Source organism: Muntiacus reevesi, chromosome 3, assembly GCF_963930625.1.
Source record: "Muntiacus reevesi chromosome 3, mMunRee1.1, whole genome shotgun sequence".
In the NCBI taxonomy this organism is placed as follows: Eukaryota; Metazoa; Chordata; class Mammalia; order Artiodactyla; family Cervidae; genus Muntiacus; species Muntiacus reevesi.
In genome coordinates this window covers 76,175,499-76,319,677 of record NC_089251.1, presented here as the reverse complement: position 1 = coordinate 76,319,677, position 144,179 = coordinate 76,175,499, and the positions used below count along the sequence as shown (strand labels likewise).

At 37.5% G+C, this 144,179-nt stretch overlaps 1 protein-coding gene and 1 pseudogene across 3 annotated transcripts; one reads left to right on the top strand and one right to left on the bottom strand.

The window, feature by feature from the left end:
- Positions 1 to 53,632: 53,632 nt before the first annotated feature.
- Positions 53,633 to 143,662, top strand: PPM1B (protein phosphatase, Mg2+/Mn2+ dependent 1B). Of its 3 annotated transcripts, XM_065929358.1 has the most exons (7): positions 53,633 to 54,063; positions 109,008 to 109,867; positions 118,074 to 118,191; positions 122,336 to 122,447; positions 122,853 to 122,910; positions 142,835 to 142,879; positions 143,574 to 143,662. In XM_065929358.1, exons 2-6 carry the CDS (start codon positions 109,022 to 109,024, stop codon positions 142,877 to 142,879), a joined length of 1,179 nt encoding a protein of 392 aa, XP_065785430.1. In that variant the 5' UTR covers positions 53,633 to 54,063; positions 109,008 to 109,021; the 3' UTR covers positions 143,574 to 143,662. The 3 variants fall into 3 exon arrangements, with proteins under 3 accessions (XP_065785430.1, XP_065785429.1, XP_065785431.1); XM_065929357.1 differs by lacking the exons at positions 142,835 to 142,879; positions 143,574 to 143,662 and adding an exon at positions 131,285 to 132,342; XM_065929359.1 differs by lacking the exons at positions 142,835 to 142,879; positions 143,574 to 143,662 and adding an exon at positions 133,183 to 134,931 and having other exon boundaries at positions 53,634 to 54,063.
- On the bottom strand, positions 135,355 to 135,472 carry LOC136165548 (U2 spliceosomal RNA; annotated as a pseudogene).
- Positions 143,663 to 144,179: the final 517 nt, after the last annotated feature.

Here is a 144,179-nt window from a genome sequence, read left to right as displayed (position 1 = left end):
TGAAAGTTTCAACAAGTAGAAAGTAATTGTGAAAGTCCCTCAGTTGTGTCCGACTCTTTGCAACCCCATGGACTATACAGTCCTTGGAATTCTCCAGGTCAGAATACTGGAGTGGGTAGCCTTTTCCTTCTCCAGGGGATCTTCCCAACCCAGGGATCAAACCCAGGTCTCCCACATTGCAGGCAGATTCTTTACCATCTGAGCCACCAGGGAAGCCCAGAAAGTAATTAGGTATGGTAACAAAAATGAGAAAAAAAGATTTCAAGAGAGGCTTGGAAACTATGTCAGTGATGACTGTTATGACGTTGATACCTATGGGAATAAGCAGAGAGATAGCATCTGGTGAGGCCCTTATATGCATTCATTCATTCAACTGTCATTTATGAAACAGCTACTGTTTGTCAGGCACTGTACTGGGCAGAGGGAACACAAAGATGAATGTCCCTGCACTCAAGGGGCTGAATAAACTGGAGCTGGAGGTGAGGAAGCAGAGGTATTAGCATGATGAGAAACTTGTAAAGAGTCCTGGGGATACCTTTGAGAAAAGATATCTTACCCTGGCATCAGGTGTGGAGAGGATGGTGGTCAGGAAACCCTTCACAGAGGATGAAGTACCTGAGAATTTAAATTAGAGGAAATTGACACTGAAGGCTTTAGATAGAAAAGAATTTAGTTTTTTTCCCTACTATTTCAATGAGACAGAGATGGGTCATCCAGCAAGCCTCCTTGACCATAAGCCGTAAATGGATCAAAACCCAAAGCACATTGCCTCAGGACTACTGTTAACTAGAAGTTCTGCTTTCAATTACTGTAAATAAGTTTTTTGTTTTTTTTTTTTTTTCACAAAGATGAAAGCAACTATTCTTTAGTATCAGAGCTGGGTGGCATTTTCCTCAGTGATCACTTGAGTCTCATCTCCTTTGGATGATTTCTATATAAATAAGCCACATTACTTATCTACTGGATACTTGTGAAAACACAGAAGTGAAGTTTGCTAGTTATGGAAGGCTAAACTGTTGAAACAAATGGACCCTAAGATACAGTGGCTGAGATACAGCAGAATTTTATCAGTCATGAGATGGAGAATAGTTCACATAGCAGCAGCTATCTTGGACACGAAGAATCGTGGTCCCAAGTTCCTCCATGTGAGATCCTGCTTCCCTGGGGCCTTGATGTCTATGTTCATTAAAGGATGGGGAAATAATGAGTAAACACTTTCTGAAAGAGCTACATCCATGACTGCACATATCATTTCTTCTCGTATTTTTCTTGGCAAAAAATTAGTCACATGACCACATGTGGTTGCAGGAGCTGCTAGAAAATGTGTTTCCAGACCGAGCAGCTGATATCAGGCACAGACGTCACTAAGGAAGAGGATTTTTGATGAGCAGCTACTGTTTTCATCACATAAACTGAGAGAAATAAAACAGAGAATCACAGAAAATCTAAGCTGGCAAGTTATTAATAAGAATGACTCTCACATATCAGGTTGTACACCTTAAAGTTATACAATGTTATGTGTCTATTATATCTTGGTAGAGCTGGGAAAGAAGAAAAGAATGCTTCTTAGCTCCAGAACATTTTATCGTCGTTTGCTTGGTAATATGAAAGGATTTATTGACGTTTTCGAGTGGGATCCTCTTGCCCCATGTCATCTGAGCCAGTAGAACGAGGCTGAGTTTGGTTCAAAGCAAAGCTGTACTCTTTGATCAAAAAATGGAGAGATGCAAGCTTGGCCCCTAGAGCAACCTGTGAGTAGGGTTGCTTCATAGGGATCTTGGCAGTGGGGCAATGGAAGGGAGTGGAGTTCTCGCGAGAGGAAGGCGGGGTGTGATTGAGCAAGGCACAGTACTGGGTGCAGCATCTCTGCCTATGGCCCACCATCTCTGCCTATGGCCCATCTTGAATGAACTTTGTTCACAGCTTCTGCACATGGTCCCCAAGCTGAAGTGTCAGGAGCAGCCACACTGCACCAAGAACTCTGGTCTGATGTTCCTCTATCAGGGTCTCTGTACACAGCGCCCTGTGAGCAAGTGAAGCCAGACTAAGCACAAAGGAAAGGGGGAGAAAAAGGTTAGCCTTTATTTTATTACCTAGATTCTATTTTAATTTCCTGGGTATTGTGAATTAGTTTTGCCAGTGATACCTGTTCACGTCTTACAAGCTTTAGACAGAAGCCTCTTCGTAAATGAAAAACGTGGGGCCACAGCCAGGTGGTTGCTTGTTGGTTTAACTATTTTTTAGTTTAAAAATATTTAAGGAATCTAACAACTAGATGGATAATGTCAATAGGAGTAAATCATAAGAAACTGTCAGATTTTTCCCATTGGAACAACTTAGTAACATCTACAAATATTTTTTAGTGCCTTTCCTGCACCGAATACTTTGTAGTAATATAAAAATAACATTGTCATTTAAAATTTTTTAAAAAATCTATCTTTATATCTATAAATTAAGATTGAAATAGAAGTGATATAGCCCAATGATACTACTGATTGGCGAGTTGGATTGCAGGAAAATATGTCCATATGGAGAAAGCAGGATTTGAACAAAGTTTTGAAGTATATATGAGATGTTAATAGGCATAATGGATGGGAAGGCATTATGTTTGTGACAGTTCCAGAAACAAAAGAGAACAAAGCATGTGTGGGGAACAGAGATAAGATTGTGGATTAAGAAATGGATGACGTTGACTCATTACAGGGGTGATTCTCTATGAATGGGGTGAGAGTGGGAGAAATAGGAAACAATTTTCTGCTCCCTATGGAGCAAAATGGAGGCAGAAAGTGTGTGCTGCTTTAAAAGCTCCCTGAATAATATTGTTACACGTCTTCATTGAAACATTTTGAAATACTATTTTTTATTGAAAATGTATTTTTGAAAAAACTGGAACAGACTTCAAGTTTTGAAGCACCTGAAAAATCTTTCAAACTAAAATAAATTTCACTTTGTATAAGCATAACTGGTACAATGCACTTAATTAAGTGGCCAGTTGATTAGTGAAGTGATAGACACCTTAAGGTAGATTTACAGAATGATATGTGATAGAATTCCCAAGGTAGCCCTCAAGATTCCTGTCCCTGGTTATTCAGTCAAAACTAACACAGTGTAAGATGTGTTGCAAAGCAGTGATAATTATGGTCTTAAATTAGTTGCCCTTAAGATACAGAGAGCCCTCTAAAGGCAGAGCTTTTTCTCTGATGGGTTGCAGAAGCAGCAGATGGACGTGTAAGGACTTGATGTGTCATCACTGACTTATGGAATATGGAGGAGACCATGTGAGAAGGAATGCGGGTGGCCTCTAAGACCAGACAGTGGCCCCTGGATCACAACCATCCACCAGACACGAGATTCTACCAACAAGGCAAATAAAGTTGGAAGCAGATTCTTTCTGAAAGCCTTCAGAAAAGAGCACCACGTGGCCAACATTTTTATTTCGACCTTGTAATATGCTAAGCAGGGAGCCCAGTTGAGCCTGCCCAGAGTTAAGAGTTAGTAAATAAATATTGTTTTGAGCCGCTAAGTTTGCAGTGATTTATTACAAAGCTGTAGAAAACTAACATAAGCAGACACCTGAATTCAATTTAAGCAGAATTTGTATACTTCAAGACTCAGCTCCTATCCTCAATGAACACTTACCTGATCACCCCAGAATAATCCTTTTCTCCTCTCTAGTCCTACTTGACTTTGCTTTTGTTTTTACCATTTTGGAGTTAGATGTTACAGTCTTGCCTGCTGCTTTGTGTACTTGAGCCTTTTGTGTCCCTAGTTGATAAGCTCCTTGATGTCAAGAATCAAATCTTTAAGGTTTTACTTCTAAGAAGGAGGTGGTGGGCAAGCCTGATTTTCAAGAAGTTTCTATCAACAAAAGCAAATGAAATGTTCTTGAGAAAGAGCAAGTAGCTATCATTTTCTCTCAATAAATAAGAACCTGAGACAACATTCAGTTGCTAAGATCAAGATCAAGATCTCCTGTGACTGCCAGCCTGACTAGGTCTATCGCTACATAATGGGCAAACCAGAATGACTAGTCTGACTCATAAAGGTATAATTGAGACTCTTCTAGTTATGAGTCTGTTTTATTCTTAGTGCCAGTTATTACTCCATAAATATCGCTTTGTTCAGTCCCTGTCTGCTGCTGAGGCTGTGACCATGGCAGGGTGTTAAGCCCTGACTTAGAAATTACAATGTTCTTTTATTAGGTAATCACGTGAAAGCAGTCTTAACAGCTTCCAGATGCAATATCCTTTATTTCTGGGAAACTATTTCATGCCTATGTATTTCTAATACGAGTAGATTTTATCCTTTTACCTTTATGTGTGACCCACTACTGTAAATAACTTAAATTTCAGAAGGGCCCAGCACATTTTATACACCTAGAGACTGATTCTGAAACAAGTTAGCAAGTTCTTACATAGTTCAGGAGGAAAACATCTGCTCCAGAACAGTGATTTAATTTCTCCTTCTTTCCCTCATGGGTAGGAAAGAAAGAATGATCCTCTTTGAAGGCACCCTACAAGTGCCAGAGGGATTCCCAGGTGGCTCAGTGGTAAAGAATCTGCTTGTCAATGCAGGAAACAGAGGAGAGGCGGGTTTGATCCTTGGGTCAGGAAGATCCTCTGGAGGAGGGAATGGCAACTTACTCCAGTATTCTTGCCTGGGAAATCCCATGGACAGAGGAGCCTGGTGGGTTACAGTCTACGGGGGTCACAAAGAGTCAGACTTGACTCAGCAACTTAGCATGCACAACCCAGGAGTAATGATCAGACTATGCCTGAAATTAGAGGAGTTTTGCTTGGGACCAGTGTTTAATGAAGTTAGAATGCCTGGATTTAGGAAATCTCATGACATTCAATGGTAATTTATTTAAGATTCAGAAACTAAATCAAATACAAGTTTAAACTTTTTTTTTTCCAGATAAAAAACCATTTTACTAGCAATACTTTTACTGGATTTTCTCAGCCTCATGCTGAAATTGTCTTTTTTTTTAAGACTGATCTGTCTACCCATTTTCCAGTTTTGCTGTAATTCAGAAAGTATTCTAAGTTCCTCCTACTCCATCACACCCCCACAAACACACACCACATTTAAGTTGAAATCTAGGATGCTCTACCTCCAAAATATATTTTAAAAACATTTTCACTTCTCCATCTTTATCCTCACTGCCTTGGTTAAAGTCCCGTCTCCCACTCTGTCTTTCCTGCAAACTAGACCTGAAGTGATTTTTCCAAGACATAGATCAAGTCACATCATTCCCTGTTTTGCTTAGAAATTTCTGTCCCCTTGCCAGATTATACTTCAAACTCCAGACTGCTTGTATCTTTTTGCCTGCTTCACCAGCCTTACCTCCTGCCTTCACCCACTTCCTTTACTTCTTCAATGTTTCTCAAAATGCAGTCCTCGTACCATCCTCAAGAAAATCACCACTTACTGGGAATTCCCTGGTGGTCTAATGGTCGAAACTCCACACTTTACTGCTGAAATAGCAGATTCCATCTCCGGTCAGGAACTACGATCCTGCAGACCTTGCAGTGTGGCCCCCCTAAAATCCTGGGTCCTGTCTGATGTCTGTAGAATCAGAAACTGTGAGATATGGGGCCAGAATTATGGTTAACAATGGGTAAGCTCTGCGTTGATTCTCAGGCAACATGAAGTTTGGTAACTGCCAGGAACATTTGCAATGCTTCAGATTCTCTCCCTTTTCATGTCTTTACCCTCATGCCACACACACATACACACACACATTGCTTTGCCTGGTGAGTTTGGTCTCTGCTTCCAAATTAGCTCTAAATCTTCCTTAAGCGTCATCTATGGCAAGCCTTCCCTGACTTTCCTAGGCTCGCCTCTGTATTGCCTTAAAGGCATAGAATTGCAGTTTTTTTATTGTTGCTACTATTTACTTATCTATTTCATTGCCAGGTGAGCTGTTTATAAATAAGGACTGTTTCTTTCACCTCGGTCCCCAGAGCCAGAGTGATGGGAATGTAGTGAGTGGTCCCTAATAAGTGTTTATGAATGTGTGAAAAAACAAATGCACAATTTCCAGACCTTATTAAGAAAACATAATGAAAAAAAATTTTTTTTAAAGAAAAAAAAAAGAAAACATAATGACCATTAAAAAGATTAAAAAAAATTTTTTTTAACTGGAAGTGTGATTAATCCAGACTCGGAGGTCTGGGAAAATTGATTTTAAAAAGATAAAGAAAACCTAATCTAATATAGAAGAAAAAATTAAAAGAGCTTTTCAAACTCAGGGAATTTTGCTTTTCTCTAGTAGATAGTCATTGCTTGTGACTCATAGCATCAGTGGTTCCAATAGCTATCAATGATAGATTGCCCTGTTATAAATAAAAATTCCTGCTTCTCTGAACTATTTATTTCTTCCTGATGATGTTCTGAGCTCAGATGCCCTGTGCTGTCAAAAGCATTGATAAATCTGGGTGGGCACTGTACAGTCCTGGGTTCAAATCTCAGCTCTGCTAAGTACTAGCTGTATAACTTCCGACAAGTTGTTTAATTTCTCTGAGTCTGCTCCCTTATTATGTCAGAGACTTTCTACATAGGCCCAGAGGCAATAATATGTGTACTCACAGAGGGAAAGTGGGATGTAACGAAATAAAGTGTGTAAGACATAGCAGATAATGAAGAAAATATTTTCTTTGTAGTAAGAAAGAAAATCTTGACTGTAACTGAGTTTCTATTGCATGTCAAATATTTTATTAGAAATTGAGGAGGGAAGAGGAATGCAAAAAATATAGAGTGCATATACCTTCTAATTCAAGAGATAGTGTTTTGAAAGCACTTATAATATATTGAGGGTTATAAATAAACTTAAAAAATCAACTTTGTTGGAAACATATACATTACCATATGTGAAATAGATAGCCAGTGGGAATTCTCTGTGTAACTCAGGGAACTTAAACAGGAGCTCTGTGACAACCTAGAGGAGTGGGATGGGGTGGGAGGTGGGAAGGAGGTTCAAGAGGGAGGGGACATATGTATACCTATGACTGATTCATGTTGATGGATGGCAGAAACCAAAACAATATTGTAAAGCAATTATCCTTCAATTAAAAGTAAATTTTTAAAAATCAGTTTTATTAATTTTTACAGAAAGAAAAAAGAACTCAGCTACAAAGAGATTGCCTGTTGTTCTCCAGAATCCCTTCTCTATTTATTCTACAGTGGTAGATCCCATAATTTTAAGCCAAGTATGCTGCCACCTGGAAAAAGGATTGCCATTTCCCAGCCTCCATCACTGTTGATGTGACCATGTACCTGAATTCTGGCTAATAGTATATGCATAAATCTAGTGTGAGAAAATTCCAAGAAGTATTCTTAAAAAAGAGGTAGCCTTCTCGTTCCTTCTGTTTTCTCTTTTCTGCTGATGGACTGAGACTTTGATAATTGGGGATTCTTTGGCCACTTGATGTGATGAGCTGACTCATTAGAAAAGACCCTGATGCTGGGAAAGGTTGAAGGCAGGAGGAAAAGGGGATGACAGAGGATGAGATGGTTGGATGGCATCACCGACTCAATGGACACGAGTTTGAGCAAGCTCTGGGAGATGGTGAAGGAAAGGGAGGCCTGGCAAGCTGCAGTCCATGGGGTCGCAGAGTTGGACACGACTGAGCAACTAAAAAGCAAGACATCTTGGATCATAGTGTAGAAGTTGCATGTTGAGGATAGAGAAGAAACAAAATTTAAGGAGTTTGGTTCTTGGTGGTCCCATGATGCCATCATGCCAGCTCTAAACTGCCTATGTTTATTTGAAGTACAAATAAACTTTAATACACTGTTGTTTGTGGGCTTTCCTTCATTCATAGCTGAAGTTAATCCTAACTAATACAAACTAATGCTAACTTGTAAAACTTCAAGCTGCTTTTTAAGTCTTTTAATGGAGAAAGGCTTATGTTATAGTACGTGAAAACAGTGTAGAAGACAAAATTAAGTATGTGTACAAATAGAAGATATATAGGAAGGAAGTATGCCAAATTATGAATGTGTTGGTTTTTCTAATAAATGTGCTTAAAAACAAACTTAGGGTCAAACGTTTAGAGACTTTAAAGTTAGCTTAGTTGATTATATTTCTGTTTTCAAACATTAAAAGATCTGTCAGTGAAATAGCTTTCTCTCTCCTGTTACTTATTCTCTAAAAACTAATTATATTAATTGGAATTATCTGAAAAGACATTTCTCCAAATGGCCAATAAGAATATGAAAAGATACTCAGCATCATTAGTTATCAGGGATATGTAAGTCAAAACCACAATGAGATACCACTGCACACCCACTAAGATGGCTACAAATAAAAAAGCCATTAATAAAAAGAAAAAAAAAGCCATTAATAACAAGTATTGGTGAAGATGATGAGAAAGTAGAATCCTCATATACTTTCATGGGAATGTAAAATGGCTCATCTACTTTGGAAAACAGTCTAGCAGTTATTCAAACAATTAAACATAGAGTTAACATATGATCAAGCAATTCCACCCAAAAGAAAAAAAACATGCCTATACAGAAACTTGTATATAAGTTATGGCAGCTTTCACCAAAAGGTGAAAACAACCTAAGAGTCCATCAACAGACAAGTGAATAAATAAGTGATATATCTGTACAATGAAATATTATTTGGCCATAAAAAAGGAATGTGGTACTGATATATTAGACATATAGATGAACCTTGAAAACATTGTGCTACCTGAAAGAAGCCAATCACAAAAGACCACATATTATGTGATTCCACTTACATGAAAGTTCAGAATAGGGAAATCTATGGAGACAGAATGTTGATTAGTGGTTACTTGGGGTATAGGGGTAAGACATTTGCAGGGGTAGATGAGTGATAGGAGTTTCTCCTTGAGATGATGAAAATGTTCTAAAATTGACTGTGGTGATGGTTGCACATATCTTTGAATATCCTAAAAAACATTGAACTATACATGTTAAATGGGTGAATTGTATGATATGTAAATTATCTCAGTAAACCGTTACCCCCCCAAATCAATTACATCCTAGACAAAAAATTAACCATATGAAAATTTTTTAGAGAGCTAGTTTTATAGAGGGGGAAACTAAAGCCCCAGAGAGAGGGGTGTTGACCTAAACTCACTCAAAACCTGGGACAAGAACCTGGGTTTCTGGTTCCTGCAGTAGAGTGCATTTCATCCCCCAGAGTAGTATTACAATACCCCTCTCACTTCTAGGAAAACAATTGCAATGATCATACCAAATGCATTCGAACTGGAGTCAGCCTGAGAGGTAAAAGAAAGTATCTACAGGAAAAGTACTCTATCTGCAATTCTGCTGTGAACAATGTCACGCTTTGTGGAAAGAAATAGGAAACTGAGCAGAATAAGAGAGGAGAAATAGAATTCACTTTCTTGGTTTAAACACTAGACTATTTATGGGCAGTCCTATAAGTAGTTACCCTACTTGCATAGGCTTTTGCCAACTTCTTTAAAAATAGCTATTCATAAAACAGTAAACACAAAATGTAGCACAAAGGTTTTTGTAGGTCCATAGACTAGTAAATATCATACCCCTTCATGGCCAAACATATTGTAATGGACAGCTTGGTGCTTGTCTCACAAATTACTTGGTTCCAGTGGTAAGCAGAGCTATAGAGATGGCTCTGATCTGTGTAATACTTTTGGGGGTTTTTCTTGTTGTTTTTGGCCATGCCACTCAGCTTGTTAGTTCCCCCAACCAGGGATCAAACCTCAACCCCCAGCAGTGAAAGTGCAGATCTTAACTACTGGACCACCAGGGAATTTCCCTGATTTGTAGAATACTTTGAATTCCAGGCAGCTTTTACATAATATCATGTCTGATGCTCAGCACAACCCTGTGGAATCAATAGGGTAGATATTATTAGCCCCATTTTGCAGATAGGAAACTATTTTTAGGTAAGTAGGACAAGGTTGTGTTATCATCCTATTTTATGAATGAGGAGTCTTATTTTACACACAAGCAGCACGATATAAATAGCTGCAAGAGGGAACTTAAACTTGTGGCTGGTAGATGAAAATTTGGGAACTATTTAAAGCTAGAGAACAAGGGAACAGAGTGTACCAGCTAGAATACTCATGGAAACAGCACATTTATTGCTGTTATATATTTATTACTTCCATAAACTGCTTTTAGACAGATCAGACCCTGAATTTGCAAACCCTGCTATGTTATAGAATGACTGACAGTGCTACCTCCTTGCACAGCTCCAGGGGACACCATTCACCATGGAGGTGACACCATTCCCATAGGATTAGACACAAGTGGTAGGTGTCCCGTGGAATTAAAACAGATTCCTGGCCCTGAATCAGAGACGCTATGTAGATATCACAGACATGAATCACGCAAATCTCAAGGTCCTTTAGAAACCCCCATTCTTCCATGAAATCTGCCGCGAAGACTTCTGTCCTAACAGTCCATTATATGCATTGTATATTTTGATATTTCTTTACACTTAATTTTATTAATTTTTTCATTTTTAATGACATTTATTGTTTTCTTTCTAATTTTACAAGCAATGCATGTTTATTGCAGACAATTAGGAATATAGAAAGGCATAAGGTAAATAATAATTATCATCCATAATCTCCATCCCCTAGAAATAACCACCAGTTTCCCATTTCCCCTCATTTTAACTAGAATTTATCTTTGTACGTTACTCTTCCAAGTTTCATCTTCAAGGATTTAACTCCTGTAAGTTTTATCTCTTTCAAAATATGGTGTCACTGAAGGTAGAGACTGCATTATTTTCTACTTCTCTAAGCTCTAAGTTTTCTTAAGCATAGTATAAATACAGTAGTCAACAATTCAACTGAATAAGTCAGTTTACCTTTAATAATTTGCATCATGTGGTATTATAAGTACAATAAAGAATGTAAGTAAATCTACAAACATATCAGTTATGCTGTGAATAATAGTTTCCTTTCAATTACTAAGTTACTTACATTTTATGTATGTAATTTTTTTTTTATTGTTTTCTAGTTAGTTTTGGTTACATTGGGGAGATCTTTATTTACTTCCCCACATCACCAGTCATGGACGGGTTAAGGCTTTTGTCTCCTCAGGAAAACACAGCACAATTGAGCGACTATCACACTTTAGAGAACTTCAGTCTTTGATCACAGGATTTAAGACCCTGGTGGTGATCCCACATATGACCCACATATTTTGTATTTTGATGGTGGGATTATTATCTTCAATCTTTTTGCTTCTATTTGATGAGTCATGTGGATAACATATTTGAATTCTGTTTATTAATACTAGTAAGTTTCAAGTGTCAACTGGTGGTAGAACAAATAGCCAATCATTTGAACTGCTAAAAGAGAAACTGAGGCATATTAAAAATTTTAAGAGTTTATTTGAGCAAAAGTCAGTCTGAATCAAAGCACCAAACTGAAAAGCGCTCCAACAGGAGATTCGAGAAAGATTTTATGGAGAAGAAGGAAGCAAAACAAGGAGATTATTTGATGGGCTATCGCTTAAGCATTTGCCTTATTTGGAAAAAAATCTTATTGGCTGTTTGTGATCAGTGTTCTCAAGTTTTAATTTCTTAACCTTGAAGCATTTACAGGATCGGATTTGGTTTGCTTAGGTGATGCCAGGAAGGCATTAGAACCATCTCAGTTTAATGACCTCCTTTTTTTTTTTTTTTTTTTTTTTTTATGACCTCCTTTTTTAAATTAACTTAACAATTGCTATATCTGGATTGCATTGTCAAAGAAAGAAGATATTTTGTAGCTCAGAATTCCAAATAGTTAATCTAAAAGTCAGGGCTTTAAGGAAAATTCTGCATGCATATGTGCTAAGTTGTTTCCGTCATGTCTGACTCTCTGAGACGCTGTGGACTGTAGCCTGTCCGGTTCCCTGTGTCCATGGGATTCTCTAGGCAAGACTACCAGAGTGGGTTACGATTACCTCCTCCAGGGGATCTTCCCAACCCAGGGATCGAACCCTTGTCTCTCATGTCTCTGGCATTGGCAGGTGGGTTCTTTACTATTAGCGCCACCTGGGAAGCCCAAGGAAAAGTCTAAATTAATTTAAAACAAATAAGTATTTTTTAAAAATATTAGTATTAGTATCTCATGGGTCAATTGTAATTGGACAACATGCATTTTATTTGGCAGTCATAGAAGCAGGCTGTCTAGGGCTGGGGCAGCTACTTAAGGCTGTTAGCAAGCTCCTTCTAATATTCTACTCTACTATCCTTTCTTCATGGCTTTCGTCCTCATGGTTGCAAGATGGATGCTCTACCTCCAGGCATCTAATCCATGTTCTAGGCAGGAAAACTGAGGGAAAGAAAAATGGAGAATACAATAGCTTTGAATCAGTTGAGTCTGATCTTTTGAATCAGGGAAACAATAGCTTTTCTGGAAATTCCATTTCACAGACTTTCTTATGTTTTATCTGCCAGAATTGGGTTGCCTGCAGAGATGGGGAGTAAATATTTTTAACTGGGTACTCTGCCACTGTAAACAAATTGGATTCCATTAGGAAGGAAAAAGAGAAGGGTAGACATGGGATAAGGAACATGTGATATCTGCGGCTGAAGGTAAAAGTAATTTTCAACATCTATTTTGAATTTTATTTTGACCACACAAATATGCATGGTGAATTTGGAAGGTGAAAGAAACTCTAAAGATAGAATTTCCCATTGATAGTCTTAACTAGTTTTAGAGTCCTCTACCTTCCTGAGAAAGTACTGCCCATAAATTTAAGAATAGCCTTAACTCTAGAAAATTAATGGGGAAAACTAAAGAGACTGTTGGTAGTTTTGCCTCAAAAATGGAAATGGGGTCCCTGGAGCCACACCCAAATACTATAGCAAAGAAAGTGGATCTCTTGCTATAAGATGCATACAGATTATGCATACTGATTTACCAAAGTCCGTTAAAGAAATTCATCTAAAATATTAGCAATAGGGAATTCTATCTCCATAGGCCAAAAACTCTTAAACCTGATAGAACAACTGTCCTTCCATTCAACACAATTTTACAGTAAGGTTTTCTCCCTAATCTAAAGTATTACATGTGTGATTTTTCTTACCAAGAGACAATTAGCTAACATCAGACATTAACACTTCTCTTGACCTCTTCAAGCAATTAGCATCCAATTATTTCTTGTGAAAACTGAAAAGAAAATTATTAATAAATGGTACCAAATTACAATACTTTTTTTCTACTTAGTATTTTATTTTGCAGTGGTTTAACAAACACTACTGGTTCTTTTTTTCAGCAGGAGTTTTATAATTGTGATGAGACATTTTCTGCCAATATCAAAACCAGTAGCTTATCTAATTTGGGACTATTGAAAGCTGTATCATGTGATGTCTGTAGCCAGTTTCATTTTTCTGTGCCAGTAAAGAAGTATATGTAAAATTAGAACATAATTTTCACCATGACTAATGTATTTCCAGTAATTATTACTACGAAGATAAATTCTCAAAGAAAAATAGACATTTAATTTTTCTATACTTTTTTCATTTTGTTTTGTTTTTACAGCATGGTGCCTGTCTGTCTTTATTAAGGTAATACTTATTTGATTTCTAGTTAAAATAAAAGATTTTTATCCAGCTGAATAAGCAGCATAATTATCTTGTCAGAGAATAATGAAAATGAATATTTCCTCCATTTCTTGGACTGGTGTAGTTTTTGCAAGCTCTACAGAAGATATCATTCAGATAAGGTCACACCAAATAGAAGTTTTGCTCACTGGATTAAAAATAGATCAGCTCAATGACTCAGCAGGTAGCTTATTGCAGTTGCCTACTAAGAACACCCTAATTCTTCCTTGTACTACATCGCACTCAAGTACGCATGTGGCTTTATCAGGATTAGCTTATTCAGCTATTAGAAATAAGATCACAGTATATCTAGGACATTCTGTGAGCTGCAACAACACTCAGGGTATTATGGGTCAAATTCTGATTAGGTATAAGCAAGCACATATTCAAAGATTTAAGTTCCTTTTAATAATTTACAGTAATGTGACTAAATTGAAACTGAATGGTGGAATCAGATTACAGAGAGCACATGATTGTGCTTAGATTTTTAGGGCAGCACCTGTTTCATTATTCCGTCAATCTTTCTACCTGACTTCCCCTACCTCTGCCATATGGGAAACCTCAGGGGGGCCTTTAATGGTTCCTTTTTTTCTTACTCACATTCAGGCAGCGGCCAAGTCGCTACCTTCAGTCCCTGAACATTCAAGGATGGTCTAACAAATAGAGTTGATATTTCTCTTGAAGGGAGACACAGATAGGACTACCTTCCTCAAAAATATCTCCCTCCAAATTATTGGCTATTCATTGGGAAACACTTTCAGCCAGTATTATCCATTAACATATAATAATATATCCAGCAACTACTTGAAAATCATCCTTGTACAGCCTCCAGATATTAGGCGCCTGAGTAACACAGATGAATAAAATTAGACCTTGACCCCTACAGGCTCCATTTAGCTCTTGATTTATCAGACCCCTGAGTAAATAGATAGGTAAGTTACAATGTGAGGAAAGAGAAAGTAGGAAGGTGAGAGAGTCAGATTTTGCAAGGCCCTGTACTAAGATAGCAGGCCAATGAGAAGGGGCACAGTGAGGACTTGTACGGGTGTTGAACGGAGGAAAAAAATCAATGAAGAGGCTCTGAGAAGTACAAAAACAAGTCTCATTGTCATAAAAATTTGACCTTAGTCTCACCTTGGAAACACTGCCTGGTTCACCCCATTCCTTTCCTAGGTCTGGCCCTTAACAAAAGAGGTAGCTGCAATTTATCTTTGGCAGACAGTCTATTTTCCATTTAGGTGGCTATCTTTCCTCCGGAATAACTAGATTTACTGCCATCTCCCTACACTCCCATGTGGAGACCTATTCTATAGCTACTGATTGATAAGAATAAGTTAAGGAAGACATTGATAAAGGCTAAAAGTGAGATCCCTCCTGGTAATGCTTGCATTTTTACATAGGAGTTTGGGAAGTTCTTCATATTATTCAAATCAGACCACTAATCTCCAATTTAATGCCAACTTATAAAGTTAACTTAAAAGCTGTTATATGAATTCAACAAGGAGGGCATTAGACTGAAGCGGCTCTGATGCCCTGGCAGCCTATGTAAGCAAAACAAAATCAAAGCTTGCAAATGCTGAAAAGTTCGGAAATTGAAACTTAAGAACAACCCATCACAAACTGCCATCTAGGCTTTAGCTATAGGCAATCTATGATCTATGGTTAACTTATGCATGCTTCGTCACTCAGCTGTGTCCAACTCTTTGTGACTCCATGGACTGTAGCCCACCAGGCTCTTCTGTCCATGGGGATTCTCCAGGTAAGAACACTGGAGTGGGTTGCCATGCCCTTCTCCAGGGGATCTTCCCATCCCAGGGATCAAACTCAGGTCTCCTGCATCGCAGGCAGATTCTTTACTGTCTGAGCCACCAGGGAACTCCGTGTTTCACATGCCTCCGCTTATCTTTGCAGAAGGATTAATTTTACTCAGTATCCCAAGTCTCTGTCCTAGACCTTCTAGTTTTACTTATTTTCATTGTGCATTAGTTATCCTTGTAAATGGCTTTCCATTCATTTGTTCACAGTGAATGCTATTTTTGTTGTCTATTATCAATTCCAATGAGAACATTAAATAAAAAAATTATACTTCCTTTAAGAGTAAACTTGACTGTAAAAATAGATAGATCGATGAATAGGTAGGTGGACTGAAGATTTACTAAGCATTATTTCAAGGTTCATTGATCTGGCTTGCTCGGGAGTCAGTAATAAGGCAAATGAATATATCCTCTACTCATGTATTTCTTAGAAACATGATTATTTATAACCTCCAAGAGGGCAGAGTCTCATCTATTGTCTCTGGTTCCCCAGCACATGGTTCTTGCCTGACACTGGTCTAGGATCAATGGATTGAATTACAACAACTTCACAGTTGCTCCCAGGTTCTTGGAGCTGAAAATTGTCACAAGGTTTAGTGTATCTTTTTCTTGGCAGAGGAATTGTGAGTTTATATAAAGAGAGTTTGCATCAGTCTAAGAAAATGACTTGAAAGAATGTACAAAGCAATATAAAATTGAGTATAAATAAATGGAGTGAAAATATAGCGTTTAAAGTTAATCTCTGGGAATACTGTGCGTGTTATTCCTCAGTCATGTCCGACTCTTTGTGACCCCATGGAATGCAGTCTGCCAGGCTCCTATGTCCATAGGATTTTCTAGGCAAGAATACTGGAGTGGATTGCCATTTTTCTCCAGGGGATCTTCCTCATCCAGGGATTGAATCTGGGTATCCTACATTACAAGTAGACTCTTTACTATCTGAGCTACCAGGGAAGCCCTTGTTCATTCTTAAGTATTGGAACAAATGTAAGGGCAAATACAAGTTTTCTCCCCTCTGAAAATAAGCAGAAAGATTTTCCCCTTCTCCTTTTTCTTTCTGAATTTCTTTCTCTGTCCTTTTCAAATGTATGTAAATCTTCATGGTAGCTAAATAAGCCTCTGGCCTGTTTCATAACTCAGGAATGTTTCCTCAAGGACCTGGGAGCCATCTCTTTGAAGTATAATCATCAAGGAAAGTAATTCCAATCTCCCAGTTTCCTGGGAAGAGATGGTCTAATTTGTCACCTGACTGCAAATTATAAAACCTACCTAAGTATTGAATGGTTTGTCCACTTAGTTGTATAAAAGGAGATTGATTCCCTTCTGTCTTTGTAATCCCTCTAACAGATGATGTGTGTGGCATATCACGTTCTGGTTTAATCTTATTCAAAGTAAAACTTTTCATTTTTTTCTGCTTTTGTGGAGAGCTTTTTCTGGGCTTCAGGAGTTGTGACTCATGGGCTCTAGGGCACTCAGGCTCAGTAGTTGCAGAACATGGGCTTTGTTACTCTGAAGCATGTGAAATCTTCCCGGACCAGGAATGGAGCCTCTATCCCCTGCACTGGCAGGCAGATTCCTAACCACTGGAACACCAGGGAAATGCAAGATTTTGTTTTAATTACACTTCTCCAACACAAACATGGGTCGAGCTTCCTGGCAGCTGAGATACAGATGTTTAGTAGATTTCAATCATGACACTAATTTTATTTTCTTAAGTAATGGAGAATTCATGCAGTGAGCATGGTGGTCAAAAATGTGAACTCTGGAGTTAAAATGCTTGCCTTTTAAGTCCTGGCTCAGTGATTCACCAGAAGAGCGACCTTGTATAAGTTAATCGGAAATCATACTGATTTTCCTCCAAGTCTAAATTTCCTCATCCTCCTCTAAATTTCCTTTATAAAGCCTCAGTTTCCTCACCTTAAATGGTGAATGATGAATCAGTGCTGCCTGAACCTCATGGGAAGCGTCCCCCACAAGGAAGAGAGGCTCTATTGTTGATGTTAGCACAATTTATGTGCCCAGCGCAGAGTGAAGTCAAACCCACCAAAATGTCGGAGTTTGGAGCAGACAAAGGTTTATTGCAGGACCATGCAAGGAGACAGGTGGCTCAAGCCCTAAAAGCCCTGAGTTCCCCGAGGGTTTCAGTAAAGCCAGGTGAGGGAGGAGGGTGCAGGACAAGTGATCAGCTCGTACACAAGTCTCTGATTGACTGATGGTGAGGGAACAGGGTGGTGTCACAGGGATGAACATTATCAGTCCTTAGACTCCAGGAGGCTTGGGGCTATGTGCGCATGGTCATCAAGTAGTTAGCATCTTCCACTTGGTGGTGGGTTTTCACATTTGTAAAACAACTCAGGGAAAAAAGTGAAAGTCGCTCAGTTGTGTCCATCTCTTTGTGACCCCATGAACTATATAGTCCATGGAATTCTCCAGGCCAGAATACGGGAGTGGGTAGCCTTTCCCTTCTCCAGGGGATCTTCCCAACCCAGGGATCAAACCCAGGTCTCCCACATTGCAGGTGAATTCTTTACCAGCTGAGCCACAAGGGAAGCCCAGGGTTTTCACATCTGTAAAACAACTCAGGGAATGTGCATCATATCCTGTTTTTTAGGTACTTCAGAGAAGAGCTAAAGCAGAGGATATTGGGGGAAGGCCTGTCTCAGGAAGGCCCCATAGGGTCCTGCTCAGTTACACTGGAAGAAATGAAAGGGAAAGCTAGGCCGGCTATGAACACTGTGGTGGAGACAACAGCTAATCTCCCGATTGATGCGAAGGCTCTATGAGGGATGGGGCTGTGTCTCCCTTTAGAGTTATATACCCCTATATAGCTGTGGGCTGTGTCTAGTACCTTGAAAAGTATAGTAGTACCAGTTACATTACCCCTGCTTTTATGTTTGCTTCTGGGGCATCCTGGGCTTGAAATAAATATACTGTACCACTGTACTCTATGCAGTACTGTATAATAAAGTACGCAAAAACACAACCGCCTGTCGAGGATGCATGCTTGTGACAGTGTATGCCAGACATGTGAACTGACTTGTGTGTTTGGGCATGCAAATAGCCATCCACATATTTGAAAGTTCACGACTTGAAGGTTTCTGTGTAGGCGACTTACTGTCGTAGGGAGGCTTAAATGCTAAACTGAGGTATTTGTGCATGCTTTCCTGGTGGCTCAGTCAGTGAAGAGGCTACCTGCAATGCAGGAGACCCAAGTTCATTCCCTGGGTCGGGAAGATCCCCTGGAGAAGGAAACGGCAACCCACACCAATATTCTTGTCTGGAGAATTCCATGGACAGAGGAGCCTGGTGGGCTACGGTCCATGATCACAAAGAGTCGGACACAACTGAATGACTAACATTTTCACTTTCAATTCACAATGTAGGCAGTGGGGAACCACTAAAAGTTTTTGGGCAGGGAAATAATATGATTAAAGCTAAATCTTATGAAGAATAAACCAGTAGCAACGTCTAGAATGAATGGGTGGTGGGACTCCTAGTAGATGGGAAGATGTTACTAATTAAAAACAATCATTCAAGCTAGAGCAGTGGTTCTCAATCAGGAGTGATTTTGCCTCTCAGGGGACATTGGGAACTGCCTGGAGACATATTTGACTTTCATAAGTAAGGGGGATACTATAGGCATCTAGTGGGTAGAGTCCAGGGATGTTGCTAAATATCCTACAGTACATCCTGTTCAAAATGTGAATTTTATCCCACTTAAGGAACTCTGGGTTAGGCATCATTAGAATGGATAACAAGAAGAGAACAGATGGGGCAGACATGAGTGGCCCTGTGGAAGTGGATTGTACAGAATTTTGCAAATGACTGTATCTGTAGATCAGAGGAGAATTCAGGATTTAAAAAAGAAAAAGAAGAAAAATTTCAAGATTTAAAGCAGATAACTGAGAATACGACATCAAGAACAGAAACAGAGGAGTCAGAAGGAGGGTCAGATTTTAAAGGGGAATGATGAATTTTTTTTGAGTTTGAGATTTAACTGGATACCTTAGCACAATTCTGGAGGCAACTATAAACGTACTTGTGAAACCTAGTAAGAGGCTAAGACCAGGGATGTAGATTTTAGGAGACATCTGAAGTGAGTTATTGGTTAAAGGAAGGGGAGCAGATAAGGGTACTGAAAAGGGGCAAAGAGGAGATGAGGTCTGAGAACAGAAATTTTGAAATACTATGAGAAAATGCAAAGGTCATTTAAGACCGTGATGTTTATTAAATCATGTTATTTTTCAGAATATTTCTCTATTCTAGCAATTTTCTCCCACAAATCCAACATATTAATTAGACTACCTGGAAGTTAGTTGTTCCTAACTGTTCTTAAACTCTTGTTAAATCTGTATCAAAGAACCTCTTGTTCTCTTGTTTTTAAATAATAGTTTTATTAAATTCCCCAAATCCTCTTATAAATCCCAAACATATTCTCAAACTTGGCTCAACAGAATAGTATTTTTAAAGCACTCTTTTCCTTTTATTCTGTGACTGTCTTTTGCATTTAAGATTTGTTTAGAAATTATTTTCAAGACTGGCCTTCTGCAAAATTGAGATGTTGTTTGATTTCAGACCATAGCAAGCCTCTGGCTTATCTGCTGTCCATAGAGGAAAAAAGTGTGGGCATGAGTCTATATCTCAACTCTGCCACAAGTAAGCTGTGTGATCTTTGATAATATTCTTTCTCTCACTCATTTAGAAAATTTAATTATATCTACAAAAAGTTACATGAATTTTGTTAAAGACTAGTGTAAATGTTTATTGTGGTAGTTACCCACAGACCCATCTCAGTATAATGTATAATATTACCCATAGCTTCAGTGTAAATTCCTAGGCACAATTCAGAGCATTACAGATTTTTGAAAATTTCCCAAAGTTTTTATTTTGAAAAATATCAAAGCTACGAAAAGTTGAAAAAATATTACAATGAGCAGCCATGTACCTGCACCTAGATTCACCTATCTTTAACTTCTGTGACATTTGCTTGTTCTGTCTGTGTCTGTTTATCTATCTACCTACCTATGTTTATTTTTTGCTAATTGACTTGAATGTAAGTTACAGATATCATGAAACTGTATCCCTAAATAATTACTAGACATGTGCTACCAACAAGGACATTTAGCTGTAAAACCACAATGTTATTATCTCACTCTAAAAATTTAACTTTGATACAGTGTACTATCTAATATGGGCTTCCCTGGTAGCTCAGACAGTAAGAATTCCATCGGCAGTGCAGGAGACCCAGGCTCAATCCCTGGGTAGAGATCTTTGGAGAAGGGAATGGCAACCCAATCTAGTACTCTCGCCTGGAGAATCCTAAGGACAGAGGAGCCACATGGGCTCCAGTCCAGGGTGTTGAAAAGAGTTGGATATGTCTGAGCGGCTAACACTTTGTATTTTGTACTATCTAATATATATTCAAATTTTAAGGTAGTTCCCCAAATGCTTTTGAAATAGTTTTTTTTTGTTTGTTTGTTTGTTTGTTTTCAAGATAGGATTTAATCAAGGTTCATGTTTTTCTAATCTGCTTTAATTTAGAAAAGTCTCTTGCATTCTTCGGTCTTTTATGACACTAATGATTTTGAAGATCACAAGCAAGCAGTCCTGCAATCTGGAAATGTCTGATTTTCTCCCTTGACTAGTTTCAGGTTGCGTATTTCTATAAGTACACTATACAGATGATGCTGTACCCTCTCACTGTATCACTTCTGGAGACATGTCAATCAGTTTGTCCCAGTATTAGCAATATTAAGTTAGACCCCTAAATTAAGTTTGTCAGTTCCCTCCTTTGTAAAAGTGGCAGTTCCCTATTTTAGTTAATAAGTAATCCATGGGGTGATATTTTAAGACATGTAACTAGCCTATGTTGTGGTCTTGGGGTTCTCATCTGACCTATATTCTTAGTAGTTTTTGCCAGTTTGTTCAGCATGGTTCTTCAGAAAACACTTTTTTAGTATGTAAACTATCCTATATAATTTGTTTTCACTTGAGCTAGCCAGAATTGGCTTCTGTTATTTTCCACCAAATACCCTGAACCCTACAAAAATTGTATAAAATACCTACTGCACTAGGGGAAAGATCAACATTATCTTCAGGGTTTCAAATGTGATTATGATACCACACACAGGCCAATCCATATGGGACCTCCAGATTTATTCAGGTTACATGTAGAAAAACATTTTTTTAAATCAGATTTGTAATTGATGGGCCTGACCAGACTTGCTTAGACCAGTCCCTGCTAGGCCTCAGATAAATGATACACAAGCCCTGTGGACTGCTCATTGTTACCTAGTTGCAATGAGACTGTGCTGTTCATGACACTTAGTCATTGTCATAAGTCTGGACAATGTAGCATGATGAATCTAGTGACAGACATTATACCCAAATCCTAGTTGCTAAATACAGATGACCTGACTTGCTAAAGGCAGATTTTATAACCGTATTTGGTCATTTCACTGGAATTTCAGGGTGACATGGGTTGTATTTGTTAATATAATAGCCGTCGTCATAGAAAAACTAAAATCTCAATAACAATTTAATGAAAATTTAATTTCTTTCTTAATCAAAGTCCAATTGGTGTCTGGCAAATGATTTTCTACATAACAACTCAGACTCTGATTTCTTCAATCTCATTTCTTCCATCTACTGTCTCCTGGAGCCTTGGAGTCCTTTGCTTCCAGAAGCAGACAAGAAAGATCATGTAGGTTTTTGTTTGGGTTTTGGAAGTGTGTGGTTTATAGAATCAATTTTAAACATAGAACAAAAGGAAAGAGAAGGAGATAAATAACCAAAGTTAAATAAAGTGCCAGGCAGGTGGAAGGATCACGGAACTCTGTGTGATGCACTGTTCACAAATGGTTTAGCGAAGAGCTTCAATGTATGGAAAAAGTCAACACAGGCTGCTTCCATTGGAGAAAAGCAAGGGCAAGGACACCTGGCCGGAAGCTGTAGTCCACCAACCACTCTGCAGGAGGGTTTAACAGGCCAGGCTGAAAGGGCTACGGATCACTTCTGCCCACATTGACCTTCTATCAGCCAAACCTCGGACCATACTCATCTGTAAGGAAGGCAAGGAAATATGGTCTAGAGCAAAATGATAACAGCTTTGGAAAGGGCCAATCATTTTGTGCCACAGAAGCTGGAGGCGTTGGGTGACCTGTGAAGCTGAGAGGGACTATGGATGCTAGAGAAGTTGCAGTCACTAAACACCCCAAGCCTGATGGTCTCTGTTGGTTTTGGCTGGTTTGACCTCACTGCTGCAAAAGTTTACTTGTATTAAATATTTGTCAATGAGTGCTACATTTCACTGAGGCCTCAAACTCACTCCTCTGCAGGATTTCCTCAGTAGCTGAGAAGCACTGCTACTACTTTCTTAATGTTTCTTTAGAAAAATTAAAAGCACCTCTAGCTAGTCACCTAATTGCAAAGAGTTGTGTGATCAGTTTTAGATAGAAGCTGAGTTCAACAATGTGCAAATATGAAAATTACCCTATTCATCACCACTAGTTTTAGTTAAACATCCCTGCCTGGGGGGAAAACTCAGATATACATCCAGTTACTCTCCAGATAACAAGAAGTCCTTTGGTCTCTTTCAATATGAGGGGGTTTTGTCTAGATTTCCAGAAGTAGGTGTATCCAGGAGGAAAGTGACACAGATTTGATGAGCAGCCAAAAGGCTATAAAAGATTTGGTAAACCCTAACTTGTGCTTTACCTGGAATACATTATTGAAAAAAGTATTTAAAAATGTGTTGCTGACTGTTGTGATATAGTGAGATCTATCACGGTCTAAAATGAAGTTAAAGCAGGAATTCGAAGACATAAAGCGAGCACCAAAGTTTCTAAGGAACTCAGGGGACCTTGGGATTCCACTTTGATTCCATTGCACAGAATTTGGGGGACTGGAGACCAAGGTTAGGACCTACTCAAGCAGAGAGATCTGCATAAAACCAGAATCCCAATGTCCCAAAGAAAATTTAACTTATCGCTCAGGGGTAGGCAAGAAACTTGCATCTTTAACTCAATCCTGGTTGAAGACAATAAGATAGAAAATTTCCCCTGAGCATTTATAACACAAGCTGATCTCTAAGTAGATTCTCATTTTAAAAACTTCCTCCCTGTGAGGTTTGAAAACCTTGAATGATCATTGAACTTAAAGTGGTCTCAGGTTGGTAGTCCCCTCAGGCAATAGGCAAGACTGCAATTTCAACCTGAACCTCAAGGAAATTCCACAGATGAAATGCCAAGGTCAATCATTCAGCTCACAGTAAAAAAGAAAAAGGAAAAAAAAAAAACACCTAAGAACGTAAGGAAATAAGGCACTCCAGGCAAGGACTAGCAGAAACAAAACAGATGAATCAGATCTGCAAAGACTTCAGGAATTGCAATCATCAGGCCCAACATAAAAGTGCTAGGTTTAAAGAAATAAGAGTGACTTGAAAATACAAGCAAAGAACAAAAGACTATAAAAATGGTTGGGCATATATGACAAAGAGCTAAACAGAATTTCTGGAGATGAAAATTTTAATAAATAAAGATGAAAACTCAATAGTCAAATTAAGCATCAGAGTATTCTACCTAGCATAGTTATCATTCAGAACTGAAGAAGAGAGAAAAAGTTCTACAGACAAGCAAAAGCTAAAGGAGTTTACCACCACTAAACTTGTCTAACAAGAAATGTTAAAAGATCTTTTCTAAGACGAAAAGGAAGAGTGCTACTTAGTAATAAGAACACATATGAAAGAGTAAAGCTTACTGGAATAGTAAATACATAATCAGAGTAGTAGGTTAATTACTCATAAAGCTAATATAAAGGCTAAAAGACAGAAGTAGTTAAAACAAGTATGATAATAATAATTAGTTAAGGGATATACAAGATGTGTGTGTGATCAGTAGTGTCCGACTCTTTGTGAACCGGTGGACCATAGCCCACCAGGCCTAGCTGTCCATGGTATTTTCCAGGGAGGAGTACTGGAGCAGGTTGTCATTTCCTTCTCCAGGGGATCTTCCTGACCCAGGGTTGACCCTGCCTGTCTTACGCCTCCTGCATTGGCAGGTGGGTCCTTTACCAGCTGAGCCACCAGGGAAGCCCCTGTACCCAACATCAGTTCAATTCAGTTCAGTTGCTCAGTCGAGTCCGACTCTTTGTGACCTCATGAATCGTAGTACGTCAGGCATCCCTGTCCATCACCAACTCCCGGAGTTTACTCAAACTCAAGTCCATCGAGTCGGTGATGCCATCCAACCATCTCATCCTCTGTCGTCCCCTTCTCCTCCTGCCCCCAATCCCTCCCAGCATCAGGGCCTTTTCCAATGAGTCAACTCTTCGCAGGAGGTGGCCAAAGTATTGGAGTTTCAGCTTCAGCATCAGTCCTTCCAATGAACACCCAGGACTGATCTCCCTTAGGATGGACTGGTTGGATCTCCTTGCAGTCCAAGGGACTCTCAAGAGTCTTCTCCAACACCTCAGTTCAAAAGCATCAATTCTTCGGCGCTCAGCTTTCTTCACAGTCCAACTCTCACATCCATACATGACCACTGGAAAACCATAGCCTTGACCAGATGGACCTTTGTTGGCAAAGTAATGTCTCTGCTTTTTAATATGCTATCCAGGTTGGTCATAACTTTCCTTGCAACAGGAGGAAGCGTCTTTTAATTTCATGGCTGCAGTCACCATCTGCAGTGATTTTGGAGCCCCCATAAATAAAGTCTGACACTGTTTCCACTGTTTCCCCATCTATTTGCCATGAAGTGATGGGACCAGATGCCATGATCTTCATTTTCTGAATGTTGAGCTTTAAGCCAACCTTTTCACTCTTCTCTTTCACTTTCATCATGAGGCTTTTTAGTTCCTCTTCACTTTCTGCCATAAGGGTGGTGTCATCTACATATCTGAGATTATTGATATTTCTCCCGGCAATCTTGATTCCAGCAAAAAGCAAGACAGTTCCAGGAAAACACCTCTTTCTGCTTTATTGACTATGCCAAAGCCTTTGACTGTGTGAATCACAATAAACTGTGGAAAATTCTGAAAGAGATGGGAATACCAGACCACCTGACCTGCCTCTTGAGAAACCTATATGCTGGTCAGGAAGCAACAGTTCAAACTGGCCATGGAACAACAGACTGGTTCCAAATAGGAAAAGGAGTAAATCAAGGTTGTGTATTGTCACCCTGCTTATTTAACTTATATATTGTACCCAACATAGGAGTACCTAAATATTAAAATAAATATTAACAGGCCTAAAGGGAGAAATAGACAGCAGTGCAATAATAGTATGGGGACTTTAATATATCACTTACATCAGTAGATAGATCATTTAGACAGAAGATCAATAAGGAAACATCAGCCCTAAGAAACATGTTAGAACAGATTTACTTAACAATATTTACCAAACATTCCATCCAAAAGCAACAGAATACACATTGTTCTCAAGTGCATATGGAATATTTTCCAAGATAGATTATATATTAGATCACAAAACAAGTCAATAAATACAAGAGAATTGAAATCATGTCAAGAATTTTTTCCAACCACAATGGTATGAAACTAGAAACTACACAAACAAGACAGGAAAATTCACAAATATATATAGCTTAAACAACATGCTACTGAATAACCAACGGGTCAAAGAAGAGAAAAAAAATACCTTGAGATAACTGAAAAATGAAATGAAACATATCAAAATGTATGGAATGCAGCAAAAGTACCTTCTAAGAGAGAAGTTCTGAGTGACAAATGCATACCTTAAGAAACAAAAGAGGTCTCAAATAAATAAGATAACTTTACACCTTAAGAACCTAGAAAAATAAGAACAAATGTTGCCCAAAGTTAGCAGAAAGAATGACGTAAAGATTACAACAGAATTAAATGAAGCGGAAAATAAAAAGAAAATTAAAAGGATAATGAAACTAACAGCTGCTTCTTTGAAATGATAAGCAAGATTGCTAAACCTTCAGCTTGAATCACCAAGAAAAAAATAAAGAGGATTCAAATAAATAAAATCAGAAATGAAAGAGGAGATATTACCACTAATAACACAGAGATATAAAGGATCATAATAGAAACATTATTTGCTGATAAATGGGACAACCTAGAAGAAACGTATAAATTTCTAGAAACACACAATCTACCAAGATGGAATCATTATGAAATATAAAATTTGAACAGATCAATTACTGGCAAGGAGTTTGAACCAGTAATCAAAAGCCTTCCAACAAACGAAAGCCCATGACCAGAGAACTTCACTGGTGAATTCTACCAAACATTCAAAGGACTAATATCAATTCTCAAACTCTTTCAAAAAATTGAAGAGGGGGGAAATCCTCCAAATACATTTTATGAGGCCCGCATTTTCCTGATACCAAAGTCAGGCAAGGATACTATTTAAAAAGAAAATTATAGGCCAATATCCCTGATGAACATAGATGCAAAAATCCTCAACACAGTATTAGCAAACCACATTAAACAATACATTAAAAGGATAATACATCATGATTATGTGGGATTTGTTCCAGAGGCGCTAGGCATAAAAACATACACACAGATCAGTGGAACAGAATGGAGAGCCCAGAATTAAACCCACATATTTGTGGTTAATTAATTTATGACAAATGAGCTAACAATATACAATGGTGAAAGGATAATGCCTTTAATGAATGCTATTGGGAAAATTGGACTGCCAAATGCAAAAATTAAACTGGACCACTATCTTACACTATATACAAAAATTAAGTCAAAATAGATTAAAATTTTGAAAGTAAGAACCTGAAGCCATAAAACTAGAGGAAAACAGGCAGCAAACTTCTTGATATAGGTCTTGGCAGTGATTATTAAAGTCTAACACTAAGAGCAAAAGCAAAAACAGCAAGTTGGGACTACTTTAAAATAAAAAGCTTTTGCATAGCAAAAGAAACCAACAGCAAAATTAAAAGGTAACCTACTGAATGGGAGAAAATAATTATAAATCATATATATGCTAAGGGGCTAATATCCAAAATACACAATGAATTCATACAAATCCATAGTGGAAAAAAAAAATAAACAAAACATCTGAACAGACATTTTGCCAAAGAAGACCTACAGATGACCAACAGGTACATGAAAATGTGTTCCACATCATTAATCATCAGGGAAATGCAAATAAAAACCACAATGAGATACCACATCTGTTAAAATGGCTGTTATCAAAAAGACAAGAAATAACAAGTGTTGGCACAGACACGGAGAGGAAAAAAAAACCTTCTGCACCATTGCTAGGAATGTAAATTGGCACAAGCACTCTGGAAAACAGTATGGAAGTTCCTCAGAAAAATTATAAAAATAATACTACCATATGATCCAACTATCCCACTTGTGGCTATTTATCTCAGAAAAACGAAAGCACTAATTCAAAAAGATATATATATTTTCATGTTCACTGAGGTATTGTATACAATAGCCAAGACATGGAAACAACCTTAAGTGTCCATTAGTGGATGAATGAATCAAGAAATTGGGTATACAAATGCAATGAAATATTATTCAGCTATAAAAAAGAATGAAAACTTGCCATTTTCTATAACATGGATGGACCTCAAGGGCATTATGCTAAACGAAGTATGTTAGACAAAGACAAATGCTTCATACTTCTCTTACATGTGGAATCTAAAAACAAGCCCATAGCTACTGAGAACAGGTTGGTGGTTGCAAGAGGTAAAGGCTGGGGAGCGGGAAAACTTGGGACTTGGGAAAACTATTTTTTTTTAGTTTAAGTTAATTGAATAAAATTTATAAAAAATAATTTAAGTTGGAAACTCAGTAGATGAACTAAGCTTTAGAGTAGAAACAGTTGAGAAGAGAATTTGTATAAGAGTCCTGTTCAAGCTTTTAATCTTGGAACTTCAGTTTGGTTGAGGGCAGTTGCACAATTCCAAACTTGTTCAAAGTTAAATCTTCTCTGCTTCTTCAGCTCAGACCTGCTTCAGGCCTCTGAGCCTGAGGTAGGTAAGGTGGCCTTATTAGCTGCTTCTTTTCTACCAAAATACCTCCCTTACTTCCAAGGGTCATTTCTGACCTCGCCATTCGTGTCAGAAGAAAAAGAGGATTGGGGAGAAAGGGAAGCAGTTTCATTTGCCTGGTGCTGTGTCATCTGGTGTCCATGCCTTCTGGGAATGAAGACTACCCAAAGATGACACTTTTTCTCCAAAGATGACACTTTCTCTCCAGACTGTTTCTCAGAAGTATACCTGCTTCCATATACCCTGCTTGCAGCTCCTTGTTGCAGACAACACTTCTCTGACTGTGAGATTTTAATAATCCCCTCCAACCTGGGATTTGGGCACTTCTTAGAGAGCAAGGAGGTGTGATTTCTTTTCAGATGATCAGAGGCCAATGTTTCTTGTGGATTCCACTTTGTTCCCTGAAAGATACTACCCGTTGCCTCCTACATGTGAAAGGCCATTTTACACCCACTCAAACTACTGCACAATTGCACTCATCTCACATGCTAGTAATGCTCGAAATTCTCCAAGTCAGGCTTCAGCGATACGTGGACCGTGAACTTCCAGATGTTCAAGCTGGTTTTAGAAAAGTCAGAGGAACCAGAGATCAAATTGCCAACATTCCCTGGATCATCGAAAAAGCAAAAGAGGTCCAGAAAAACATCAATTTCTGCTTTATTGACTATGCCAAAGCCTTTGACTGTGTGGATCACAATAAACTGTAGGAAATTCTGAAAGAGATGGGAATACCAGACCACTTGACCTGCATCTTGAGAAACCTGTATGCAGGTCAGGAAGCAACAGTTAGAACTGGACATGGAACAACAGACTGGTTCCAAATAGGAAAAGGAGTACATCAAGGCTGTATATTGTCACCCTGCTTATTTAACATATATGCAGAGTACATCATGAGAAACGCTGGGCTGGAATAAGCACAAGCTGGAATCAAGGTTGCCAGGAGAAATATCAATGACCTCAGATATGCAGTGACACCACCCTTATGGCAGAAAGTGAAGAGGAACTAAAAAGCCTCTTGATGAAAGTGAAAGAGGAGAGTGAAAAGGTTGGCTTAAAGCTCAACATTCAGAAAACTAAGATCATGGCATCTGGTCCCATCACTTCATGGCAAATAGATGGGGAAACAGTGGAAACAGTGTCAGACTTTATTTTGGGGGACTCAGAAATCACTGCAGATGGTGATTGCAGCCATGAAATTAAAAGGCGCTTCCTGCTTGCAAGGAAAGTTATGACCAACCTGGATAGCATATTAAAAAGCAGAGACATTACTTTGCCAACAAAGGTCCATCTGGTCAAGGCTATGGTTTTCCAGTGGTCATGTATGGATGTGAGAGTTGGACTGTGAAGAAAGCTGAGCGCCGAAGAATTGATGCTTTTGAACTGAGGTGTTGGAGAAGACTCTTGAGAGTCCCTTGGACTGCAAGGAGATCCAACCAGTCCATCCTAAGGGAGATCAGTCCTGGGTGTTCATTGGAAGGACTGATGCTGAAGCTGAAACTCCAATACTTTGGCCACCTCATGCGAAGAGTTGACTCATTGGAAAAGGCTCTGATGCTGGGAGGGGTTGGGGGCAGGAGGAGAAAGGGACGACAGAGGATGAGATGGTTGGATGGCATCACCGACTCAATGGACATGAGTTTGAGTAAACTCCGGGAGTTGGTGATGGACAGGGAGGCCTGGCATGCTGCGATTCATGGGGTTGCAAAGAGTTGGACACGACTGAGCGACTGAACTGAACTGAACTGATGGTCCTGCAGGGATTCCCTAGTGGCTCAGACAGTAAAGAATCTGCCTGCAATGCAGGAGACCCAGGTTTGATCCCTGGGTCAGGAAGATTCCCTGGAGAAGGGAATGGCTACCCACTCTAGTATTCTTGCCTAGAAAATCCCATGGAGAGAGGAGCCTGGTGGGCTACATTCCATGGGCTTGCAAAGAGTTCAACACAACCTAGTGACTAACACTCACTTTCACAGCCCTGCAAACACGTGAAGCTTCAGCTATGTCCCCAGCCTTCACACTTGGCGAGTCTTTCTTGCTGAAACTGCTGGAGACGGTTCTGGGAGGTCTTCTTGAGGTACTTCCCATTTGTCTTGAAGTGACGGGGGAGCACACTCCTCCCTGACCGCATGTGAAGGTGAAGGGAAAAAAGAGCCCTTTTCAAAGAAATCGTCACCTTTCCACATTCCCTACCTCCATCTCTTTACTCTGTCAAGGTCAATGGTGGGTTCATGAAAGGCAGAGTATTTACACACTTAGCAGGTCCAGAATGACTTGGGAATACTGCTCACCCATGGTATTGATTTCAGCTTTGGGAGCCTGGCCAAAATGAAGAGAGAAGTGTCATTTGAATATTTTGTTTCATTGGATTTTAACCCAAATAATTAAAATCATTATATTTTTTAATGAAGCAAGAAAATGCAAATAAGATGTTATAATTTCTTTGATGTCAAAAATTCAAGACTGAGAATGCAAACCACATAGGGGCAGAAGATATTCACAATGCATATTCCAAAGGTTAATACATATTACTCAGACTACATAAAGAATTCGTACAAAGTAATAGAAAAATTGGCAAAAATTTGAACAGGCCCGTTACAAAAGAAGATATCCAAATAACCAGTGAACAAAAAAATGTACTCAAGCTCAGCAGTTATCAGAGAAAAGCAAATCTACAATATAATAATATATACTATCATATACTCACTAGAACAGTACTCATAAGAAACAGAAAATACCAAGTGCTATTGAGAATAAGGAGCAACTAAATTTTTCCTTTACCAGTGGAGTGGGAGTATAAATTAATACACCCATATTGCAAAACTGCCTATTGCTAGCTATTAAATCTGAACCTTTGACCCAACAATTTCATTCCTTGGTTATTTACTCAATAGAGCATACAAGTGGTACACCAAAAGACATTCTCATGAATGCTCATGACGGCATCATTCATGATAGCCTCAAATTGAAAACAATTCAAGTGCCTATAGATAATATAATGGATACATATATTGTGATATATTCATAAAATGGAATACCATGCATGAATAGAAATATATGAACTACTGTTACACACAATAAAGTATATGAATCTCATTTATGTGAAAGAAGTTAAGCACAAAAGTATTCATACTGCACAATTTCATTTATATAAAGGTTTGAAAAAAAAAGGCAAATCTACAGTATTGAGTCAGGAAAGTGATTTCCTTTTGGGAAGAAGGAGAGAATAGTGATTGGGAGAAAACTAGAAATGACATATTCAATTTCACACCCTATTGGTTATTACATGATGTATTCACTTTGTGATGATTCATTGAACTGTACACTTAACGATTTTTATACTTTTCTGTACCCATTTTATACTTCAGAAGAAAAGCAAGCTTTCTTTTTCATTTATTTTTATTAGCTGGAGGCTAATTACTTTACAATATTGTAGTGGTTTTTGTCATACATTGACATGAATCAGCCATGGGTTTACATGTATTCCCCATCCCGATCCCCCCTCCCACCTACCTATCCACCCGATCCCTCTGGGTCTTCCCAGTGCACCAGGCCTGAGCACTTGTCTCATGCATCCAACCTGGGCTGGTGATCTGTTTCACCCTTGATAATATACATGTTTTGAAGCTGTTCTCTCGAAACATCCCACCCTCGCCTTCTCCCACAGAGTCCAAAAGTCTGTTCTGTACATCTGTGTCTCTTTTTCTGTTTTGCACATAGGGTTATCATTACCATCTTTCTAAATTCCATATATATGCGTTAGTATACTGTATCGGTCTTTATCTTTCTGGCTTACTCACTCTGTATAATGGACTCCAGTTTCATCCATCTCATTAGAACTGATTCAGATGAATTCTTTTTAATGGCTGAGTAATATAGAAACGTGCTCTAAGAAAACAAAGATCAGGAACTTCCTTGGTGGTCCAATAGCTAAGACTCCACACTCCAATGCAGGGGACCCGGGTTTGATACCTCTTGAGGGAAATAGATCCTACATGCCACAATTAAAGATCTTGTATGCCTCAAGAAGATTAAAAAAAAAAAAGCCCCACGTGCTGCCACTGAGACCTGGTGCAGCCAAAGAATCAAATATATATTTAAAAAAAAAAACACACTGATTTTGATTCTTTGTTATTTCCTTCCTAGATTAATGATACCAAAGAAATCCCTTGATCTCTTTGAGCCTCAGTTTCTTCATTTATGAAATAGGAATGATGTAATTAATCCTTCCCTGGAGGATTGTTGTGAATGTCAAATGAGAGGATATGTAGAAATGTACTTTGAAAACTGTAACAAGCATCAGTTATAATAGCAGTTATATCCATAAATAACAAAAAATTTCAAGGCCAATTTTTTTTCATGAATTGTTCTCTTTCCAAAAAATCATATAATACCCAGCTCAGGTAACGGAGCCCTCCCATACTGTTTAATTCTCATGAGTCATGAATAGATGTACTATATAGCCACACAGATATGTGAGTCTACAAGATAAATTTAGAAGTGTTCTTGGATCGGGATGGTGAACACATGTAAATCCATGGCTGATTCATGACAATGTATGGCAAATACCATTATGATATTAAAAAAAAAAGTGTTCTTGGTAGCAAAATATTGGCATCTTAACACAATTGACATTTCAATGGACAAATGTGGGAAAGACTCTTAATCTGGATATCTCAACTGTTTGGTTGCAAATAACGGAAACCATCTCAAGCTAACTTAAGGAAAAAAGAATGTGGAGATGTCGCAAGGAACTCAAGGGCAGCAAAGATGTAGGGCTTCCGGAATCAGAAACTATTCAGCCTTGAAGAACATGGCAGAACTTGCTGTCTGTCTCAGCGGTGTGTCTTTAAGGATTGTCTGCGTCATTCTTCTCTCCCCACTGGATCTCTTTCCTTCCCTTCTCACAGATGGGGGAGGGTGGTCCGAAAACCGTTCTGAGCTGACAGCCTTTCCTCTTAAAAGACCAGCTGAGCTTGAGGGCAAACTTCTTGGCCTTAAAGAAAATTTCCTGGGAGAAAATCAGTTTGATCTGGTTTGGGATGAATGATCACTCTGGTTTGGTCAGCTGGCCAGAAGACCAAGGTCATTTAGTACAAATAGGCAAGGCACACATTTTCAGAAAAGGGGGATAATGAGCTGGAAAGACACCCATAAAAACTTCTGTTGTAATTTCCTACAAATTTTTTAACTGTAGTAGTTGCATCACGCAAATTGCTTGCTTTCTATCTTTTCTCTTCTCTGAGAGGTGTTCCCACAATCTTGGTGAGAATGGATATCAAACCACTTGTTACTTGCTATCCAGGTAACAGCTGATTGGGCCAGGGATTAAGATCTGATACATTACAGACCACTCATAGTTTTTCTGTATGAAATTCGGAAATGGTTTGTAAAAGCTGGGTCAGTTACTCATGGATCCTGTACTTGTAAAACCATGGAAGATTGATTTTGGAGTAGCCATGCTAAGACACATTCAGGTAAAAGAAACTGACCTACAGATACACAGTACAGTGAGACAGAAGCAGCTGGCTGGAGAAATGGAAGAAACACCATGCTGGTTTTTAGAAAAAGACACTGACTTGTTTCTGACCTTCTGATTCCCAGGTTCAGTCTTGGTGCAGTTTTAACCACCATTGTGCAGTTGGGTTCCATGAAATTATCTGTTTTTTATAGATACCTAACTCCCTCAATCAGCTGGAGTAGATTTATGTTGACTGTAACCAGATGAATCTGGATGAATTTGAAAACTCAGTGAGTGTCCTTTCTACCTTACACAAGTGTGAGATTTTTTTTTGCTTTGAACTCTGGCCACAGTTGTACAAAATCAATGGCTATTCTTCGATTTTCCAACAAGTTGTTACTTCATGCCTACTGTGTTTAGCATAAAGAGGATTAACAAAGAAATAAGACACATGGTCCTAGCCTCAGTGGTTACAGTCTAGTTGAGAATAGAATACAAACACACCTAAAACAATTAGAAACTAGCACACAACAGTTCACAATTAAGTATTAAATTGCAGGGCACAGAAACAGTACTACCACACAGGAGACAGAGCAAGATCCTTGTGGATCCTTGTGGTTGGAACTGGCTGAGCTGAGAGAGGAGGGGGCAGGTTTACACAGGGAGGCAACCAGCAGGACTGGAGAAAAGTGTTCATGTGGCTAATTGGTAGGAAATTTGCTTAAAAAATAGTTCTCGTATTTTTGATTACTAGCTTCTAGTTGTTGGAGAGTTCTCTTGTAATGTTGGGAAATTATAAAAGCACACTGCTTTAATTGAACTTGTTCTTCTCTATAATCTTACAGCATTTTCAATGCACAATCTGCTTTCACTCACTTCAGCTTAATATAAGGAGATTAAATTTCCTGGGGCCAGTCAGTTCTTTGTCCTACTCAATGAAGTATTTTGCAACAAACATTAACAGTTGTGCCTAAAACCTCACTTTTTTTATTGTATGTTGTCCTGTGTGATGGTGATTAATAGCAAATAAATCATAGCACAATTGTCTAAATATGAACAAACATGTGCATATTCATACAGCAATTGAAATTCACAAAGCACTTCACCTTATAATATAATCACCCTACAGTGAGTATGTAGAACTAATACAAAGAAGTTATAATAAAAGAAAATTGTTATAGTCATTATATATAGTCTACTAAGACACACAAAAATATATGCTAGAGAATGAAACAAAAATATATGTACATTCTTTAATGATTTATTATTACAAAATTATTATTAGAATTCCAGAATTGACCTATATAATTAATGAACAATGACCTTTATTTGGTGTTAAACTTGCCATAGATTGTATGAACCCTGTGTTAATAAAACTACCAAAATAGTTGTCCTAGTGGTTTGATGACTACTATGATACAGTTTGAAAATTATATTTACTTTGTTGTTGGTGATCAATCATGTTCCAAAATAATACAATGAAGACTTTGTTTTAAAAGATGATTCATTTTTTTCTCTCTATAACTATTTACAGTGTCAAATTTAACCTTACAGTGATGAACACAAAAGAATTCTGAATAGAGAATTTTCACAATCCTTCTGTCCTTTCTATATCTTTGTTTAAAATGATTTTCTGAAAAGGATACTTTTCATTTAATCTTTAATGATTTATTTGATCTTTGTACTTCATAAATGATTAATTAGCATTTATTTTAATTATTTTTTAGAAAATTACAATTTTATGAATTATGTATCTTTTGAATTTTATTTGGAATCAATACTTATCAAAAATTTATTCATTAGTAAGAGAATCAGCAAGATGGTAAAACTTGTCTAAAATATATCTCTTTAATTTTAAAAGTTGTTCTATTAGAACTGGGTCCATACATTTATGTGAGTAATTGGAAATTATATCTTGTTACTTTTTAAACGTCCTATTTTAATGAAATAATACCCAAATAAAACTAAAAGCATATTTACATTAAAATGCTAATTTATAACAGTAATGATTTTGCCTTAAATTGTTTTTAGAAGTACTTTTTAGAAACCATTTTACATAATAAACTCAAAATGAAGGCGCACAGATATTACCTCCAAAACATAACCCCAAAGCAAGCAAGGTAAAATGTAGTGTAAAACTCCAGTTTGGACTTTTTTTTGCAATTGACTTGACAACAAAATGTTCAAAGAAAGAATCATACTCAAGAAGTTTACCAATCTGGAAATACCCTATTCTTAGACAAAAAAATAGGGAACTTAGGTGAAAGAAACCAGCATTCAGGAAGCCACTATGCTATGCTAGGCATTCACATTCACATAATTATCTCGTAGTAATCCTTACTTTACAATGTAGATGTGATCTCTCTTTTATGCAGCAGAAAATGAACCTCATAGCAGCTAAATAACTTCCTCAAGGAGTCCTGGCTGGTGATTGCTTAGAACTCAGTTATTATCTTGTAAAGTCACTGTTTTCCCTTCTCTCTTCAGTGGCTATTTTATCTGAAACCATATCAGCCAATGATCAGGTTAAATTTCAAAATCCCAGAAACTCAGAACAGCAACATTTTTTGAAAAGGTGAAACTAAAAAATGTCTTTCTTATAGAATTATTTGACATTATTAAAACTGTTTCTGCCTATCTCTTTTCAAAGTAAAAAAGAAAGAGGGAGAACTTTTTTGGATTAAAGCAGGTAAAGAAATGAATGGGGTCCACGTGGACAGAGGAGCCTGGTGGGCTACAGTCCATGGAGTCGCAAAGAGTCGGACACGACTTAGTGATTAAACCACCACCAGGGCGGTGGTCAACTACCCTCAAAATACGGAAAACTTTTTCTTCCTCTACAAGATGTAACAATCAAATGTGACGTGTAAAACTTTACTAAATCCCATTTAGGAAAAAGGAAAAAAAAAAAAAACACAGACATAAGACATATTCCTGGGATAGTTGGAAGAAAATTGAATAAGAGCTGGATTTTGAATGATATTATTATTAAATTGATTATTAGTTTTGCTGGGTATGAGAATTTTTATTATAGTCATGTAGGAGAAACTTCCTTTTCTCAGGGATGCATACTGAAATATTTAAGAGTTAAGTGTTATGATACCTGCAACTTGTTTTTAAATCATTCAGTAATGATATAAAATATTTATAGATAGATCATTGCAAAGTGATGAAATAAATATGGTAAAATGATAAAAATTGTTGAAGCTAGGTGGAGAGTACATAGATATTCATTATAATTTTCTTTAAATTTCTCTCCAGGTATGAATATGTACATAATGACTTTTCATTGGAGTGATAAAAATCTAACCTGTAAATTTCTGCTTAACCTCAATGTTTTTTTCTTTCTTTTTTTCAAGGACACCACAAATTACATAAATTAAACAGGTGAACTTCAGTCAACTGTCCTACAAATTCAAATCAGTTTCATTCAAAAAGTGTTTCATTCATTTGTTGAATGTCTATCCAATTGAAAACATACCATTTGTGAAATTCTGATTCAAAAGTGATGGAGAAGATAAGAATACAGCGTTTGAGATTAGGGTTAGCACATGTTAGGAAATTAGGATAATAAAATAATCAAGAGTGCTGGAGAGTTTAAGAGTAATGGAGAATCTCAGAGGATTGCACTATTGGGATCTTCAACCTAATTCTTTAGAAATGTGGAAGATTTGAAAACAAAGAATGAAGAGATTACAGTTGAATGAATCAAAATGAGCAAAAACAGAGAAGTGAGGAAGAGTTTACATGTCTTATAAATCAAAGATATAAAATTGCTATTCTAAACTTTGAATCACTTGAAGATAACTGGTATTTCTTCACTGAGTTGACATAGTTCCAGATTAAAGGTAAGAAATATGGCCAATTCAGCCATCTTACAAGTATATGCATGATTTTCTTTAGATTTGTGAAAATAGCCATGTTAACCAAAATTTCATCAATGGAGACCTAATTGAAATTAAAAGCTTACTTATTTGGGGTTTCTTAGGACTGCAGCCTAGGAGACACAGATTCAAAAAAAGCACTTAAACTGTGTTCCACCAGCTACAAAGTGGGGAGGCTTATAAAGATGAAAACAGCAACGGTACATTAGTTACATGAGTTGTTTACCAAGAATTATAATTGGAGCTGGCAAGAAGTAAAGGTGCTTGTTAAGTAAGGATTGGTTGGGGTCCATGGCTGCAGTGTTATAAGCGGGGACTTTGAGACCCATGAGGTTGCAGTTGGCAAGTGCTGTTCAGAATATGGCTGGTGGTGTCCTTGGGACTGTTACAGTTCAAAGAAAGGTCAAGTCCTCAGTGGTGCAGAGATGTGTCTGAGACCAAATCCTCAATGGCAGCCTAGTGCATTTTTGTGTGCCTGAACTGTGAGGTCTTAGGTTCCTCTGATTACTTTGTGCATCATTGGAGGTGCTAGCTAGTAATCTAAGGGTTGGTAACTTTCACTGGCAGTAGCTGTTAGGCTCTTTAGGTGTAACGAAATAATTGTCTGGACTAAAATGGTAGGCGATAACTAGTGGCAGCTAGTAAAATAGACCCCATGTGAAAGTTCATCGGAGTTCCCCACTCCCCAGAACAAGGGGTTCCAACATATGTGGGAGATGAACAGTTAATCTCTCTGCACATTGTATAGTTTTAGTCAAGCCAAGAAGTCATATTCAAAAGTATAGTCCCTGGTTCTTATAAGCATTATATCAGCCAATTATAATAACATTCATTTTCACATAAAACTAAGACCTGCTTGAAACCTACTGAGTTATGGAGGGTTATGAGTTTCTGATATTCATAAACCAAAATTAGTGATTTGTTAGAATTTAGTGAGGACTAATGCAGTGTTTTAGGAAGATAGGATGCATGCAGAGCTATCAGTTCAGTTCAGTTCAGTCTCTGTCGTGTCTGACTGTGACACGGACTGCAGCACACCAGGCCTCCCTGTCCATCACCAACTCCTGAAGCCTACTCAAACTCAATACATCGCGATGGTGATGCCATCCAACCATCTCATCCTCTGTCGTCCTCTTCTCCTCCTACCTTCAATCTTTCCCAGCATCAGGGTCTTTTCCAATGAGTCAGTTCTTCGCATCAGGTGGCCAAAGTATTGCAGTTTCAGCTTCAGGATCAGTTCTTCCAATGAATATTCAGGACTGATTTCCTTTAAGATGGACTGGTTGGATCTCCTTGCTGTCCAAGGGACTCTCAAGATACTTGAACACCACAGTTCAAAAGCATCAGCTCTTTAGCACTCAGCTTTCTTCACAGTCCAACTCTCACATCCATATATGACTACTGGAAAAACCATAGCTTTTTTTTTTTTTTTTTTTAAAGCATGGCTTTGACTAGATGGACCTTTGTTGGTAAAGTCTCTGCTTTTTCATAAGCTGTCTAGGTTGGTCATAGCTTTTCTTCCAAGGAGCAAGCGTCTTTTAATTTCATGGCTGCAGTTACCATCTGCAGTGATTTTGGAGCCCAAAAATATAGTCTGTCACTGTTTCATTTGTTTCCCCATCTGTTTGCTATAGCATATGTCTATATATGGTTGGCAGAAATTCCCATGGTTTTCAGAAAGGATGCTCTTGTTATCAGTATTTCATCAGTATTGTTTTATGTTGCTTATGGTTTTTAAAAGTTGCTATTCTTCCATTCCATGTTTGATTTAGTTTCATAAGGGGTTTTGATTAACTGACAACATGCAGTAGTGTATGTCTGCCTCAATAGTGTTTTAGCATGGAATTTTACAATATTAGACTTCAGGATATGTACACATTGTTCAAATAATAAATAAGTCAAACTAGAATTACAAAAATAGGTGTATACCTAGTGTTCCCCAATTTTCCCATAGAGTGGCACTTCACTGTTATCCCCAACTTTCTTTCAACTGGGAAATGAGAATGAGTATATAGGAAAGCAAATATAGGGTGTAGATTGTTCTAGAGTTTTCTCTATTGCCTAAAGCTGTCATTGGCAAAAACTGTTTGAGACCAACAATTTTATTCCTATTACCTGCTATTAAGTGTGGGAATTTTCTCTTTTTTTGGAACAAAACAGCAGTCTAAACCATACAGGGTAAATTTGACAAATACTGTGATCTTTTAAGGGGCTTCCCTGATAGCTAGTTAGTAAAGAATCTGCCTGCAATGCAGGAGACCCTGGTTCAATTCCTGGGTCAGTAAGATCCCCTGGAGAAAGGACAGGCTACCCACTCCAGCATTCTTGGGCTTCCCTTGTGGCTTAGTTGGTAAAGAATCCTCCTGCAATGCAAGAGACCTGGGTTTGATCCCTGGGTTGAGAAGATCCCCTGGAGAAGGGAAAGGCTACCCACTCCAGTATTCTGGCCTGGAGAATTCCCTGGACTATTAAGTCCATGGGTTGCAAAGAGTCAGACACAACTGAGTGATTTTCACTTATGATCTTTTAAAACATCTGTCTGTTTACACTTCTTCACTAGAGCATAAAATCTCTAATCTGAGAAGCAAGCTACTGATGGCATTCAGACAAACAGAATTTTTCTAAAAAGATTGTTTTAATGGTCAACCATTAAAAAAAAAAATCAACCCAATGAAGTAATGTAAGAATTATTTGCTGTAATAGTAGTTAGAAGTGACAGTATAATCTTCTTAGATACAAATGATGGTTTAATTTTTCTGAGTAACAACTGTTTCAAAGTATTAAATTGCAATTTTATTTCTGCACATATGTTACATGAATATATAAAATGTATGTGAATATTAACTATTTACTACAAGCTTATAATGGATAAAGTGGTCAAATGTGTTTTTTTTTTCTTTTCTAGGTGTATTTTAAGACACCTAAACTACAAAAAATTCTTTGCCCTGAAAAAAGTTAGGCCACAGAAATTCAGCATGAGTGATTGCTCACTCTTCTGTGTAATATGAGTTTACAGGTATTTATCCTAGTTGTGAACTTGGACCTTAAAAGATGTTGTTGATAGACTGATTGGTCTAAAGCTGGCAGAGGTGTGTTTGGCCCATGCAATTTTTTAAAAGGTAATTTAATTAATTCTTTATATTGAAAAGCAGGGAAATTTACATAAAAATCCAGATGTGAGGTTTCTCTTGGAAAAAAAAAAGAAAGAGGAATGCTTCAGCCACTGGGCCTTCTTTATTCAGTACTCAGCCAGAGTGGTGAATTGGCTGGCCCTTTAGCTGGGTATCTGTCATTGCCTGACACTAATACTGAGGACCAACTGCCATTTAATATCATCCTAGTGTTGCTCAGTTGTAACCGACCCTGTGCAACCCCGTGGACTGTAGCCTGGCTGGCTCCTCCGTCCATGGAATTCTCCAGGCAACAGCACTGGAGTGGGTTGTCATTCTCTTCTCCAGGGGATCATCCCAACCCAGGGATTGAACCCAGGTGTCTCCTACGTTGCAGGCTGATTCTTTACCATCTGAGCCACCAGGGAAACCTAACTTAAATAACTTAACTTAGCTGAGTACCTGTTATTCCTAACACTGATACTGAGAACCAATTGCCATTTAATAGCATGCTAGTGCTTTATGTTTTTTATACTCACCTGCTTCACTCATTTACTTCCTGGCTTCTGTAGAGATTTGAGTGTAGGATATCTGAGTTAACTTACAGAGGCCTTGGGATATTTATGGAATTTCACCTACTGTATTATTCTGTAGGCTCAGTCCCATAAAAGTGGAAGGGGGGTTCCAATTTCAGCATGCTGCCCGTATATTCTTAAGAAAAATACAAATTAGTTGATTTCTATTCAGGTATGATTTCATTTGTTAGTTAATGATATCGTGTTCTTATAAAAATGCACTGCCTTAACATTTCCAATTATGTTCTGTGGAATTCCAGAAAATGGTGACTGGGAAACAAATGCCTGTCTAGTCAATTAAGTTAGAGAAGCACTAAACAGTAGTGCTTCCTGATTCATAATGCATGGAAATCTACAGAAGGCTCTGAGAAGTCCTGGAGCAACTTCAGTCAATGGTTAATCAAATAAACGTATTTGGCCGAGGAAGAGTTCTCTGAAAAAGTATTTGCTAAAAAATCTTCACTTGGAAAATGTCTCCTCCATCCATCCAATCCCCTGTTCACTTATTCAACAAATAGATATTGAGTACCCACTAGACTAGAGTCTGTGACTAAGACAGAGATGGCCATGACCAGTACTTTTACTTTATATGAGCCCCTCGTTTCTCATGAAGGCTATTTCAGGCATTAACCGCACTAATTTTTGTTTTGCCACTAACAGTAACTTTGTCAATGGAGAGAACGAAAAAGTTGGAAAGAAGTATTGACAAATCTGGCTAGATATGGGGTATTATAAAGAAGACTGAATGCGGAAATTGCAATGCCTTGACAGATGCAAAAATCCGAGCAAGCTTTGGGAGAAAGGAAACTTATTTGGGGCATATGTATCAATTAGGATGCTTTGGGCTATGAATAGTAGAAAATTCAACCAAAGAGACACATTTACTAAGGAAAATTATCTTCCTTATTGAGAAATTCAGAGGTTAAATAATTCCAAACTTGCTTAATTCAGTAGCTTGACATCATCAATGATTAAGCTTCTTCCCACATTTTCTGTCTTTGATACATAGTGGGCTGGTCTTTCTCCTCAAGCTTGCCTCTCCATGGTCATAAGACAGCTGCCACAGCTCCAAGCATCACATCCTTCCAAAATAATAATCATAGTTAAAATTTAATTTGCAGTTTTGATAGGCCAGATACTGTTCTAAGCACTTTACATATATTAATTCCTTTGTTCCTTACAACAACCCCATGAGTTGGTTCTATCATCCTACTTCACAGATAAGAAAATTGAGGTACAGTAAAGTTATGTAACTTGTTCAGAGTCACCTAGCTAGTGAGTGGCATCACTAAGATACAACTTTAGGAAGTCTGGCTCCAACAAATGAAGAGGGTACTTTTTCCTGTTTCCTTATAACAGCAAGAAAAATTCTTTAGGACCTGCTGTTGCTGCTGCTGCTAAGTCCCTTCAGTTGTGTCCGACTCTGTGTAACCCCACAGATCACAGCCCACCAGGCTCCTCTGTCCCTGGGATTCTCCAGGCAAGAATATTGGAGTGGGTTGCCATTTCCTTCTCCAATGCATTCATGCATTCTCAGTTGCTTCAGTCGTATCCGACTCTGTGCGACCCTATGGACAGCAGCCCTCCAGGCTCCACTGTCCACAGGATTCTCCAGGCAAGAATATTGGAGTAGGTTGCCATTTCCTTCTCCCTTAGGACCTCCTACTTCTTGCCTATTTCCCCTCAAGTGTTGCTAGCCTGATGTGCATCACATGCACATTCCTAAACCAATCACCCTAAGGGGAATGAAATTATCATGGATAGTTTAGAATAACCAAGATTAATCTCTGGGACTGGAAAGAAACATACACCAACTAAATGTGGTTTATTAAAGGATGGGGCTGGTGTTCCACACTTGGGGCTCAGATTCACTGAGGCAGTAGTGGGACTCATGAGAGCATGAAACAAATTTCCAAGGAAGATGGTATAAAAATCAGAGGGCTATAAACCAAACCTTAAAAAGGCTGAGGGGAAGGATGGTTGAAGCAATATAACCCAAATGTTGAGAATTGTGGTAGGTACATGGGGTTCATTATTTAATATCATTGTCTATTTTCATGTGTGACTGAAAATTGCCCTAATAAAAATTTTTTGAAAAACAAAACAAAAATCAACCATGGAGACGTTGGAAACTCTCTCACCATGAAGGCACTTCCTGTTGTTGCTTTCCCAACCCTTCTGCGGCTTGTACTTTCCTTAACCCTTATCTAAGGTTTGAACCCACTCTCGTGCTTTGAGACAATTTCAGGTGCCAGGCTGGGAGAATATAAGAAGCCCTAGGACTTCCCAGGTAGTCCATGGTTAAGAATCTGCCTGCCAATGCAGGGGAAACGGGTTCGATCCCTGGTCCAGGAGAATTCCACATGCCATGGGGCAACTCAGCCCTTGAGCCACAACTCCTGAGCCCAGTCACTGCAACAACTGAACGCCTAGAGCCCACGATCCAGTGCGAGAACAGCCCCCACTTGCCACAACCGGAGGGGCCTCCTGGGCGGTGCTAGTGGTAAAGAATCTGCCTGCTAATGCAGGAGACGGAAGGGACTCCCGGTTCAATCCCTGGGTCAGGAAGATCCCCTATAGGAGGAAATGGCAAATCCACTCCAGTACTCTTGTCTGGAGAATCCCCATGGACAGAGGAGCCTGGTAGGCTACATTCCATAGGGTCGTGAAGAGTCAGACATGACTGAAGCGACTTGGCACGCCACACATATGCTGCAATGAAGATCCAGGGTGGCCAAAAATAAATAAATAAAACTAAAAACTACAAAATAAAAAAAGAAGCCCTAGTTTGGTCTTTCACTGGTTCAGTTTCTAGTCATTTCTGCCACTGATGTCCTCTGGCTAGTCTCTGATTTCCTGACTTCCTCTCCTATCACCATTTCTACTTGTCTCAGAACCTAAATTTCTCAACCCTGATCTTCAATCTTTCTATGGCCTGGTCCTGATAAGATACCTGCCTCTAGACAAGTCATCTAACTGCTGGGCCTGTTATTTTCCAGAAACATAAGGCTTTTATTAAAGGACAGTAACTGTGGGCCTTATTATGAAACCTTTTAAACTAATAGCATTCAAGTCTGGCATGTCCCTTTCACCATGAATATTTCATCTGAGAGTTTTCTTACAACCATATCCCCGCGTGCTTATTGATAATATAACCAACCTGTGACTTGATTCCCGTGCTCATCTCCTTGATATTTGCTTGATCCTGAAATTCTGCTTAGATTCTCAAGATCAGCATTCATACAGCATTTTTTTTTTAAATGCAGTTCCTGATATGTTTTTAGGGCTTCCTTTGTGGCTCAACTGGTAAAGAATCTGCCTGCAATGCAGGAGACCTGGGTTTGATCCCTGGGCTGGGAAGATCCCCTGGAGAAGGGAACAGGTACCCACTCCAGTGTTCTGGCCTGGAGAATTCCTTGGGGTCACAAAGAGTCAGACATGACTGAGCAACTTTCACTTTCACATAGTTTTATTTATTTATGACTGCATTGGGTCTTAGTTGCAGCTCATGGGCTTCTCTCTACCTGTGGCATTCGGGCTTTGTTTGCCCTGAGGCATGTGAAATTTTAGTTCTCCAACAAGGGATCCAGCCAGATTAAACCCACATACCCTGCATTGGAAGGTGAATTCTTAACCACTGGACTGCCAGGGAAGTCCCCTTGCACAGCTTTAATAGCAGGAAACAAAGAGCTTTCAGAGAAGGTAAACTGGAAACGAGTCCTTGCAGTGGAAGGAGTGGAAGAAAAGAGTGGAAGAAAAATAAGGGAAAAGTAGCACAATGTCTCCATTTAGGTTTTTGAAACGTGAGCACACTGCCATATTGCACAAGCAAATGACAGTGCTAACAAGAAGCAAAAGATGAAGTTGGCAGAAATGTATAGTTTATTGTAAAAAGAAAATAAAACATAACAAAGCAAATGAATAATGTAAATGAATTTGGGCATAAATGCTCAACTGCTTACATAAATGGCTGATATTAGCGTTTTCCACAGCCAAGCATGTTTAAACATTTTGTAGTTTTGCAGAATTTATATTCTCCAAGTAAAAAGTGTTTCTGATACCACCCACTGTGTTGTAACCATAATCTCAATCATCTCTTGTGCATGACACTCCCTTTAAAACACAAAAGCGCATCTGGCTCTGAGGCAGCCAGCTTTGGCCTCCAAGGCTGTGGGGATTGCATGCAGGATGGTGGTAGCTTGATCAACTTCCTCTCTTAAGAGGAAGTGGGGCGGGGAGTTGGGGAGAGGGGAGCTGGGCCAACCTCTGCAGAATGGTGCCAAGGAAAGGGAAAACATCCAGTGAACTACTTGAGATCCCCCAAATTTAATTCATTAAGTAATTACTGAGCATGTACGGTGTACAATGTACAACCAAAGAATTAACATCCTTGCTTAACTGGAGATTACTATCTCAGCAGGGGTTATTATTCCCCATACTATTTTTTTTTTTTTTTGACAAAGCGTTCCTTTGGTGAATCCTGTGGGATCCCTTCCCAGGATAATGTTCTAAAATATGTAAAATAAAGTTCATAAGATTTCAAAGGAAACAATTATATTGAAATCATCAGAGTATTAAAGAAACTAAATTTGTAATACAGTAATATGTATGCTCTTTATGAATACCTTAACAAGATCTAGTGGTTAGTCTAATAATTCCTGTAATTTTAAAATAACATTGATTGTATATGTTATTTTGAGAGCTTTGTAACAACTCTAACGTGATATTAAAATGTCAGCAATCTCTGATGACTACAAAGTCACAGGTATTATTGCTGCTCCTGTGGTTTATTGTCTACATTCATAAAAAAGAAATGCGAAATTTCAGTTAGGGGTTAATAAAAATAACTAATTTTTCCCCCTCCAGGTTCATAAACTTGTGAATTCAATCTCCTTGGACTTTGTGGACCTCAGGTTAAGAACTTCTCATTGGTGGTGTGTGTGTGTGTGTGCGTATGTGTGCGCACATGTGCTCAAACACGTCCTTCAGACAGAGTAGCATGTTGAAACAATAAATTACCTAAATAATTAAAATATGAGATAGAATAGGATAAGTAGTCTAGGATTGCAGGAGCAAAGCGCTACAGGGAATCAATAGGGAGAGGGAATCCGAAAGGCCTAAAAATAGGTGAAGGGGAAGAAAAGAGAGGGGAGATAAGGGAGGAAGGCATTTTACCTTCTTGGTCATCTTTTTATTTTTCCCATTCTCCTCCTTCGCTCATTGTACTGACTAAAGCTGACTGGCTTTTGGAGCTAGCCCTAGGTGGAATATGATTTAGAGTAGCTCTCAGTTTGGTTTCACTGTCTCTTGGCCCTCATAAATTATTGAGTACCCAAAGAGCTTTATCTCTGTGGGTTATATCTATGAACATTTATTGTACAAAAATTAAAATTGAGAAATTTAAAAATATTTATCAATTTATATGTTCATATAAATAGCAATTTTGGTGACACATCACTTTTTATTTTATTTTCATTGTTATTATTCCTATAATAACAAAAATATTAGTGAGGAAGGAGACAATGCCTTATATTTTTGCAAATCTTTTTCAACTCTGGCTTAATAAAAGCGGGTTGGAGTCTGCCTTTGCTTTTGCATTCACTGTGTTGCAATAGCACCTGTTATACAGCCCCTGGAAAGCGCCACTGTATTCTCGTGAAAGAACAGGAGTAAAACAGGCAGATAATATCTTAATATCATTGTGAAAATGGTTTTTACCTTGTTGATCCTCAGGGGCCCAAGACCTTACTTTGAGATCTTTGAGTGAAGGATTTCTTCTGACATTTTTCTTCTTTGTTTTACGATTTGAATTTTCTTCAACTATGGAAAAAGACAAGTTCTATAACTAGAAATAAATGATATGCATGTGCTTGTTGTCTTTAAATATACGTGTTGGATATCTCTTGCTGTCCCTCCAGATGTCCAGCTGTCCCTCCATTTCTCCATCTTGTTCTGTGACCTACATGGAGAATGTCAACAGGCTCCAGTTGGGCTTGGCCCATGGGTAGCACCTGTGGGAGATCAAAGGGTGGAGGAGAACGAGGTCGGGGTACTTGAAGAGCGCTCACTTGGTCCTTCACCACAGATCAGACCCTCTGCATACAACGCTTTCCAGGTTCAGGTTTCTGCAAGCCCTTCCTACTCTTATCCCTTCAGGCACAGAGGTGCTGCCATGCTTCCCTATTATTAGCCTGAGGGGATTAGATTTTATGATTTATCTCTACCCTGCCTGCACCTTTGAAAACATTCCCTTTATTATACTCTCCTCAAAATTCCTAATTTGGGTGCACCATCTGTTTCTTGCCAGACTCTGACTAATGCAAGCTATGAGAGTTACATGACCTTAAGGATAAACTTCAGTTAAAGTATTACCCATGGCATCCAACCCACCTGATTTTTAATGGAAATTGGAAAGCTCTGAAGCCCTGGTGTCTCAGAGCCTAAGGTCTTTAATGGCTTGGGAAAGAGAGGGCTGGGTGCCTTGACAACCTACTGACGTCTGCAGAGATTTCTTGGTTTTGTCTCTGCTTGATTTTACTTTCATCTGTGCATAGATAAAACAGAAACATAGCTGCAAAACTATTTATAAATGCTCTGGGCAGCAGTGTGCCCATGCCAGGCAATAGATCATGAGTAGCCTGAATCAGTGGTTCTCAAAAATGTGGTCCCTGGACTGGCAGCAGTGGCATCTCGGGGGCTCTTGTTAGAAAGGCAAATTCTGAGGCCCTACCTGAGACCTACTGTGTCAGAAACTCTAGGGGTCGGGCCTAACAATCTATATTTTAACAAGTCCTCCAGGGGATTTAGATACTTGTAAAGTTTAAGAACCTCTACTCTAATCAACTCTGACATCACAGTTCTCTAATTTCCTGGCCTCCCTTGCACTTGGGGGTGGTCGTGTAACTCCCTCACACCCTACTGCCTTCAACTTGGGCATCTTACTCTGAAGACACAGGAACCATCCTGTGATCTTAGGGCAATAAGATCTTTGTAGAAAAACTGACCCTGACATCACTGCTCACCTCCAAAGTTCTTATGTGAAAAAAATGCCACCCCACAGCCTCCAGTTATTTAAGCCTCTGTTTAAGTTTTCTGCTAGTTGTAGTCAAACATTTCTAACCAACACAATGATTTTTAGAAAAGACTTTTCCCCCTCATGATGATAAGAATTGTAAACAATATTTTAATATTAAAATAAGTGTTAAGCATGGGGTAGAGGGCAAAATTCTCTGGATTTTTAAGTTAATTTTTAGTACATGTAGCCCAATTCTTGCTAAATTCCCAGATACCCTGGGATAAAAGAGCCTCAGTACTAAGAAGTCCTTCGCTGAAATTGTTTGAGAAACACTTTCAACAGAAACAATATTGTGGATTCATGAAAGTCAGAGTTGAACATTTCTAAGAAAGTGGCAGTGGTCAATAAAAGGGAAAACTTGTTTTCCTATCTTACTCACCACACTTCTGACACCAAATGTGTGGGTTGTTTTCCTCATGTTATACAATTCTGACACTAACTACCGGGAGTTAGCACAGATCCCACAGGTTTCAAAGTTTAGTCCCACAAGACCAACCCTGACTTCAGGGACTAGTCATCAGTTCCAGGTTGTGACCTGTACTTCTAACCAGTTAGGTATTAAGTCAGGAGTTCCTACAACCCCCTCCTTGGATTTGATACTTTTCTAGAAGAGCTCACAGAACTCAGCTCACAGGGAAGCACTATCACTTGCTTTTGATAAACGATAAAACTCAGAAACAGCCAGGGGCTTCCCTGGCAGTCCAGTGGTTCAGATTCTGTGCTTCCAATGCAGGGTGCATGCGTTCTATTCCTGGTGCAGGAACTAAGATACCACACGCTTCTTGGCAAGGCCAAAAAAAAAACCAAAAAACAAAAAACACACACCAGAAACAAAATTCAGGAAGCCAAATGAAAGAGATTCATAGGGCAAGCTACGTGAGAACGGTGGGAACTTCCATGCCCTCTCTGGGGCTCACCACCCTCCTAGCACCTTGATGTGTTCAGCAACCCAGGAGCTCGCCAAAACTTGTCATCGAGGGTTTTTATGGGGGCTTCATTATGTAGGCAGGATTGATTAATTCATTAGCCACTGGTGATTAAGCCCATTTCCAGCTCCTCTCCTCTCACCAGAGGTCAAGTTGAAAGTTCTAACCTTCTCATTACATGGTTGATTCCTCCAGCAACCAGTTCCCATTCTCCAGGAGCTACCTCATTAGCTTAAATTCAGCTAGGGTTCAAAGGGGCTTATTATGAATCACAAAAATTCTCCTGTTACCCCTATCAAGAAACTACAAAGGTTTTAGCAGCGTTGAGAAACCAGGGATAAAGACCGAATATATAATTCTTATTATAACCACAATGTCAGTTAACAAATTCCATAAGCAGCAATATGCATCATCTACCATAGCACTGATTCACAGTGAATGCTTAGTAAATATTTGTAGAGTGGACCTGGTGAATTTTTTCTTAAGCGAAGAAAACAGGTTTATTAGTGGAACATTTATTTTCAGTGGTTAAGAAGGGAGTGGATGAGATGAGACTACTTGAAGTTTGACACTGAAGCTCGTTGTCAGAGACTACAGTATCTGCATATAAGAGGCACATAAATATGCTGAATGAATAAATGAAATTTCTTCTAAATTTCTCCTAAAAAATTCTTTATAGAGAATTTCTTTCTCTATAAAGAGTCTGATTCAACTGTGACAAGCATTACATTAGGTGCTATTACGTACCATATCCCATTTAATCTTTAAAAGTCATGTGAAATAGGCAGTCCTGGATTATCAAGGGTGGGCTTAGTGCACCAGCAAAACTGGGGCATCCAATTTGTTTGGAGAAAATTGATACCTGATGTCTTATTTAAAAAAGAACTTGAGAGTACTACAGTCAACATTGGAAAAATCGGGACCTTTTCTACATCACATTTAGCATTATTTCTGTTTAAAATTATGTGTTGGGAAGTGCTTTGTATTACTAAGAGTGCCCAAAGCTCTTCATCTGACTCTGGGAGAAGATTTTATGATTCCTATTTTACAGAAGAATAAACTGAGGCTTCTTTACTAGCTGAAGAGCTCAGTTACTAGCTGAAGCCACATAGCTAGTTTTTAAAACAGCCCACTGTAATGATACTCAATGACACATTATATGTTAACGATGATACACACCAATTTTGTGAATCTTCTCGGACCTTCCCTATTAGTTTAGCGTTTTAATTAAGTAAAGTATATAACAAAGTTAACTTAAAATCTTTTTGATCCTTGTCGTATTCTCAGCACCTAGAAGAGTATTCAGTACATCCTTATTTTTAAAGTACATCCTTATTCCTGACTGAAAGAAGGAATGATGGACAATCATCAGTCCACCTAAATGATTGTGCTTTGTATTAATTCTGAGACCAACCAAGGGAAAGTGAGAAGGAAATCAAGCAGACCAAGAAAATTCTCTGATGCCCTTGCTTGGATTCCCAAGATAAGGGTCCCAAGATGTCTCCATTTGTAGGATCTTTAGCATGATTCCTATTTTGGAAGCTGGGATCCTAGATTCCCTTACCCCTATCTAAGGCATGTCAGGCAAAGGAGTGTGATTTAAAGAAATAGATTCTATAAGTCATTTAAGAAATATTTCCTGAGAACTGTATGATCCCATACTGATAATGAGGGGGACAAGAGAAAGACAAAACCTAAACGGGCTATTTCTTTGTTTCTTATTATTTTTCTTCCCAACATGCAAAAGTAGGGAAACTGAGTTTTAACTTACAGTGTTTCCATTACCTATGCTACCTCAATCACTGGAGTGCGTAAAAACTACCCGGGAGAATTGTTTAAAAATTCACTTATCTCATCCCCCGGGTCCCTGCTATTAGAGATGTGAGTGGATCCAGGTGATTCTGATGCTGGTGGTCTAGCCATCAGGCTGTAAGAAACACTATCCTTACACAAACTTGAGTAGATTAAGAAATCTGAATGGCAATCAAGCCTTTATTTCTGCTATCCTCCCGACGGCCAGGACAATCACCCTATTCTTTTTTTTTTTTTTTCACCCTATTCTTAAATCTGCCCTTCTCCCCAAAACACTGACAGCACCTAAGTTGAGTAACATTGTTTTGGGTCTTAGTTTCTGTCTGCCCAAACCAATTTACACCAAGGTATGAACAAAGGTTAAATTCTCTTTCAAGGCATTTTCATCGGGGAAAAAAAAAGTAACTTAAGGTATTAGAATTTCTTCATTACATTTTAATTTTCTTTTTGTTGGGGGTGGGGAAGGAGCAGAGAATCCCCTGGACAGAATCACATAGAAAGGTGGGGAAGGGGCCTGGAGAATCCCATGGACAGAGGAGCCTGGCGAGCTACAGTTCATAGGATCATAAAGAGTCAGACACAACTGAAGTGACTTAGCACGCACGAATGCACCTTTTAGTCTAATTCAGTTGCTGGAAGAATTATTTCCACTTCTCTCAGCCTCTTATTGAATCATTCATTCTAGATTAATCCTGCATTAAGCCTTCCTCGGTAAACTTACAGGAAAGATCCTTTTGGTCATCACCGTCTCTATCATGTTTCAGTTACAGCAACCATCATCTTATACTTTATTTTTGTACCTCAGCTCTACGTACAGGGCCTGACAAAGAGCAGGCGCTCAATAATCGTGGAGCGAACGAATGTCAAAGACTAGGCCAAGAGTTTCTAAAATCAATGTTGACTAAGAAACAAAACACGGAAATGCTAAGGGCTTAATGCCAGGCAGTGCGGGCCTAGAAGGAATAAAAATAACCCCTTACAGCACAGAGGGAGAAGGTGATGGCACCCCACTCCAGTACTCTTGCCTGGAAAAACCCATGGACGGAGGAGCCTGGTAGGCTGCAGTCCATGGGGTCGCTAAGAGTCGGACACGATTGCGCGACTTCACTTTCCCTTTTCACTTTCATGCATTGGAGAAGGAAATGGCAACCCACTCCAGTGTTCTTGCCTGGAGAATCCCAGGGACGGGGTGGGGGGCTGGTGGGCTGCCGTCTATGGGGTCGCACAGAGTCGGACACGACTGAAGCGACTTAGCAGCAGTAGCAGCAGCAACAGCACAGAATCCTTCCGAAGAAATCACCTGTCTCATTTTCTTACATCGCTTTTTGGCCTCTCCAGACACCCCAATTTCCCGCTAACTCCTTCTCTTCCCTTATGGTGACAGGTCAGGCAGGTATTCCAGTGCAGCTGCTCTGATTGGTCGGCGATGATTTCATTGTTAGGGAACATCCGGGCCTTTCTCCTCCCCGCACCACCTCCCCCAGAGCCCTGCCTTCTGAGATTCCCTCTCCCGCGTGCGCCCCACCCGCTGGCTAAAGCAAAACAACCGCCTCTCCTTGGATCGCTTCTTCTGCGCCATCCTTCTCGTCTCTACGTTTAAGAGAGGCGTTTATATCTTCCAATGAGGGCCTAGTAGGACTTTGTTTGCCAATCAGCAGCGAACCCCCTGCAATTCCGGGTGGGACTAGGCCTCCACACCTATAATTGGACAGCCCATTGGCTCCTTTATGGCGTTGGGTTTTACGCAAGGCTTAGAGGTCAAAAATAAAGGGGCACGGTCCTCGCAGAACGAAAAGGCTCCACACAGACTCTCTGGGTTTGACCGTTTTGGAGGACTAGCCAATCGCTTTTCGAATACTTCCCCGCCTTTTGCGCGTTTATTTAAAAAAAGCCGGTGTGACGGACTTGGAAATTGTTTCGTGACAGACATGTAAAGAAAGCCAATGATTGAAAGTTCGGGCCACCACTTGGGCCAATAAGAAAAGTGAATCGCTAGGGTCTGGGCTCTGAGAGGCAGAGCGCAGGTGGGCGTTACTTGATTGACGACGGTCTCTACTTATGGCTGTTAGCGTGGGTTGGTCCTGACGTCTGGGAGGCATAGCAGAGGCGGGGCTGAATGAAGTAAAGGGTAATGAAGGGTTGGGTCTCACTCAGTGGGCGGTGTTTGATGGATAGCTGACCTTGCCAATTGAAGATGGTCACTTGTGTCCAATGGGAAATTAAGAACCCAGGGGCGGGGCCTTGTGGGCGGGGAAAACTAAGGACGGAGGTACTGGGGCTGCCGGACTGGGAGGGCGGTGATTGACGGGCCGGCCAGCCAACCGGCTTCAGTGAGAGGCCGCGCGGCGTCCCAATGGGTGGGAACGGGGGCGGGGCTCTTCGAGGGGCGGGGAAGGACAGGGTGCGGGGAGGGGGTTGCAGAAGGAGCGGAGCGGCTGCTGCTCAATGGCGGAAAAGCCGCCGGTGCTCTGACCGCCTCGTCCCCCTAGCAGTTGCGGGGGAGTTTCCTGCCGGCGCGGCTGGAGTCTCTGTTTCTCAGGGTTTGGTGGCTGGAAGATGCTCCAGAGAGACGAGGCTGCGGCGGAGGAGGTGGCGGCGGCCGAATCGGCAGCGGCGCTAGGGTGGAGAGAAGGCGGCAGCGGCGGCGGCGGCGGCGTGCGGGGCCCGAGGGTGTAAACAGCCCCGGAGGCGGCGGAGGCGGTGGCCGAGACCCCGAGCGGGAAGCGGCGGCTGAGGCAGGGTTGCGCCTCCGTTGGAAGCCTGGGCTGAGTGCAGCAGGGGGGCTCTGCGGCGGTCGCGAGCGGACGCCCTAGACCTCGCCTCTCTCCCTCGCCCCAGGTAAGGCCGCTGAGCGACCCGCCGAAGGGGAAAGGGCTCGCGGACACCTCGGAGGCCCCGGACCGTTTTCGGGGTGCCGCCGAGCCTCGGCTGGGATCTCTGCCCACCTAATTTTCGTCTCTTTCCTTGGGCCGCGGAGCCCGGGGGAGCGGTACGCCGGGCCTGGCTCCTGGCTAGGCCCCTTCCCCAGCCGCCGCCTCCGCGCTCGTCCGAGGCTGGGAGAGGCTCGGGGCCGGGAATTTTAGTTTGCTTCAACGTCTGAAAGTAAACTGCTTGTTCCTGTTCTCTGCGAGCATCTCTATCATCTGAAAGCAGTGAGGCTACTCCAGGCCTTAACTCGTTCCTTCCTGGTGCATGCCTATATGAAAACACTACCTTTTCCCATTTGTTTCCTCATTAGCTTCTGCCCTTTGCGCTCCACTTCACTTCCTTGTTAAATCTTCTTTCTCGCTCTTCTGTCTTCTGCGTCTCACCACCTCCTTTCCTTAGTGACTTTAAGTCGTTTCTCTTTCTCTTCTCAGCCGACTCCGGGCTTCCTTCCCTGCTTTGCCCAGCAGTCCTTTTCTGATGTCTATCTTTTTACCAGTGAAGCTACCTACTATCGTCAGTATTCCATATCTACCAGAGGCCCATTAATAATAGACTCAACAGTTTTAAGCGGCAGATCAGTTTTTTAATTAACCGAGCCTAACATCCTTTTTAAAAATTGTGTTTTTAAATACACAGTGTGGAAATAGCCCTGAGGTTCTTTTAAAAATGAAGAGCTCAGTGAGTTTTGGAAGTAGTATTTCATTTTTCAAGTTGCATGACCTCCAATGTCAGATAGCTCTAGAACATTTGCCCATTTTAAGCGTTTAATAGCGTTTAATAGCGACTCACATTCATCAGTATTCAAGTTGGCTTAAAAACAACTTGGAAACTTTAGAAAGAAGACATAACAACAACTAGGAAGCTGTTTTGATGAAGGGACTGCTAACTACCCTTTAAAATAGGCTCCACATGTTTAATGTATCAAAATAAAGTTGGCGGGAGTCTTGTAAAAAGGATTATTTAGGAATTTGAGTAGTCTCAGTGTTATGTAGCTATTTTAGGAAAAACATTCTTTTTCGGTTAACAATCGTTTACAACTCCTGTGATGTGAGAATTACCGAGGTTTATTGCGGGATTAACACAGGAACTCATTTTATTTACACTACTGCATGGATGTAGAAGTGGTAAATTGTTCGGGGTAGATAGTGCAAGCCAGTATGTTCCAGTGGATGGAAAAGTATGCCACCAACACTGAATGCTTAATGGACATTATTTCATTTACTTTTTCTGTTGTGCAATAGCAAAGTTACTATTGTTGGCCTACTTTTAAATAGTGCATTTCTAAATAAATAGGCAGGTTATTCTAATTGTTATTATAGTAGTCTTTTCCAAGTGTACAGCCTTTTAAAAAATATAGCTAAAATTACACTATTGAATAGTGGTAATTTACTAAAGGAATAATTTTGTAGGCTTCTTGAATGGACAATGGGTTGTTTCAATAGCACTTTTATTTAGTATTTGAACAGATTTTGTTAGTCAACAGATTTTCAGGGATAATCCTGATTTTTACTGTGCTGCTTTCTCTCAGTGGCTTCTTTGTCTATTTTTTTTTAATGGTCGTTTGTGTTTTCTCATCATTTATTTTTGCTCTCAAACTCTTACCACAGTTTCTGCAGTGTTTCTTTATATTGCATTGTCAATATGGAATAATAGTATTTTTATTTAATCTTTCATAACTGTTAAGATTTCCAGTTTCTTTGACGGTATCCTTTAGATTTGTTAATGTTGTGATTCTTCTCTTAGATGTGACCAACAGAGCTTTCAACACCTGTTTTCTTACACTGGGTGTCTGATTTTCTGTAAAGACTTGAGGAATAAGTGAAAGCCTTTTCAGTTTGTCTGCTAGGTCAGTAAATACTATTTTATGTTAGTAATTCACATGTAATTATCAAATCCTTTAAGAATACATCATTTGAAGAAGTGGGATAGTGTCTAAAATAAGAACACCTCGTTCACAATTTGACAAGGTCAGAAAAAGTGGCTCTCATTGACAGTTTATTTTCTTACACAATTTTTTTATGGAGTCCTTTGAATTAAAATGTTGTGTGGATAGACTGTCTCTTGGCATTCATGGAAGAGTAGAATTTGCCATTGGATTGTTTAGCAGTCTTAGTGTTTCATTAAAAATTGGCTGAGCCTGTAATGGAAGAATTGCAAACATGTCCTTGTAGGTGGATTGGTAAACATTTATTACACATGATACTGGGAGTGAATGTTCCCCCTTAACACAGACACACACACGAACTCATTGGTGTTAGTTACACATTTTGTCTACATATATGAATATGAATATTTGTATACTATATGTAATTATTTAGAAATATTTTTTGACATATAACATAGAAAGTAATAAAATAGTATGACCCTAACTCTACAATAGTTCTTCATAAGATATTAATAGTGTGAATAAAATTAATTTATTATAATAAAACTCATAGTATTTTACTTTTCTGTGAAATATGACTTTGACGGTTCACTGATTTTAAGCAGAAACTAGTTGACAAAAAACTGACAGTTTCAGAGTTCTAAGAGTTACAAGTTTTTCTTTTCTTTTTTTTTTTTTTTAATTTTATTTTATTAGTTGGAGGCCAATTACTTCACAACATTTCAGTGGGTTTTGTCATACATTGACACGAATCAGCCATTGAGTTACACGTATTCCCCATCCCGAGTTACAAGTTTTTCAAACTCCAAAATTTTCGATTAATACTTGTTTTAAAATTACAGTGAGCAGTAAGAGGATTTGGGGGAAATATGGATTTTCAGTGATTTTTTTCACACTGTAACTGATTGTTTAATTTTTTCCTTAGTGAGCTAATTTCAGAATTTGGATTGAAACTAAATACTGAATTTATTTTAGCAACTTTAAAGTTTTATTTTAGAATGTATTATGTATATTCTATCAGAATTGTGAATTAGGAGGATTGATTAATTGGGGATTTGAGATAAGTTTCCTGGAAATTGAGAAAACCCCAGAGGTGTAATCTAGATTACCACCCATCTTGCTGACCTGTGCTCAAACTTAACAGTCAAGATAAAATATTGTAGATTGGGAAGTATTGATTTTTATAGTTTTTGCTTTGATTGTCATAATAAAATTTATAGAATGACAGAGCTTGTCATCAGCTTCTAGCAGCTGACCTCACAAGTATAGGTGAAGAACAAGATACATGGAGTTCAACATCCATTTAATTTTATTCTTGTTTTAGGTGGTGATACTTCTTTACATCAAAACATTGATTTAAAATAAAATGACTTTCAGTGTTTTAAACTAATTTAAAAGTATGCTGATATCTCTGATTAGCCATTTTGGAATCTTTTTTCAAATGAAATATTTCTAAGGTGATTTAACCTCCTTGTGTATATTTGACTTGAGTTACACTTTTCAGCGTTTTCTCTGGTTTGTCCCCAAACCACCACCATTTAGAATGATTTGATCAAGTAGTTGAATCAGTGTTATAAAAATAAGTCTTCACTGAATTCTTGCTAAAAACTTTCAAAAGTGTAGTCTGTCTACTGTAGTTTCGTTTATCAGACTTTATGATGATTTTGAGATTCAGTTTTTAATATCATCTAGCAACCTAGGAAACAAGTACATATGGTAGCTTATACTTTTTTTTTTTTTCAAGTTTTCAGAGTGTTTTATTTCTACCCTTAATGTTAATAACAGACATAAACATTTTGCTCTGAATTATGGTTAAGTCATGATACAGAATTTCTCAAGTTTTTTTCTTTTTCTACAGCTAGCTTCTGACCACATCTTCTATACCGTAACATATGTACACTTCATAATAACTTATTTAACTTTGGAACCCAGTGGTTTAACAGTCAAGTTTAGCATTTTAACTTCTTATAATTAAACATTTAATTGGTTTGTAACATTTAGAGCATAGTTTGCCAATTTAAAGCTTTTATGACTTAATAAGTATAATGGTAAACTTATGTGAAAATCGATTCAGAGTTTTCTTTTGGAGTATGTTGAAATATCAAGATTATATTTATTGGCTTTAAATTGATTTCTTGAAAATTAAAGATCTTAAAGTTTAGAGACATAATACTAGTTGGAAAATGTGCTTTGCATCCCTTTGAACAAAAGAAGATCTATTAAAACATGGTCTGATGTTTAGAGGAGAGAGAAACATTGGAAGATTTCTATTTAATATTAAGGAACTTGTCTTACTTTTAGAGATGGGACCAATTACTGGTAGTCATTTAGGAAGGGTCAGACCTGTGTCTGTCTGGCTCTGTTTTTAATCTCTGTAGAATGACCTCCACTTCAAAATTGCTGGTAAATGAAAAGTGCATTTGTATGAAAAACATGAAGAACCTTTTCATGGAAAACTTGTCAAATGTGGTTATGTCATTAGGTATAATTGAGTTTATTATATAAGAAAAAAGCCAGGTGTATAGATTTTGATAAGTAGTACATACCTGAGAAATAGGTTTGATAAATTTGTGAAGTTCTGAAGGATTTCAAAGCACTTTTAAAAGCTTGAGAGTAATGTTACTGATTCTTAAATATAATGGCATTGTCTTGATGTTGGTGTATATGTGCACTCCTAACCTTGAAAAGGGATGGTTAATAAACATTCTTATGAGTAGGAGAATCTAAGAGTGTTCATATAACTCGTAGGTGCTTAAACTTGGCAGCGAGTTTTTCCTTCTTCAGATTAAAACAATACTTGAGTTAACGAACTGGCGTTATCTGTTGAACACAGGTGGCCCTTCTTAGGCTCTTGCAGAGAGGAAATAAAGCAACTCTAAAAAGATAGAATGTAAGGGAGATAAAATTTAGATATGAGGAGCTTCCTGTTACTTTTACTTACTTTAGGTTACCAAGCCAGTGAGAAGTAAAAAATTGGTAGACGTTAGTAGTATCCAGTCTGTAGGCTCCGCTGCGCTCGTGTGTGCGCTCACTGCTGTCTGACTCTATGCGACCCCGTGGACTGCCTCCTGCCAGGCTGCTCTGTCCATGGAGTTTTCCAGGCAAAAATACTGGAGTGGGTTGCCATTTTCTACTTTCCAGGCAGGAGTCCCAACAAAACAGACAAAATCCTTGCCCGCAGAGATCTTACGTTCTGATGACAAACTCTTCCTTAGTTTACAACTGTGCTTCCTTTGTGGATGACTTGAATTATGAGTGGGATTTGGCATGTGTGATGTTTTCTACACTTTGCTTAGAAGCTGTGATTAGAGCTTGACTATTTTTAACAAGAAAGAAGGAAGAGGAGGTTTTCTATAACTGGACAAAAACTGGAATATGAAAAGAGGAAGTAGGAAGGGGGAAATAGTGTTGTACCTAAGATTAAAATGTGAGCCAAAGATAAAAAAAAAAAAGTGATTCCTACATTAGGCATGTGGGAAGCTGGGGAAAACACCATTTACTGTCCAATCTTGGATAGGGGAGTTCTTGGACAGGAGAATGGGAGAGAAGATGGAATAGTGGGAGAAGGGTAAACAGGGCTTTTAACAAATCTAGTTAAAGTAACTTGGGATGTTCCTATAAAATATATATTCTTATTTGTGTTTGAAAAAGACCCTTTTCCTGTTTCTCTTCTTTTGTGAACATAGTTGAAAGATTACTGGTTGGCCAGTAGTGTCTGAAATACTGTCACTGATTTGTGACTGCTAATCTGTCTCTGGTTAGTTGACAGTTTTGTTGAGGTTAGCTCATGGAGTCAATCCATCTCTTAGTTTATTGTTCTCAAATTGCCCCATATATCGAACTGCACCCCTTAATTCCATAGCTGTTTATGTATTACTTGAAGTTGTGCCTTTGTTTTCCTGCCTTGTAAGTTTCTGCATGATGATGTCCTGTTGCACTCAAGAGATGAAGCAGGTGCTTAGTTTTCTACTTTCTGTTTATAGTTTGTTTTAGTGATGATCCAGTTTGGTAAAGAAGTCTCTTCTTGAGTTTACACAAGACATTGCACACTTTTAAAGATAAGCATGAGAGATCTTTGATGCTTGTTTTTGTTTTAATGCATAATTGTTTTTTGCTCTCATTTATGAGTCATTCCGTCAGAGTCTCATGTGATCTTGCTTGCTGCAGTGAATTGAGATTGATTTTTTTATTTTAAAGCAAATCAACTTGTGTTTATTTCAGTGCTCCAATATGAAAATGAACACTAGTTCCATTCATGACCTAAGAGACTCCCTTTATAACACCCGAATAAGCCTTCAGAGTACTGGTTTCACTTTTAATGTATTTTTGTTAACTGTATTTATCACTTTTATCAAAACTCCGATGTGCAGAACTTGAACTTTTGAATATATTAAATTTAAGACTGTAATTCAGACAAGGTTCATTAAGCTATTCAACATCTGGACATCTTTGAGTGCCTGTATTTTAGACTGAAAAATGAAACAAAAATAACCTTACTTGATTTCTAAAATTATCTTTTATAATTGGGTTTGTTTGTATAATTCAGAACTTAATTAAAGTGTTGGTGATTCTAGGTCCTAAATGTAAGGAAATTGAGTTTAGCTTCTTTCTATTCAACTGTTCTGGAGTGTTTTGAATCAGAATGTGAAAGTGAAATAGTAACTTTTAGCTTAAGATATAGTAGATTCAGTTATACTTTCATTTTGTTTTTGTTTTATAAAATCTGACTCTAGTTTGTAAGAGAAGTAGAGGCTTCTAAGGATTAGTTTAAGATGTTATTACTTTTAACATCTTGAGTCTTTTTCTCAGTGATAGGTTTGTATTTTAGTTCAGTTTATTTGCTGTTGGGCTTTTGATTTATGTTGCTCTTTCTGCCTCTGTCTTTGCTTACTTGCTTTTTTTTTAAGTACAGGTTGGCTACCAAATCTGGAAACAACAGTAAAAAACCATACACAGTAAATGGTTTTAGAATATGTTAACATAATACCTATGTTTTCAGACTTTTGTAGGTAGGTTTTCTGTTTTTGTTTGGATATATATTAATTACATGGCTGTTATGGAGTCAGGTATAAGGTATTGAATATAAAGGAGTAGACATGCATAGTTAATGATAGAGAGCTGGCTAGAATAGCATTGATCCTGGGATTTAAGGGGACTGAAAACTATCTAACAAGGTAAAAATAAGTAAATAAGTGTGATGGTTAGTTGGTGTGTAATATTTGGCTACCGAAGTTGGGAGATGCTGGATAAGCAGTAACTTCAGGACTATATTTCAGAGGTGATCAGAGATGCTGACCAAACAGTGATGCTGTTAAGAGTGTTTTTAGGCCTTAACTCTGTTATTTGTGAGTAATGCCTTTAGTAATGGTAAAATTCTTAAGTCACTTAAGAATGAAAACTGGTCTACATCTACAGAACTAGATGAGAATGACTTTCACAACTATGTGTGAGGCATCTTTTCAGAAGATTTAGATGCGTATTTCTGAGTTTTTGCTACTCTATGCTTTTAGGTAATGCTGTCCGTTGCTTTGCACTGTTAACTTGTATATGTTTGTAGGTGTGTATTAAGTGTAAGAAACCTTTGTACTAATAGGGATTATGTTTCTTGGAAAGATTTCCAAAGGAAGGAAGGTGATAGAAAGCATAGACTCTATAAAGTCAGAATCCTTAAATCTGAATCCCTCTTCCACCATTCTATAGATGGGATAATTATAATTGCTTTAAGCAATTACTTAATGTTTCCAAGCTTCAGTTTTCTCTTTTGTACAGTGAGGATATTTCATAAAATTGTTGAGTTGGACTATTCCATGTGAAGTCGTTACCATGGAGCCTTGGAATGTTATAATTTGAGTGCTTTCTCTTATTGCTATAACTGCTGTTACTACAGCTTCTAAATGATATTGGTAAATCAGAAGGTGGAAGGCCCTGTTTGTGATTCCCACTGAACCTTTTAATGATTATGTGACTTTGTGAGTTATATATTCTTTCTTGGATTTAGTGGCCTTAATCTGTACTGTAATGTTTTTGAGTTAAGGTAGAGAGCTGGACCATATGATGTCTTGAGGTCCTTTTGATTCTTAAATTTAGAGCTCAGTTTTAATATTGTCATTTCCTTCCAAAGTGTAAGCTACATAAAGATAACAACTATGTTTTGTGTGGAGATTTATCCATTTATCTCTATTATATAAACATTTGTTGAATACATTTTCCCATAAAAACAATATCTTTTAGGGGGAGGAGAATAGAGAGTAAGAAGAGGGAAGGAAGATTTGCATTCCTCCTCAAGAACTTGATGCTTAATGTGTTAAAGGTATGAACACAGATTTCCTGCTCTTCAGTTTTTATTTAGTACATAAATAGTGTCTGCTAGCATTAAATACTTTGGGGGACAAAGATTATCAGTCTGCCATGTGTGGGATGAGGAAGGGAGTAACTGTGTATATGAATTGTCATACATGGTGAAAAGTAAAGATGCTATAAAGGAACTCTAAGTGTATTTTATTGGAAGGATTGATGCTGAAGCTGAAACTCCAATACTTTGGCCACCTGATGCGAAGAAGTGACTCACTGGAAAAGACTCCGATGCTGGGAAAGATCGAAGGCGGGTGGAGAAAGGGACAACAGAGGATGAGATGGTTGGGTGGCACCACCAACTCAATGGACATGAGTTTGAGTAAACTCCAGGAGTTGGTGATGGCCAGGGAGGCCTGGTGTGCTGCCGTCCATGGGGTCGCAGAGTTGGACGACTGAACTGAAGTGTATTTTATATATTAAGAATCCTTATAAAATGTATAAAAAGTCAAATAGCAGTATAATTAGATTGTCTTACCTTGTAATTTGCTTTGTTCTCACTTTTGGAAATCAGATGCTTAAAAGGAAAAGCATCAGGGTTGTGACCTTTAGGAAAGTTTACAAACTTAAGAAATTTTACTGAAACTTAAGACTAATATTTGTGGAGGAGATCGATGAAAAAATTTAATAAATATATAATCCCATCTCATTTTGGCCTTTGTATTATGAAAATTTTTAATCCTATGGAATTATGTACACTGAGTTGCCATGTGAAAGTGAAAGTTGCTCAGTCGTGTCCGACTCTTTTCGACCCCATGGGACTGTAACCTGCCAGGCTCCTCTGTCCATGGGATTCTCCAGGCAAGATTACTGGAGTAGGTTGCCATTCCCTTCTCCAGGGGATCTTCCCGACCCAGGGATCAAACCCTGGTCTCCTGCATTGCAGGTGGTCTCTTTAGGGAAGCCCCCATATACCACCAGCTAAATTCAATGGTATTTTATATTTTTGCCATATTTGCTTCATCCACAATCTTGCTGAACTGTTTAAAAATATATTAGAAACATCATGTCATTTCACCCCTAAATACTTAAGTATGAATCTCCAAAAAATGACATTTCCTTTATACTTAATATAGCATGGTTATCTAATCCCTAGAAGTCATGTAATCCTCAATCAGAATGTCTTCTGTAGGTTTTTTCCTCTCCACACCAAGGTTTAGTGAAGGATCTTGCATTACATTGCATTTGCTGTTGTATCTCAATTCTCTTTTAAATTTAAGCACTAGTTTTAAAAAGTGAGTTTCTGAAGAGACCCAATTATTTTGTAAAATGTCCAGTATTCAGAATTTCTCTGATTGTTTCTTTGAAAATTGTTTCAAACCTCACTGAAGACTGTGTTAAGTTCAGGTTAAACATTTGGCCGTGATACTTCATAGGGGATGCTTCTTTGTGTTACATCACGTCAGGAAGTATTACAGAATGATTGGCTGCACTGTTTGTGGTGCTAAGTTTGATGGCTGGGTTAAGGTGGTGATTGTTCAATGTCTCCCTGGACGAGAAACATTTTCTCTTTTGAGATTACCAGGTAATTCATGACGTGTTTTGTTACTGTAGAAATCTTTCTCCTTCAGACTTTGACTTAATGGGTTTATTGATATCTTTTTAAAAGATCTGAACAGGGGTTACCAAACCATAGCTTACTGGCCAAATTTGGTCTGCTGCCTGGTTCCATAAATAAAGTTTTATTGGAACACAGCCATGCTCATTTGTTTACATACTGTTTCACTACTTTCCCACTACAGTGGCAGAGTTAAGTAGCTGTGACACAAACCATATGGCCCTGCAGAGCTCCACATATTTACTGTTTGGTGCTTTATAGAATAAGTTTGCCGACCCCCTGGTTTGTATTCCCCTCCTTCTCGTCATGTTGTTAGTAGTGGTGTAAATCTGGTGTTTATATGTCGCCTCTCCTGCATCCTGATGTGTTATTCAAGGTATAATTGCTTTTCACGTGGTTGAAATTGTGAAGTTTTTGCTTATGTCCCCCCAAAGCATAAAGTATATCTGGTTATGGTCCTATACATAGTATATGAAATCATATGTTAAAAAATGAATATTTCAGACATAGAATGAAGAACCCCAAAGTACCCACTGTGCAGCTTTAGTTTAGGATGTAGAACATTACTGATACAGTTGAAGCCCTTCTGTAGTCTTCCTGGGTACCATCCTTTCCTTCCCACTGTCTTGAATGTTGTGCCTTCTCTTGCATATACAATTTCCATGTATATATGGATTTGTGTGTAACTAACATATAGAACTGTTTTAAGAGATTTTGTAGTTTCTGTATATAATTATATCTGGAATGTCTTTTTATACAATTAACCTTTTTTAACTTAACATTTCTGCAGAGTTCTTCCTTGTTGATCTAGTCCTCGTTTTAAATAGTGTTGCATTGTATCCCGTTGTGTGATTATAACACATTTGTCTAATGTCTAAGGATGAACATTTGGGATTACTTGGCATATGTATACAATTGTGCCGAAACATAAATTGCATCTTTTTATATGTATGTGTTAAAGTTTCTCTAGAACACAAAGTTAGGAGTATAGTTGCTAAATTGTAGGTTATTTTTATCTTATAACCTACCTAGATAGTTCCCAAATTCTCTCCAAAGTGGCTGCGCCAATTTATACTCTGGCCAGTGGGATATAAAACTTCTGTTTCTGTTGATTTTAGGGCTTCCCTGGTGGCTCAGCTGGTAAAGAATCCGCCTGTGATGCAAGAGACCTGGGTTCGGTCCCTGGGTTGGGACGATCCCCTGGAAAAGGGAAATATTACCCACTCCAGTTTTCTGGCCTGGAGAGTTTTGTATAGTCCACGGGGTCACAAAGAGTCAGACATGACCGAGCAACTTTCAGTTCATTTCTTGTCAATATCAGTGCTGCCTTATATAAATATAATGTTGGTCATACATGTAACTTAAAATTTTCTAGTCATTACATTAACAAAAAAAGTGAAGTCAATTTTAGTGATGTATTTTATTTAATCATTATGTAAAAAATAACATTTCAGTATATAAACAATAAAATTAATGATATTTTTGCATTCTCTTTTCTATTAAATCATAAAAATGTGGCATGTATTTTATATTTAACAGCAAGTCTCAATTTGGGCTAGCCACACTTCGGATTCTCACGAGTCATCAGTGGTTAGTAGCTGTTAGCACAGCTCCGCATCGGGACTAAGGCTCCATTCGGGACTGAGAACTACCCCCGCCATATTTCATTGTAACTTTAATTTGAGGGTGAACATTCTCATACGTTTATTGGCCATTTAAATTTCCCCTTCTGTGTATTTACTGTTTTCATTTGCCCTATTTTCTATTTTCCTGGTTATTTTCTTAATGACAAAATTTTATAGGTGTAAATATGGGTATACTTTGCCACTAGAATGCTGGTAATTTTGTCAATTGTGTTTTAAGAGTTTTTACAGACTAATTAGGTAAGTGTCTCTGTAAAATGACACATTGAACATTTTAACCTAAAGCTAGTTTTCACATGACTCCAAAAATATGTGGATTGAAGTGGATGCTTGGAAGAGTAGTATTTGAACACTTATCAGGTGGTGCTAGTGTTAAAGAACCCGCCTACCAATGTGGGAGATAGAAAAGACGCAAGTTTGATCCCTGGGTTGGGAAGATCCTCTGGAGGAGGGCATGGCTACCCACTCCAGTATTCTTGGTTGGAGAATCCCACGCACAGAGGAGCCTGGCATAGTTCACAGTCAGTAGGGTCGCAAAGAGTTGGACGCGACTGAAGTGACTTAGCATGCATGCATAAACTTGAGGGAGAAATGGGGGATGGGGTGATTGCTTTACACCTAAATAATCCTTTGTATTTCTTTTCCTTTCCTTTGTTCAGCTTAATCTTTTAGTCTTGCTTCTTCTTTGCTTAACTATAACCTCAAGGACTCTAGGAAGAACTAGCCTGAATAGATTCTGGCCTAGAGTTAAAGATGTTCTCAAAAAAAAAAAAATAATTCGGGGGAAAAAAAAAAGCTGCAAACATAAATGGAGATGGAGTGGGAATGTTAAAGGAGATTTGAGAGACACATAATCACATAATCAATAAAATATTTGAACCCTGGGGGGAAAGAAAAGGCTATAGGGCTCCACTGAGGTAGGGACTTGGGGCTTCTTTATATGCTGCATCTGAAAAAAAAACCAGGTGACAAATTCATTAGCATGCCCTCTGTCTGCAGTTAAGTGGGTGTAGTTGACTGGGTGCTTTAAATGTGAAGATCCCCTGGAGAAGGAAATGGCAACCCACACCAATATTCTTGCCTGGAGGATCCCAGGGACAGTGGAACCTGACTGGCTACATACAGTCCATGGGGTTGCAAAGAGTTGGACATGACTGAGCAACTAACACCTTAAATGTGAAACACCAAAAGTAAATTTGCTGAAAATCCAGAACTGCTTGTACTTTATAAATGCTACAATAGATGACAGGGGTTAGTTAGTCTTTTGATATAATATTTTTATGAATGTTAGAATGGCCTTCTTGGAATCTTTTCTTACAGGAGTATCACAGGAGTATCTTTTTAACTTAATACATTTTTTTACTCAACCCCTGTTAGTTGCCAGGGTCACAAGTTAGGATATGAGAGGAGATAAGAAAGGCAAAAATGTTAAAAGGAATATGGATGATTGTATAAGAATGGTGAGATGGTGGGATGAAGGGTTGGAGAAGGCATCAAGGAAGTATTATTTCATAGTTACCCTGAATGATCTGGTTATCTTAGTTAAAGAAGGTAGGGCAAATTGACCATGAGGTAGGAATAAGCATGATATACTTAATCTGTGTAAGTCCTCAGCAGGCAGATTAGAGAAGAAGGTTCCAGACTGGATATTTCATACTTAATTTTAGTTGGGGAGTGGGAAGAAACTGTATTTTTTTGGGACAGTTAAGGTATGTTTTAAGGAAATCAAATTGGTAGTAATATGGAAAGTGGATGGAAGGAAGGGGAGGTTGAAGTCAGGGAGACCAATTAGGAAGCTGTGAGATAATCCAGAGAACAGGTTATATTAAAGGCTTAAGATTGGAGGGTAAGTGATACACTTAAATGGGAAATGTGGTGGGATGAGGTGTTGAAGTAGTTGACTTTATATAAAAGGTTTATGGTTTCTAGCCCCAGTTAATAAAATAAGGATTACAAATAGGTAGATTAACAGGTAGTTAATACAGGTAGTAGTTTGGGATATGAAGGTGTTTTGGTGGCAGAGATGAAGATTTTGGTTATGTTTGAAGAAATATGTGCAAACATATTTTAATGATTAAAATCTGCACTAAAATTCACCTGAGAAGTCAACCTAGGAGTGATAGCTGAAGCAGTGAGATTGGATCAGAGGACAGATACTGTGTTTTGGGTTGAAGACTACTTCATGTTTTGAGGGGCCCAATTCCCTCTTGAATTTAGGAAGCTGAAGGAAAAAGAATGAACATGAATGGTTGTATTTTGAATTTGAGTGTTTTCAGAGTCAACAGAAGTGTCAGGAGTTTCAGAAAGGGTGGCATTTTCAGTAGCGTGAAGTGTCACAAAGTAGCTTATCTTGCAAAGCCTCCTTTTTAGGACCAGTCATTGTTCAGTCGCCCAGTCGTGTCCAACTCTTTGCGATCCTATGAACTTCTGTATGCCAGGCCTCCCTGTCCCTACTCATCTCCTAAAGTTTGCCCAAATTCACATCCATTGCGTCAGTGATGCCATCCAGCCATCTCAACTTCTGACGCCCTCTTCTCCTTCGGCCTTCAATCTTTCCCAGCATCAGGGATATTTCCAGTTTGTCAGCTGTTCCATCAGATGACCAAAATACTGGAGCTTCAGCTTCAGCATAAGTCCTTCCTATGAGTATTCAGGGTTGATTTCCTTTAAGATTGACTGGTTTGATCTCCTTGCTGTCCAAGGGACTCTCAGGAATCTTCTCCAGCACCACAGTTTGAAGGCATCAATTCTTCGGCGTGCTCCCTTCTTTACAGTCCAGCTCTCACAACCTTACATGACCACTGAGAAGACCATAGCCTTGACTTACATGGACCTTTGTTGGCAGAGTAGTGTCTCAGCTTTTCAACACATTGTCTAGGTTTGTCATAGCTTTCCTGCCAAGAAGCAAACATCCTCTGATTTCATGGTTGCAGTCACCATCCACTGTTATTTTAGAGCCCAAGAAAAGGAAATCTGTCACGACTTCTACCTTTTCCCCCTCTATTTGCCATGAAGTAATGGAGCCGGATGCCATGATCTTAGTGTGTTTTTTTTTTTTTTTTTTTTTTAGTATTTAGTATTAAGCCAACTCTTTCAGTCTCCTCCTTCACCTTCATCAAGAGGCTCTTTAGTTCCTCTTGGTTTTCTGCCTTTAGAGTGGTATCCATATATCTGAGGTTGTTGATGTTTCTCCTGCCTGTCTTGATTCCAGCTTGTAACTCATCCAGCCTGGCATTTCTCATTATGCGCTCAGGAGTTCTCAGGAGACAGGCAAGATGGTTTGGTATTCCCATCTGTTTAAGAGCTTTCCACAGTTTATTAGGACCAGACTGTTGTATGTATGAACTAATAAGTCTTTTAAATGGGAGCTGATTCTACCAAGCAAAACATCAGTGTTTGAGTTGTTTTTGCCAGGAATATTATGTGAAGCAGTCTAGATAAGTTGTTCATAATCTAGCCATGCTCCAGGGTAAAGTAAATTCACTTTGGTGGATATTAGGACTATGACTGTACTTTAGAGTCTTATCTATTCCACCTCACTAACTTCTCGTAAATAGATCACTAAAAGGATTATATAATCAAACCTACAAATGAAAATTTCTCCAAAAACTTTTGAAACCTTTGCTGTCGGATTTTTTTTTTCTTCTACTTTTATAGCCTGAAGTCATTTATTTAGGATAGAGGAGAAGACAAAGAACAATTGGAAGTTAAATCATATAGCCCTGAACTTACTTTATTGTCATTGCTAGTTGAAAAACCTTTGGAATTAGGAAGAGCAGTGTATTCCTGAGCTGCTTTGCTGAAGTTAAGAAAGGTCATTTCTGTCAATATGTTTGAAGTCAGTCATGGAATAAAATGAACAAGTATAAAATCATGACAAAGTCCAAGCTACCTTTAGCTCTTGTTTCATTACTCAGGTAGTCAAATACAGGTAGGACATGAGCGACTTCTGATTTTAGCAACATGAGCCGAAAATTATAGTCTTAGGGTTCAAAGGGAAAATGCTTTTGCCTTATAATATCAAGCTCTTAGTGGACACATGCAGGTCCCTGGTAGTGTGTTCTTTATACTGGCCTGAACTACTTTCTTTGGGCTTTGCCTCAGCCTTTTTTCAAGTCTGTTAGGGCTGAAAATTTTCAAAAGCCAAGGAAGCAATTAAAAGAAACTAATGATAACGACAACGTGGATGGATCTCTGAAACATGCTAGGTGAAAGAGGCCAGATGCAAAGGAGTATGTACTATGATTCTGTGTACATGAAATTTTAGAAAAGGTCGAAGCACGCTGACAGCAGATGAGTGTTTACCTAAGTCTAGAGGTAATGGGGAGATTATCCTCACAGGGGCACAGAGGAACTTTTCGGTGAGATAAATATGTTCTGTACCTTTATTGTGTATAGCGGTGGTTACTCAAGAGTATATGCATGTCATAGCTCATCAAACTGTATATGTAAAATGGGTACATTTTATTATACATAAAACAGCAGCAGCCAGAGGTCTTCAGCAACAAGGATAAGTTGAGCCACAGAATGGAACTTTATGGATTGGACTCTAATCCCAGGTTTTCATAGTGAAGTGAGCTTGACCTGCTTTTTGACAGTAAAGCTAACACTGATGTTATCTCTTCATGTGTGCTTACAGGGAGTTATCCATATGAGAAGGTAATTCAGATAAATGGAGTGGTTGTTACTACATCAGAAATAGAAGTAAACGTGTGTGTATATATCAACTGAAATGTTCTGATAATATATAGTTTATTAAAAAAATTTTTTCTGATTTGCTCGTTTCAGAAGTCATTGAAAGGATTTCAGAAATGAAAAAAGCATTTAAAGAATATTTAAATAGTATAGTTCAGCCTAGTTGGAAAAACTTGAGACATCAGTATATTAGGGCAATCATTCTCTTATATCAGATAGTTTCTCATGTCAATTTATATATTATTGATCTGAGATATAAACTATACTTTTTAAAAATTTGAGTATATCTGATTTAATTTATGTGTTAGAGTGCTTATGATAGACTGAAGTATGATTTGTGGATTATAATGGTAATAATAGCTAATACTTTTAATAAAGCACTTACATTATGCAAGGGACTGACCATGCAGTTAACCTGCACTATCTCATTCAGTTACTACAGCTGCTCTATGATACAGGTGTTTTTATTACTCTTCTTCTCTTAGATGAATGCATCACGTCTCTGAGGAAATTAAATAATTAGGTCAGGGTGGCACAGAAAGTGGTTGAGCTGGCATTTGAATTTGTTTACTTTGTGTTAACGCCCATACTGCGTGTGGTTTTTTTTTTTTTTTTTTTTTTTTATGTAAACTCTTGAGATGGAGAGTGGTGATTTAACAGAGAGGGCATAACTGCAGATGCTCTGACCCATAATTGTACCTTTGATACCGAAGAATCTGGCATTTCTAGCTTTTGGCAGCCTGTCATGGCAGGCAGTGCTTCATGGATCTGGTCATGATGGCCATTGGGAATGAGGTTTCTGTCATTCCTAAGCGCTTTGATGCAACAGTTCGGCTGTTTGCCTTCAGGAGACCTTTTCACCTCTTACTCTTCCTCATCCTCATGGGCTTAGGTCATTGTCTCAAATCAGGTTCCCCTGGAAGGCCTCATGGGAACAGTATTTCGTGAGTTCCTGTGTGTTCATGCAGGTTTGTCTATACTCTTCTGTACTTGAAAGTTAGTTTTGTTATATATAAAATCGATGAGAAACATTTTCTTTCCATATCTTAAAATATCACTGTTTGCTGGCGTAGAGCATTGCTGTCAAAGTTTGATGACCGTCTGACATAGTCTGACTGTATATTCTTCACAGTTCAGATGCATGTGTGGTCTAATTTTTAGAGGACAGTATACAAATCCAGAGGATTGGGAAAATCCCCTGGAGGAGGGCATGGCAACCCCATCCAGTATTCTTGCTCCTTATTGACAGAGGAGCCTGGCAGGCTATAGTCCATAGGGTCGCGTAGAGTTGGACACGACTGAAGCGGCTTAGCACAGCAGCACATATGTATCCAAACAGTGATGGGTTTTTGTTTTCTCATTGAATTGGCAGCTAAAGTGAAATACCACTGTCAACAAAGCTGTTTCCATTTTTTTACCTACTTTTTCTTTATTGAAGGGCTATGGAAAGGATTAAGAACTGGTACTGTTGTCCTAAATTTGACATCTCTAACTGTGCTTACTCCTTGGAAGGAAAGTTATGACCAACCTAGACAGCATATTAAAAAGCAGAGACATTACTTGCCAACAAAGGTCCGTCTAGTCAAGGCTATGGTTTTTCCAGTGGTGATGTATGGATGTGAGACTTGGACTGTGAAGAAAGCTGAGTGCAGAAGAATTGATGCTTTTGAACTGAGGTTTTGGAGAAGACTCTTGAGAGTCCCTTGGACTGCAAGGAGATCCAGCCAGTCCATCCTAAAGGAGATCAGTCCTGGGTGTTCACTGGAAGGACTGATGCTGAGGCTGAAACTCCAATACTTTGGCCACCTGATGTGAGGAGCTGACTCATTGGAAAAGACCCTGATGCTGGGAAAGATTGAGGGCAGGACGAGAAGGGGACGACTGAGGATGAGATGGTTGGATGGCATCACCAACTCGATGGACATGGGTTTGGGTGGACTCCGGGAGTTGGTGATGGACATGGAGGCCTGATGTGCTGTGGTTCATGGGGTCACAAAGAGTCGGACATGACTGAGGGACTGAACTGAACTATACTTTTGAGTTTGAACATGAAAATACTCTCATATATGATGAACTTCACTTATCAGAAATTAATTTCACAAAATCTGACTTACTGAATTACTGTCATAATCTAATCTAAAGCTGTAGTTTCCAAATTTGGGGGGAATTCTAAAACTGCCTAGCATGGTCTCATCATGACATCTCTTTATTACTGGAGCTGGGTGTGGTCAAGGCTAGTTGGTTCTTAGTCATGTCCAACTCTTTGTGACCGTGTGATGGACTGTAGTCCACCAGGCTCCTCTGTCCATGGGATTTCCCAGTAAGAATAGTGAAGTGGGTTGCCATTTCCTATTCTGAGGGATCTTCCCAACCCATGGGTTGAACCCATGTTTCCTTCATTGGCAGGTGGATTCTTTACCACTGAGCCACCTGGGAAGCCCCAATGCCTACTAGTTACCCAGCTAGTATTATAAAAACTGTTAAAAGTATCAATTTAACAGCTACTCAGACCCTTTTGAACTTTCCATATCATTTTTTATAAAAATCTTAAACAAATGCCATCCATTTAACAATTCACCAAAGTTGACTTGGAGGCAGGGACAACTTTGAATTTAGTTATAAAAGTATTAAAAATTGGAAGGAAGGATAAGGGATAAAACCCAAATGTTGTTTTTAGTGAACAAGAAAAGTGTTCTTCCTTTGCTTCTTATTCAGATACTAGTATTTAGTATTTGATGCAGATATTTCTGAAAGAATATGCTTTTTAAGGCTCTGGATTGGTATTAGTACTATGTGACTCTTCATGCCTCATTTCAAGCATGAGGGATTTTATTACTACTGTCATTAACTTTAGTGACATATTCTAGTGAGAAGTAGTCATTGTGTCTAGCAATAGGCTGGCAGTGAAGAATATTTGGCTACATCTTAGAAACATTTCTTGATAACGCATAGGAGAATACTGAATATAGAAAGAGACACTGTTCAATGTATTTCATGTGCTTGTTAACTTCTGTTACACTTTGAGGGTAGGTTTTATTCCCTGCATTTTATAGAAACTGAGGCAGAGTTAAGGTTAAGTAACTTGACCAAGGTTACCTGTTTTGTAGGAAATAAAAGCAAATTGAGATAGTTTGGCTCTAGGTCCTTGCTTTTAACTGCAAGTAAATAGAACCATGGATTATATTGAGGAAGAATGCATTATGTTAAGAGGTAATAGCTGAGAATTTTCCAGACTTGATGAAACTGGAATATCTGATTCAGAAAGGTTATCAATTTTCAATCTCAAAGTAGTATTTAAAAGTTTAGACTGCTTAGTCAGTGATCTAGGTCTATAGTCTGCAGCATGAAGTTAATCAACTTGTATGCTGTTCCTGCTTCTTTTTGTCCTGCTATTGAATTACAGATTTTTAGTCTTGTGCCTAGTTTAAACATAACTTCAGTTAGTCAGTTATTAGCTCAGTTGTGATTCTTTGAGACTCCATGGACTGCAGCATGCCAGGCTTCCCTGTCCATCCCCAACTCCTGGAGCTTGCTCAAACTCGTGACTATCGAGTCGGTGATGCCATCCAACCACTTCGTCCTGTCGTCACCTTCTCCTCCCACCTTCAGTCTTGCCCAGCATCAGGGTCTTTTCAAATGAGTCAGTTCTTCGCATCAGGTGGCCAAAGTATTGGAGCTTCAGCTTCAGCATCAGTCCTCTCAATGAATAGTCAAGACTCATTTCCATTAGAATTGACTGGATTGATCTCCTTGCAGTCCAAGAGACTCCCAAGAGTCTTCTCCAACACCACAGTTCAAAACCATTAGCTTTCTTTATAGTCCAACTCTCACATCCATACGTGACCGCTGGAAAAACCATAGCTTTGACTAGATGGACGTTTGTTGGCAAAGTAATGTCTCTGCTTTTTAATACGCTGTCTAGGATGGTCATAACTTTTCTTCCAAGGAGCAAGTGTCTTAATTTCATGGCTACGTCACCACCTGCAGGGATATTGAAGCCCATAAAAATAAAGTCTGTCACTGTTTCCATTGTTTCTCCATCTATTTGCCATGAAGTGATGGGACCAGATGCCATGATCTTCGTTTTCTGAATGTTGAGCTTTAAGCCAACTTTTTCACTCTCCTCTTTAACTTCCATCAAGAGGCTCTTTAGTTCCTCTTCACTGTCTGCCATAAGGGTGGTGTCATCTGCATATCTGAGGTTATTGATATTTCTCCCAGCAAGCTTGACTCCAGCTTGTGCTTCGTCCAGCCCAGCATTTCGCATGATGTACTCTGCGTTTAAGTTAAATAAGCAGGGTGACAGTATACAGCCTTGACAGTACTCCTTTCCCGATTTGGAAGCAGTCTGTTTGTTATTCCATGTCTGGTTCTAATTGTTGCTTCTTGACTTGCATACAGGTTTCTCAGAAGGCATAAAAGGTGGTCTGGTATTCCCATCTTTAGGAATTTTCCACAGTTCGTTGTGATCCACTCAGGCAAAGGCTTTGGCGTAGTTAATAAGCAGAAATAGTTGTTTTTCTGGAACTCTCTTGCTTTTTCGATGATTCAGTGGATATTGTCAATTTGATCTTTGGTTCCTCTGCCTTTCCTAAATCCAGCTTGAACGTATGAAAGTTCATGGTTCACGTACTGTTGAAACCTGGCTTGGAGAATTTTGAGCCTTACTTTGCTAGCGTGTGAGATGAGTGCAATTGTGCAGTAGTTTGAACATTATTTGGCATTTCGTTTCTTTGGGAATGGAATGAAAACTGACCTTTTCCAATTCTGTGGCCACTGCTGAGTTTTCCAAATTTGCTGGCATGTGGAGAGCAGCAGTTTAACACCATCATCTTTTAAGATTTGAAGTAGCTCAATTGGAATTCCATCACCTCCACTAGCTTTGTTCATAGTGATGCTTTCTAAGGCTCACTTGACTTTGCACTCCAGGATGTCTGGCTCTAGGTGAGTGATCACACCATCGTGGTTATGAGTCATGAAGATCTTTTTTGTATAGTTCTTCTGTATATTCTTGCCACCTCTTCTTAATTATCTTCTGCTTCTGTTAGGTTCATACCATTTCTGTCCTTTATTGTGCCCATCTTTGCGTGAAATGTTCCTTGGTATCTCTGATTTTCTTAACTTAAATATAACTTGCCAGTATGCTATTATGAATGCTATAATTATAATTACTATTTGTTACAAGCAAGTATGTTTCCATTAAGTTTTTTTTTGCCTTAGATTTCTTTATTTTTAAATGTCATTATTATAACTGACTTTTTAAATTCAGAGAAACATGTTTCATATTTTATAATGAAAAGCAAAAAGAAAAGGTAAATTTCAGTTTATTTTTGTGCTCTGTTAAGTGAGTAGTCTTATCAGCTCAGTAAGGGTGCTTTTATATTTAACAGTTTTAAAAAATCAAAGTAGGATGTGCACAGTTAAAAAACCCAAATTATGTAGAAGGCTTGTAAGAAAGAAAATCCTGCTGTACAGAAACAGCATTTTTTATACTGTCTGTGGCTTCTTCTGGTAATTCCTTCCATTATCTTTAACTAAAATGTTTATACAACTATTTAGTGATTTATGTTTAAGTTAGGTAGGTAGTATTATTTGATTTTTGCTGTGGGACTTCAAAGGAATTTTCTGTCACATAGTTTTGATGATGAAACACCCCATGTCATCTGGATTCTTGTTTTTATGTAGATGATTTCCTTGCCCTATTTTTACCCCCAAAAGGTTAAAAATTTTTTTAAAAAAATCGTGGTTAAAAAACAAACAAAAGTTACCATTTTAAAATGTACAGTAGTGACAGGTATATTCATATTAGTTTGAAATAAATCTCTAGAACTTTTTCATCTTGCAAAACTGAAACTATTCCCATTAAACAATTTCCCCCTATCCCGTCCCCCCATTCCTTGGTAACCACCATTCTGCTTTCTGTTTCTGTGAATTTGACTGCTTTACATACCTCATATAACTGGATCCATACATTATGTATTTGTCTCTTTGTGACTGCTTATTTCGCTTAGCATAATGTTGTCAAGGTTCATCCATGTTGTAACTAACATATGACAGAATTTCCTTTGTAAAGTTGAATAATTATTCATTGTATGTATATACTATGTTTTAAAAAATCCATTCATCTGTCTTTGAATACTTGGGTTGCTCCTTCCTCTGGACTGTTGTGAGTTTTGCTGCCATGAACACTGAAGGGTGTGCAAATATCTTTTTGAGATTCAGCTTTCAGATCTTTCAGATTATATATACAGAAGTGGGATTGCTGGATCATTTAGTAGTTCCATTTTTAATTTTCTGAGAACCACCATATTGTTCCCAAAAGCTTTAAAGACATCTTAATTTTTGGCCATGTGAAAGTTCACAAGAATCTGTTTACACATGCATCTTTCCCCCTACTCCCCTTCTCCCTCAGGCAATAAGCTTTAAGTATTTGTATCTTCCCTCAGCCTTGAGAGATTGTTTTCTCTTTTATTTTTTCTTTGATCATTAATTCTCTTGTTCTGTTTCTGGAATACTTATTTTGTCCTTGTTGTACTTCCTAGATTGAACCATTATGATGTTCATTTTTTGTGTGTGTATTTGTTTTACAGTCTGGGAGTTCGTTGTGACTTACTTAAACTCCCAGAAACTCTCCAGTGAGAGTTCTTTGGGGGTGAGAGTGGGAGTGGTAAAGTAGTCATATATTTAAATCTAAAGATCTGTTTCTCATCCTGGGTTCCATTTTCATAGCATCCTGTTCTTGTTTTTATGGAAGCAAGAGCCAGTATCTTTTTCAGTTTCTAAGGATTTGGATTTCTGATTTTTTTTAAAGATTTCTTGTTGAAGTTCCCTTTACAGTAATACCTTTGTCCCGTCTCCCACTATTTTTCATGGTCTTCGCATTTGATGCTGCTGGGTTTCCTTATATATGTGATTATTCTAGGCTGTCTTTCCACTCTTACTCTTAAATATGAGTAGAAAATTCATCTGAAGTTTCTTGAGAAAGAAGCACTTCTGATTGTTGTTTGAAAGAAAGTCTGATAAAAGCTTTTCTGGATATGGACTTAAGTATGAGGAGAGGGTGGGGTCAGTGGTTCTCTGTTACTTCTGCTAGCTCCCTCTGTTTTCATTTGTGTGTAGTCTCCATTTTCCTGTGTCCACACACAGTCTGTGTCTGAGTTCAGTCTGGGAGTCTCATCACTTCTGATTTGTTACTTGGATTTTCTAAACTGCCAATCCTTCCATTCTGTTTTGTTAATTACCATACTTCCATCTGCTTAACACCTTCCAAAGATTTTTACTATCTCTACCCATGGTTGGAGGGGACTTCACAGGTATTGCGGTGGTAAATACGCCACCTGCCCATTCAAGAGATACAAGAGACGCAGGTTCGATCCCTGCGTCGGGAAGATCCCCTGGAGTAGGAAATGGCAACTCACTCCAGTGTTCTTGTCTGGAAAATTCCATAGACAGAGGAGCTTGGTGGGCTCCTCCCCACATCCATGGGGTGGCAAAGAGTCAGACACGGCTGAGCACACATACCATACACCCTCCATGGTACATCTTACTTCCATCTTCTCCCTTCTAAGATGTCATTGTTTATTATGTACTTTAAAAAATTCCTTTACTAACATTTTGATGGTGTATTGGGAGGGATTAGAGATAATGATTGTGTTTTATGTCCTGAACTAGAAAATCCTTTATCGCATAGGTTAGTATATCAATATGAGTGATTATTTTTGTTACAACAATATTTTGCTGAAGAGTAAGCTACCATGGGGCATTTGTTTGTGCACAGATCATTATTTGATAATAGTATAGAGAAATTTAAAAACAACAGGATTTTGAAAAAATATTAAAACTTTAAGTTGCATGTCTTCTTTCCTATAGTACTCTGAAGCTTTTCTCCCATTTCCTTGTTCCCATTTAAAAAAAAAATTTTTTTCTTTTCTTTTGAAAATAATTTTAAAGAACACTCAAAATTTAGTAAGCTGATAAAGTTAAATGAGTTGATCTTTTATTTGTGTTAGACTAGACGTCTGATAAAACAGAAGTGACGTTTATTTTGGCTAAACAGTTTCCCTTCTACATGTGTGTTTATGTACCTTTTTCACACTCCATAAACTGAACAAAGCAAGTACTCATATTTTGGGGTTGACTAAATTTTATTGTAACATTTGTCCAGGAAATGGGCATTGATGACCATTTAATAATAAGAGAAATTGTTGTGGAATTACTGTGTTTCAGTGAAACTGTACTGAGACGTGAATTTATTATATCAAAGTATGCAGCTTTTTGAACAACATTAAAATTTTCTTGCAGTGTGAAAATTTGATTCTTGACATAATTCATGTGCTCATCATCAAGATTTCATGGACATTAAATTTTGCTATTTGTTTCAAACTGCTCTCATAAAGCAGATGTTATCAGCTTTGTCTGAATATTATCTCATTCCATCTCCTCTCTCTTAGAAGTTGAGTATTATCAAGTTAGTCTTCATAGTAATTTTAGTTTTTATACTACTTTGGCATGTATTTAAATACCTTTGCTATATATTCATGCATCTAAACTAATTTATTTATTGGTTTGTAAATTTTATAATTTTACATAAATAGCATCATGCTGTGTGTATTTTATTCCATCTAGCTTTGTTTTTGAGATTGGTTTATGGTGGTACATATGGTATGATCCATACATTTAACTTCTGCAGAAGTTATTAATACCTTGCATCAGTGCATGCTACCCTCTGGGGTGAGTATTCTGTAACCCAGCAATTCCATGGGAAGTTAGGTGCCTCTTTACTTTATCAGATACTACTCTGAGATTGCTGGTGCTGCCTGGCTCCTGATTCTCTGTGTGACCTGTTTTTTTCCCACTGGGAATTTTCAGGGTTTTTATCTTAGCAGTGTTTTGAATTTCAGTTACCTTTTTTGTTGTGGTTGTGGTTGTGCTTTCATCAGTTATTAGGCACTTGCCGTCCTGACATTTTATACTCTTTAGTGCTGGGAAACTTTTCTGAATCATTTCTTTGGTAAGTTTCTTCTCTTTGTTTTTCTTGTTCTTTCTAGAATATCTGTTGATCGGACAGATCCCAACAATTTCTTAGTTTTATTCTGTCCTATTTTAAGTCTTTGTTGTTGGTTTTGACTGGGGATGGGTGTGAGGCGCAGACACATCCTTTTTAGGTTGCTTTTCCTACTTGATTTTGTGATCTTTTCATTATTATTATTATTATTATATTATATACTTTTTGGCTGTACCCCATGGCCAGTTGTATCTTAGTTCCCCAACCGAGGATCGGACATGCACCCCCCGCATTCCAAGGCAGAATCTTAACCATTGGACCACTAGGAAAGTCCCTGTGACCTTTTATTGAAAAACATCTGTCCTCATTTTAGTTCCTAGGAGTACTTTCTTTTTCTCTGGGGAAAAAAAAATTTTTTTTTTTTTTTTTTGGAAGCATCTCATTCTTGTTTCTTGAATACAATGCTCTTTATTTCTCTTGATGTTTTTTTTTCTCTCTTTTCTCTCTGATTTGTTTATGTTTTTGCTTTGATTCTGTTTTGCATATTGTATGTTTTCCTTCAGTGTCTGGTTATCTTTGAATGCCTATTGATATTTAAATTTGTAAGCCTTTTGTGAATGGACAGGGATCATCATAGATAGACTCAGTAGGATGACCTGACGATTTTGTTGCTTATTCCTTAAATAGTCTGTAAGGGACTACTGAATTTCCAGTTTTACTGTTGCCTTCCTGAGGTTTGTAACATTTCTGGAAATTGAGTTGGGAAAGAAGAATGAGAATTTCAGTAATGCTTTTTACCTGACTCAACTGAGTTCAGTATCCGACTCTTTGCAAACCCATGGACTGCAGCACGCCACGCTTCCCTATCCATCACCAACTCCAGGAGCCTGCTCAAGCTCCTGTCCATTGAGTCGGTGATGCCATCCAACCATCTCATCCTCTGTCGTCCTCTTTTCCTCCTGCCTTCTGTCTTGCTGAGCATCAGGGGCTTTTCTGGTGAGTCAGTTCTTCGCATTAGGTGGCCAAAGTATGGACCTTCAGCTTTAGCATCAGTCCTTCCAATGAATATTCAGGACTGATTTCCTTTAGGATGGACTGGTTTGATCTCCTTGCAGTTCATGAGACTCAAAAGAGTTCTCCAACACTACAGTTCAAAAGCATCAATTCTCAACTCTCAACTGAATTTGTTTCTAAATCCAGAGTCTTTGTAGTTCAACCTTTTCAAAGTAAGTGTCCAGTCTTTTCCCAGGTGTAATTTTAGTACATCTGCAAGTTTTTAAACCATCCTAGGTGGGGGGTAATATATGTTTCCTTCTGAACTGAGCTTCGTAACTCGCTTTTAACCTACAGCATGTAGCAGTGGTGATACTCAGAAAAGGCCATGTAGCTTCTACTTGGTTCTCTTGGGACATTCTCTCTGGGGAAAGCCAGGTGCCATGTAAGAAGTCTGACTACACTGAGATAGTCAAAACTGGAGAGACCACTTACAGGCTCTCCAGGGGACAAGTTGCAGCTGAATTCTAGCTAACTGCTTCCAGCAGCTGCTAATTAATAGATGAGTCTTCAAGTGACTACTGTTATCCCTTGCTAATAGTTACAGGACTCCCCACAGAAAATCAAATTCCACAATTGCTCAAATCCCTTCTATAAAATGGCAAGCTATTTATGTATGCACATCCTACCGTATACTTTAAATCACCTCTAGATTACCTGTAATACCTACTACAATGTAAATGCTATGTAAATAGTTGCCAGAGCAGGGCAAATTCAAGTTTTGCTTTTTAGGACTTTCTGGAATTTTTTTTTTCCCAAATACTTTCAATCTGTAGTTGGTTGATTGCACAGATCCAGAATCCGTGGGCATGGAGGGCTGACTGTACCTCCCCAGGCTTTATCTATGTGCAGTAATATGAGAAACCCCAAGTGGGAACTGCCCAGTTGAGCCCTTACGATTAATGAGCGAGCCAGTATTGGTTATTGTTAACTAAAGCTCCCATCTGTTTAAGAATTTTCTACCTTACCTGCCTGAGAAATCTGTATGCAGTCAAGAAGCAACAGTTAGAACTGGACATGAAACAACAGACTGGTTCTGAATCAGGAAAGGAGTACGTCAAGGCTATATATTGCCACTCTGCTTATTTAACTTATATGCAGAGTACATCATGAGAAATGCTGGGCTGGATGAAGCACAAGCTGGAATCAAGCTTGCTGAGAAGAAATATCAATAACCTCAGATATGCAAATGACACCACCTTTATGGCAGAAAGCAAGGAAGAACTAAAGCACCTCTTAATGAAAGTGAAAGAGGAGAGTGAAAAAGTTGGCTTAAAACTCAACATTCAGAAAACTAAGATCATGGCATCCGGTCCCATCACTTCATGGCAAATAGGTGGGACAACAATGGAAACAGTGACAGACTTCTATTTTTGCGGGGCTCGAAAATCACTGCAGATGGTGACTGCATCCATGAAATTAAAAGACGCTTGCTCCTTGGAAGTAAAGTTATGACCAATTTAGACACCTTATTAAAAAGCAGAGACATTACTTTGCCAACAAATGTCCATCTAGTCAAAGGTATGGTTTTTCCAGTAGTCATGTGTGGATGTGAGATTTGTACTATAAATCTGAGCACTGAAAAATTGATGCTTTTGAACTGTGGTGTTGGAGAAGACTCTTGTGAGTCCCTTGGACTGCAAGCAGATCAATTCAGTCTATCCTAAAGGAAATCAGTCCTGAATATTCATTGGAAGGACTGATGCTGAAGCTGAAACCGCAGTAATTTGGCTACCTGATGTGAAGAACTGACTCATTGGAAAAGACCCTGATGCTGGGCAAGATTGAAGGCAGGAGGAGAAGGGGACGACAGAGGATGAGATGGTTGGATGTCATCACCGACTTGATGGACATGAGTTTGAGGAAGCTCCAGGAGTTGGTGATGGACAGGGAAGCCTGGCTTGCTGCAGTCCATGGGGTCGCAGAGTTGGACACGACTGAGCAACTGAACTGAATACTGAACTAAAGCTTGTACTTATTCAGGGTCCCATTTAGGATATACCACATTCTATATAATCGTATGTCTCCTTAGGCCCGTCTTGGCTATGTGTGTTGCTCAGACTTCTTTGACCTTGACAATTTTGAGGAGTACTAGTCAGGTATTTTGTAGAATGTCTCTGCTGGACTTTGTCTAGTTCTTTCTCATAATTAGATTGGAGTAATGGGAGTTTGTGGCAGAACACCACAGAGATCAAGTGCTATTTTCATCATATTGTTTCAGGAGAACATACAATGAATGTGATTCTGACTATGATGTTGACCTTGCTCACCTGAGTAGTATGTGTCAGGTTTCTCCACTGTAAAGTTACTCTTTTTACCCGCCTTTCCATGTTGTGCTCTTTGAAAAGGAAGTCCCCATGCTCAATCTACACTTATAAGGGTGGAAAGTTTCTACTTATTTGTGTAGTTTTTATCTACATAAAATACTTGGAATTTGTCCACACTGGAGGTTTGTCTGTTCTTTCATTTTCTTCAGTCATTGATTTTTTTATCAGTAAGGACTCGAGTATTTATACTTTGTTTTATAATCCAGTACCACTTTATTTTATTGCTCAGACTATTTCAGCTTTGACCAGAAAAAAATTTTTGATCTACCACAGACCAGGATAGGTGAATTAATTTTACTCTCTTGTTTCTGGTTCTTTACCCTTGTGTTACTGGTAGTTTTTACTTATGTGTTGTGGTGCTGTGTTATTCCATTTATAAAACAAAAGACTTTTAGGAAAGACAAATAGGTCTTCAGGAGAGTAGATGGCAGTTATGATAGTTTTGTGACTGTTGATTTCTCATCTCAGGTGATAGGAGTTAGTCTACGCTGTTACTGGACATCTCCCTTGAAAGAAGCATTTTTGTCTAGATAATTCTTTTAGACTCTGCTCTTTAGGTAGATATGGGGAATGGGATTTAGACAAATCCTTTTCTGCATCTGTTGATTTTCAAATGTCTCAAAATAATTTTTATGCCACTGGGATGAAATTTGCATCCCTTCACATGTTTGAAAGAACAGCAGTTTAGTTAGAGATAAGACACTTCTGTCATGCCTCCTTCCTTGAAATCTGACTCGGTGCCTCTTTCCTGTGCATTGCACTTCGGAAGACTGAAACTAGCCTGATATCTACTCCTCTCCTGCTTCAGGTGGCTTTATTTAGAAGGGTGTGGGAGAGAGTGAAGGATTGAATTCTTATGGAATTCTTTAATTGCCTTTAAAATCAAATAGCTTAAATCTAGTGTGCTGTTTTTTCCTTAAATTGTAAATATGTTGCCCCCAAGTCCTTTGCTGATGATACTTTGCTGTATGATACTTCGTCCTGTAGATGAGGGCTTGTTAGCCTCAGCGCACCATTGATATCTGAACTGTTCTTTGCTGCAAGGCTTTCTGCAGCAACGAGCGTTTTGCAGCCTTCCTGGCCTCTTCTCACTAGATGCCAGTGTTGTCTTCTCCCCACATCAGTTGTGACAACCAAAAATGTCTCTCGATATTGCCAGATATCTTTCTCTCCTGGTTGAGAACCACTGCTAGAGATTGTTCATTCCTCTGTTGTTAGATATACAGATTGTTTATATATTCAGTATAAATAACATCATAAGGAGGCTTATTATACACAAAGATTTTTCTCTCTTGATCTGTTATTTTGGAGAATTATATTATTTCCAAATACATAACTTTTTCTGTTCCTGTTATAGAGGATTATTTTTTAACATACTGATAGATCCTATTAGTTAGTATTTTTAATCTTTTAAAATAATATTTTTGTACAGTTGGGCTTATTTCTTTAAGATAACTTCTCAGAAACAGAACCACTGCGTTCGAGTTTCCAGGTTTATATACTGTTGGTATTTTGGGGATACATTTATAAGCCACCCTGGCATGATTGGCCAAATCACAGGTAGAAAGATTTTCTATAGCCAGTTTATAATCTTTGCTTTATCCAACACTTTGGCTGGTAGGGAGTGTTCTACTTAATTTTGGTAGAACCTGATACTTACCTTTAAATTTTTTAAAATAAATTTTACATTTTGAAGTAATTTTAGTTTTATAGGAATGTTCCAGAGATAGTACAGACAGTTCCTGCATACACCTTAACCAGTTTCCTCTGTGTCAACTTCTTATGTTACTGTGGTCTAAACTAAGAAACCAACATTGGTGCTGTTCTAACTAAGCTCCAGACTTTATTTGGATTTCACCAGCTTTTCTAGTAATTCTGTTTTTCTTTGCCAGGATCCTATCTGGGTACGACATTACATTTAGTACCCTTGTCTTTTGGGTCCCCATGCAGTTATAGGACTATCGTTGATTTTTAAAAACGAAGGAAAAGGTTTTTTTAATGCATTAGGCACTTAAACCTTAAGTTTAAGAAGTTGATCTCTAGACTAGTCTGCTTTGGTTTGAATACTGACTTGCCACCTAAGTGGTATTGTGAGTATACTAGGTATCTCACTTTTCTCAGTTGTAAAATAAGAATATTGATAGTACTAACTTTACTACATTGTTATTTGATTTAAATGATATAGTACTGTCAGTGTCTTAATATAGAGCCTGACAGAAAGAGCTCACAAAAAAATTAAGCATTTTTGTTATTGCAGTTTATATTAGTTTTTTAGTCAGACCACCTGGAAAAGGAAGTGGCAGCCCACTCCAGTATTCTTACCTAGAGAATCCAGTGGACAGAGGAGCCCGGTGGGCTGCTGTCCATAGGGTCGCACAGAGTCAGACACGACTGAAGCGACTTGGCATGCATGCATGCATTGGAGAAGGAAATGGCAACCCACTCCAGTGTTCTTGCCTGGAGAATCCCAGGGACGGGGGAGCCTGGTGGGCTGCCGTCTATGGGGTCGCACAGAGTCGGACACGACTGAAGTGACTTAGCAGCAGCAGTCAGAACACCATACTTTTCTTTAGAAACTCTTGAGGAAAATCTTGTCCATGGGCCTGAGGCCTCCCTGACACCACATCTTCTGTTTGATAGGAAGCAGATGGGATTGACAGATGATGCTGTTGTTGAATAGACTCACCAAGATCCACATGCCCCCTCTGAGAAAACCATGCCAAATGTAGAAAGAGGGGGAATTGTGCAATATACGAATGTCCTTTGTTGAAATTATATGACTTGCTTTCTTTAAAGATTTTTGGCTAAAAGTCTCTTTGAAAATTGTCTGCCTTTTTGATATTTGTTATTTTTGAGAGTAGAATTTCAATGAGTTAATGTTTTCTGAAGCATTTGAAACAGTGCCTGTCACAGAATGAGTGTTATGAAAGTATTTACTTATTCTTTGGTGCCTCAAATAAGAAAAAATTTATGATTGCTCGCTATGAGAAGCCTCTGTATCTAAAGTTAACTTTATATATAATAAGAGGTGAGAGGACCATTAACCCTCTTAGATTAGTCACCTAGTTGTCCCTGAGAGGGTTTTGTTGCTGACCAAAGAAAGCACTCTGCAGTCTGCCCCCTCAAACTGTTGAGACAGCAAAAGATTCTTACCTTTGGCCATGAGGCTGATAAAAGTGTGAGTGATATTTAGCATTTGTAATCGTGAAGGAGTAAAGGCAAAAATGACGGAGAAGGTAATGGCACCCCACTCCAGTACTCTTGCCTGGAAAATCGCATGGACGGAGAAGCCTGGTAGGCTGCAGTCCATGGGGTTGCTAAGAGTCGGACACGACTGAGCGACTTCATTTTCACTTTTCACTTTCATGCGTTGGAGAAGGAAATGGCAACCCACTTCAGTGTTCTTGCCTGGAGAATCCCAGGGACAGCAGAGCCTGGTGGGCCGCCCTCTGTGGGGTCGCACAGAGTCGGACACGACTTAAGTGACTTAGCAGCAGCAGCAGCAGTGCATGTAAACTGTTAGATGACTGAAGGACAGCTGCACTCCAGTTTTTAATTTAATTGCATCCTTTCTTTCAGCTTCTGTAATGAATAACAATTTTTAAAAAAATGTTTTAATGTTAACTAGACACCTGGTAGGTATACCATCAGGAATAGATAAACATGCCATTTCTTCTTTTATAAGGACTCAGGATTCACTGTCAGCCCTGCTGGGACTTAAATGTGTGTGTGTGTTAGTCACTTCAGTTCAGTTCAGTCGCTCAGTCATGTCCGACTCATTGCGACCCCATGAACTGCAGCACACCAGGCCTCCCTGTCCATCAACAACTCCCAGACTCATGTCCATTGAGTCAGTGATGCCATCCAGCCATCTCATCCTCTGTCATCCTCTTCTCCTCCTGCCCTCAATCTTTCCCAGCATCAGGGTCTTTTCAACTGAGTCAGCTCTTCGCATTAGGTGGCCAAAGTATTGGAGTTTCAGCTTCAGCATCAGTCCTTCCAATGAACACCCAGGACTGATCTCCTTTAGGATGAACTGGTTGGATCTCCTTGCAGTCCAAGGGACTCTCAAGGGTCTTCTCCAACACCATAGTTCAAAAGCATCAATTCTTCTGCACTCAGCTTTCTTTATAGTCAAACTCTCACATCCATACATGACTATTGGAAAAACCATAGCCTTGACTAGATAGACCTTTGTAGACAAAGTAATGTCTCTGCTTTTTAATATGCCGTCTAGGTTGGTCATAACTTCCTTCCAAGGAGTAAGCGTCTTTTAATTTCATGGCTGCAGTCACCATCTGCAGTGATTTTGGAGCCCCCAAAAATAGAAGTCAGCCACTGTTTCCACTGTTTCCCCATCCGTTTGCCCTGAAGTGGTGGGACCAGATGCCTTGATCTTAATTTTCTGAATGTTGAGCTTTAAGCCAACTTTTTCACTCTCCTCTTTCATTTTCATCAAGAGGCTCTTTAGTTCTTCATTTTCTGCTGTAAGGGTGGTGTCATCTGCATATCTGAGGTTATTGATATTTTTCCCAGCAAGCTTGATTCCAGCTTGTGCTCCTTCCAGCCCAGCGTTTCTCATGATGTACTCTGCATATAAGTTAAATAAGCAGAGTGACAATATACAGCCTTGACATTCTCCTTTTCCTATTTGGAACCAGTCTGTTGTTCCATGTCCAGTTCTAACTGTTGCTTCCTGACCTGCTTATAGTCACTAATCCAATTCTTTGCAACCCCATGAACTGTAGCCAGTCTGGCTCCTCTGTCCAAGGAATTCTCCAGGCAGGAATACTAGAGTAGATACTCAGTCCTACTAGAGTAGGTTGTCTTTCCCTTCTCCAGGGGATCTTTCCAAGCTAGGGACCAAACCCAAGTCTCCCACATTGCAGGCAGATTCTTTACTGTCTGAGCCACGGTGGACTTAGAGCCACCGTCTAAGTCCCAGGGAAACCCTGGGACTTAATTCCTCCTCTCTAGTCTAAGCGGTCCCAGCTTCTTCAGATGTTTGTTACCTGATATATTTTTTGAGTTGTCTGCTGTTCTCATTCTTTTACTTGGGATATATTTTAATTTTGTCAGTGTTCCTCTTAAAGTGTGATACTTAAAATGAAATTCGTTGCTGTATATGTTTGAATAAATCACAGTGTTGAACCTTATATCAATCTAGACTATTGTATTTTTTAGCTTTACTGAGCTTGAGTTGAGAACTGTGGTTCAGCCATTTTCAGTTGCAGTAGGCCTCCCATAATGTGAGGATTGTCCAATGCAGATTGTTTCTGATAAGCCAGCTACTTCATTTGGTGCTCACTTTCTCATTCATTCATTCCATACATGTTTATGGGCTTCCCCAGTGGCTCCCTTGGTATAGAATTGGCCTACAGTGAGGAGTCCCGGGTTTGATCCCTGGGTTGGGAATATCCTGGAGAAGGAAATGGCAACCCACTCCAGTATTCTTGCCTGGAAAATCCCATGGACAGAGGATCCTGGTAGGCTACAGTCCATGGGGTCACAAAGAGTCGGACATGACTGAGCAACTTCACTTCACTTTAGATTGGGTAGTCAGGAAAGGTCTCTTTGAGTTGACCGCTGGGCTGAGATCTAAATGTCAAGGAGCCAGCCATGCAGGTATGCGGGTGGAGAAATAAGGGTGATTCCAGGAAGAGGAAGCAGTGAAAACAAAGTCCAGAGATAGGGAACAAGCTTGACATGTTGAGTGAAAAGAGAAGTCCACCGTGGCTAGAGAGCTTAAGTGATGATGGAAGAGTTATAGGAAGTAAGATTGAAGAACTAAACAGGAGTCAGATCATAGAGGGCTGTAGTAAGTTTTTCTTTAAATTCAGTGGGAAGTCAAGAGTGAAATGATTTCACCACATTGACGAAAGATCACTTACTACTAGTTATTGCAGTAGTCTACGAAGTGGACAGTGATCACTTTGCGATGGTGCAGCTACAGATGAAAGATGTGGGACGGATTCAGGATATATTTGGAGATAAAATTGATAGGATTTGCTAGTGAATTAAATGATGTGTTTGAGAGAAGGCAGAGTCAAGGTTCTGATAAACAGATTTTTTTTATTCATGTGAGGAAGTAGAGATTTGTTTAAACTCTGGAGGAAAAAAACTTCACATATTTTAAGTATTTACTATGGTGTGTGTTGTTGATGGTTAAGTGAATGGACTCTGGAGTCAGACTGCTTGGTAACAATAGCTCTGCTGCCTACCTTGGACAAGTTACTCAGCCATTCTGTGACTCAGTGCTCTTGTCCACAAAATGAGGACAATAATAATAACCATCTTATAAGTGTGTTGCAGAGATTAAGTGAGTTGATTGATACAGGTGTAGATAATACAGGCTCCAGCACCTACGCATATAAAGAATCTATATAAATGTTAGCTTTTATTATCTTAAAGGTCTTTGCAAGGGTAATGTTGAGTCTACATAACGATAGCCATATGCTGACTTTATATACTAATAGCTATATAAGATACAACTCTTCTCTTTAATTGCAGCTTTATATTTTTTGCCTTTCCCCAGGAACATCTGTAAATTTTTGTTTACTGCCATTGTGAAAATATGAAAAAGATTATTTTGTGTTTTCCTGTAGCTCTGTGTTGCTAGCTAAAATCTGCTTAGGACTGCATTTGTATCAAATCTCTTTCAGCGTATGCTGTACTAGAGTATCTTACACTGAAGAAATGTCTTGCAAAGAGGTACCAGAAATGCTAAGGTTTTGCTTTAACATGCCTCATAATACAGCTTTTATATTCCTTTTTGGGAAGTATCTATTAATCCTATTTCTGTAAAATTATAAAATGCACCATGAGAATTTTTTCACCTTGTTTCTTACAGAAAAGTAAAATTCATTTAACTAGAATTTGACATTTTGATTTATAGCATAGTAAGTAATACTAAGTACTTAGTCGTATTCTAAATTCTTTCCAGAAAGGAACTTTTCTGTTAGTGGTATATACATCTCTTTATGAATTTATGATATGCTTTACCCTAGATTGGTGTTAATTTTAGAGATTATTAATTACATCCCAATTTTTTTTTAATCTTGCATTGAGTGTAGAATTCATACTTTTTGTTTATTCAATAGTAGGATTTTCCAGTGGGTTTACTACTTCAAAGAAGTGCCAGTGTATTGAAACAAGCAGGATGTGTCTGCTGGGTGTTAATCGCTCCCTCACCATGTCACTTGGAGTGATTGTTTCTTTGTTTGCAGAGAGGAAAACCTTTGGGTATCAATATATTGATATTTCTAATGGTTTACAGTTTTATAGGTTATAGCTTTGATTACTGAAGGATTCGTTATAAAGGGATTTTCCTAGTTGAAATAACATTCATGAAATGGTACTAAATTTAAGTATTTAATGTTCATTACATTTACATGTTTTAAATGGTATATACATGGTATATACATTTACATGGTATATAATGGAAATTTTCTCTTTAATTCCTGTCTTCCGGCCTCTTGATTTCTCTTCCCCAAAGGTATCAGTTCTGTGTGTGCTTCCAGGAAATGAATATAAACATTTATGCAGGAATATATACATCTGTGCACTTGTCCACGTGTGTATATATTCTTTTTTAAAAGTTGTAGGGTATTATGGTTTATATTTTATCTTTAAGTGTATATCATAATTCATCTCTGTTAATAAAATTTGCTGTTGTTCAGTTACTCAGAAAATACTTCATTTTTTAGGCACTGTAAGTTTCTTGGTTCTTTTAAAGTCTAGATTGATATGTATACTCAGAGGTGTAGTTTTCTAGAGTTTCTGTCACATGCGGATTTCATAGATCTTTTCAGTAAAATATGGCACATGGTTCTGATGTTGTCCAGTCACTCAGTCGTGTCCAACTCTTTGTGACCCCCTGGACTGCAGCATGCCAAGCTTCCCTGTCCTTCACCATCTTCTGCAGCTTGCTCAAACTCATGTCCATTGATGCCATCCAACCATCTCGTCCTCTGTTGTCCCCTTCTCCTCCTGCCTTCAGTCTTTCCCAGCATCAGGGTCTTTTCTAATGAGTCGACTGTTTGCGTCAGGTGGCAAAAGTATTGGAGCTTCAAAGTATTAGAACTGATAATAAAATTATCAGTTGCCAAATGAGTGATACTAAAATTGTTTTGTCTGCTTTACCATTGCCACTCACATGTCTGTCCGTCTACCTACCATTCAGTTAACTATTCATCTGTCCATCCACCATCTATCATTTGTACTTTTAGGAGTAAACCTGTAGGTAAATTTTTTAAATTGAAGGGTATGTGCAACTGTAATTTTTGGTAGACTTTATTAAATTGCCTTCCAGTGAGATTGTACCACTTTCTTGGTACCAGCAATGTATGTTCCTGCATCACGTCGTCAAGAGAATGATTATCAAACCTTTGACCTTTGCCAGTCTGACACGTGAAAAATTATCTTAGTGTAGTCTTAATTTTCATTTCTTTTATGAGTGTGAAGTTGGACATAGTTTAAGATCCATTTCTGGGGGGTTTTTTGTTCCATTTATCTATCATGTTGTTCATCTTCTTACTGACTTATGGGACCCTTTTTATATTAGGGAAATTAGTTCATGATATGTAATACAATTTTTTCTTATCCATGTAGTGGGCTATTGTTTTACTTTGTTTCTTTAATATATTTTATTTTCTTTTTTAATTAAAATAACTATGTAGTTTATAGAATCAAATAGTTCTTAAAGCTCCTCTCGGAGAAGATTCTCCAGAACCAACCGTTTTTAACTCTTGTAACTGATTCCTTTGGAATTTAGCTTCAAATTTCTAAACAACTGTGCTTCTTGATTTTTCTTTTTTTTTTTAGTTTTAGGAATTATCTGTCCCATTACAAAAGAAGAGATTTAACCACTCCACTACCCCAAACACACATATTCCCTACACACCCCTCTCCTTTCCACCTCCTGTTCTTCCTCATCTTTTCCAGATAGGGTTACTTTTTATTTCCAGCACAATTTCTTGTCTTCTTTGAAGTTCTTAAATTTCATCTGGTGTACTCAACATTAATTTAACCCCCAACTTTCCCCCAGTTGAGACCGATGCCTTTCTAATTCTTGGGGTTTTATATGAAAACTTTTGACTCAGTGAAAGCACTCTACCTACCAGTTTTGCATGTTGTGCCTTTGTAAGTCTTCTGTTTTCATCCACTGTGCTTAGCACAGAGCAGACCCCTTCAGTCTTGAAAATCATGCCATTCAGTTTGGAAATTTTCTTAAGATTGTTTTTTAAAATTATTTCCTCTCTCCAATTTTCTGTGTTCTCTTACTCCTGTTTTTTGACTCCTGAACCTCCTGGACTGATCATGTACTGTTTTACCATGTCTGCCTTGTGCTGTAATTTCTGGGAGTTTCCTTCAACATTTATCTTTCCAACTTTCTCTTTTCTGATTATGTTTTTACTTTGCAGGAGCTCTTTGTTCCTCTGAATGTTCTGTTTTTCCTTTTAATAACATCTTGTTATTTCATGGATTCAAAAATCTTATCTTTCTGAAAGGAGTTTGCTCACTTGTTTCCTTCCTCTTGTCTTTCCTTACATTTTCTTTTCCTAACCTTATCCCTTTTTCTTCCAAGCTGCCCTTTTCTGCTTGTTTTGCTTGTGAGCCCCCCACCCCCACCCCCCGCCACCCTTCTATTAGGGGACTTCTGTGTTTGGCTGTGGGCTTTCCACTTATATTTTAAAGTGGGCATTGAATAGCTGATTGGAAGCTCTGTGCTTGTCCGTGGAACTTATTGGCTGTGGGCTTCTCTACAGGGTAATCTGACTGGCCTGTTTGTGTGAGTAACCTCCAATATTAGCACCTTTTGGTCTTCCTTTAGGGCTGGTGGTATTCTGAAGAGTAAAAAAACTCTTCTCATCTTTTTAAGAGGGTATAAATTTGATTGCCATCATTTCGAAAATCAGGTGTCTGGAAAAGATTTTCAGTTCAGTCGCTCAGTTGTGTCCAACTCTTTGTAAAAAGATTATTATGTCAAATAAAACTTTCACTTAATTTTATGTTTTTTAAATCTCACTTCCAACCTTCATCTCTCTGCCTGGTTTTCTTCAGTACCATAAGTCCTGTTTACTTTCTTCAAAAATATTATTACTTAATGTAAGTGAAGTGAAAGTCTCCCAATCGTGTCTGACTCTTTGTGACCCTATGAACTATACGGTCCATGGAATTCTCCAGGCCAGAATACTGGAGTGGGTAGCCTTCCCCTTCTCCAGGGGATCTTCCCAACCCAGGGATTGAACCCAGGTCTCCCACTTTGCAGGCAGATTCTTTACCAGCTGAGCCACAAGGGAAGCCTTTAATATAAGGCTTATCATAAAAAATATGTAGTTAATTGTCTCGTGTGAGAAACGCTGCTTCCAGGAGTTCAGAAGGACGATGAGTGATTTGGAGAGTTTTATAAAATTTCATTTGAGGGAATATGCTTGACTTGAAGGTTGTTTCTTTTTTAAGTTGGAGCAGACAGTATAGTGGCTGTTACTTTGGGAGCCTTGGGGAACAAGCCCACAAAACTTGTAACTTTCATTCAGAAATCAAGAAATCTGTTTAAAATTCTTAAATCCTTTTTTCTTCTCTTTCTTTTCATGAATCATTTTTATGAACTATACTTTGATCTTACAGTGTCATATTTAATCTTTTAGCTGTTGGTAGCTGGTAATTCGCTTACTAATCAGACTTCAAAACATAGAGTTTCAAAGCAGGAGGAGATGCTCAATATTATTGTATATAACTTTTTTCCTAAGAAAACAGATAAGTGGTACAGCCAGAAATCAAACCCAATATTTAGGCATTCTTTTTCCTGTTTCCTATAGTTCATTGTCTTGATATGTTTATTGCATGTGTATGTATCTTGAGTACAAGTTCAGTTCAGATCAGTCACTCAGTCCTGTCTGACTGTTTGCGACCCCATGAACTGCAGCAGCAGGCCAGGCCTCCCTGTCCATCACCAGCTCCTGGAGTTTACTCAAACTCATGCCCATTGAGTCGGTGATGCCATCCAACTATCTCATCCTCTGTTGCCCCCTTCTCCTCCCGCCTTCAACCTTTCCCACATCAGGGTCTTTTCCAGTAAGTCAGTTCTTCGCATCAGGTGGCCAAAGTATTGGAGTTTCCGCTTCAACATCAGTCCTTCCAATGAATATTCAGGAATGATTTCCTTTAGTACACGTTAGTATGCTTTTATTTATTATCAGAAAATACTTCATTTTTTTAGGCACTGTAAGTTTCTTGTTTCTTTTAAAGTCTAGATTGATGTGTATACTCAGATGTGTAATTTTCTAGAATTTCTGTTGCATGAGGATTTCATAGATCATTTCAATAAAATGTGGCACTTGGTTCTAATGTTGTCATTCAGCCACTCAGTCATGTCCAACTTTTTGCAACCCCATGGACTGCAGCACGCCAGGCTTCCCTGTCCTTCACCATCTCCTGGTGCTTGCTCAAACCCATGTCCATTGAGTCAGAGTCAGTGATGCCATCCAACCATCTCGTCCTCTGTCGTGCCCTTCTCCTCCTGCCTTCAATCATTCCGAGCATCAGAGTCTTTTCAAGTGAGTCGGTTCTTTGCATCAGGAGGCCAAAATATTGGAACTTCAGCTTTGGCATCAGTCCTTTCAGTGAGTATTCAGGACGGATTTCCTGTAGTATTGATTGGTTTTATCTCCTTGCAGTCCACAGGATTCTGAATAGCCTTCTCTAACACCACAGTTTAAAAGAATCAGTTCCTTGGCGCTCAGCCTTCTTTCTGGTCCAACTCATATCCATACACAACTACTGGAAAAACCATAGCCTTGACTAGATGCACCTTTGCTGGCACAATAATGGCTTTTTAATACTTTGTCTAGGTCCTAATAATCTCTAATAGATATTTTTGTAATTCATATGAGAAACTTTTCATGGCCAAGCCTTTTAGATGATCCTATTAAATGAAACTTAATAATTAAAATGACTATGAGTATGTGTGAGTAAACTGTTACTTCTTAAAAAAAAAAAATCAAGGTCTATGCAGGTAGTGGCCAGTGCTCTCATTTGCAGTTCTTTTTCTTAAACCAAAATTACTTTCCCCCCTGGGAGACTCATTTTTATTATTGCCTCTCAGTATTAACTCAAGGAATACAGAGATCATTCAGTTTATCTTTAGCGCCCTGTATAGAACATGGACTTGAGACTTTCTGCCCTTAATTTGACATGAGATAATTGAGGTAAAACAGTCAGCAAAAACAAGACTGACTGTGGCTCAGATCATGAATTCCTTATTGCCAAATTCAAACTTAAATTGAAGGAAGTGGGGAAAACCACTAGACCATTCAGGTATGACCTAAATCAAATCCCTTATGATTATACAGTGCAAGTGAGAAATATATTTAAGGGACTTGATCTGATAGAGTGCCTGATAAATTATGGACGGAGGTTTGTGACATTGTACAGAAGACAGGGATCAAGACCATCCCCAAGAAAAAGAAAGGCAAAATGGCTGTCTGAGGAGGCCTTACAAATAGCTGTGAAAAGAAGGAAAGCAAAAGGAGAAAAGGAAAGATATACCCATTTGAATGCAGAATTCCAAAGGATAGCAAGGAGAGACAAGAAAGCCTTCCTTAGTGATCAATGCAAAGAAATAGAGGAAAACAATAGAATGGGGAAAAGTAGAGATCTCTTCAAGAAAATTAGAGATACCCAGGGAACATTTCATGCAAAGATGGGCTCAATAAAGAACAGAAATGGTACGGACCTAACAGAAGCAGAAGATATTAAGAAGAGGTGGCAAGAATACACAGAAGAACTGTACAAAAAAGATCTTCACGACCCAGATAATCACGATAGTGTGATCATTCACTGAGAGCCAGACATCTGGAATGTGAAGTCAAATGGGCCTTAGGAAACATCACTGTGAAGAAAGCTAGTGGAGGTGATGGAATTCCAGTCGAGCTATTTCAAATCCTAAAAGATGATGCTGTGAAAGCGCTGCACTCAATGTGCCAGCAAATTTGGAAAACTCAACAGTGGCCACAGGACTGGAAAAGGTCAGTTTTCATTTCAATCCCAAAGAATACTCAAACTCCCGCACAGTTGCACTCATCTCACATGCTAGTAAAGTAATGCTCAAAAATTCTCCAAGCCAGGCGTGAACTTTCAGATGTTCAAGCTGGTTTTTGAAAAGGCAGAGGAACCAGAGGTCAAATTGCCAATACCCACTGGATCATCGAAAAAGCAAGAGAGTTCCAGAAAATATTTCTGCTTTATTGCCTATGCCAAAGCCTTTGACTGTGTGGATCACAATAAACTGTGAAATATTCTGAAAGAGATGGGAATACCAGATCACCTGACCTGCCTCTTGAGAAACCTGTATGCAGGTCAAGAATCAACAGTTAGAACTGGACATGGAACAACAGACTGGTTCCAAATAGGAAAAGGAGTACGTTAAGGCTGTATATTGTCACTGTGCTTATTTAGCTCATATGCAGAGTACATTATGAGAAACGCTGGGCTGGAAGAAGCACAAGCTGGAATCAAGAGAGCCGGGAGAAATATCAATAACCTCAGATATGCAGATGACACCACCCTTATGGCAGAAAGTGAAGAAGAACTAAAGAGCCTCTTGATGAAAGTGAAAGAGGAGAGTGGAAAAGTTGGCTTAAAGCTCAACATTCAGAAAACTAAGATCATGGCATCCGGTGCCATCACTTAATGGCAAATAGATGGGGAAACAGTGTCAGACTTTATTTTTGGGGGCTCCAAAATCACTGCAGTTGGGCTCCAAAATCATGTGCAGAAGCCATGAAATTAAAAGATGCTTACTCGTTGGAAGGAAAGTTATGACCAACCTAGACAGTGTATTAAAAAGCAGAGACATTACTTTGTCTACAAAGGTCCATCTAGTCAAGGCTATGGTTTTTCCAATGGTCATGTATGGATGTGAGAGCTGGACTATAAAGAAAGCTGAGCGCCAAAGAATTGATGCTTTTGAACTGAGGTGTTGGAGAAGACTCTTGAGAGTCCCTTGGACTGCAAGGAGATCCAACCAGTCCATCCTAAAGGAGATCAGTCCTGGGTGTTCATTGGAAGGATTGATGCTGAAGCTGAAACTCCAATACTTTGGCCATCTGATGTGAAGAACTGACTCATTTGATCAGACCCTGATGCTGGGAAAGATTGAGGGCAGGAGAAGAGGATGACAGAGGATGAGATACTTGGATGGCATCACCGACTCAAATGGACATGAGTTTGGGTGAACTCTAGGAGTTGATGATAGACAGGAAGGCTGGCATGTGCAGTCCATGAGGTCGCAGTGAGTCACATGACTGAGCAACTTAACTGAACTGAATTGAGGTAGGAACTTTCAAACTTTATTAAAGGTAGAGGAAATCTGAAGGGAAATAAGCGCGGAGCACTCTCTGTGTGTTTGTGTGTGTGTTAGTTGCCAATTCGTGTTTGACTCTTTGTGACCACATGGACTGTAGCGTGTGTGCGCGTGTGAGTGAGAGTCGCTCATTCGTGTTTGACTCTTTGTGACCCCATCGACTGTAGCCTTCCAGGCACCTCTGTCCATGGAATTCTCCAGGCAAGAATACTGTAGTAGGTTTCCATGCCCTCCTCAAGGGGATCCTCCCAACCCAGGAATCAAACCCAGGTTTCCCGCATTGCAGGCAGATTCTTGATCGTCTGAGGCAGAGAAGCCGAAGGGCTGTTGATCATGTAAAGTAGCATGTGCTAAGGGTTCATTGAATGGTAAGGAACCTAGAATTAATGAGGTTTATTAGAGCACCACGGGGTAAGGATTTCTGGAAAACAAAGGACTGAAATATGAGTTTTCAGGAAGGATGGGAGGTAATTAAGGAAGGAGGGCACAATTTTAAAAATAATTCATTGTCTGAATTATGGTAGACTAAATAAATGGTCCTGCTTTTGAATTTAGACTATATTAGAATTAGTACACATTCAATTTAATAGTTTTTTCCTTCACTTTTATATTTCCAAGGTACTTTTTATTTGAAAAAATTAAGCTATGTTCTTTGATGACCTGTTATTGTTTCTTATTGTGCTGTCACTTTTGTTTATAAATATGTAATCTAGTCGGCCTTGATTGTAAACTGAGGGCAGCTTCAAGGTAAGTAGGTCCCTCTCAGTTTATTGATGAGAACAAGTCAGCCTCAGTCTACCAGGAAAGGCAAGGGAGCTGGAGCACTAAATTCAAAAGAATTTTTAAAACATAATGCTTCAGATAATTTTTCTTGTTCTTTGTCAGAGTTTGTCATCAAAATAAGTTAGTAGCCAAGTGCATTATATTTACTGTTTATAGGAGTAGTACAGACTTATACAGGGAATCTTATGTGGTTTATAAGTGGAAATTAACCTTTTTTTCTTCTGCAGCAAATATGAATTCACTTCTTTAGATGAAATTATATTCCGTAGATATGTTTAGGTCTAAAGGGAGAAAAAGACCTCTGTTATATGGATCAGTTGACTTAAGGAATAGAGATGACTCTGAGTGAGCTAAAGTGGGTATTTAGAAAACAGGAATCTAATACTCAGTTTTGAAAGTGTTTTATCTGGTCATGAGTAGTATTAGTATCTTCTTAGCATGTACCTTTGCATGTATTTGACCTTATTTTTAACTTTATAGTAGTAATATTTTAGTTTGAGTATTTAACAGCCCTTTAGGTTTCTTTCAACTGTATTTTGGCTTGTTATATATAAAGATTGTCCACCCTCTACCCTCACCCCTTTCAGAGTTGGTTTGTAAGCAAACTCAAAGGTATCAGAGTTTTTTAATGTGGAGGCTTATTCTAGAAAAGGATGTTAGCTATAGATCTGCCTGTCTAAATTGTAGGCATCTAGAATTTTTGTCCAGATTTTTTGTTCTTAGTGGAAAGCATTTTCAGTCTGGTTTGCTGCTTACCTAGGCAAGGACAAGGACATCCTTGAATTCCCAAATCTATGATTCTAAGTAGACAATGGGTATGTCAGTAGGAAATAATGTTATTATTAGGAGTTTTCTGCTTCTGCTTTGCTCTGTGAAATACTCATGTACACACACAAACACATACACATCAGCTCTACCAAATTAACTGTGCTCTTCCTCTTTGTTTGGTCTTTGTATATGCTGGCTAATTCCTTCTCCTACTTCTACCTTTTAGGTCTCATCTTAGGCTTCTTCCTTTGGAAAAATTTTAACTACATGAGACTTTTGATGCCTGTTCTTGACATGCCTGTACTTATCCCCTTAGGTCCCTGTATCACCGTGTGCCTTCATAACACGTGCACTGGCCCTTGTCTTCTACCAGACTGTACTTTCCTTTAGGGAAGGGGTCATCATATTCCTACCGCCCAGAACATTGCCTGGCTTGTAGTAGGCACGTAGGAAATGCTTGAATGAGTGACTATTGGGTTGGCCAGAAAGTTCGCTTGATTTTTTTTCTGTATCCAATACTACCGAAAGTACTTTTAAAGTATTCCTGTGGCAAATACATCATGAATATGTATTATTTATTGCTGTATTTTATGCGTTGACTATGCATGAAAAATTTTAGAATCAGTCCAGAACTGAATGCTACATAATATGTATAAACACATGTGAAACCTTTTCAGAGATTTAAAAAATGTGGTTAAAGTGATTTAAGCAAATTACTTAAAAAAGATAGCTGGTAGTTCTATCTTCCGTGTATGAGAACTCTTTTTAAAATACTACTTCTCAGGTGCTTACTTTATAGTACAGTTACTCTGTACCATTGGTTAAGCAAGTAAATAATAACGTTATGCTGCTTTGGGTTCAGTAGTGTATTTTTCCTCAAAGAAGGCAACGGAAAAAGACCGATGTGCAGAGAACATCGTTTATTCAGTCTTCAGATGATGTTTGCTGTACATATATTCTCAGTCTTGTAAAAACTTAGGGCCACAGAGCGGTATAGACCAAGTGATCTCTATAAGGACTATACAGGACCATCCATCAGTATTAATTTCTAAAGATTGAACCTCTATTGTCTTTCGCCCTGAAAAAGGCAAATTACATTTAATATAGTGATAATATAGTGATTGACATTGACTTTCCCACGCTGTTACGTCACATAGGCTGGTGAGGGAGCCTAAGGAATGGTAAAATTTTCACTTCCTCAGCTGTATTCGTTGTTGCACCACATTGAGGTTTACATGTGATTACAGTGATATCATGGATCTAGTTTTAACTAAACTGTCTTCCAAAAATTAGCAAGTGATTGCAAAAGATTCCTGTCAAATTAGATTGATTGTAATTATAATAAAGCACATGCAAGCACACAACATAAAAAAATGTTAGAGAACTCTTAATCCCAATATGGGCTCTTATTATGGGGTAAAAATTATAATATCACATCTCAAATATCAACCTCTCAAAATTTGAGATTGTCAAAGATTATTTGAAATACATGTCTCTCTTTACTGTTGTTGAAACTGTAGCTTGCGTAAGTGTACATACAGTGTGCTTGATAGGTGGCTAAGTAATAGCATAAAATCATAGCAAATTAGCAAGACGTTTTAAAAAATATGCATTCTGAGGATAAAAACTAAGCTTTATGAATTTTTCCCCCAGAAACACTTCTGGGGGGAAGTGTTTTGATAGAGCCATACAACTTTTCAGTACAGTACTATAGAATTTTTCTCCATGTTTACAAGACCCTTTGAGGTTTCTTATTCAGTAGTAAAAGATAGAAAGCATGCCACTGGGGAAACACTAGTTTTTCAGGCCTTGGTCAAAATGGCTGAAATAATGCATAGAATATATGGCCAAAAGTTAAAATACGTTCCTTTGTCATCAAATGTCTTTCAAACATGTAGTAAACAGTGCCAAGTTGATGAAACCAGTATGAGACCAATTATATTTGGGAGATTTACTTTAAGAAACTAAAATAAAACATTTTCCCTTACTATTTGCTAAATTTTGTCTTTTGGTGGGGAGTGAAGAGTTACAGCAAAGAGATGCTGGACAAAAGTATATTCTCAACAGTAAATATTTCTTTAATGAAAATTAGCCTTTTATGGAAGAAAAATCATAGTCACTTAAGGTGATAATGGTTCACTGCATCCTTCCTAGGAAGATTACTGCAGCAAAAAAATTGAACCAGGAGTTCAGAGCTGTTAGAGTGTCATCAGTGTAGTTAATTTTATGAAAATAAGACCTTTAACTTTAAAATCCAGGGAGCTGTTTACAGCGGTGATACCAAAATACGCAGATGCTCAAGTCCCTTATATAAAATGGTGTGTGTGCTATTTGCATATAACCTATGCACAACCTCCCCTTCCTGTATACTTTAAATCAGATCTAGATTACCTAATACAATATAAATGCCATGTAAAAGTGCGGGTGCTTGGCATATTCGAGTTTGCTTTTTGGAACTTCCTGGAATTCCACGTGCCCCCCACCCCCACCCCCAGTATTTTCAGCTTGTGGTTGGTTGAACCTGAAGACGTGGAAGCAGCCGATACTGAGGGCTTGCTGTGAATGAAATGAGAAATGACCAAGAAGTTACAGTCTGCCACATAGAGTTTTGATGATTATCTTATAGCAAAGAGTTTTGCTTTTGAAGAGTTAGAGAACTTAAAATAGTAATTACTAATTGCTATGCAGATATTTTTGGATAAAAGAAAATACATACTTTTAATCATGCTGTTCAGGGTGAAGTTTGCTTACTAAGAAAGTGAACTTTTTTTTAGAGAGAGAGTCGTGTTAGCGAAAGAACACTTAGGAATCAAATGTTTCGAGATGGTTTGTTTTGTGATTTTTGTTGAGTGGAAAAAAAGATATATTACCTGAACTTTAAGCACTTTGAAATTTAGGTATATCTTCTAGGAAAACTCACATATTTGCACCATGATCTTTTTTTTTTCTTTTTAAACAGCACTGTTTCCTACTTTTAAATGAGAAATAACTGAAGTAGTCATTGACAATGGAAGGGGGGTACAAGCATGCAGTTGCATATAGTGAATGAGTTACAGCTCTCTCCATCAATGTGAATGAAATACAATGTTGAGCTGGAAATAAAAGAGTACTAGAGTAATATGTAGGGGTTAATAGTCAGCTGCCTGTTGCTCTGGCTAAGCCATGAGAAAATCACCATGGGAAAAGAATAAAAGCAAAATATAGCAATACAGCATAACCCAAATAAAAGTACATTGGGTTGATTAGTTTGGGGTCGTCATACTCTGCTAAGCTAAGGGAAAGCATAGTGCGAACCTCGGAACGCTGGGGCAGCGCAAGTTCAGAACGCTACTTGTGCACACACTGTAAGATGTTTTCCCAAGGCACGTGCAGGTGTATGACCTCCAGCTAGGTGATAGCCCTTGTACAAGAAAATAACACAGAGAGTTTAAAGTAATCCATAAAATTGGAGACGTGACCGGGTACGCAGGAGGCTGACTTCATCGTAGCACAACAGATACTTTCTGCTTGCCAAGACACTAAATAAGAGTGATATGGCTCCGAGGAACAGGGCTCTTGACCCAAGAGGTCTTGAGTCCCCTGATCCCATCTTTAAAACTTTAATTCTGTCTCTAGTTCCTTTTTCCCAAACTGTGCGTTGATCACTTTCCATCCCTACCTGCTGTGCTGGCCGCAGCAAGTGGCACCCAGCACAGGGCACGAAAGTGAAGGATCGCCAAGAGCGAGACTGAAGTGGTGCGTGGTCCTGAGGAATAGTGGGGTGAGGCTCTGAAAGTCCCCCTCTGTTAGGCATTGAAACCGGGGTTAAATATGGGAAGTTCAGAAAGCTCAGAACAGTACCGGCCGTATATGTGCTATGCCTCTTAAGGCACCTTTTTAAAGCAGGTGGGGGGGGGTGGCGGGTACAAAAATAAGCGAGGGCCGGCTATTGGAGCTTTTTACAAACCATTGAGAAACATTGCTCATGGTTCCCTTCTCTCGGTACTTTAGATTTAGGAACTTGGGAGAAGGTAGGTAGTAAATTAGAGAAACTTCTTTGCAAGGGAGTGCCCTTGCCTGTATCTGTCTGGTCAATTTGGACACCGATAAAATCTATTTTAGAACCTCTTCAGACCCCAGAAAGCTCCGAAGGGAGTGAGGATGAAGGTGAAGCCCCATTAAAGGGAGAACCTGAATATGCAAAGCCTGAGGGGGAGAGAGCAAAAAACGCTGGAGGCTCTTAAAGCTACAGTTCCTTCTGCACCTTTGGGGAGGACGAATTTCCTTTACCTCCTTTTCCTCCTCCTCCTGTCTTAACGGCTGGAGTGACTCAAGCTTTTCCTTCCTTGCCACGGACAATGGTTCTGTCACCTCTCCAGAAAGGTATTTGGTGGGCTCGACAGGAGGGTGACTTGGAGGCTATGACTATGACATTTCCAATGACAATACATGAACGAGTAGCTCCTGGGAAGATCCTAATAATCCTAATGGGGTGTATGAGGCTGTACACAGATTCCCTTCAAAATACTAAAGGAACTTAGGCAAGCTGTTCAGGGTTTATGTAGTAAATTCTCCTTTTATCTTGGGAATAGTGCAGGGACTAGCTGAGGGTCCCCATTTGATTATGGTGGTTCATGACCAAGTCAGATAGATCCCCATCTGTTTAGATCAATTGATAGGCATTGGAAATTGGGGGACAACTGAAGATCAAGTGCTTATGGAAGATTAGGCTATAGAACAGGTGAGGCAATACTGCAAAAGAGCCTGGGAAAAAATAGAGGTTAAAGGACAGGCTTTCTTTACTTTAAGAGACCTCCCCTCCCCAAAGAGACAATCCCTAGTGGGACAACATTACCCCTGTCGGCAGAGCCAATTTGAACAGTTTGGTTTAAATTTTAGTTAAGAAATTGTGACTACAAAAAGGAGAGATGACGTTTTTGACACTGAATGGCCATGATATTCTTTAGACTCCAGAGAAAACTGGTCAAAATGAAGTCCTTTTTGAAATTGCAAAACCGGTTCTTCTTGCATGTGAATTAAAAAAAAAAAAAAAGTTGGCTTGTTAAAATACTTTTTTGGAGCTCCAGTTCTGCCTGAGAAACAAAAACAGGTCTGGGAAGAAACCTAAAGTTAACTCTTATCGTGTCCTTGGGATACACAGCCCACTCTATCTGGGACTCCAGCCATGAACAAATTGGTAGAACTCAAACCAATAAGAAAAAGAAGGGGCAAAGAGACATTTTAAATATTAAGCAGAAAACTATGAGATCTCTGCATATATGTCTGTCTAAATTTATGTGTGTCTCAGTGTGTGCCTTCATCCTTGGACAAAATTGCTTAAGGCTGATTGGTCGATGAGCTCTATTTAATTGGCCTAAAGGGAAGTAAGTGCTTACGAATCAAACAATTATAAATTCAAAAAATTAAAATGAATTTCAGGATTGTGTGAACTGGGAAATATTCACTATTAAATTGATACCTGGTATTAATGTTTATTTATTGACTTTGTGAAGATACTTTTGCAGATGACATAGCTTTGGGTGATTTATACTTACCAATCTACAGAATGATGATACAAAGTACAGTTCGTGGTTGCTAAAGGAAAGAAAGATGTGTTTTTAATAGAAAGGTATAAGGAATGGAATTACATTCTATTCCGGAAAAAGGAAGTACATCTGAACTTACAGGTGCTATTCTCTGAATGAGCAAATAGAGTGATAAATACAGAAGTATAGAAAAGGATTGTGACAAGTGGAGGAGTTTTGTACATGATACAAGTTTCTTAAAGACATTAAACTGCCTTTGAAATCTTTTATTGTTACTTTGACTGAGTGAATAACTATTGTTTTACAATGAATATAAGCTGGTACCAATCTGAAATTTGATTTTCTCTTCCTGTTAAAAAAACAAAGCCTTCTTGGAATATGGTTTTTGATAACAGACTATGTAAATTTCTTTGTCTTTGAGTGATTGATACTTGCTTTTAAAATCTTTTGTTACTTTGATAAAATGAATGTTATATCACAATGATCTATGGAAACTATGGCACACAGAGACAAAGCTCATTCTGCTTCTACAAAATTAACCCCTCTTCAGAAAATTTAAAATGGATAAAAAATGGCTCTAAACCAGACAGTCGGGTCTTTGGGAAATCCAGGGCAGCCTCTTGGCTTTTCCCAGCTCCCTAACAAACCTCACTTTTATTTGATAGGATAAAGCCTTTCCTGGCTACAGGGTTAATATCTCACAGTTCTTTTTTAAAAAATGATTAAAATACATTTTCTGCAGTTTCCAGTGATCAGGGCACCCACTTTGCTGGACAGGTGGTACAGACACTGGCAAAAATTTCATGAGCTTCTTAGAGACTATCACATTCACTGACGTCCTTTGTCGTCAGGCAAGGACTACAAAACAAAAGGATTGGTTACATGAGATTGAACAGACTGCTAAATATGACTGCAATTTTCATGACTTTTTGTCTGACATATTACTGGCTTCTAATCTTTGTTTTCAGATAGAGAAAAACTCTTCTCAAGTCACTGATGGTTTAAAACAATTTAGTGATTTACACCTGTGGGTAAAATTAAAACATTTTTCTTTTCTCTGTCTCGTCCCTCCAGAAATTGGAGACATTTGGGTTCTGAACAGCCTCATCAAGGTACAAAAAAGACTGACTCCACACATACACAAGAATCTCAGAGTATACTGGGAAATCCAAACTCATATAGATGAGGATTTTAACAGTTTGGTGGATTTAGAAAATGCAGTGCTACTCTTAGGAAAAGAAGTACAAAATCTTAAATTACAATGCATTTATTTTTATTTTTATTATTCTTTTTATTACAATGCATTTAAAGTGTGGCTGGAACATTACTACTTTCTTTGTGACCCCCCCCGCCCCAGGAATATAACCAATCTAAACACTCCTGGGAAAAGGCTAGACGACACTTGAAGGGCCATGCGCTGACAACCTTACACTAGATATTAAAAAGCTGCAAGCAAAAATCATTGGCATGCAGCATGCTTCTTTCAGACTATTATCAGATACAGATACACTTCATGGACTAGCAGAGGGCCTTAACTCATTGAGTCCTCAAAGGCATCAGAGGTGGTCTCATTGAAACACTAGCTATGTTTTGCTGTTTCGCTATATAATCTTCTGTTTAGTCCCTAGATGCATGTGAAAAACCCTCCAAGAACTAATGAAGAAAAAAGTTGCGAGATCAACATATCTTCTGCTACAAAAAAACAAAAAGGGAGATCTGCAGGGGTGAATAGTCAGCTGCCTGTTGCTCTGGCTAAGCCATGAGAAAATCACCATGGGAAAAGAATAAAAGCAAAATATAGCAATACAGCATAACCCAAATAAAAGTACATTGGGTTGATTAGTTGGGGTCGTTATACTCTGCTAAGCTAAGGAAAAACATAGTGCGGACCTTGGAACGTTGGGTCAGCGCAAATTCAGAACACGTGTTTGTGCACACACTGAGATGTTTTCCCAAGGCATGTGCAGGTCTATGACCTCCAGCTAGGTAATAGCCCTTGTACAAGAAAATAAAACAGTTTAAAGTAGCCAATAAAATTGGAGACGTGACCGGGGACGCAGGAGGCTGACTTCATCGTAGCACAACAGATACCTTATGCTTGCCAAGACACTAAATAAGAGTGATGTGGCTCGAGGAACAGGGCTCTTGACCCAAGAGGTCCCATCTTTAAAACTTTAATTCTGTCTCTAGTTTCTTTTTCCCAAACTGTGTGTCCACCACTTTCCATCCCTATACCTGCTGTGCCGGCTGCAGCAGTAATGCATATTGTATTTTACATCAGTGTAAAGTGTCAAAGATAAAACTAAACAACCAACATAAATATGGTTAGACTAGAAGGAACACTAGTTATAAAGGTCAGAAACAATAAGAGACTTCAGTGGTCTTGATAATGTTATATTTTTTAAGCTATATGGAAGGTACGTGGGTATTTAGTACTCTTTAGCTGTGTGTATGCATTGTATAAAATAAATATGGTATTTCATGATTAAATAATTAAATCATTATAGGACAACACTAACTTTAAAATGAGATCAATTTTGAGCTTTAGAACAAAGTAGTAATTTGTAAAAGAATGCGATCCCGGTTATAACAGCCAGTGAGTGTGCCGGCGCCCAAAGTTCAGTCCTTTAGTTAATTGTTTCCTGGACTTTGAATCTTGAGCAAGTGACTTTCAGAAAGGAATCAAACGGAAGGTAGAAATCACTGCAGCCCCAGGCAAGGCTGTTTTCGGTGTAAGAGTCTTCTATAGTTTCTGTTAAAGAAACTCCCTCCTCCCTTTTCTCCTTTCTTTATTCCTAAATTAAAAACAAATTTGATGATAGAAACTTTCAAACTCTTTTTAAAACTCTTCTAAATGAAGAGTTCTGGTGACTTTGAGCCCATTTGTTGAAATTTGAAACAGCAGCACCTTAATTGGAAGAACATCAAGATAGTGGAAATAACAAAGTTCTTTTTTTGTAATTGGTAGTTGGGACTGAAGAGTGGGTGATAAATACAGTTATCAATTCAGTTTCAGTTGCATTTAGATATCTTTATAAGGTGGTGATGTTGTTTTCTCAGCTGAAATAGGCATTAAAAGAATCTAAAATATACTTAGAACTAGACTTTCAAACTCATTGTATCAAAGTATTAAACCAGTGTGTTAAAAAATAAGCACATTCTGTTATATTGTTATCAATACTTTTGTATTATACTTGAATGAAAGTTATTTTTAGGTAAGAGTAAAACTTTGCCCTTTGAAAATTTCTTTTAATAAATATTTGCATTTGTATTAATAATTAGTACATAATTAGTATATTAGTATATAATGAAAAGTTATAAAACTGCTGAAATTTACAAATATTATATATGGTGGTTCATTGGGTTTTTAGGAATAGGAATATATAGTTTTATTGTAGTTAGGTAACAGTTACAGCTGAAAAAGAGCTCTCTCCAAGATACCTAGAGTCAAATGAAAGTAAGTTGATCTAGACTAATATGTCTCAAAATGTGATTCTTAAGTCACCAGCATGCTTTTTTGAAGACCCCATACAAGATCTATGGGGGGGGGCGGGGAAAATGGGGGTGTGGGAATCTGCATTTTGAGCAAATAGTAACAGCAAACATTTTGTGGTGTTTACTATGTCTCGGGAACTATTCTAAGCACTATATATTAATACATTCTTCGCTGTTAGGTGTAGTGAGTGAGTGAAGTCACTCAGTCGTGTCTGACTCTTTGTGACCCCATGGTCTGTAGCCTACCAGGTTCCTCCATCCATGGAATTCTCCAGGCAAGAATACTGGAGTGGGTTGCCATTTCCTTCTCCAGGGGATCTTCCCAACCCAGGGATCGAACCCAGGTCTCCTGCATTGTAAGCAGACGCTTTACCGTCTGAGCCACCAGGAAAGTCAGGTGTGGGTATTATTGTTATTATTCCCATTTGACAGAGGAGGAATTTAAGGTTTAACAGACTAAGAAACTTACTAAGGTCACACAACTCAGGAGTCTTAGGGCCAGGCTTGTATATGGCAAACATATCAAGGCATTCTCATTCCCACTGCTCTAGTCCAGGGCGTTTAAAATTGAAAAGATTTTATTCTAAAAGTGAAGTTGGGAGGATGGTGATGTGTAGTGGATTTCGCAGTTCTCTAATGGGTAAAAGTAAAGCACTTTTTTTTTTTTTACTTTTACTTTTTTTCTCAGTAAAAGTTGTCCTAATGCCACTTCATGGATTGTGAAACTCGGCAATATTAAGTAGTATGCTCTTCAGCACATCATTAAAGTTATACTCGTTTTTATGGGTTAATGGTTTCTGTCAGTCCAAGTAAAGTTCTTTATTTGATGTGCAGTACAACCTAGATGGAATCACATATTTGTAAAACTGATATTTTGTTTTAATTAATTTTGGGGGTTGTCAAGATCTCTGGTGGGGGAATATACTTGATTATAACACTTACTTTTGGAAATCTTTCTAAAATGTATTAGCATACTTTTCTACCTTAATAAATTGAGCAAGATGTTGCCAAGTTTTGAATATTCCCATTGTTCTGTCTTACATATTGAACCCTCAAATTATAAATTAAAAAAAAAACAAACAGGTTTTGTTTCTTGGTTTTCCTTTCTCTGCCAACAGTGGTTTTCAGCCTGCTGCACATGCAGATCACCAGAGAGGCATTTTTAAAAAGATAATAATATCTGGGTCCCACCCCTGGAGACTCTAGTGTGTAAGGATTGAGAAACCACTGTTCTAGAAGGATGTATGGGGCAGTTTGCTTGGTTTCTTTTTTGTTGTGATTCCTGTAAGTTTTGATAATAAAAATACACAAGATTAGGAGTTAACTAGAAAACAGATGAACTGTTGTTGATAAATGCTCTTAATTTAAATATGTAACATCTACATTTTTTTTCCCCTTTCAGATTTATTACTAAACATGGGTGCATTTTTGGACAAACCCAAAACTGAGAAACACAATGCTCACGGTGCTGGGAACGGCCTGCGCTACGGCCTGAGCAGCATGCAGGGGTGGAGAGTGGAAATGGAAGACGCGCACACAGCCGTTGTCGGGATTCCGCACGGCTTGGAAGACTGGTCCTTTTTTGCAGTTTATGACGGTCATGCCGGATCCCGAGTAGCAAATTACTGCTCAACACACTTGTTAGAACACATCACTAACAACGAAGACTTCAGGGCCGCTGGCAAGTCAGGGTCTGCTCTTGAGCCTTCAGTGGAGAACGTCAAGAATGGTATCAGAACTGGCTTTTTGAAAATTGATGAATACATGCGTAACTTTTCAGACCTCAGAAATGGCATGGACAGGAGCGGTTCAACTGCGGTGGGAGTTATGATTTCACCTAAGCACATCTACTTCATCAACTGTGGCGATTCACGGGCTGTTCTGTATAGGAGTGGACAAGTCTGCTTTTCTACCCAAGATCACAAACCTTGCAACCCAAGGGAGAAGGAGCGAATCCAAAATGCAGGAGGCAGCGTAATGATACAGCGTGTTAATGGTTCATTAGCAGTGTCTCGTGCTCTGGGGGACTATGATTACAAGTGTGTTGATGGCAAGGGCCCAACAGAACAACTTGTTTCTCCAGAGCCTGAGGTTTATGAAATTTTAAGAGCAGAAGAGGATGAATTTATCATCTTGGCTTGTGATGGGATCTGGGATGTTATGAGTAATGAGGAGCTCTGTGAATTTGTTAAATCTAGGCTTGAGGTATCTGATGACCTGGAAAATGTGTGCAATTGGGTAGTGGACACTTGTTTACATAAGGTATGTAAGTCCTTTTTTGTTACAATTAAAATGCCCTATTAATTTTTAAAAGGCATGGTAAGTAAGATTAAGCAAACTTAGTTTTAAAGCTTTTAATATTTTCATTAGGAAAGTCCTAAGTCCTATATATTTTAAAGTTATTCTTTTCCCCGGAAATGAAATTATTTTTTGCCATCCTCATTTGTCTAAACCTTCTAATTTGAAAATTAAGTTTAATAAATTTATGGCATTTGTTGTCATTTAAGTTCTTTATGACTTGTTGTGGCAGAGGCATCTATACACAATTGTGACTTGATTAAAATTCTCAACATTGGCAGTACCTGTCTTTTTTGGTTTGTTTTGGCCACTCGGCTTGTGGGATCTCAGTTTCCTGAGCAGGGATTGAACCCTGAGCCCAGGCTTTGAAAGGGAATCCTGATACTGGACCATCAGGGAACTCCGGTAGTAACTGTCTTATGCCTGATTATGTACCAGTTTCATAAAAAAAAAGAGTGAGAGCATGATTGTATATTAGATACACAAAAGATCAAGAGCCACATAAACTATTAGAAGATATAACAGAAGCCTTAAACTAAGTAACATTTTGTAATTTAGCTCTGAGCCTACTAGCCTTACTAGCAGCTAAGATAGAAACTGAAGTAAGAGTTGTATATTCTGTAGTAGGAAAAGAAGCTTTTTCTGGCCATAAAACCTAAAAGGAATTTATGTGTGACTCTGTGTAAATATGACATGGTGGATAATATCTTACTTTTATAGGAGATAATCAAAATTCTTTCCATAGAGATGCCTTTGTCATCCCCAATTAGAAAACCAAAGACTAGTATAAAATGTAGTTTTGTTAAGAATTCCTGTGGAACACTGAAGTTTAATTTACATTTGCAATATTATATGAATCTTATTTTGATAGAGTAATAGAGAGGAGAATCCAAACTAACAGGTGGTTAGCAATTTCCTTTAATGTCTTTAAAATATTCAGTAATTTCAAGTGGGCTTTTGACAGCATCTGTATAGCAGTCAATTAAAATTTGATTTATCTGACCAGAACCTAAAATATGTAAGTATTCTGTGACTCTGATTGACGAAGGTATCAGGACAAAACTGACCTTTGGTTATGTGATGGAAAGATTTTGACCGACTGTCTCTGTCTAGATTAGAGCCACTCTGTTTCCTCACCGTGTAAGCTGCTGTGAAAGACACAAGCATAGCCAGGAGGTTTCTCTAAAGGTCTCTGAGTCTATGGAAATACTCAGGTTTTGTTGAAGTATCTTTTACTTTTCCATAGGATGGGAAGAGACAACTTCAGAAAGAGAAAATAAAAGGGCTGGTTTTCCAGCTTTTTTCTTGGTGGTATCTCTAGTACTCTGCTGTTCGTTTGTTTGTTTTTAAAGCATGTTGTATCTATTTTGTTTCTCTGGATGAATTAAGTACAGAAATATTGGTGGTTGTCAGTGATCAAATAGTAAGTTGTTCTAAAATTGTCTATCTCTTTGGACTCTATGTGGAGAAATTCTGACGTGCGGCTTTTTGAGACGAAAGTGGGCATGTGTTTTTTTGCCTAACTGGGAACTGAAAACAGTTGTTTTCCCCAATTATTTAAAACAAAAGTTTGTTTATTGAAAAAAAGGCCAGATAACATAGGATGTATATGTATATTTTAAGGTGATACGGAATATGTAAAGGAACACTCGAAAATTTTGCCACCGACCTAAGTGGGCTGTTGTCTTAATTGTGGTATTTATTTTTTTCATCTTTTATGCCTGCCTTGAATGTGTATATTTTTATAAAAAGGAATTCATTGTACTTGTTATTCTGCAGTCTGCTTTTTAATTCAACAGTATATTGTAGGGAAATCTTCATGTCTGTATGTATCAATCAAAATCATTTTTCATGTTTGTGTAGCAGAATGACATGTAGCTTTGAGGGGATAGCCAGAAATCTATTATGTCTGTAATTTAGAGTAAGGAGAGAAGTTTGTATTCTGGATAAACTGCACAGTCTCTTTCCTGTAAAGGATATTAGTTTTCAGGAATTTTGACCCAACCATTTTGAGTGGGGTTTAAATGATTCTGGTGGTGTATCTTCCTTTGATGGTTTTTATTGGTTCAAAGTGATTAAATATTTTTGTTGATGGTGCTAAACGATTCTAGGCAGAGTCGAAGAATCTTAGAAATGATAAATGATAGTAAAGAGGGACAAGAGGTTGGAATGCCAAATCTCTGTATTGAATTTAGTTGAATGAAGTTGACCATCTATTGCCTTTGAATGAAGTTGCATTTATGTTGAAATCAGTTTTGAGATGCCTAGCTAGCTATTTTGTGTTGAAATGGAATAGAGGTGAATTTTTTGAATCACCACATGTGACTTATGGAATTAAATAAAGCTCTTATCCATTCCTGTTTTTCTGACTCCAAAATACTGTCCTTCCACTAGTTTATATTGTAAAGCCACCGGTTAGCAATATTTAAAACACTAGGATTAAAATAGAGCACATGATTGTTTTCAATTTAGTCTGAAAGATTGAATCTAAATTTTAAAATCCATGGGAAGCCTGTTGGCCAGTGCTTGCCCTGAGCAATTGCTCAGTAAGTATTAGCTGATTTTGTGTGTGTGTGTGTGTGTGTGTGTGTGTGGTAGAATAAATTTTAAAACATTTTTTAAAATTAATTTTTTATTGGAGCATAGATGATTTACAGTGTTGTTAGTTTCTGCTGTACAACAGAGTGAGTCTGGTTACCTGTTTTGTATATGTCAATCCCAGTCTCCCAGTTTATCCCTCCCCATTCCCTTGACAAACTCTTAAGTTTGTTTTCTACACCTGTGGCTCAATTTTTGTTTTGTGAATAGATTCATTTGTACTTTTTTTTTTGTAGATTCCACGTATAAGCAATCGTTGATATGTCTTTCTGTCTGACGTATTTCACTTAGTGTGGAATAAGTACACTCTAGGTCGAGGTATGATCTCTAGGTTCAGGTGTGATCTCTAGGTCCAGGTGTTAGCTGCTTTAGGAGAAAGGTGTGAATGGAGTAGATTGAATTTTTAACTAGATGCTTTTAAGATTTTTTCTGGTAATAGATTTAAGTTAAGTGTTGGGAATTTCTTGATGATCCACTGGTTATAACTTGGCATTTTCATTGCCAGGGCCTGGGTTCGATTCCTGGTCAGGGAACTTAAGATCCTGCAAGCCTTGGGGCTCAGCTATATATAAATAAATAAATAAGTGTTAAAATTTTCTAACACTTTTAACATTTGTCATTCCCTAATAGTTTACAAGGATTTTTATATGTTAACTCAAGAAATGTTGGGATATTATGATAACCATCGTAATCACAGTAGTATCAATAAATTGCTTTTTATGAGCCAGATGCTATTTTAAGCACTTTACACATTTTAGTTTATTTAATTTTCACAACAGGTAGCTGGCATTACTGTTGTTAATGATGGTCATTTTTCAGAATTGCTATTCAGTAGTATGAAGCTACAAGAGTTGGATGATTCTGGCCAGGTATTACCCTATTTAGATAATTAACTCTAGGGGGAAATGGTCCCTAAGAAAGCAGCTTTTCCATTTTATTGCCAGTGCTAGTAGCATTTCTGGTGTTTATGCTAACTAATTTCTGGTTGCATAGAATGAAAGTGAAAGTGTCAGTCGTTCAGTTGTGTCTTACTCTTTGTGACCCATGGACTGTAGCCCACCAGGCTCCTCTGTCTTGGGGATTCTCCAGATAAAGAATACTGGAGTAGGTTGCCATTCTCTTCTCCAGGGAATCTTCCCAACCTGGGGATCAAACCCAGGTCTTCTGCATTGCAGGCAGATTCTTTACTGTCTGAGCCACCAGGCAAGCCCGTGGAATAGAATATGTAATAGCTATTTGCATGGCTTTTAATAACTTATAAATCACATTCATTTTATTTATCCTCATAGTAACCTTGAGGGGAACAAAGTAAAATTTTTTATTTCCAATTTGTAAGTAAGGAAATACAGGTTTGTCATAAAAGAGTTTATAAAAAAGAGAAGCTGTAAGTCAGATATTTGATGAGTCTTGAATCAGAGTCTAGAATTCAAGTTTTCTGAGTCAAGTTTTGCATGTATGTTACCGAAGTTTCCCACTAGATTTGATGAAAAAAATTTTTCCCAAGGGAAACTTTAAGATCTTCCTTTTCTTTTTTCAGTAACTAAAAAATTTAAAAAAAAATTTTAAACAAAATGATATTTGAAGTGAAGTTATTAATCTTTATGTCTCTCCTTGTCAGTCTCATTCCCTTTAGGTAGCCACTGTTTACAGTTTGCTATATATCCTTCCAAATAATTCTCTGTGTTTATTCATAAAAATAGAAGTATAAAAAGTAGGATCATGTATGCATGTTACTTTGCTAGCTCTTTGTTTTTCTTAATCATAAAACTCAATATTTGTTCAAGGTTTTAAAAAATATAATTTGATTTCCTTTAATCAATCTATATTCCGCCTATTAGAAGCTTATTTATTTTAAAGCATGAGATATAATGCCTGATAATTGCATTATGTTGAGGGGAAATTAATAACATTTTCCAAAGGCAATATCAATCTAAATCACTGATGAAATGTGGAAAAATGTACTTTTGTACCCACTTAAAATAGTTGTTTAACCCTAAACTCAGGAGCTTTTTGATTATAGTTTTCAGAAAGTGTAATCATAAATAATGCAAAAGTAGACATAGATAGTATTAGAGTGGAGTGTGGCTGGTTTTTTTGAAGTATGGACGATAAGGATGTAAAAATACAGTATATGTAATGTAGAAATTCTGAAACTTTCTTTGTTGATGGTGTCTGAATATTTCAGTAAGTTTTTTTGTAGTGCTACTTAACCATATTAATATCTAACAGTTATAAGTATTAAGTGGTTAGATCCAAACTTAATGAGTGTACAAATAATATTTAACAAAATAATACACATACGTGGAAAAAACATTTATTCCATTCTTTAAAAACGGTAGTTGCATGATACGATATGTGTGCACCTGCTGGACATGGCACAACTTCTCACGCCTTGGGATCATTGTACTGTCACCCTGGGAGGACTTGACTTCAGTCACAGTAACTCCCAGAACCTCCGCTTTGGGAAAAGAGCATGTCATTGAGAGGAATATAGCGCTATCTAATGTTAGAAGTGTGAACTACCTCGAACTAGTTTGGAGTGTTCACAGATACTGAATATCACTGTGTCCTTCCCGCCCTCATTTAGAATGTCTCTGAGCGCAGTGTGGCCTCCTGGGGCTTTCTGGTACCCTGTTTAGAACCACAGTTTCCCTATTAGACATGCGCTCTCTGGAACCAGACAGCTTGGTTTTGAGTTGTGCTCTGCCACTTGGTGCAAAGCTTGGGTTTCTTCATTTTATAAAATAGAGATAGTAACATTTTCTTCATGGAATTGCTGAGAATATAGCTTTTGGCAAGTACATGAACAGTATCTGGTTTATAGTCCTCAATAAATTTTAGTTCTGTTGATGACAATTATGAAATGAAGAGGTAAATTTGTGCAAAGGGAAATACAAGTTCAAGAGAAGGGAATGGTGGGAGAATTGAGTGTTTTAGAAAGGAAGTAATGATAGCCTTCATCTTTCATGGGTAGGTGGAAATTTGGGCTGTTCCTTAAAATTGGCTGTTTTGAACGCTGTGTAAATGTAATAACTACAGTGAGTGGCAGATTTTAAAAAATTGATTTAAAGAATGAGTAATATTTATGGTTCATTTATCAGATACTCATTTACAACTTTGTAGTGTTAAAGATTCTGTTCGCAGCCCATTTCATATGCTGTGTTCAGGATTTGATCCAGAACGCTTCGGAAGCATGCAACATTCAACTTAAAATTAACAGCATCAAATTATTTTCTGATTAATTTTAGACACCCTTACTTATGGCAGGGGCACTGGTTATTTGACCTATTGTTGTTCAGTTGCTTAGTCGTATCTGTTATTTGCAACTCCATGAACTGCAGCACGCTAAGCTTTTGACCCATAACTGTCTATTAAAGTAGTTCTGATTCCTTTAAGTACTGCTGCTGTGCTGTTATCAAAATTAAAAAATGAAAAGGTGCTGAAGTAATCAGTTTTTAAACATCTGGCTGATTGCTTTAATTGTTCAAGTTGATTTTTGCATATTTCATTTGTGGACTTTCCAAAAAATGTATACTGAATATGCAAGGATGATTTATCTCTAGAAAACTAAAGAGGCATAAAGGGAAGGCTCTTTTTCAATCGCCATATAAAAATTAATGAAATACACCCATACTTTGTATTTAGGGGAAGATCATCTTTATGTAGAAATAGAAATACCATCATTGAAATCACACATGCTGAGATGTTTATGTTAATTATTTTCTTTAAATATCTTCAGGTACTTAAACTTCTTGAAATTATCTTTTAGTTAATTTTCCAAATAATAGGATGTATGTTTTATAACTTATAAAAATCTAATGGAAATAATATATATATGATAGATTAAGAATGGGTGAACAATGCTCATACTGTTGCTAACAAAATAGAGAATAGAAGAAACTGGATTTCTAAAAATGTAAGGTGTTAATTCTGTTTATTCATAAAATTTCTTTAAAAAGTTACTGGTATTCATGTGATGCTTGATTCTGGAATATCTATGGTATAGTTTTCCTGACCTGAATTTACATGGTAAATCCTGATTCCTATTCCTATGGGATGTATTGCTGTTTGGAATCATAGGGTGTATATGTGAAATGTGTGTGTGTGTATCTTCATATATATGTGTGTGTGTGTGTGAGGATATATATATTCATATAGCCAATGTAGTTTTGTTTTGTTTTTTTTTTTGCCACACCACATGGCATATGGATCTTAGTTCCCCAACCAGGGATCGAATCCATACCACCTGCGTTGGAAGCGCAGAATCTTAACCACGGGACCATAGGGGAAATGCCCGCCAATGTAGTATTTCTGGTACTAGGTCATTATGAGAGTTTTGATGGGTTTCATTAAGTAATAAAATTCATTTGGACCAGTTTGGAAATCCTGGGTTTTTTTTCCCCCTAGATATTAAGAGTTGAATTATATATTCATGATGATTCTTTTAAAGCATAAGAATTTGTATAGAGAATTACTCTTTTCGAAATCTTCTTAAGACTCAGCCTATACCGCCTTCAAACTTTGCTCCACTGAGGTTTAGCAGTAGTTTTTCAAGGCCTGCCTGTGTTTGACTGTGTCATGTGGGTCCCCAAAAGGTGGCGAATCTTAACCAAACAGTGCTCACCTAGATTCTGGCCATGATGACTGAAAAGAGTAGCATGGGTGTGTTGTTGGCTCTCTTCACTTGGGTTGGCAAATCCCACCTCCATTGATTTAGATTTTTAGAGTGGTAAATAGAAAAAAAAAAAGGAGTTAAAAAAAAGATCACTCTTCTTTCTAAGAACAGTTTTATTCTGTTTTAAGAAATTCAGTAAAAGTAATATACCTTTAAGAAACTGTTTTAGCTTTATTGCTTATAGTCTCGTGGTAATAGAGTAGTGTTTATCCCGTGTTTCCTTTTTGATATAGATCTTTTGTGATGGTGTGATTAAAAAGGCAGCAGTAAAATTAGTCCTTCAATTAGTAGTTTTAGCTGCTCTCTCCAAATCCTGACACTGTCTGATGTTATTTCTTCCAAAGTTATTTCATCTGACTACAGTGTATCTGTTTGGTCATTTGAGACTATACCCTCAGAACAGTTTCCAGTTTAACTTTTTTTCTCTGCTTGTTTAGTTTAGTGTCTTGGGTATCCTAATAATCCACAGTTTTCATCCACGTCAGTTTAGTAGAGTTTCAGTAGCATTACTCCAATGCAGGTTAATTAGCTGGGGGGGCGGGGGGCGGGGAGGAAATGCATATTTTCTTTGGGAGGATGCATTTTGGGCTTAAGTCACTTTGGGAATATGCAGTCTTGAGTGGGAGTTTTTAGAAGATTTAATATGTATGAAGATACCTTCATTTCTCAAGTAGTGAAATGGAGGTAGATAAGAGGTACATAGATTCAGAAATCTTAAAATAATTACGATCTACCCATACCTAAGAGTACTTGTTTCTTCAAGGTGTGCTTCAAATAGTTCTTTGAAAATGAATGTGTTGAAGGTGTACTTTCTGGATGATTAAATAATTGCTTAAAGTAAGTAATAGTTGTTAGACTGTAGAAGTATAATTTTTATTTTCTTTTTTTAATATACAGGGAAGTCGAGATAACATGAGTATTGTACTAGTTTGCTTTTCAAATGCTCCCAAGGTCTCAGATGAAGCAATGAGAAAAGACTCAGAGTTGGATAAGTACTTGGAATCACGGGTGGAAGGTAAGAAAGATGCTTTTTTTTTTTTTTATTTAGAAGGAAAGCAAAAGTATTATTCCTTGTTTGTCAAATAATTCTTTTAAAATTTCCTATAGATTTTGGACTAAAAATCCATTATTTAGGAATGAGAGAGGGGAAAGCTAGTCTCCTTAACTTCAACATAATTTGCTAATTGTTTGGGTTTAAATTGTTTTGTTTACATATGTTCCATCTATTCTTTTCTCTTTTTTTCTTTTCTCTTCCCTTTTGGGTTAATCAGTATTTTCTATTTGAGTTCATCCCTGCATTTGCTTGTTAGTTATACATTCTTTGAGATATGCATTTAGTGGTTACCCTGATAGAGAATACATTTTAGAGTCTATGGCAGGACCTCTGGTTTAATACTTCAGTTTTGTATGTGCTACTTTTTAAACTATTTTATATTGGAGTATAGTTGATTAACAGTGTTGTGATAGTTTCAGATATACAGCCCAGTGTTTCACTTACACATGTATCTATTCTTTTTCAGTTCTTTTACCATTTTAAGTTGTTACATAATATTGAGTAGCAAGTTCAGGGTTACATATTGACCTATATTTTTTCCTAACACCTTTATGGCTTGATCATTATTACTTTTTATTTATTTATTTTTTATAATGATAAGGATTTATTTCTCTGTTGAGGAAAAGTTGTACAATATTATACTTTTTTTTCTCTGAAAGTAGAATACATGATGTTCTTTTTATTTATTTATTTATTTATTTAATTTTATTTTATTAGTTGGAGGCTCATTACTTCACAACATTTCAGTGGGTTTTGTCATACATTGACATGAATCAGCCATAGAGTTACACATATTCCCCATCCCGATCCCCCCTCCCACCTCCCTCTCCACCCGACTCCTCAGGGTCCTCCCAGTGCACCAGGCCCGAGCACTTGTCTCATGCATCCCACCTGGGCTGGTGGTCTGTTTCACCATAGATAATATACATGCTGTTCTTTCGAAACATCCCACCCTCACCTTCTCCCACAGAGTTCAAAAGTCTGTTCTGTACTTCTGTGTCTCTTTTTCTGTTTTGCATATAGGGTTATCGTTACCATCTTTCTAAATTCCATATATATGTGTTAGTATGCTGTAATGTTCTTTATCTTTCTGGCTTACTTCACTCTGTATAATGGGCTCCAGTTTCATCCATCTCATTAGAACTGTTTCAAATGAATTCTTTTTAACGGCTGAGTAATATTCCATGGTGTATATGTACCACAGCTTCCTTATTCATTCATCTGCTGATGGGCATCTAGGTTGCTTCATTATTACTTTTTAATAGTAAATTTGAATGATATAATGATTATGGTGTGGTCAGCTTGTTGAGTTTGGCCTATTTATGCGTCATGTTTTAGATGTATAGTAGTTGTAGTAATTGGTAAAAGTTTTGAAATGCAAAGATTGTCGATTTCAAATGTGTAATTACCAAAATAAAACTACATTCTTTTGATTTGGTGGCGAGGGACTCATTTATCTTTTCTAGCTTTACAGTTGTCTGCACATCCTAAACAAAGGTGCCATGAGATTTTTTTGTTGTTGTTGGTCTGCAGTTTCTTCAACCCTGAACTGTCAGTGAAGTTTTGTTTTCAGCGTAATGGAGAGATAAGGAACATGTGAAAATACGTGGAAGACCATGTCAGAAGCATTCATTCTTGTTGATAATGTCATACTTACTAAGAGGAGCTGTTTATAGGAGTTTTTAATTAAACATACGTTTTCTGAAAGGTTGAGTGTATTGGAGTGGGAGGTTGCTGGCTCAAATTTGTGAGAAGATGAGGAAGAGTTTCTTATTGTCCTATTTCCTCGTTCACAAAAAAGAAACTAGATAGTTTTCATTTGGGGAAGAACTCTAAAATTTGGTCAATTACATGTTATATGATCTTGACCAACTTGCCTAATATCTCTTAAGGCTCCAGTTTCTTTATTGTGAACCAAAGGTAAAAACACCAACCATACAGTTTGTTTTAAATAAATGAGAAAACTTGGTTAAGTACTTGGTAATGTGTCTACCACACAAGTCCTCAGCAAACTGTAGCTTTTATTAACTCTTCTGTAACAGCTAACTTTTAATTTCTTAAATGTGTGGTCCGTTCAGCTCAATGTGGGTTGTTAACATTTAATATTATTTTGTATGGTTTTAAACTATCCAAAATATATGTTATATGACCAAGATAACAAATATGTATTAATATGATGTGATCTTGGGGCCTGTGGCAGACACTTGATTATAATCACTCAATCAAAAAAACTCTTTAAAATCCTTGAAAAAGTAGCCACTACAGATCAATATGCCTCTGTACCTAACTTCTTTTTTATAAGCAATTGTTCTTCAAGAGCACTATAATCTGTTAGGGTTTAAAGTCGTGTAATCTGCTATCAGAATTTTGAGGTGAAAGCATTCTGGTGTATTGGCAAGTCTTTGTATGTGTTTTTATTGGGTGTGCAGAGGGGGAGGTATGATGTTAAGTAGAGTGTATGGCTGGATTAGAAAAAGCTGGTAGAAAAGTGAAAGACTAAGAGAAATTACTAACGAGCAGATGGAGCATATCGTGTAGGACTCTGCAGACGTAAATGAGGACTTTGGACTTTATTTAAATGGTGTTGAAAGTCAGGGAAGATGTTGAGTGCAAGAGTAACTTGATCTGACTTTTTAAAGGACCTTTCTCTGTTGCTCTGTGAAGAGATTGTAAAGAGGGACAGGAGAGAGGAAGCCAAGAAGCCAGTTAGAAATCATGCATTGAAGCAGGTGACAGGTGGTGGGGGAGGATTGGACTGCAGTGGCACCAGTGGTATGTGAAAGTTGGTTGGTGAAGTGCTAGACTGACTGCAGTGGTTTTGGGTTGGGGGAGGTTGTCCCTCATGCCACATGTGGCAATGTCTGGAGACAGATTTGGTCTCATAAAGGAGAGGGTGCCACTGACATCCAGTGAGTGAGGCCAGAATGTTCCTTAACATTCTGCAGCGCGCAGGACAACCTTCACAGCAAAAAATTGTCTAAAACATCTGTAGTGCTGAAGTTGAGAATTCTTGGACGATAGAGATAGAGTGTAAGGTAGAAAAACACAGTCCTGCCTTCATGAAGTTTGCAGTCTGTAATCTAGTAAATATCGTGTACAGTGGGAGTATCTAGCGACACTCCTGTCCAGGCATGGGTCAGAGAAGGATCTGAGAAAGTTACACATGAGGTTGAAACGTGAAGGATGAATACACTTTAACCATACAAAAGGGTTGGTTGAATAGGTTTAAAAAGTGTTTCAGACCAAGGGAGGAAGTACATGTGAAAATCGAGAAGACTTCTTTGAATAGCTCCTTTGGCAATATAGCTAGGGGTCGGGGCAGAGTTGAATAGGAGCAGTGAAAGTTAAAGTCATGGTGAAGTCCTTGTGAGGGATGCATGGTAAATCGTTTGGATTTTGCCTCTTGAGGGCTGCTTAGGACACTGCTTTTTTGTTGTTTTAAAAGTAAGTTTGCTGTTGTCTGATTTTTCAAGAAGTTTATTGTCTTGATACTGGCCAGATAAATCATGCCTTAAGAATCTGTTTTCTGGAAATTGTAAATATAAATGAAACATATAAATGTTTTATTTTGTTCTGAGTATTAGCAAGTTCTGAGATTTGTTTTCCTTTTTTGTTTTAAATAAATTGTGCCTGGTGAAAATAATAAAGCAATGGATTCATAAAGGCAAAAATAGATTATAGAACATACTGTTTAGACAAAAACCTACAAGCAAATTTTAATCTTCCCTTCTTATAATCCTTATCCTTCCATTGCTTTTGTTTTCCTTTAATTATAGCATTAATAACTTTTATATATTCATGTAATGGGTCAAAAATGTGTTTCCGTGTGACTATGCCTTGTTCATAGAGATCATTGTAGTGACTATAAGCCATTTCACTCAGTGGCTATTCTGAAGTTTTCTTAACTGTTCCTTTATTGGACATTTAAATGTTCCAGTTTTTGCTTTTATGAATAACGCTAGAATGAGTATATATATGCAAATAACTTCTTGTCTTACCTTTTTTTGTTCATCGTGTGATAGTATTGCCAAGTAGTACCTCTTGTTTCACCTTGTGAATTCTGAGTTACCACGTTAATTTAGGAACTCTTTTTAAAAACCTGCAGAAATTATGGAGAAGTCTGGTGAGGAAGGGATGCCTGATCTTGCCCACGTCATGCGCATCTTGTCTGCAGAAAATATCCCAAATTTGCCTCCTGGGGGAGGTCTTGCTGGCAAGTAAGTAGAACAAAAAGAACTAATTTTGACTTCATTTATAATTAGTAATTAAATAATTTGGGGTTAGAAGTACATTAATTATCTACAGATGAAATGGGTTGACAGTTCTTATACTAGAAAAGAACATTTTAATTTCATCCAAAAGATTTTTCTTTTTTTTTTAAAGATTTTCTTTTTAAGGCATTATTTATTATATTCTTTGGGGCTGAATATCCTTCTTCCCTTAGTAAATGAGAACAAATGGATTGTGCAGGATCAAATTCTGAGTGAAATGCAGAAACTGTTCTTGGCAGGTATTTATTGAGGCAGTTAATTTTTGACTGTAGTCAAGATATATGAAGTATTTTAAATATGCAGAAGCTTAATAACTGTAATTTTATAAAACTAAAGCATAATTTTTTTTAGGCGCCATGTTATTGAAGCTGTTTATAGTAGGCTGAATCCACATAGAGAAAGTGATGGGGTAAGTTTTGTTTTATTTCTTAAATATTTTAAATAGTCTTATTATCTAAACAGTGGCTATAAATATACATATACACAGTGACTGCTTTTCATTTTAAGGAGTCAGTTAAAGTTTAAGGAAATGTATTCGGGAAGTGGAAGATAGAGCTAAAGTTCTGTTTTGTAGATAGGTTTGTGGTCATTTAATGGGCATCAAATACCTTTTTGTGTGGGCTGTACTTATTTCTTCCCTGTATGTCTTGCCTTTCCTTCTCCTTCTCCCTTAAATCTTAATTTTGAGGCAAACAAAGAATGTGCTTTTAAATGTGTCCATTTCTCCTCCAGCAGGCTGCTACCATCACTGGAAGTTAGTGATCGTGATCAGACTAGACCTTTCAGACTCTTATTTTACAGACTAGACCTTTCAGTGCCTCTTCTGTGCCCAGTTGAGCACCTGAGAATAATTTCCCTGCAGCGTTCCTCTTGTGCTCTGGGTGTATATTTTGAACTGGGGTAACCGTTTTTTGTTGTACTCTGCTGTGCTTCATCAGAGCAAAACTCTTTGCCCCTTTGCCTTCCTTAGAAATGCTGATCAACTGCTCCTCTGTAGGTTTTTTATTTTATTTTAATACTAGTACTAGGAGGCCAAACAGTATCCTTTAAAAAAAAATAACTGCCCTAAATTTCAAAGTTAGTAATCCAAATAACTGTCTTCTCATAGAGTTTTCAAGTTTTTGGACATCTAAAAGTGAACAATTGAATTTGAACATGTATGCTTCAAAGTTTTAAGAGAGCAAAACTTAGTAATAAAACTTATTGAGAGGAAGTGACCTCCATGCTCCAGCTCCTCTTGGCAGGTCTTGAGAGACCACTCTCAGCCCCTGGTAGTAATTATGTGTCATTTTAATTGCATTGTTTTCCAGGCTTCATCATTGCACAGCAATAGCATATAATTTCTTTACAATAAAAGTTACATTGACAAAAAGGGACATTTTTACAACTAATGCTTTTTAGTTACCTGACTAAAATGATACTATATATTGCTAATAACAGAATTTATGCCTGGGTTTAGAGGAGTGATTCTGAGATTTTCTTTAGTGTCAGGTACCTTTAAAGTATTAAGAATTGTGTCCAAAGCTGTGGAAATTAATTTAAGAATAAAGATAACGTCATCTGATGCATTGAGACAACTCCAAACCAAACAATGAGGATAGGATGTCAAGAAAGATGGTGGTGGTTGGGAGGTAAAGAGAGCCTTACCTCTTCAGCTAGATTATAGGTTCCACGTAGCAGCCACTACCAGGGTTGGAGGAAGTAAGCCCTCCAGTAGTTACTGATTCATTATTAGCCATGTAATTACTTTGTTCCCTCACATGTTTGAAAATGCAGCCCCAGTGTATAATCTGAAAAATTATTTCATAACATACTTGGTAGGTTTCTTGGTCTCTCAAGAAAGTTCGCAGCTTTTATTCCAAACAAAAGAAAGTTTATAACCCAGAATTTCTGTTAAACATATACCAAGGATGAACAACGAAAGGATGACTTTTAAACTTTCTTTAAAAATAGAAAATATGTATTATACATAGTAGCTATGTAAAAAGTGAATAAATAGGCAACAGAACCATAAAACTGAGGAGAGCTGCTCAGGATATAAAACTGGCCTTAAAGATGATTATTTGAGTTGAAATTGAAAGTGTTAGTTGCCCAGTCATGTCCAGCTCTTTCCAACCCCACGGACTGCAGCCCACCAGTCTCTGTCCATGGAATTCTCCAGGCAAGAATACTAGGGTGGGTGGCCATTCCCTTCTCCAGGGGATCTTCCCAACCCAGGGATTGAACCCCAGGTCTTCCACACTGCAGGCAGATTCTTTACTGTCTGAGCCACCGGGGAAGCCCTGGTGATTTTTACATGGTTATAATTTGAGGAATTGTACAGTTTCACCTTCATATATAAACACTGATAATCCACCATGTAATGAATTGATGTGGGAGGAAATTAAGAAACATAAGGCAAGGTCCCCCATCCCTACTCAGAATGCAGTTGGCAGTGTTGACACAAGCAGACAAGTAATAAAAAGTTTTCACATCATTTACCAAAGAACAAAAAGAAATGCAAAATATAGACTGATTGCCATGTGAATTGTACAGTGATTGCTTGGAAAGTCAGATTTTCAGAGATAAGATTAGATTTGAAGAATGGTTTGAATGGCAGAAATTAAAAGAGGGAGATTATAGTTCATGTGGATTGGGTGAGGCAAGAACAAAGTTTAAGCTATCTTTGAGAGAGCGGATGTCATTTTGGCTAGAGCAGGAAACTGCTAAGGTGAAAAATAAGAATTCAGGTTGTCAGAAGTATTTCTGAAGAGACTGGAGACACCTTTTGAACTTTATATTTTAGAATAAGGAGCCACTGTGTGTTTACAGCGTAAGAATGGTAGACTCAAAGGAGTATCTGTGGTATTCTAATGTGTTAGAAACATATGCAGTATTAGATTACAGAGATGCTAGAAGTCAAGTAGTTGTGAATGATCACAGCGTATTAAGTGTAAACTCATTAGTAAATAGATGTGTGAATTAGAGAAACTTCCTTGTTTACTATAAAAACATGCTTTGAAGCCCAGAATCCTATGTTGGGAAACATTACTTTACCCTTTCAGAATAATCACAACCTTAGAAAAATGTTGAACCATAATCAAAAGTAGAAGTGTACTAAAAAATACAAAAAAACCCAGAAAGCTGAGGAAATGATAGTGTTTGATTAAATTCTTAGGCCTTAACTTGAAGCACGGAAGTGCTCCATGAATGCTTCTCAGCTTGGTCAGATCTGTGCCAAGTGGAAGTTGCTGCCAGGAGGTGCAGAGTGGCAGGGGCTGATAGAGTCACCTTGCATAATGGGCAAGGCAGGAGTGTGGTAGAAAGACAGAAGAGGAGATAGTTGTATGGGGCGGGAGGGAGCTCATTTTAAGAATATTTTTTAAATAAAAATAATTTTTTATTCAGGTATTTAAAAATACAAATGCTAGTCACAGGAAATCAAAGATTATTTAGAATCCTAAAACATCTGCTTTATATCAAAGATAGAAGAATAGAATTGTTCTGCTATAAATTCTTATCAGCAGTACCAGAAATGCGTATTCATTCATTTTTCTTGTATTAAAAAAAGTCTTTTGGTTAATAAAAGTATTTTTAATAGCTGAGTTGAATTTTAGTCAGAATATATTTAAAATATATTCAGGAAAGTCATTATTTGGGGGAATTCTAAATTGTTTTACTTTTTTTTTTTTTTTTTTGCTCATCTTTCTGGAATATGTTCAGTCTTCTTAATGTAAGCAACATTGATACTTTCCCAGCTTTAAAATCAGTATCTGGAAAAGAGTCAAGCTTGAAATTTTAATAAAGGGGTTTGTGAATCCTCCAAAAGTTTTTGCAGATATATTTATGTGTGTGCATAAATACTATTTAATGATTAGTATATGTCTGATTTTCATTGGTTCCTCAAAGGAGTCTGTCACCCCCAAAAGAATAATAACATAGGGTACCAGAAAAAGTAAAAAATTACATTTTGCTCTAAGTTACTGTTATATTATGTAGGGCTCTGGGATAACCCCCACTCTTTCTTCTGTTAAAATGCTAGTTTGTTATATATTTTAAAAACTAATTTGAGGTTGCTCATGAGTAGGAAAGTTTATTATTTGACCTTTATATTTTTCACGCCAAAAGGTTAAGTTCTTCCCTCAAAGGAGACTTAAAATACTTTTGAATTATTATACCACTGATCAAATAGCTGTGTAAGTTGATGATTCTTCAGTGATAAAGAGGAACTTGTATTTTCCCAACTCCTACTTGTGCTAAGCCATATCTGCGTAACTGTATCTACATACTGCGTAGGTAACTCAGCATCCTTACTTTACAGAGAAGACTAAGAATCGGTGCAAAGGAGCAGCTTGCCCAGGCTGCAAAGCTAGGTGAATCGAGTAGCTAGAATTGGAGTGTAAGTCAGAGTGCCTCCGAAACCTGTTCCCTCTATACCTTCCCATGCAGCCTCTCTCAAGATATTTAGAGATTACATGTGTCTGTACCCCACCTCTGTCTATCGTGTAAGAAAAATCATTTCCAATTCTCATGTTTAGTAGTCTTAAAATATTCCATTTTTTATGAGGAATAGTTTATAAACTTGTTGAGATTAAGCAGTCAAGCCCAGTGTCTTATTAGTTACTTTTCATTTAAATACACACTTTTATTCTAATTAAAAAAAAACTAAGGTATTTGGATTTTGAGGATGGGAGGAAAGAAAATGAAAGCCCCCCAAAATCTCCCTGTTCTGTTTTCACATTACGAAATTTTATAGACAAATCTTCTTAATTTTATTTCACGTAGATCAATTATATTTTTATATCACAGTTTTAGGACTTTGTGAATACTGGTTTTTTTTGTAAATTGTTTCTCATTTACTTTTTCACTTGTTCAAAGCATTTTTATGGAGATCTGCCTACACTGTTTGAAAACACAGTTACTAAAACACAGTTAGTCACTATTTTTTAAGGTGTCATTTGACATATTCCTCATAGCTTTGTGGTCTTGACCATTTTAAGTGACTCTTTAAAATTATTTCAGATTGACTGAAGTTTACATGATACTTGCAGATGATATATAATTTATTAGATTCTTTATTAGTCACTCTTAATTGTATCTCTTGAAGTCATATTTGAGAATCTTCTAAAGATTATTTTTACCTGACAAGCAGGGATGAGGACTCCAAAAAAGAAAAAACCACACAGTAAATATCTATATCATCATTCCTTAAGTTTTCTCCACTGTTTGAAAGAGTTTCGCTTATGGCGACTATGTTTTTAAAAAATTGCTGCAGATGAATTTGAGCTAATTAAATTCTATTTTTAAAATGTGCTTAGATTTCCCTACCCCCCTTTTGCTGTCTTTTTTGATTTATCTATGTTTCTGGGTCTTATTTCGTGTAAGGCAATGTTTTCATAATGAGAAATTTGATTCTCAGGCTGGGTTAGTCTAGGTGACAGTAAAACAGACTCTGAGGGAAGAGTCCTAAATTCCCATGTCTGTAATTGTCTTAAATTTATTTCGCAGAATAATTTAAACCTTCCCATCTAATATGGTTTTTTTTGTCCTGTAATTTCATTAATTTTTCTATTATAAGAAAATATATTATAGACTTCAATATGAAATAATTTGTGGTCCACCTCAACAATAATTTTAATTATTTAGTAAGCATCTATTTATATGAGGCACTTTACTATGCATAAAACTGTTACCGTAATGTAGTCAGAAGAACATTCAGAGGGACATTGATGTTGATTACACCTGTACACAAATCTGAGCTCTGTCACTTACTTGGATTGTCATCCTGACAAATAACTTAAATCTCTCTGTGCCTTAGCTTCTTCGCTTATAAAAACTAGAGTTACAGTATTTATTACAATAGAGTACCTACAAGGATTAAATGAAATTATGTATATTAAGTTCTTAGCACAAGCACTAATTTTTCATCCCTAAGTGGCTGGGAGGATACAGAAAGGAATAGACATTATCTTTGTCTAAAAGATTTTACAGTGTAACTGGAGAGACTTGTCAACAGTTGCAAGGTGGAATGAATTGCTCTGATAGACATGTAAACCTGAGATACCTTTTGTGTGAGTTCAGGTAAAGACGGTGCAGCTAAACAATAGATTCATTCTCTGATATTAATGAAAATCCATGACTGTGTATAACAGTATTTTGAAACATCAGATGACATGGAGAGGTTTCACCTATCTACTGTCTAGCGCAATAGGAAAATGTAATTTGCTATAATATGGAATGACTTAAATGTGGTCACTAACTCAAATTCTTTTCAATTGGCTATTGTAAATTCATTCCTATTGACTTTAGAGTTTGGGTTTTAGTGTGTTTTTTAGAAAGCAACTGCTTTTTAGAAAGCAAAACTTTTTAGATACCACAAGACAGTGGTATCTGCTGTCTCCCCAGATACCACTACTGTAGCATTTCACAGAAACATAGATGATTACTGTGATGATAAAGATGCCAGATGGAGTGTGAGATACATCCACGTTAACAACTTTGATCCAACCTTATCAGTAAGCTCAGGGAAGTGAGACAGTTTATCAGTCGTTCTCAACCTTTGCTGTGTATCAGAATCACCTGTCAGGCTTTAAGAAAATCATCCCAGCTCACTGAATCTGAATATCGTGGGTTGGAGTTTGGCATCTGTATAATTTTAGAAACTCTACAGGTGATTCTGACGTGAAACCAGGGTTGAGTTCTCTTATTGTCCACTTGATATTTTTTCAGTGTCCAAGGGAGTTGTCAAAGGTAGTTGTTGGTTTGAGGGCTTTTTATTTGGAGGGAGAGAGGAGTTCTTTGTGATTCACTCTCAAATAGAAAATTTCCTTTTGGAAGATCTGATTAAAAATTGATAAGGTTTATGATCAGCAAGCATTTAACTCATTGTTCCATCTTAACCTTTCCTGAATGGATTCAAATTAGAAAATGTATTTAGGGAAATAATGTTTATTTAGTACAGAAGCAAAGGTAAATGGGGGTAGAAAAATCTTGAGAGACCACATTTTATTATGTTCTCTCCACACACTAAATTTTGCAAATTTAAAAAAAAATTATTTTGATAGTTAATATGCTTAATGTAGAAAATTGGAGTAGTCAAAGCATCTGAAACTTCATCACCCATTATTATCATTTCTGTATTGCTGTGTTTCCTTTCTTCCTAGGCATTTTACATATAATATCCTAAAGAATATGGGCACACATATGCCTACACATAAAACGTATGCTGCACACAGTATTATCTCTTGCTTTTTGCACTTAAAAAAAATTCAAGCTCTCATTTTTCTAATAATAAGCATTGCCATTTACTATATGACTATGGTCATATTACCTTTGTTGTAGAATTACAGAGTAACAACCTCCAAAGATGGTTAAGAGTTTGTATCTGATCTGTAACAGTAGCCTTTTTGTATTTTATTTTCCCAATGTTTTATGGTGAAAACGTCCAAACATAATAGAGAAATTGAAATGGTCATAGTGGACATCTGTGTACCTTACCTAGACTCAGTAGGTTTTTGCATTTTATCATATTTGCTCTCTTTGCTCTATGTACACATTCCTGGCTTTCTTTTTTTAACTGACTGACTGAACCTTTGACAGCAAACTGCTGATCAAATATTTTACCTTTAAGTATTTTGGCACACAGCTCTTGAGAATGAGGACATTTGTCTACATAACCATAATTATTATTATACCTGAGAAAATTGGTAATAAATTTAATATCATCTAATGTAAAGTCCACATATTCTCAGTTGTCCATAGAATGACTGTTAGAATTGTTTCATGGTCTAGTGGTTGTTAACCAGTCAAGCATGTTAAGCAAGCCTTTAACGAAGCTCCCAATTTGTTTTTCCCCTTAACCCTGAAAATAAGTCTAAGCTAGCTTTAAATAGGATGTCCTACATTCTGGATCATATGATAGTTTCCTTGTGGTGTTTTTCCACATAATTCTGTGTTCCCTGTTTTCTTATTATATTAGGGATTAGCTTAATTAAATATTTTTTGGCAAGATCACAAGACATAGCTTTGTCCTCCCTAGCACATCATGTCAGGAGGCACATATTTATTATAAGACTGAGTTGTATCTGTCAGCATATCAGTATGATCAGCTTGGATAATTCTGCAAACAAGGTTAAGTAGCTACTATAGGAGAAATCTGTCAGTTTTACAAAATTAGTAAAATATAAAAGAATTGAGTAGTTTACTATTCATATCTTCTTATAATGTTTAAAATATTTCTTTTCAATATAGAGATTTTTAGTAAAATATTTAAAGACAAAAAATAAGTAAAATTTTTATCCACAGAAATTTTACAATTCCCCCGAATTTAGTTTATATAATACTACATTTGTTTCTCCTCTCCTTCCTGTCATTCAGCAGAAATGAAGAAACTAATGTTCTCATGGCCTGCTTTCTGTCCTTTCCTATTGCTTGAAACACTAATTTCCTTTAGTACTAAGTAATTATAGCCAATTATTTTCTTTTGAAGTCAGTTGCCTTTAGGAGATGCTGTGTTGCTGTTGAATTTACTAGCAAGTAAATTTCAGATTAAGCTTCAAATATCAATGTAAAATAAGACGTTGATAGTTCATGATGCTCATTTGCTAAAAATAATTTGAGGTATTTTGATTGGAAATTTTTGTTAATTGACACAGTAACACTTGATTCTTATTTAATGAAATGTTCTCATGCTTACACTATATTACTCTTGGTAGAGAAATGAGTGTTTTGCTTTGATATGTTATGAAATACATGTGATATCCTAGTTTGTCTACTGACACTGGGGTCTTGAATCTTAAAAAAAGGCCTCCGATGAAGCAGAGGAAAGTGGATCACAGGGGAAATTGGTGGAAGCTCTCAGGCAAATGAGAATTAATCATAGGGGAAACTACCGACAACTTCTGGAGGAGATGCTGACTAGTTACAGGCTAGCTAAAGTAGAGGGCGAAGAAAATCCTGCTGAACAAGCTGCTACAGCTACTTCTTCGAACAGTGATGCTGGAAACACAGTGACAATGCAGGAAAGCCATACTGAATCAAAAGGTGATCTTGCTGAATTAGACAGCCGTACTGAAGATGCAGGGACAAAGATGAGTGGTGAAAAGCTATGACTTTACTTTGTGGTAATATTTTTGTGATCTTTGATTTGATGGTTTTTTTCTTAGGAAGTATAATGTATGCATTTATATAACCATTTTGTTATTTGAAATCTTGGTACACTAGTTTTATTATATTCATATATTATAGCCTTGTTTTTTAAGAAGGCCTTTGCATACATCTTTATCAGATAGTTTAAAATTGGCTATATTCTAGTACTTTGAATTTAATAAAATTACATGTCATTTCATATTGTATGCCAGAAATGAGGCTACCAGTTATTAAAGTCAGTAGTTAAATTCATACTAGGAAAGGATTAGAAATTACCGATTAGCAAGATTACTTTATATTGTGGAAAAAATTGTTAATGTAGAATCATACTGCTTCACATATTAGTACATTCATAGTTAGCTTTGTAATGAATTTGTGTTTTCTTTAGTAATTTTAGTTCCTCAAAGAATGGCAGATGCTGTCCTGTAATTTCTTTTTTCAAGGATGATAATTTGTGTGTTTTTGGAATTGTTTATATTTTGCCTCTCTGTAGTTTTATTTTTTAGTAGTTCTGAGATTCCGGATGTGTGGTTATTTTTCCTTTTTCTGTATCCTTTTTGAAACATCATTTTTGAAATACCTATGTATTACTCATCCAGCTTTGGTTTGTATATTCTGTATAGCCTAACTACATACATCCAAATGTATGTCAACCAAGTGTTTAGAATGAAATTATAAGTGTTTAAGTCCAAATAAAGCATGTGATGTGGAATAACCTATGCATGTTGTACTTATTTTTAATTAAAAAAACAACAACCAGGTTTGGTATATTGGAAAAATAATTTGAATTTCATTTGTATCTATATAAAACTTAGAAAACTTTTGGTTTGGTGCGTTTTTCATTAATTAAAAAATTTTTGAGAAGTCTTGGTTACTCAAAGTAAATCTATTCTGTTTCTTAACCCCCTTTTGTGACACAAAATATTAATCTTTGGACAGTATGAACACATGTAAACATGTCAGAAGGTTGTCATGATGAGCTTTTTAAAGATTGCAAGACTTCTGAGTTTTGCTAGAAGTATTCATCAGAGATTAGTAATGCAAGAAGTATAAGATATTTTAAATAGTGGTGGCAGCTATGAGTTTGACTTCACCGAAATGAATTTTTAAAATACAAACAACTAAGTCACATTAGGGTATTTTTAAAAACAATTGTGTATGTAGAACATTTCAACTTTGCTTTTTCATGTTTTATATTTAACATATGTCTAAAGTTGCTTAAGGTCATAAGTTGAAGCTTTGGAATCGTTGGATATAGCTGATGTTTTGATCTATTTTTCCAATGCCAGAATATTTTTAAGTGGTTTGAGAAAGAGGAAGTCATTTGGTGGAAAGGGGAGGAAAAAGCCCAACCAATTATCTATCTATATTAGATAGATCCATGTGTGTATACACACAGTATACAATACACACAACTCTCTCTGTAAAAGTACCTTTTCAGACAAAGAAAGGAAGGTAACTTGTTCATCTGATTTTGTTTTCTTTTGAAATTCAGTCCAGCCTGGAAGTGGTGTAGGTAAATAGTAATAATATTCTTCCTTTTCTCTTCCTGTAGGGTGCTGGAGATCTAGAAGACCCATGGTAGCCTTATATACCTTCTAAAATGCTTTTGATTCTGAAAATTGGGGGAAAAAACTTTTAATCACAATTTTCTTCAATACAAGGGAAAAATATTCTTGTGGATTCCCAGCGTTTTGTGATATGAGCAGAAAATCATTAGCATTTCCCATCATTTGTTCATATTTGTGTTTTCTGGTAATTGCCACTTGTAGCATTGCCTGTACTACAGTATTTTTGCCAGCCTCAGACATACTGGTTACATCTGTATTGAACTTTTGACCCTAGAAACCAATGGAGTTATTTCACCACAAATAACGAATATGCCTGAGGTGCATGGGAATATAGTTAGCTGTACTCTGAAGATACATTTTTTTTTTTTAACTAAGGCACACAACATATAAGCATGTAAGAGTAAAGAACTGTATGAGATGTTCCTTTTTTCAGTTCACCAAGTTGGAAGCCTTTTGCAGCTCTGTGGCTTAAAATTTCATTTGAGCAATTTACTATAGGATTTATATTTATTATTAATTGTTATTTAATTTTTTTCCCAATTTTACCTGTATTACCAATCTGGGTTCTCCAATAATGTCCAAATTGTAATGTTGCCTGCTTCAACATAAAGTGTATTTGGCAATAATATTATAAACCCTTACAAATTTTATGCATGTGTCTACTACATCCTTCAGTTCTCACTAGAAAAATCTCTTGAAACCAAATGGATTAATTTATGGCTATTTATAATTTGCTTTGACATCTCACTGCTGCAAATTTTTTTTAAATGATGAAATTTGCCTTTATAATGTAAATTGTGATTTTTGTTTTACATGTGGGTTTCTATAGTTTTAATTTTTCAGCTTTTAAGATACAACAGGTTTTGTGTAATTTGGTATAATTTTTATTTGTTTACGTTATTTTAAAAGCTCAGAATATCACATTGAAATGACTATAAATACATTTAAAATTATCTATTTTAGATCTAAGGAAAAATTACAGAGATATTTTCATGGGTTCAGTAACCTTTCATTTTATAACATTGGGCACGGTACGGAGTGGCTGTCACATAAGGTACTTGAAGTTTATTAGTTTAATTCTATTTTTACAATAACCTTGAATTCTTGAATTCTTTTGAGTTTTGCATGTATCCAGTTAATGCTGAACATGAAGAGTGAAATATTTATCTAAAAGGAGCCTGGGGGTAGGAGGAGCAATGAATGTATCCATTTGTACATGGTGTACATGTTGTGGGTGCTTTGTAAACATTTTCCTATCTGTTCAAATTGTGTTTCAGCAGGATGTAATTGCCCTTGTGTGTAGTTGAAATGAGTCATCATCTGGTCCTGTGTGAAATGGAATTCATGGTATTTTCTGTAACATTTTCCTGAAGCTGTTTCTGGAGAGCCACACATTTAAATACAGCTTTCTTGATCATTTCGGTTTATTGTGCACCTGATTTTTTGGTCTAAAAGGAATTATTGCCACAACATATTTTATTTATTCTTTAGGTTTTAGCCTTGTAAGTTAAAGTGCTTTACATGATGATGTTAAAAGCTATTTGTCCCTTGACTGGGTTTGGGGGGGCTGTTAAAAGATAGGGAATGAAGAATGCAAAATGGTTGTTGTTCAAACTGTCCACTCTGATCCAACCCTGTACTGATAGTACCTTTCCAGTATGATATTGTGATGTTTCATACAATGCAGTGAACATAACCAACTTGTTACCTAAATAAAGACTTGATAAAAACAGTGTGACAAATTACTATTTTGTATGCTATTTAAAAATAAAAGTTCAGCTTTGAATGTTATCATAAACATCTGATATAGTTAGAATATTTGTTATAAAAAATTTCATACAAAACCATGTAGGGGAGTTACAATTAAATCCAAGGAGGTATTAACCAAACTCGGTAGGACAATACTAATTAACCCCTTATCCACTTCAAAAGCATTTTTATACTGTTTTAAGAAATCTTTTTCAGGGGACTTTGTGGCCATGGAAATAAAAATTTTGTTTAAGTTAGCAAAAGAAACACCCATACTCAGTATTTACTAATCTATAAATTCCCTAGTCTAGCTGTTCTCAGGTGTTTTTGTTATCAGGACCCATTTATGTATCTAAACATTCAGGATCCCAAAGGACCTTTGCTTTTGTGGGTTTTGTGTATTGTATAGAAGTTAAAACCAGGAAATTTTGCATACCATTTTAATTCAGTAGAGATAAAACCATTACCTGTTAACATAAATAGCATGTTCTACACTTGATCTTAGCCAAAAGGCCGAGAAGCGATAATAAATAGCATGTTCTATTAAAATAATTATTTTCCAAATCTAAACAATTTAGAGTGAAAAAATAGCACTAGCTTTCATTTTTGTAAATCCTTGAATGTTGACTGGATTCTCTTATTTACTTTTGCATTCAGTCTGTTGCAATGTGGCACTGTGTTCGCAGTATATGATGAACTCTGGCCTCACAAATAAGTATTGGAAAAGAGTATTATTTTAATATCTTTGGATAATTATGGATATTCCTCTTTGATACATTATTAAAACATCAGAGCAGGTAGCTTCTTAAAGATTCGTTGTGATATGAAATCTGAAACTTTATTGTCAGCTTTGTTCTCTGTTATATTAAAATCCATTTGATCTGTCTTGTATTATAAGTAGTGGATCTTTGACATTTGCATGATTTTATAACATGCCTTGGTCATTTGGAAAATACTGGTTCATTAAGTTAATGCAGTTCTTTCTAGAATATTAACATCTGATTATGGTGTGTTTATAATTTTTTATAATATAACTGATCTCATCAGAAAAATCTTTTTAAGTATTAGAAAGCTGTCAAGCTCATGATGATGGGTACAGATTTTTCAAAATTCTGATTTTCCTTTGAAAGGTGAAATGTTATCATTGGCAACAAATATTATCAGTTGTTTTCTGTATATAACAGGCTTTCTTCATTTCAGAGAAAATGCTGAATTACACTGTCTGTCAACAGTCATTCTTTCAAGTAAAAATGGTGTTCATGTAAAGTGGCCGCTAGTTCAGCACACATGCCTCACACTTCAGCATACTGTAGAGCCAGCACTTCTCATTTCACTATAATAGGATATTAAAAAGATGTATACTCAAGGGTAGAGATGTAATGACATTTTTACTGCTTAAGGACTTTGTTAACTGAAATTTGTCCCCCCCCCCCCTTTTTTTCTTCTGTGAGTACAAGGAAAATAGTGACTAGCTTGATGCTAGTGTCATGATTCATGCTGAGGTGCCTGCAGCTTTGCCCACATTTCTCTTGCCCAGTCAGTGCAAATTTTGATTCTTTGAGAAAGAATAAATACTAGTATTATTAAGAAAATAGTTTGGATTTCTTGGACTTCCTTGAAAGATTCTCTGGGACCCCCAGACTTTCAGATTTGCTGCCCTCATCCTGTTGGACAACTTGACAGTGTGTTCATTTATTCCCAACATTACAGTGTAATAGTAGATGAATCCGAAGACATACAGATTTGATACAAAATTTACTTGGGGGGAAAGATGATGTTTATGTAGTTAACCATTACACTGATCCTTAGCAAGATAAACAAAGTGGAATCTTTATATTGTGGCATTTTTTTCTCCCATAAGTTTCCTGTAATGGGTTTCAACTTGGAAAACTCATGATGTTTGAATGGCATAGATTTGGATCATTTTAATCTTTTAACATGACTTCTGTTACAGATTTGTGTTACTTCTTTTGAGAAAGTCTTAGTTCTGTATTGAATTTTTAAAGTCATATTTTGAATAAAACTTTTTACCATGACTGAGATGTCATTTCAGGTTGGCCCAATAAAGACAGGACTTTCCTTGTTTAATATTGATTAAGTGGATCGTGGTTTTATGCTGAATTTTTGTTAGATTTTTCGATTTTCTCAACATTCAGCAAGGTTGCGGAAAGTTACCATGGAGACTGTTTTTTTAAAAGCACGCTTGGGAATTTCCCTTGTGGTCCAGTAGTTAGGACTCTGTCCACAGGTTTGATCCCTGATCAGGGAACTAAGATCCTGTGAGCTGCACGGCACCGCCCCTCCTACCCGCCCCCCCAAAAAAACCCTGTTGATTTCTGTTATACATTTCATGTCCGATTATGAGGCATGGTACTCAACAATATTTACTTAAGATACTTACTACTTAAGACACTTTAAATGTGTTTGGGTAGCCAAAAATGACTGCAACTCTGATTTGTCCCTGAGTCAGGTTTATTTTCAGATGTGTAGGTCTCAATCAGGTGTTACTTTTCATAGTGCTATCAGACAGTTTATGTTGCTTGAATTAAACTGAGTTTTAATTGAGATTAACCTGAAAACATCCATTGAATTTCTTTTGCTAGCCAAATATTATCCTTGTCTTGAGTTTAGATTCATTTTAAAGTGACATTTATGACATCTCATATTCACATTTCCTCTTCCAAATTGCCTTTATTTGTGCCTTGAAATTAAACTGATTTGATAAGACAAAGCATTTGATAAAAGATTTTAGAACACAGTCTGTTTCGGGTAGCTAAATAGTATTACTGAAAAATAGCATACTGTGATTTTCACGTATTAATATACAATGTGCATAAAATCTGTTAAGATCACCAAATGCTAATACAGTAATCATTGAGACCAAAAGTTTTAAGTTATTTCAAAGCAATCCTGAGAGTTACTTGGTTTTGCAGATGAATTCTTAGGTGCACATTCTAGCAATTTGCATTGTCTTTTTTTTTTTTTTTTGGCTTGCTGGCTCTTAGTTCCCTGACCAAGGATTGAATCTGGGCTCAGAGTAGTGAAAGTGCCAAGTCCTAACCACTGGACTGCCTAGCAGTTCCCATGCATTGTCATTTTTTTGCCCAATTGCTGTGTGTGTGTTTTTTTTCTTTTTTTTTTCCATTCAACATTGGGCATTATTCTGTAAGCCTTAGTGAAAATGCTAAGCAAGTGTTTATTTTTGCCCATTGTTCTGGTGACTCCTGTACTGTATGCTATATCGAAGTAAAACAGTGTAGCTACTAATACAAAAGTTGCTTTTCAGACAACACACCACTGATTCCCCTTCTGCTAGCTTTCCTGGCAGTGGTATCTTCTCTCCCTTATTTCCTGTTTGTTTTATTCTACCTGGCAAACGTTTCTATTAACTAGTATAATACTTTGTTTTCCACTCAGACATAATTCAGGAGGGAGAGGGTGCATGATTTTGGTATTAACGGATTAGTAATTATTTCTTTTACCTCTTAGTATCCACAACCCTAGTGAAGCCCATAAGAACCATAACTTATTAAATATAAGGAGAAGAATCAAAGATAGGGGTTTCCTCCCCCTTGAATAAAATCGCTGCATGATAATGTTGGCAATATTCATCTTTTTATTGATTAAATCTGTACAGCACAGGCATTCTTTTACCATATAATATCCACCTGCATTTAAAATACTTGCGAATGTTTTTGAGGTGAAGAACACCGGTGCAATCCAAGAGTTACTGTAACGTATGGATCTGACTGCTGCTTTCCGTTTCCTGAGTCGTTTATGCTATTTTCAGTTGTGCGCTCATTATGAAGAGATGGTTTTGCTTCATTTCTAAATCTTGAAGACATGAAGTACACTTTATTTTGACAAAATTCCGCAGTAACATCATTTAAAAGACCATGTCGTGTATGTTCATGATGTTTTGCCTGTGAATAAGCATCTTATAAGTAAATTGATATAGAGCTTATTTAAAAGATTTGTATTTAATATTTACTATAAAGATTAGTCTTGGATAAGACTGGTTAGCTATTATAGCACTTGGATGCTATTGAAGTATACTCCTAAATTGAACATGAGTGGATTTAATTGTTAGAGTTTCTTTGGAAACTGCAAAGCTTTTCATGAAAAGTTGACATTTTAAAGTGTGTGTAGTCAAAAAACAAGAGACTTAAGAATTTTCATATATGGTTTACACTGTCTCTAAAATGTTATAATTACCAAAGGAAATTCTAGGGTCCCAATTCTCAACCTCCAGAGCAGTTCTGCTTTTTTCTGTTGTTGAGATTCCATCTTAAGATTTCATTTGAATAAAAGCTCTTTGAAAAATTGGAAAATCACTAGGCTCAGAGAATATATTTGTGAACTTAGGCAGAGGAAACTAGTAATATTTGTTTTGCAAGAAAGGAAACTCAAGTGTTTGGCTGAGCTGTGAACAGTATTTACAGGTTTTGATTCAGTTATCTACCTGAGTATTATCATTGTTATATTTAGATGAGGGGATAAGGGATGTTGTTAGAACATCCTGTCATCTATCACCTACCTACCGTAAGAGGTCAATCACCTCATTAACTCTTGCCCCACACTGACTACCCACCACGTTTGGTTAGTTTGGATTTTGCAGGGTGGATTATGGGGGAGGAAAAGGTGTTATTCCCAACATCAGGTTTGAATTTATTCATATTATTACCTCTACATTCCCCACCTCTTCTGTAAAACAAGTTAACAGTTAAGGAAACTGGTTTATTTTTGTTGAGAGAGATTTAGATTATTTAGAACTTTTTACTATTACAGAAAACTAATGCAACAGGCATCCTAGTGTCTGTCTCTCAAGCATGTGTACTAGTGTTTCTCTAGTATTTGCCTAGAAATAGAATTACTGGGATATAGAGTATGCTTATCTTCAAGTTAATATTGTAGATGCATTATACTCAAGGTGTGCTAAATTCTACTTCCACTAGAAATCTATGAAAATTCCTGTTCCTCTGTCCCTCCGCATCCTCAGTAACACAGTAAAATTGTCAGTCTCTAAATTTGCCAGTCATTTGAACGTGAAATAATAATCTAATTTGCATTTCTGGTTACATGTGAGGCAAACATCTTTCCTGTGTGTGTTGGCTATTTGAGTTTCTTCTTTGAGTTGAATGCCTGTGACTTTTACCTCCTTTTCTTTGGGATTATCTTTTTCTCATTTATTTGTAGTTTTATTTATTTATTTTTTATGCAGTGAGGATACTAGTCCTCTGTTGCGCCTTGTAAAGTGTTAGTCTGAGTTGTGTCCGACTCTTTGCAACCCCACTGACTATAGCCCACAGGGCTTCTCTGTCCGTGGGGTTTTCCAGACAAGAATACTGGAGTGGGTTGCCATTTCCTCCTCCAGGGGAGCTTCTCAACCCAGGGATCAAACCCAGGTCTCCCGCATTGCAGACAGTTTGTTTACCATCTGAGCCACCAAGGAAACCCGTGTTTTTGGAAAACCCAGTCTTTATTCTTTTACTTTGTGTGTGGAATTTTTTGTTGTTACTTATCCATTCTTTTCTTATGGTTTATGTTACTGTCTTAAGAAGTTATTGTTATCTTAAGTTCTGTATTCAGTATTTTCTTTCAGTTTTTAAGTCTTCTTCCCACATCCCAAGTACATATATTTAGGTTTATGTTTCATGCTGAATTTTTTGTTGTACATAGTATGAAATAAGGAATCCAGTTGTTGTTTTTTTAACATAAGTTAATTGTGCCAACACCATGCCAACCCTGTCTAATACCAACTTCCCATGTGTATATGATCCGTTTCTAGTTTCTGAGTTTGGTTCTATTGTCTTTTTGTCTAACCCTATGCAAATATGTTAACCTATGACACTTTTAATTACCATAACCCCATGAATGCTGATACTTAGCAGGTGTGTGTTGTCTTGATCTTATATAAGCCTAGTTCCTTTTAGTAAAAATAGAGTTAATAAATCTACATTTTTAGCTCTTGGTAGCCTGCATCCACTTGGAGGATCTAATACTGAAACTTGCTCACCCCACCTATGAAAATTTGTGTGTTCTGTTGCATATTTACATTTTAAACTATAGCAAGGTATCACATCTATCACCCTGACCCCTACCTTCTGCTGTAAGGCTGCACCAGTAAGAGTGCCCTTCCATGTTCTGTTGGAGCTTAAAGCAAAGAAAAATTAATAATTGTCATTTGTAATTTTTTTATATTTTGTGCATCATGGGTTTTTGCATTCATTTTATTCTTTTAAATGTTGCATTAAAATATTTCTCTTGATTACTGAAGTTTTTAGTACCCCTTATATTTTGTCTCCAAGGCAGGTACCTCACTTGCTTCATCTTAGTCCCAGCTGATAAATACATTTATTAATTCCTGAACCTTTGAACTGACTGTCTCTAGACTGTTTTCCTGGTTAAAGACAGACATTACCACAGAGGGATATCTCTCTATTGGTCCCCTTTAGCATAGATCAATTTTTTTTTTTTTGTTTTCTGGGGCACTTAAGAGAAACGGAGGAAAGGCTTTGCTTCCCTAAGCAGTGAGTCATCATTTAATACTTTGAAAGCAAAATGCTGAGGGAAACTGCAAGTTCCAAAAAGATGTCATTTATGGAAAAGCTTTAGTCTATGAAATGTATTTGAAAATAATATTGTTTACATATTTTAGTGCCTATGGGGAAGGGAGAAGTATCTTAAGTCAATGGCACCTTACAGTTGCCATTGGCTAGGCAGTTGTCATGGCATAGTTGCACCAACTTGTCATAGCTGTTCACATTTTAATTCCACAGTTAGGTTTTAAGTCTTAAAAAACTTCTATTACAAGAGATATAATCCTAAGTGTTATTAACACATTGTTTCGTGGTTTAATTCGCACCTTTTTTTCCCTTAGTCATACGTAAAGGAATGGCATGTAAAATAATGAAAGCTTAAAAGTTGATGGAGTATGATATATAATTTATAAGCACATAGTATGTATAAAACATGCCTGGGGGAAATGCCCATTAATTTAGCACAGTAAGTGTTTTGGGATGTGTGAGAGTTTTATTTTTTCTTCCCTCAAAATGTTACATAAAATGTTAACGTATGTTAAGTCTAGTAGGTAAAGGTGTTTGAATAAAATTTTGAGTTAAAAAGTAAAATACAGAAACTAAATGATTCAGTTTAGTCCTAGATTGCTTTCCATGAAGCAGGCACCAATTTATAAACCCGGCAATATACAACAGTGCTCATGTTTTTCTGTTTTGCCAGTATTCCAAATTGCCAGTCCTGTGGGTGTAGTAATTTGTGATTTCCTTTTTTAATTCTCAATTATTTGATTACTAGTGAGATTGAACATTTCTCTCTCTCTTTTTTTTTTTGGTAAATGTATGGCTTTTATCTAAACCTGTTTGCATATGTTGCTTATTTTCTGTTAACATATTGACTTTTTTCTTACTAATTTGTGAGAGCTTTTTATGTTTTCAGGAGATTAGCCGTTACTCTGTTACATATGTCACAAATCATTTTCCTGAGTTCACCAGTTGCCTTTCAGTACTGTTTAAATAGGGATGTCAAAGCGTGAATGGGAGCAAACTGATCAGTTTAATCTGATACTGAAACATCCTAATTCCTGAAAAGCTACAAGCTCAAAGGCATAGAATTCCACGTCCCACCTCTTATAGCACACTACCCTGTGTCTGCTTTTTCTTAGACAGTGTTTTTTTATTTCTATGCCAGCTTTATTTTCTGTATATTGTTTTAAGAATACAGTGGGGTTTATTTTTTTGTTTGTTTTACTTTTAAATAAAAATTTGAAGTAAATTTTAAATGAAAAGAGATGTTCAATTTGAGTTTTGAGAAGTCTCTTGAATTTTTTTAAGTTTCAATAGTTTAGAACATTATCATTTTCTTCAACAGTTTGAACCTTCAGTTGTATACTTAGACAGTCTTTTCACATTCTGAGTAAGTATTTATATGTATTTTCTTTTACAATTTTGGCCTTTTTATTATAAATTTGTAATATAAATGAAACTATTTATAGAGTATTACTCCACTCCTAAAATCTAGTGTAATAATATTTTCCATTATTCCCTCACAGTAGCTGATACATAAAATCTTTGCTTATTTGAAGGTGCCCTTTTACTATATATTCTTGTGTATACTTGTATTTTTATAAACATTCTATTTCATTACTTTGTATTGTATATCAGTATGTCATCTAAGTTATCATTGTTTTGTTTTATTTTTTTATCTGATAGGGAGAGTGCTCCCTTATTAATCTATTTAAATAAAAATTGAACATTTATTCTTCCAGATGACCTTTTTAATAATTTGGCCAAGATTTCACTACCAAGTAAAAATCCTGTAATTTTGAGTTGTTATGTGGTAGATTAATTTGGGGATTTTTACCAGAGATGAGTTCCATTCCAGAATTAGTGTTGCATCTTTTTACATAGAAATATTTCTTAGTGCCCCAGTAAAATTTTTCTTTTTCTCCATATAGTTCTATACATTTACTAAGTTCTATATTTTACATTTCTTACTGTATTAAGAATGAACTGTTTTTCTTCCAATTCATTTTTAATTTGTACCTTTTTAGACAACTGATTTTTAATCATTTACAAAAACCATTTCAATTTCTTATCATTTCCACCAGATGGCAGTCTTGAGCACGTCCACTTGTAAACCCGCTGAGAGCTCTGGTGACAAGAAAGGCAGTGGCTGGCAGACCTTACAAGCCCTTAAAAGTACAAGAACAAAAAGGTTTTTTGTAAACCTGAAAGAAAACGAACCCAACATTATGTAATTATAGTATTTATACTGCTATTAACCTTTACTCTTAGAGCCCATTAATGAAGGCAGAGAACTGTCGCTGTACCCTTCAAAATCATATTTTTCTTTGTCCTTATGATAAATACCTGTGGCTTCTTGGCAGTACTTTTGTTTTTATTCCAGAGACTTTCATGGTTAAAAGCAGGCTATATTTAATAAATATCATTATTGTTTCCCTCCTTCTAAAAGCACTATTTATATCAGAAGTTACTGGATTTCTAAATGTCTATGTAAGAGCATCTTGTGACTCTTTTATGATGCCCAGAACTCATTTGAAGTATGAGGTACAGAGTTAATAGCTAATGTAAAGGGAAGTAGGTTTGTAACTGGCTTGTTCTACATGCATACACATCTTAATACCCTAAGTTAGATGCTTTTAGTTTAATTTTGGTGACTTCAAAGACCTATGTTTAGGAATATAGAAAGCAGT

Excerpts from the sequence above, each read along its gene's own strand:
- PPM1B (XM_065929357.1), top strand. The coding sequence starts at position 109,022 with ATGGGTGCATTTTTGGACAAACCCAAAACTGAGAAACACAATGCTCAC. Across the intron at positions 122,448-122,852 it reads GGGGGAGGTCTTGCTGGCAA|GCGCCATGTTATTGAAGCTG; the intron begins GTAAGTAGAACA and ends AATTTTTTTTAG. Across the intron at positions 122,911-131,284 it reads CACATAGAGAAAGTGATGGG|GCCTCCGATGAAGCAGAGGA; the intron begins GTAAGTTTTGTT and ends TCTTAAAAAAAG.